Source organism: Rhinolophus sinicus, linkage group LG02 (assembly GCF_036562045.2).
Source record: "Rhinolophus sinicus isolate RSC01 linkage group LG02, ASM3656204v1, whole genome shotgun sequence".
In the NCBI taxonomy this organism is placed as follows: Eukaryota; Metazoa; Chordata; class Mammalia; order Chiroptera; family Rhinolophidae; genus Rhinolophus; species Rhinolophus sinicus.
The window spans coordinates 18,528,946-18,673,124 of NC_133752.1; the positions used below are offsets into that span (position 1 = coordinate 18,528,946).

Below are 144,179 nucleotides of genomic sequence, written 5' to 3' on the forward strand. Positions count from 1 at the left end.
CTGTGAGACCATGTCTGCAGGCCACAGTTCTCAGAACTGCAAATATTCTGTTCTTTTGATTTGACACTGCTACTGTTCCACTTCTGGCATTGGACAGTTGGGGGGCGGGATGAGCTCTGGGAGGGTGAGGAGAAGCCAACTTGGCTCAGTGCCTAAGGCTTCTGTTCTCTGCTCCGCAGAGGACTTAAATCCCGGTTTTCAGCCTTCTTCCCTCAGTCTTTGCTCCTGTGAGTGTTGGGTTCAGCCGTGTTATATGCTGTCCCCTCAGCCCTGTGGGCCATAAGTAGAGCCCTAGTAGTCTGAGTTCTTCCCGCTCCCACAGCTGCAGTAGTTCCAGAATGCATGAGCTCGGAGCACTGAGCTAGGTTTGTGTCTTGTACCTGTGCAGCCCAGTCTCACTTCTCTCTTCGCTCCTCCCCCGCCGCACAGTTTGCCCACCTTGGATGATTTCAGTAATGCTCCTCTTAGTCTTGCCTGTCTGGTGCGCAGGTCGTCCTTTGTGGAGTTGCCATTTTTCAATTTATTATAAATTCCAGGGGCGATTTCAAGAAGCTCACCTCACGCTGCCATTTTTATTACATCATCTCTATACACATTTTAAGAAAGGAAAAAATTGTATTAGAATCATAACACTCAATATATACCAATAACAAAAGATGAATACAAGTCACGTTTGACTTCTGCAATTACAAGAGGTGCTCAAAGTGGTTACCATCAGAGTAATTTTAATACAGTATTTTTCCTTTCTTAAAGTGTGTATACATTTGTTTTGGCACCCTCTGTATTTTCCATCACATAAATTCATCTTTTATCCATCATTCTTGGACTCAGCACTGGTGTTTAACATTTTACAGATTAACAAGAAGAATTTCCAGATTGAAACAACAGCAACAAAATAGCTATCTTTGAATCATATCCTCCCATAGTTTGAAAAGACAGTATAACTCATCTAATCTATTATCTTTCCAAGTTGAAATCCTTAATTACCTCACAAAGCCACCTCTTCTTGAAGGGTAAAAATTATAGTGATTTTATTACTTCGCAAGGAAACCTGTTCCATTTTTTGGTTTAACATCATTGTTAGAACATTCTTCCTTTTACTAGTTTTCTTATAAAATTTCCATTTTTGACTATACTTTTACCAAATGGAATGAGATGCAGCTGCACACTTTTACATTATTTGGTTATAGTTCTAATGCCTTTATTTACTTCTTAAATTTTTTCCTAAATTAACATTACCTGATGCCTATCCTGTTTTGTGTACAGTGATGCAGTGACAGTTTTATTATTGTATAATTATTTTAGCACCAGGCACATTTCCTCTCAATTAGAGAACTCTCTTTATTTGGAAAAAGAAACAGCACCTTGAGAAATTATTACTTTAGGAGGTAGGACCTCAAGGGTTATGTTGAATGGAGGCCAGTTGAAAGAGAAATGTTTGCAGCTGCTCTGCACACAACAGGAGAGAAATGTGTTTTACCCAAAGAATGAAGCTTTGATGGGAGGAAGAGGGAGCCAGCAAGATTGAGGGAAGCTGCAACAAGGTGCCATAAGCACCAGAGAACTATCACTCTCCTTCCCACTCAATGCATTGAATAAAAAAAACCCAAGAGACATTTTAAGAATCTCAGTGACTCCAGTTCACGTTTCAAGATATTTTCAGATACCAGTAAAACCTGCCTCCCTGTGCTACTTAAGGTGGTCTTTAAGTTTTGCCATGTGTTCATATGTAGTGTTGGCACTGATGTTTTATGGGATATTAAGTAGGTGCTAAATTTTACATCTGGCGATATTCTGTATAACAGGGCAGAACATATTCATATCAAGAAGTTAGAGAAAACCATATGAATATGAGTGCACAGGGAAATTGTAGAAATGTTATGAGAATGCTGTTTTCACATTCCATGGCATTCCACCTAGATTTTTTTTTTAAATGTAATGATTATATGTAATACTATTTCTTAAAAATCCATATTTTCCTTCTGTACATGTAGTTAAAAATGTGGTACCCAGAAAATAATGCAAAACTGAGATAAATGAGCCAACTGGTTCAAAATTGTCATTTACTCTGCAGTTAATTTATCTTATTTATGTTTCCAGATGTTGAACTCTAAGAATTTAAATATGAAAAAAAAAAAAAAAAAGCATAACAAATACAGGATTGCTTGCTCTCTATTTTGAAAATTCCTAATTTACCTTTTCCAATTCAAAATAAGTTAGCATCTCTCACATCATTCACTTAAATGAGCAGTGGGTACGTTATGCTTTGAGACGTGCAAATTACTCACTTACTCATTCAACAAATATTTACTGACTGCCTACTCCATGCCAAACACTGTTGTAAAAGTTAAGATTATCAAAATGAAGAAAGCAAGGTTTTCATCCTGTTTACACTCAATAACTAGTTGAATGATAGTGCATTATGATTTGTTGGTATAACAAAATTTGTTACAAATTTGTTTATAAAGATGGAGATATGAATCCTTATAGGAAAATGCTGAATAGCTATACAAAACACTGTAAATAGTGGGAATGGAGTCAGAGAGGGAGGGAAGGAAAGTATTACTTTTCATTTTATACACTTTGTATTTTTTTGTAATGTTTGGATGTATTTTTGATGTGTGTGTTTGTGTATGTGTATGCCACACATGTATGTATCTATTATATATAATATAATTATAATATATCATGTAATATCGTATTTATATGAGTGCTATATATTACTGTATAATGCATTATATATATATATATATATGTATAAAACCATGAGCATCAAGCATCATTTTTTAAATTAATTGAAGTCCGGATTTTTATCTCATTTCCCTAATGTTCTTTTTTTTTGTTCCAGAATACCATTCAGATGTCAATTACATTTAGTCATCATGTCTTCTTCTTAGGCTTTTCTTGGCTGTAACCTTTTCTCAGGTTTTACTTTGTTTTTTTGTGACTTTGATAGTTTTGAAGATTACTGGTCAGATAATTTATAGAATATCCCTCAGTTGGCATTTGTCTGATGCTTTTCTCATGAGTAGACTCAGGTTATGGATTTGGAGGAGAAACCCACAGGGTAAAGTGCCACTGTCACCACAACATGTCAAAGGTGCGTAGTATTAACACGGCATCACTGTTGATATTAGTCACCTTGCTGAGATGGTTTTGTCACGTTTCCCTACTGTAAAGTTACTCTTTTTCACCCCTTTCCATAGTGTGGCCTTCAGAAGGAAGCTGGTATATGCAGCCTACACTTGAAAACCTGGGGAGTTCCTAGAGGTGAGGCCCAGAAGTGTGTGGGGCAAAAGGGCTAAGACTGTGGCTCCCAGGAGTTTCTAGTTGTCACTGTAGCTCACATTAAGCTTCCAGCAAGTTCTCAAAATTGCCATTTTAGTTTCTCTGCTAGCTTGTGGCTCTAACAGTTTCTGCTCCGTGTAAGCTGAGCTCAGCTATGACTCTCTGGAGTCCTCTAACTTTCTAGATTTCAGGTGGTGGTTTTCCTACAACCTCAGTTTATTAATAGGTCCGAGAAAAGTCATTGAGTTTTGGTTTGTCCAGCTCTCTCTCTCTCTCTGTCTCTAACTGTTCTGACGGGGAAAAAAAAAAACTTTTTATGACTTCAATGACTTGTTATATTTAAGCAACAGAAGTCTTAATCACGTTTACAGGCTTCAAAATACTGCTGACAGATTTTGTTTTTTAATACTGTATTAGGTTCCATTAAAGAGACCCTGTTCTGTGAATCAGCTTCTTTGTTATTGTGGGAAATACTATAGGCAGGAGTATTAGAATCGTGTTGGCAGATTACTGAAATACTGTGATACTGAAATACTGTTGGCATCTGGAGGTTCTGACACGTGGGACTACAGTTATACATCAAAAGAGTCATTCCCATTAGTCACAGTTACTAAGCTGCTTCTCAGTGTGCTTGATGCACCTTGATGTCTTCCTTTTGGCCCTTGAAGATTTGATGTACCCCAGGCACTTGGCACTTAAGTAGAATTAGATTCATTTTTTTCCACAGGTGGATATTCTTTCTGTTCTTTCCTAGTTTTTTTTTCCCCAAAGAATTTTCTTCCTCTAATGATTATATGTTCCACTCATCATCACTTTAGTTCTTCTTTTAATTCTCTTTTGAGGAATGCCTCAGCAACATTTATCCCACTCACCGGCTTGTTCACTTTTTTGTGATTGGAAACTGTCTTTCCAACTTTTTCAGTTAATGTTTTAATGGCAGTTCCTGTGGGCTTGGGAGAAATACCAGATTCTTCAGTTTTACTTCCCTCAGTCCAGTCAGTGTCACTTTTGACGGTGTTCCTGCCAAAGCTACCCTTGCCTTTAGATGACTCCACAGGAAGTAAGTCTGGGGATGCACATGCCTGGATGAGCTCCTCATTGTCTGACTCTTCCTCTGAACTAAAGGGATAGGTTGTAATAGTTGAAGACTTTCTGGGAAAATGATCTTCTATGATATTTTTTCTTAATTTTTTCAACAGATGTGCTATCAGTAAAATCAGTGCTTTTGGAGGAAGTTGTGTTGCCTTGGGTATTTCTCCAGTTGAAAGAGTATCCACTTGAGAAGCACTGTACCTACCTGAAGACAGTAATGTTCTCCCCTCAATTTTGTGGTTGAGGTGATGTTCAAGGAATTCTTGAATTTGCTGAATGTTAGGTATTTATTTATCTTTCTTGATCGTGGCTTCTTGATTCCGTGGTTCTCAGCACTGAATTCAATTGATCACTTGGAATACTGCATTAATCCCCAAGATTTCCAATTTTTCCACCCAACTCTGCTCCAGGACTGTTCTTATTTCCTTAGTGAGATAAGGGTTATTCTTCAAAGCTTTCCTTTAATGGATCTTGTTGTTACTAAATTCTGTTCATTTTCCCTTCTATGTGCCATCGTGAAACTTGACTTAGCACCCAAAGCCTGTGGGGCTGGGGCATTCATAGTACAGCCAGGGCAGTGGCTTAGATTGAAAAGTTGGCCAAGTTAAAGGATTCTGTTTGGATTCAATGACACTGTTTAATGGCTTACTGGTAAACTCTTTAGTCTGTTGTCTCTGAGTGATAATCAGTTCATTCTGTTTCTGGAGTCTCTGCCTTAGCTCTTCTATCCTTTTCTTATAGAAAACATGACTTGCGTTTAGATCATCTATCATTGAGGTTCAAAGTTTCTCTATATGTGCTAAGAGCCTACCCTTCTCTTTTTTGTGTTCTCGAGAAAGAGCTTGAACTCAAGCTGTCCACTTGCTTTCCTGACTATCAGGAAATTGTATCACATTTTGGAAATCCTGGGGATACTGAGGACATTGTTCTTTAAACTCCTGTGCAATTTTTAATGTGCCTGTGTTAGATTTGACCTGCCTTCTGGTTTTCTGACAATTGATAATCTAATGCTGCATTCTTCAAAGTTATGTAATTCTTTAAACTCCTTCATAAACATTTCCCTGACTTTTCCCATTTTATCAACTAGTTTCTCCTTTTCTTGTTCCTTCCATCTATCAACTAACTTCAGAAATTTTCCTATTTTGTTATCTGCATTTGACATTCCTCAGAGACTCTGCTTGCATGGGCATGTAGTGCACCCTCTAACTGATGCTTGGGAAGCTGCAGTGGCTCCTTCAACGTGTCATCTCCTTCTGGAGCTTATCAGTCTGTGCCTTTTTCTTCTTTTTTATTAAATTTATTGGGGTGACAATTGTTAGTAAAATTACATAGATTTCAGGTGTACAATTCTGTATTAAATCATCTATATGTGCCTTTTTCTTATACTCAAGGTGAGAATCTTCAGGGCAGTGGCACTGAATATGATTCTGTAGAAAAGTTTGGTTCCTAAAGGCCTTGTCACAAAAATGGCCTTGGTAATAGCTGATTTCAACCACTATCATCCATCTGCGGGGTGGAGGTCATCTTTTTCCTGCATTTACACTCTTCCTTGAGTAACTTGCTCTCCCAACCTGCTAAGTCAGGAGCTTCTGGCTCTGTTCATAGTTTGCCTGGCTTAGGCACAGCCGCTCCTCCTCCAGGTTGTGCGGCTGCGAGGTGAGGGCCTCCAGTGAGCGCAGCTGGTAGTGGATGGTGAGCTGTGCCAAGCAGACAAGCGTCAGAAGCACTAGGCCCACCCCCGATTGGCAGTGCGGGCACTTCTCATCCTCCAGCTGGCACAGGGTGACGTTCATGATGTTCTCCTGCAGCATGAGCATGTCCACGCTCCTGCCACCTTGTCCACATCGATGGCGCTCAGACTCCCCCAATCCACGTTCTCCAGCCGTGGCTGGAATTCAGCTCTCTCGTATTGTAAGGATGGTGTATTTATTTGCTAGGGCTGCCATAACAAAGTACCACAGACTGGGTGGCTTAAACAACAGAAATTTATTTTCTCACAGTTCTGGAGACTTGAAATCTGAAATTCAGGTGTCAGCAGGGTTAGTTTTTTTGGAGACTTCTCTCCTTAGATAATACATGGCCATCTTCTGTCTTTTCCCTGTGTCTTCACATGGTCGTCCCTCTGCATGTATCTGTAATCTCCTCTTTTTATAAGGATGCTAGCCAGTCATACTGAATTAGAACCCACCCTAATATTTTAACTTAGTTACCTTATCTCCAAATGTAGTTACATTTTGAGGTGCTGGGAGTTAGAATTTCAACATATGAATTTTGAGCACACATAATTCAGTGCATAACAGATAATGATAACAGTTTTTAAGCTCTTTATATGTTGGAGTTGAAACCAGTAAGTGTCAGAAAGCAAATGTCTAATGTCAGTGTTTTATGTGCAGTTCTTAGATGTGCTAAATAGTATTAGGAAAAGGTCCATGGCGAATTACCTCTAAAGGGTCTATGTTAGGGTTTGCAGAGAAACAGAACTAATAGCAGACATTTTCTATCTATCTATCTATCTATCTATCTATCTATCTATCTATCTATCTATCTATCATCTATCTATCTATATCTAAAGACATTTATTATAAGGTACTGGTTCACTCACTCAGAAGTCCCACCGTCTGCCCACTGCAAACTGGGGACTATGGTAGACTTTAAAGGCCTCAGAGCAAGAGACAATGCTGTGGAGTCCAGTCTGGGTTTGAGGGCCTGAGAACCAGGAGTGCTGAGGGCAGTAGAAAAATCAATATTCCAGAATCAAAACCAAATAATTGGTACTTACTATGACCAAAACCAAAAAGGATCATCTTTTTAACAGGAGAAGAATATGACTCTATATTGTCAGGAGCTCAGCTGAACAGTGAGAGAGAGCTGAGTTGCCAGGTGTCAGGATGGCCAGTGAAAACGACAAGCCATAAATGAAAGGATCAGGCCTTTAATCACTTACTTCGATGGTATGAGCAAGTTACAAAATCAAAACAAAACAAAACAAAAAAAACAAAAACAAAAAAAACAAAACAGAAGAAACACTGACTCAATTTTTCCTCAATGAATAGCACATAGATCAAATGTTAGGTAGATCAATGCAAATGTGGGGGTCATCTTATATTTAAGGGAGCCCTGCACAAAAGGCTGTTTCAGTTTGATGGACAATGGGGAGTGGACAGGAGGAAGAGGTAGGAGTAGGAAAGCAATGGGTACTGAGTCAGAATGGGAGAAAGTCTACTGTTTCTCCTTTCTCCCCATAAGGAGCCCTCAGGAGCTGCCAAGACATTTGCCTATGGCTTCAAGTAAAGAGACCTAGAAATGAAGGCACCTGGGCTAGAAATGCAAATATGTGCGACAGGCCTGGGGGGCCTGTTTCCTTCAGAGACTGTGATGCTTTGACTGTGCCCCAAGCCTACTGTGAGGTTAAGGACTTTGTAATTGCTTATGGTCAGGACTCAAAAATCACATGTAGGTTTTTAACCAGGAGTCAGAATCCTCTTATACCAAATTATCCTTAAAGAAATTGTAACTTTAGAAAAAAAAAACAACAATTATGAATTTCAATATTATGGTTAACAATAAGAAAGCACAAATGTTAAAATCGTTTTGACATTGTTTGAAAAATTTGGTTATAACTCATACGATGCCCTAATTAAGTGCATTTAGTATACATTCAAATATGACAAATTTACTAAGAATTTCGGAATAGTTATCTTTAAAATCAATGAATACTCAAACTGATTTCCATTTGAAATTGTGAAAGGAAGTTTGGAATAGTTGCAGAATCACTGAGGAAATAAAGTGAACTCAAACAGAGATCTTTTTATTGCATCAAAATGAGTAAAGAAGGAAATGATCTGTATTTCAAAAAGCAGTAGTTCTCAAATTTTAAGCAAGAAAAGTTTACAGAAATGCTTATTATGGTAGCAATTCCAGATTTTCTGATTTAGTATGTCACAGACAATGACTGCATTTCTTCATTTTCAATAAGCTGGCTGAGGTCCTTCTTATTTACATGGCCTTTAGACTAGACTTTGAAAGACATTTCTATTTGATTAATTTGAAGGGAAACATTTTATTGTAAAATGAAGGGAAATCGTTTGATATGGTGAAAAAAAAATCTGACAGTTTTTTGTAGAGTCTCATCTTAGGTCTGTATTTGAGTCTTGCTAAAAATCACCTAAGTAATCTCCCTAGCTCTTAGTTTCTTCATTGTTAGAATATGTGCTTTTAATTGCACAATTTCATTGTTTCCATCAAGTTCTCAAATTCTGTGTGGAAAACTAAATTATATTATACTATTATGGAGAAGTCTTTTTACTACTTTTAGAATCACTGCAATTCTCACAAATGTGTGAATATTTTCAAATTTTTAATTGATGTAACTTTCTTTAAACTATTTCTCTAATTTAAGGGACATTTACAACCTTATATACATGAGGGATACATTCCAGGAAACTCAACTGTTTACCACTCTATGGATTCCCTCTGTTTATGTCAGGATGGTCTTTGTGCTTCATTTTTGAAGCTAAAAGGGATGACATATTTTCCATAAAAGAGCTTGCAGTGAGAGATTTATTAATTGAATATAACATTTAAAGTGAGGACTATCTTAGGTTTCAATTATATATTCACTTCTTACTAACAAGTGAGTTATAAGCCCACATGAATAAAAATGAGTGTCTTGGACAACAATGTTTTAATTTAAATGTTTATCCTGTTGACTTCATTCCTTTTAGAAACAACATAAAGATATGATTAGGTGCAAAATGTTTAGTTGTCAAACTGCCCTATTAAGGTCCAAACTCTGCACCCGACCTGCTGGGAAATCTTAGGCAAGTGCTTAACCACCTGCAACTCAGTTTTTGAGAATCTGTTAAGTAGGCTTGTTAATGATAGTGACTGTCTTTTGCTTTTTCATAATCTGATCATAGTGCTTCCCATTTTGAGCTTACCTTCAGCTTATAGAGCATACACTGAAATCTATTTTGAGGAAATCTTTATCAAATTCATACATGATTATACAGTCAAAATTTTGACAGCATTCTTGGGTACCTGACATCTTAGGATGCAAACTTGAAGATTACTTGTTTTTGTGGTAGACACACATGTGTTGAACAAAAAATACTGCAGGTCAAATAAGCAATTTTTGCCTCCTTTTTATTTACTTTTTTTTCAGTGAACTTGAGGCAGTTGGGTTAACCTCTTTGAGATACTACTTTACTCTTTTCTAAAATGTGGCTAATAATATCTGTGTCAATATTTTCTTGAGAATACATTTAAATATGACAAGTGTAAAGTAAATATATTAAAGTCTTACATGTAGAGACTCAGAGATGGATTTTAGGCTATTCACTGCACAGTTAGTTCAACATTTCTGTCTTAGAAAGTGCTCATCAGGAAATTCTTTAAAGCTATGGCAAAGTGAGATGATAGATGCTTGGACTTGGATGGCTTTGGTAGAGATGGAAAACTTGGACTGAACTAAAAGATACTGAGAAAGTAAATTTGCCTGGATTTAATTATAATTTGTGTACCATAAATAAGTAACATGGCAAGGGTTCTGAACTTGTGCAATTGGTATCTTGAAATTATTATTCATGTGTCTTCTGCACAGGAGGAGGACTTGTTTGGTGTATATTATAATTCTGGCTATAGAAATGTTATACATGAGGTATTTTAGAATCTAAGAGTTAAATAAACAACAACAACAAAAATTCATCACTGTTAGTGATGTTCACTTAAACATTCAAGGCTTAAATAACTCAGATCAGCAAGAAAATTATATGTAACCAAATATTGGTAAACCATACAACTGGTCACTAAAACATATGAGTTGTATTATAGCATATTCGAACAAAGCTACATAAAGAAATAATAAGTTTTCTTCTTCATTTCTGCTAAATAAAATTGGTTGGTTTACATTTAGCACTGTAGGATACATGAAAGAATAAAGCAAGAAGTAATAGATGGGGACCCAGAATAAGCAGTGGGGAAGGAAGTATTTGGAATTTACAAAAGATTTAGACAATTATGTGGTTTGCAGGAACAGTCCATGCAAGATTGCTCTTATGTCACCAATTGCAGGTTTGGGGGGATTACCAAAACCACTGTTAGTTTCAGTAATTCACTAGAAAGACTCACAGAATTCATGAAAGCTGTTATATTTATCAGTATGGTTTATAACAGGAAAGGGTACGGATTAGAGTTAACCAGTGTAGAAGTACATAGAGCAGAGTACAGGTAAACAAGTGTGGAGCTACCATTTTTCTCCATGGAGCCCTGAATGCAGTATTCTTGTTGCATCAGTGTGTGACCATAGGCATGTAGTATAGCCAAACAGAGAAGCTCAGTTGAGTCATGAGAGTTTTTATTGGGGCTCCATTGTGTGTATATGTTTGTTTAATTGACTGATTGGTTATTTAGTTGATCTCAGTTTCCAGGTCAGCTGATGGTACTGCATGACCCCAAGCCCCCACCGTAAATCATATTGTTGGTCTTTCTAGCATCACCAGCCCCCACCCTCAACAAAGACACTACTATTGGGCATGACATTCTAAATTACCTCCCAGAATTAGAGGGCAAATACCAGATCTCTTTTTGGTCAAGGTTACATTCATTATTGCACAAAGGTTTTGCAAGAAAGAAGTATGGGCACCTCATTATTTTATAAAATTTACTGGCATCTTAGTCTAATATGCTGTGAAATGAATATGACAGAATTGTTTAAAAGTCCCAAGCCAATACTATTACAAAGTCTGTCCAACATAAGGTACTCATTACCTCTCAAGCTCAGAAAGAGTAAGTGCATATATAATAGAAAGATGATAATTTAAATCCTCTATCCAGTTAAAAGATCTTATTACGTAATTTATCTCCATTTAACTCAAGCTGCCTTAAATCAAGTGACTGGTAGTAGTATTATGAAATATTTTGCAATTGCTACCATGTTTTAAGTGTATTTTTATGTTGCTAATCAGGCAATATTCATAGTTAAATGGATGTAAACCAGAAACCTCTGTTAAAATCTCTGCCTGCCTGCCCCCCACCCAAATTTCCAACTCTGGTGGAGCAAGATTAAGTTTCAGTACAAAATCATTACCTAGGAATAGAGAATTTCATCTGAGTTACTATTGATATAACCTATCCTGACATCTCTCATATTATTCAGATTCTCTGTGCCTTCAGTTTTCACAAAGAATTTCTACTGATAGACCCAAGAGGTCTCTCTAGTCTTCATTAATCTTTCTCTACCTCACAAAGAATTAATTTATTCCTTCACTTATACAACAAACATTTATTGAATACCAACTATATGTGATATACTAAGGTTACAAAGATGTGTAAGTCACAGCTGTTGTTGCAATTCAGTGAAGGAAAAATATGTGAACACATGCTATCGTCAAGGAAGTAAATATGAGATTTAATTGCCAAGTCTGAGGGGTCCTAAAGGAAAGAGGGGAAGACATATTTAGAATTGACATTGGAAATGTGTTTAGTTGTTCTTGACTCAGTATGATTAGAGGAAATTTACCAATTTAAGGTTTGTGAGAATTTGGGGATGAGGACTAGAGGTAAGAGGAAGTAGAATGAAGAATGGGGCAATGGCACATTCTATGAAAAAGATCATAGGGTCATAGTGATGGATCTGGAAATAGGTATTCTGTTTGTGGAGTTCCAAAATGTCTAGATACAGTATCTAAATCAAAGGGCTAGGAGATAATAAATGAATAAAAAATAATAAGTTGCTGTTGGAGAAGATGAGGATCCACTGAAGACTTTAAATAAAACACTGGCGTGATCAGATATGTTAGAAAGACTGACCACAAAGATTTCCATTTTCATAGGATAGTAAAAGGATGATGTTGCTTCCTGGCATAAAATCCTTCAATACCTAACATTTTTATTCGGGGTAGAATTCAACATCCTTATAATTACTTCATGTTCCTGTCTATCTATACATCTTCACCTTCCACCATCTTTTGGCTCATAGATTATGTTCAAGCCATACTGAATTTTAGCTTAGGTATGTTTTCTAACATTTGGTTTACAAATAGAACCAGTGTTAGAGTAGATTGTTGCCCCTTCATCATCCGCCAGATCAGACATAGAAATAACATTGACTCAATATGAACAAGTCCATTCCCTGGAATTGTCCTGTACTTTATAGTTAGAACAATAAATCTTTTTTGGGCGGAGGGGCGCAATGGGGTAACTATCAAACATTCTGTTCACATTCCTAGAATTAGTAAAAATTCAGCCTGATTCTTCTACTAAAGGACTCGTGTCTTGATAATTCGTGTTTATTTATATCTTCATTACCTACAAGATCCTTATTCATAAAAAAATAACAGACTTGCATTGTTTTTGTTTAATTATGTTTGATAAGGAAGATACTAGATAATGATGGCAAAACAAGATATTTTTAGTGAATTCCTATATAATAAATACACCATATATAATACTATACTATATACATGTATACATATGTGCTATATATAGTATGTAGTGTATATTTTTGTACACACTCATATATTTACACTCACACATAATTAACTTTTTCCAGCTATAATACTGCATTCTAGAGTATCCTGCTTCATAAAGTTATAAATTTTACTTTGATTATGATCAGTCGATGAGAAACTATCAATGTTCTTAGAAGGGTTCAACCAATGGGCTATCATAAGCAATAACGTGTTATAAAAATAGCACCAGCCTGGTTCTAAAAGACCCAAATTCTGATTATGACTTTGACACTAAAATCTGTAGGACTCGAGGCAGGCAAATAGCTTCACTTCTCGGGGGTTCAGTTTTCTTATTCATAAATTAAGGGGGTTGGAAATGTGTAGTTCAAAATAGATTTTTTCCTAAGTTCCGATCAGCTCATATTGTCTAAAATATAGTACTATAATTTTTAGTTTCCAAGCAGGGTGTAAAATTATTCTTAAATAAAGTTTTTCAGATAGTTGTAAACAATGCTCAGGGTGTAGGAGTTATAAATAAGTCTAAGGTTGAATTGGAATTTTTAAAACAAAGAGCAGTATTTAGTAAAAGCAGAAGTTTCAACTGATGGCATTAATGTGGAAGGAAGAATAAATAATGAAGAAAAATACGATAAGCTACATGAGGACTTAGATCACGTAAATGCTAAACAGTGAAAGCTAGTTCAAAATAGTTCTAAATCAGAATAGTAACACATCTCTGCCAAAGGGACTATCAAACGATTGTATATCAAGTCTGAGGTACAAAAAAGTAAAAGTATTAAGGTGATTCTGTATACATTATTAAATGTGAGTGATTTAATAAGAAGTAATAGAAGTTTTAAAAAGCTGTTATATGGTGATTCTATATTTAATTTTTTGAGGAACCTTCATACTGTTCTTCATAGTAGCTATACCAATTTATATTCCCACCAACAGTATATGAGGTTTACTTTTTCTCCACAACTTCTCCAACACTTGTTATTACTTGTCGTGTTGATACTAACCATTCTAACAGGTGTGAGCAATCTAATATGATTGAGCAATCCCTCTTCTGAGTATCTGAAAAATTTGAAAACATTTATTTGTAAAGATATATGTACCCTTATGATCATTTCAGCATTATTCATGGTGGTCACGTTATGGAAACAACTGAAGTGTTCTTTGATAGATGATTGTATAAATAAGGTGAGGTACATATATACAATGGAATGTTACTCAGCCATAAAAAACAAACAAACATGAAATAATGCCATTTGTAACAACATGCATGGATTTTGAGAATATCATGCTAAGTGAAATAAGTCAAACGGAAAAAGTGGAGAACCATTTGATTTCACTCATATGTGGTCTATAAAACTGAAAACAAGTGAACAAGACAAAGAGATAAACAGAAACTCACAGACATAGACAACAGTATGGTCACCTTAATACTTTTACTTTTTGGTACCTCAGACTTAATGATATACAATCGTTTGATAGTCCCTTTGTCAGATATGTGTTACTATTTTGATTTAGAACTATTTTGGGGTAAGGGAGGAGGAGGGTGGTGGAAGAGGGTAAAAAGGATCAAATATATGGTGATGGAAAGAGATTTTACTTTGGGTGGTGAATGCATAATTCAATATACAGGTGATGTATTATAGAATTGGACACTTGAAACCTATATAATTTTATTAACCAACATCACCCCAACAAATTTAATAAAATAAAAAAAATAAAAAGCTGTGATATTAAAAAGAAAGAGCAACTGTAATTAGGGAGAAGGAGGCTAAAGAATCACTGAATGTTGGTAATCTCAATAATGCAAACAGATATGAAGAAACTAGGAGAAAGAATGTCAGAAATGCTACTACCATGTTTCCCCCAAAATAAGGCCTGACCGGAAAATAAGCCCTAGCGTGATTTTTCAGGATGACATCCCCTGAACACAAGCCCTAATGTGTCTTTTGGAGCAAGATTTAATATAAGACCACGGTTTTTATTTTTTACTTTATTCTTTCCTACATTTTCATGTTTCTACCTAAAGTCATTTTACTTCTGCCTTGAAGAGATGTTTAAATACTTCTGTTAGGGTAGATCTGCTGGTGACAAATTATATTTTTTTGGTTTTGATTTTTGTTTTTTTTAAATTCATCTAGAATTACTTTTATTTTGTCATCATTCTATGTAATATTTTCCCTAGAAAAAATTCTAGCTTGGAAATATTTTTTCTGAGCACGTTAAAAATATCATGCAATTCTCTTCTGGATTTCGTTGTTTCTACTGAGAAGTCATTTCCTCTTTTTCAAAAAAAATTCTATATAGTAACATATATCAACCATTATAGTGATATACAGAATAGTTTCACTGCCCTAAAAATCATTTGTGCTCCACCTGTTCTTTCCAGCCTCTCTCCTGGCACCCTAGCTGCTGCCACCACTATCTTTTCACTAGTTTTACCTTTTTCAGAATGTGATATAATAAAAATCATACAATAAGCAGCCTTTTAAGATTGGCTTCTTTCGCTTAACAATATGAATTTAAAAGTCTTCCATGCCTTTTCACATCTTGATAGCTTATTTACTATTCATTCTGAATAATATTCTATTGTCCGGATGTATCACAGTTTATTTATTCTTTACTCACTGGAAGATATCTTGGTTGCTTCCTAGTTTAGGTAAGTATGAGTAAAGCTGCTATTAGCATATACGTGCTGGTTTTTGTGTAGACATAAGTTTTTAAGTAATTTAGGTAAATACCAAGTAGCAAGATTCTTTTTGTAAAGGGGTGTGTGTGTGTGTGTGTGTGTGTGTGTGTGTTTTCAGAAATTCTTCTCATCTATTGCTTCTTCCCTATTCTCTCTCAGTATTCTTTTCTGAGAATCAATTTGAATGTGGTTTAGGCCTTTTTACTTTGTCCCAAATGTTTGTTACACTATCCACCCCTTTAATATTTAGCCTATACATTTTCTACTGACCTGTTTGCCACATTTTCTTCTGTTGTGTCAGACCTGCAGCTAAACCCATTGATTTACTTTCAATTATAGACTCATTTTCCTTTTAGATATTTAATTCATTTACTTAATAAAAGATACAATTAATGAAATTTCCATCTTATCATTTATTCTCTCTCTCTTTTTTTGTTAAATTTTATTGGGGAAGGGGACCAGGACTTTATTGGGCAACAGTGTGTACTTCCAGGACTTTTTTTCCAAGTCAAGTTGTTGTCCTTTCAGACTTAGTTGTGGAGGGCGCAGCTCAGCTCCAGGTCCAGTTGCCATTGCTAATTGCAGGGGTGCAGCCCACCATCCCTTGTGGGACTTGAGGAATTGAACTGGCAACCTTGTGGTTGAGAGCCCACTGGCCCATGTGGGAATCGTACTGGCAGCCTTCGGAGTTACGAGCATGGAGCTCTAACCGCCTGAGCCACCGGGCCGGCCGTCATTTGTTCTCTTGAACATACTTGTATTTATTATTATTATTTTAAAGAACTATGTTTTCTAAACCTAATCCTGAGTAACCTTGGGTCTGCTTTTATTTTCGAATTTCTGGGTTGTTTTTTTTTGTGTTTTTTTTTTGTGTGTGTGTGTGTGTGTGTGATATGAATAATAAATTTTGTTTGAATGTCTAATATTGTGTATAAAAAACTATTTTCTGCCTGTATAATACCTCTCAAGAGGGAGTTTATTCTGTCCTTTAATAGGCAGGTTGAGTAGTTGTTGAACACCTTAATCTTTTTATCTTGTAAGACTGAGCTGACTTGTGAGTTGGGCTAAATTGTTCATAAGACTCAATCCATTCCTGTTGCCTTTATACCACATTGTCTCTGGCTCACTGTCTCCAAACCAAAGAAATCATAAAATTATAGAATGTTATATATGGGAAGAATCTGAGGGATCATTAGCCCAGTGCTTTCAATTTTGTGGTAGAAGGAATGTCAGAGAAATGTGTATGAATTGGCAAGATTTTATACAGATATTAAGTAGAAATTCCCAAACTGGAACCCAGATACCTTGGACCTCAGTGCACGCTTCTTAAAAATCTACTGAAGTAGACAGTTTTGTGCTCTCCTGGTACATGTATCGAGATCTTGTTACCTAATTTAGAAATGAATCTCTCTTAAGCTGAAACACAGTTTATTAGAATTTTAATATTCTGGCTCATAAGCTTACTGGAGATCTGGAGAACAAGGCTCAGAGAATGCTTAGGATCTAAGAAAGGAGCCGAGCATTCCAACTTTACTTTCTGCAGGAGCTGTCTGCTTAGGGCTCATTGCTGGAGCCTCCTACAGTGGCCGCCTGGGTCCTGCTAGATGCTGCCACGATGAACAGACTTAGAATTCCGTCAACAAGGAGGTCTTTGCCTCACTCACAATTCAGAGTTCTGGCCAAAAGTGCCTCATTATCCAAGCTTTCACCACATGATTTTCCATAGCAGTCCAAGGTGCAGAGTAAAGAATGATATGATTACATTAAAATATATTTATATCTGAACTGTTACTTTAGTGGGTGTACAGAGATCTTTCAGTGAAGAGACTTGTTTTTCATCTAGAACCACAGTGTTAAAAAATTTAGACAATTAATAGGACTTCTGTATTACTTCATTTTTCTTATCTGTAAAATAGGGATAATAATCCTTGCCTTTTCCTAACAGAGATATTAAAAAATCTTATAAGTCATAAAGAGTAAATGAGATATGTAAACATAATGTTTGGGTATATGCTACCACAAGATAATAGCAGTCTTACTAAAATAAATAATGACATCATCATTTTATAGTTTTTTTACCTGTAGATTAAAAGTAAATTTTTTGGCAAAATCAGCAAAATTTTATGAAAATTGGAGTAATAGATTCAAGCAACCATAAGTTGATATTTAAAATATGTTCAATACACACAAAAACCATAACCTATCGTTAAGCTGAATGTTATTTATAGCTGAAGGAAGTTCACATTTTCAGTTTCGTTTGAAGTCCCCTGTCCAAAATTCTTTTCACTATTAAAAAAGCAGCATATAAATTTTTGGGTTTCATTTTGTTCCATTAGTTACTAGTAAGAAATCTTAGTTTTTAGGCCATCATTTTCGAATCCTCTATTCATTGTTTATTGTAAATATGTCTGTATAACCAATTGCAAAGCAGAGTGGATCTCTGTGGCAATGGGATATGCATACACACAAAGACACACAAACACACACACACACACACACGCACACGAGAAGAAACTATTCATCCTATAGAAAGCCTCAGCAAAGAAGTCAATAGAAATTGCGTATTAGACTGAACTCTTTTTTTCCCTCCATCAGTTGTTTGATCTGTGTCTAGACTGAAATTCATCAGCACTGTTGTGAAACAAACAGCAGACCCATTACGATAAGTTTCTTGGTAGTTACTTTTCAGATTCTTAGATTGAAACCCATCCTAAATCAAAACTTTCACATACAAAAACACATGTTTAGTTCTGTTCTGGGTCAAAGTTTTTCTCTGTATTTAATCAACCTATTATGACTATTGCAATGATACCATGATAAGTAAATCTATCTCCTAAATATATATTAGTATAATAAAACAGAAGCTGATATTAGATGAATAATTTTTTAAAATCACAGACTCCAAAAATATCAGTTTAATTTACAAATTCTGCAAGAAAAGTTGTACTATATTTCAAGAAATAAATGTACAGATTGTGATAATTAATTTTGTGTCTCAACTTGACTGGATCACAAGATGCCCAGATTCCTAGCTAAACATTATTTCTGAGTGTGTCTGTGAGGATACTTCAGGAAGCGTTTAGCGTTTGAATCAGTAGGCTGAGCAAAGAGGATTATCACTTCCAATCCTTGAATCCATTGCGGGCCTGAATAGGACAAAAAGAAGAGAAAGTTTGCCTTCTCTTTGCCTGACTGTTCAGCTGAGACATTGATCTTCTGTCCTCAGCACTGTTGGTTTCAGGCCTTCAGATTCGATCTGGAATCTATACCATTGGGTCTGCGGCTCTCAGACCTTCAAACTAACGACTGGTCTTCCTGAGTCTCCAGCTTGCAGACAGCAGATCATGTGATTTCTCAGCCTTTATAATTATTTGAGCCAATATTTTATAATAAGTGCTATATATGTGTGGGTATAAAAAAGTATACACATTTTAAGAAAGGGAAAAACTGTATTAAAATTACGCTGATGGTAACCACTTTGAGCACCTCTTGTAATTGCAGAAATCAAACGTGACTTTTATTCATCTTTGGTCATCGGTCTATATTGAGTGTTACAATTTTAAACAGTTTGTTTTCTTTCTTAAAATGTGTATACATTTTTTGGCACCCTCTGTATACATACATATATATATATATATGTGTGTGTGTGTGTGTGTGTGTGTGTGTGTGTGTGTGTATATATATGTGTGTGTATATATATATATATATATATATACATGTGTAAGTGGGGTCCTCCAGAGAAAGAAAAGCAATGGAATCTAAAGCTTCTGTTTCTCTGGAGGACCCTAATACATATGTAGATGTCTATAGTAGCAGCAGGAAGTCATAGATGATATGCAAAATAAATGGCTGAATTTTCTCCTTTTAACCATATCTTATAATATTACGTTGCAGAGAAGAAACAAGAAATAAAGGAATAATAATGTACTTATTTGCATAGGCCACAAAACTTTTAAAAGATTTTCTGTGTAAAAATGTTCAAGAACAAACTGAAAGCTGTCACCTCAATATTATTCTAAATTGAGAAACAAATAATTAGTGACTTTTTCTTTGCTTAATGAATCATTAAAGTGACAGAAAGACAGTGATATAAAGAAATCCATATTATATTAACAATCCTTGTTTAATATTTGACATTATGCCAGCAGATGACTGCATTTTTACTAACACATTAAAACATTACTACTGATTTTTTTTAACAACCTGGTAAATTGATACATTTCCTTTGTTAATAATAAAATATTGGCAATGTCTTAATTTTGTAAAAAATCAGTATGACAGAGAATTATTGGAAAATCTGGTTGAAAATGCGAACATATTTTTGGGAGTGTGGAAGCTGCTTTATTTGAATGTTAAGTGATAATACAATGATGCATATGATATATAGTATATACCACAGAATAATACATCGCATAACATGTAGGTTCAAAGTTTGGAGGTTAAAGATAAACTCACAAAACAACAAAACCAAAGAAATAAACTCAAGACATTATTACCAGTGATGTCTTGTGATTAAGCACACATAGCTGAGAATTTATCTTCTAAGCCTTACTGTATCAAAGTGGCCAGGTCCTACAAGTGCCTAGTCAGTGGAAACTACAACTATCTAAGTATGCAAAACTCATTTGAAAAAAAGAATTCTAAAATTATTCAAAATTTAAAGATTTAAAATTTTGTAAGTAAGTAGAAACATCCACATCTGAAAATGCTACTTTGTATTATGTTAGAGACCAGATGGAATTCAAGTGCTTCAGTGGAAGAACAACTTGACATGAAAAGACTCAAAATCCTGAAAGTATCACTGGCCCTAAATTTGACTTACTACACATATAACATCAAGCAAGTCTCTTCCTCCATCATACATTGAATGACTTTATGAATAAGCATAACTGATGATTGTATACAGATGTTTGAACTGAAAATGGTCCCTCTACATCACGGAGTCAGTTTGGGTAACATATTTTTGCCCACACCTAACTGCAGACCATGACTTCCTCCCTGAGAGGGAGAGCCTGGCCTAGTACCTGCCTCTAATCCTTACTTTGTACATATTGTAATGATTTAGGGATTATGTTCTAAGCTTTCTGTGAAATCGTACATCTGTGAGATAAGGAGACTTTAATATGGTCCCAGGGGATTCCCCTGGTGAAGTTCTCTATTCCTATACTGTTTAATGAGGTTGTGCCATGCTTTCCTGGAGCACTGATACTGCATATCTTTGCATACGATTATCTTCCGGTTTCATGATCCTTGGCTTCTGGAAGCAACTGGCCTGGAGATCAAGCAGCATATGAATCATGGTTGATCTGGTAGAGAATCTGCTTTATATTTTAAGGCATTTCCTGTCTTGAATACTTTGTAACTTAATAGCTGGTGGAAAATTGGAAAGACTGAATGAATTTTAAACCCTTCAGAAACATGAAGATGAATATTTTGTTGTTCTTGTGTCTGATTTTTGCATGTAAGGGATATTCATGGGTCTAGGGTGGGTGAGGAAATAATATAATTTTGAAGTTATTTTTGTGTTCAGGATATAACTAGTAATCTGGGAATTGTGAAGACACTCATTAGATCTGGCATGAGTCACAGCATTGGAAATAAATATTCAAAGTGCAGGTTTTCTTTGGGGTGTGTAAGGCACAGATTGGCAATTTTCTCATATTGTGTTTTTATTTGAGGTATGAAAATACACACTGGCAAATACGTGAAATGTAATCATGGAATCAACTTGACTATAACAGAATTAGCAATGTATGGGTATTATCCACTATGAATTTCTCAAGTTATATATCTATCATATTGAAATTCTGAGAAAAAATGTGAATATGATTGATTAGCAATTGGGGTTAGGGTAGTGGTTGTGGTCTGCAAAGGTACAAGAACCTGAGATTCAGAGATCAAGTTAAATTTATAGCTCTGTTATTTATTAGCTTTTTTTTTTTTTTTTTTTTTAAATCTTGAGCGATCCCTTAACCAGTATGAGCTCCATTGTCCTGTGTCCAAAGGAAATAACTTTCTACCCTGTTGGGTTAATATGAATATCAAATAAGTTGGCGTGTATTTTAACTGAAATGTATCATACGATTGCTACCTATACAGCCATGAAGAATGAACTTTGAATATACTACAGTCATATAGATATCAATGCAGTTTAGCTGTTTTCATTGAATCGTCAATAGGATTAAATTTTACTTAAAAATCCATAGTTAATCTCCTGCAATCTTCTGACTTCCAGCACTGTTGGTTTTGGCTTTTTTAGGCTTGGGCATATTCTCATTCAATTTGGTTAAACAGACATTTATTGAGTACTTTGTTAGTTTAAGTAAAAGCTGAACTAATATGGGAAGAGAAAGAAGGGAGAGATGGCAACAGGGAGAGAGAACGGGAGAGAGAAAGGTTTCTTAGTGTAAAGACATCTGGTGATAGAGGACTCAAGCAGATTATGTCAATAAAATGATAATGATAATGTATGATAATAGCAGTTTGTATTTATTGTGTACTTAGGGCCAGGAAAAGACATGACTTCACTTTACTTTCATTGTAACCCTGATTTTTCATAGTAAATCTATGCTAGAGGTACAGATATATTCACATTCTACAAAAGGAAAACTGAAACAGGGACATAATTAGCTAAATTGTTAATGGTTACACAACAAGCATGATTAATTAAATTGCTATGTTGTATAGCTAGTGGTAAAACGTTGATACAATCTCCAGGGTAACTGGCTTTGTCAGTAATTTTGGTTTGGAAGGTCAAAGGTCAGGGTTTCAAAACCAAGTCAGGAAAGATTTGTGAAGGAGTAGATATTTAAATATGACTATTAAAGAAAAAACAATAGACAAATGTACAATGGTGGGGTTTTCAGCTTGAAAAACGTGTGAGCAGAGATGCTGAGTAAAAGACAAATAAGCTTAGGTATGAAAAAAACAAAAAACAGAAACAAGATGCTTGGAGCTACTGGTGCTAAAATGGGAGGCTTGAGCGGTAAAAAGGTTTGCTAATGCCAGTTTGTAAAATGGGTGAGCCCCATTTGGAAGTTTCAGCTTTGGCTCAAGGACAATGTTGAGATGCAAGTGATTTCATGTGAGAAAAGTGAGCTGAATTTGAAAATTTAGGTCAAGCTCTGGCTATTTCAGGGAGAGTGAATTCAAAGGTGATGAGACTGGAGTTAAGGGGAACGTTTAGAAGGCTTTTGAAGTTTTCCAGTGGAGAGATGCTTGGGATCTTAGCTGAAACAACGAAGGTAGACATGGAAAGAAGAAAATGAATTTGAGAGAGAGTTAGAAAGTCAAATCAGCGGGATCCAGTGATCGAGGTAGGGAGAGTGCTCGGCCTGGGACAGAAAGGTCTGTGGCAGTATTGTTATTATCTAAACTATTATCAGTTTTGCTCTATTGATTAGTTTTGGAATGTCATTCCCATTTTTTTGAGTCTGTTTTTAATTCTGTATTCACAGTTTAAAAGAAAAAAAATTCTCCTGATTAATATTACTGGCTTGAGAAACTTAATCACTTGTATTTATTTAATGCTTTTTAAAAAGAGCTCTTCAAAATGTGGCGTATACTATCTGAGTACCCAAGAGGAGGGAATGATCAGCTACTCAACAAATGTATTTGACCACAAGACCTTCCGGCCTAGTATGCTTATTAAAATCTCAAGGAAACACAGTTTGGGAACATTGCCTAAAGCCACACTAGAGTTGACGTCATGATTTTTTTTTTTTTTTCATGTCATTTCCAGTTTTCTGTAATGTATCTATGCATAAGTTATTGAAAGGCAAGCTCTTTAAAATGTTGGGGATATGAGGATAGTCCTAGGAGTAAGGCGACCTGGTCTCAAATCTTGACTTCACCATCTAGCGTTTGGATGTGCTTTAGCCAACTGCTTAGCTCTTTTGAATTTCATTTTACTCATCTGTAAAAATGGCACACAAATAGTTCCTATCTCAAAACATTGGTAGGATGCAGCAAGGTAATCCAAGAAAAACAGTTTAGCATGTTACGTGGCATATAGTAAGCATTCAGTACGTTCCACCTTATAACTATTGTGAATTTAGTCACTTCTAATTAACTCTGTTTTTTGTCCATGAAGTCGGAAATTTATGTTTGGTTTTAAGATTTATATATTTTGAATGTTTAGGCACTTACAATAAGAAAAGAAGTAGAAAACAAGTGACACCCCTTCTATGGCCCTGTTTGAGTCTACATGGGGATTTGGCCCAACAGCCTCGTCATACCCATTCCAAGTGGTACTCTCAGCTCTAAGTACTTTTATAACTTTATGAATAATTGCTTTTACTTCCCTATGTTTGTTCTTGCTAGGTTATTGCCTATAGTTATATTTAATTTAAATTAAAGTGTATACCTTTCAATTAGCTTACAAATGCTGTGAATCCAAGAATAATGCCATTTTATACTTGGGTATTTATTCATAACCTAAAAGGTGACTAACAAATATTAAGTACTTTTCCAAATAATGGTACAAACATCTAAACTTTGTAAATAATTTCCACATTGAACATACCTATAAAGATATTTTGCGTAACTTTACATTTTTTGATTTTCAGCCTGTCAAATACAAAAAGTACTTGAGTTATTGATTGCATTTAATTTGAGCCTGTGCTATTTCACTGTAATAGGGAGAGATGTGAGAATGGAATTGTAGTGAGATATGATATGGCTTAGAGTAGGATTTTAGAAATGAAGATGGACTAAAGTGGAACAATTCAGAAAAAGGTTATGTTTTTTTTTCAGATAAATTTGACATAAGGTAAGGAAAAGAGGGAATCCAGGATTTCTGAAGATATTTTTGAAGCTATTTAAAGATATAACTTGAGTGACTTGATGGGCAGTTAGTTGTTTCTTTTACAAGATGGGAAAGACTAGAAAAAGAGTATTTTTGGGGTGGGGTATAACAGGAGTTCTTTTTGATATTGTTAATTTTGTATTGCCTAATGAACACCCACATGGATAAAATGAGTGTGTTGGAGTCTGAAATTCCAAGCAAAGTTAGGGCTTGAAATTCAGCGTTTGGAATCACTGGCATCTCGATAACATTAAGTGCCACAAGTTTAAATAATCAGTTAAAATCACTTAAAAAGTCACTGTTATTCATTGAAAATATAAGGAGCCCAAAACAAAGTCCTATGTGAGTGCTTTCCAAAAAACAGAGGCTGAGCAGCAAGAAAATAACTGCAATGAAGCTAGAAAATCATAGTTAATAACATGGTGTCGACATAAGAAACATCTGAACAGGTAGAGAATTTTAATGAGTTTATTTGAGCCAAACTGACAACAATTGCCAGAAGCAAAATCTCAACAGATTAAGAAAATGCTTCAGAGAATGGCAGTTTTGCAGCTTATTTTATACATTAGAATCAAAGGAAGAGATGTAAGGAGGGTTACATGAAATCCATTTGTGATAGATTAAAGTGCCAGGGGAAAGCAAAACGGGGAAATCTCTGGGATTGGATAAAAAGTAAAAAGTAATACTTTTTTTTTTTTTTTTTTACATTGGTGGGTACAGGATAGTTAATAATTAACATTTACAGCACATAGAGATGGTATTTGGGGAACAAGACAAAATGAGGGCTTCTGTGTTCTCTTGCTCTGATGTGGTGGGTTGTGCCCTGAGGAGTCTTGGAAAAAGGGCATTACTCTGACATTCAAAGGGTATGTTATCTTAGATTCAAAAAGACAATAGACAAACTTGCTTACGGTAAAGATCGACTTTTGTCAAGAAAGCTACAGGCCCAGGATATAACTACCTACCATGACCCACTTTCACTTAGGAATTTTTATGTTCAGACTATCTTATGTGGTTAATTTCAGTCTCTGAGTTTACAGGGCCGGCCATGCTGTCTTCCCCGGAGCTTGTCAGGTTCAGTATATGGCCCCTTCTTCATCCACAATGGGTAAAAAAAATGAAAAACTGGAGTATGGCTTCACAAAAATTAGGCAAGAAAATGGGTCATGGAGAAGAATGTGACCTCATGTTTTGAATGCTGCACAAATATCGTGTCAATAAAATGTGAACAGAAAGGTGGCAACTGAATTTGACCACATTCATATCATTGGTGGTCTTGAGAAAAGTTGTTTAATTGAATGTTTGAGAATGAGGTCTGGTTGGAGAGGTTTGCAGAGAAAAGGTGAGATGAAAGAATGGAGACAGCAATAAAATACCTGTTTTTTCTGTTTGCTTGTTTGTTTTTTCAAGAAGTTGTGTGCCAGCCTCTGCCGATAGATAACCAGTGCTGTGGGTGGACCAATCTTTGTGGTTTTCGGTATGATGGTTTTCAGCAATAACCATTAGGACACTTTGCGGGGAAAAAAAAAAAAAAGGTTCATTACTTACAAATCCTGGAAATTACATGCCACAGAAAGGAAGAACCAAGTGAAGTGGGGGATAGGAAGAATAGGTGTGCATGTGGGCCTGGGGTTCTACTTTTATTGAGGTTGAGGGTGGGGCCTACGGTTTCTTGGGCTCACATTTTATTGGTAAATTTAAAACATAACGGGAATTTAAAGCTCAGGAATAGAAAATAAAAACAAGTGGCCTCAATGGTCAGTTATAGAAATCACCCAAGATGTCTAAAACAATGGGGCCTGGGGCTTTGGGGGTAGGCGGCCAGGCCCTTCATCGAGTCCTATGGCTGGCACTGTGTTTATTGGAGGTGTCTGTCCTTGACGTGGATGCCTCCTCCCCGAAAGCTTAAGGAAAGCACTAGTATCACAAAAAAGAGACAACTCACCTGTCAGGGCTTAGACTGTACATTATTAATATGAATTGGTATATTAGGAGATAGAGCATGCCAAGTAAAATTAGAATTTCAAATAAGCAATAAATACTTTTTTGGGGAATAAGTATGGGACTTTATTTATTTAGCATGTCTCATACTTACCGCTTTATTGTTATTTGCTAAATCTGGCAATCTTCAATTAAGTAAAAGATGATTTTGGTTTTTTCAGATTATGAAACCGTAAAGTGTGTATTGTGATTAGATGGTCCTGCAGAGAGACAAATGATGAAAAAGTAGATATAATTTCAGAAGTTTGATCTGTTAGATAATTAAATATAATTAAATTCAATGAGACCCAGAGCACAAGAAGTGAGTTGGCGTTGAAAACAAATGGGACATTTTTCATGAAGTAACCCAAAGAAAAACCAAATGCAGGACCAGATGCAGTAAGACATGTTTGGGTGAAGTGTCTATTTAAATGTGTTATTTGTAATTGAAATATGACCAATAATTAACAGTCTAAGCAATAACATCCATGAAATCAACAGTGTGTTCTGTTAGTTTATATTATTGAAACATATTAAAATAAATGTATATGTGATTTTGATTGATATTATTATAAGATAGTGATTTTCTGGCTAACTGGCTCGGTACAGCCTGCCAGTACCGTGGCACTAAAAGATACTACATCTTGAAAATCACACTCTTTAAAAGTCTTGCTATAGTTAAGGATTCCTGTCACTTGCGATGTTTATTGAGGGGGCTAAAGTTTGCAACCCCAAAATATGCTTTTTGGGATATTGATTTTAAGCAGGTTATTTTTAAGAAACAAAGACTCAATATGAACCTTTGACCATCCCCATTGCCTGCTTAAAAGAAATTCAGATAGGAAAACTTGCTTTAGGAAGGGAACCTTAGCATATTCACCTTAGCACATATGAAATAAGTCTGGTGGATGAGAATTCCAGCAAAGCGTGTTTGCTGGACTCCCCTGTGCGTTCCATTGTTTCTGGGTGGCCCTGCAGGAATTTGTTTACCACATGTTTGTTCTTTTTCATCTCCCTGTGAATTGCCTGCTTTCCTTTGGAAATCCTATACCCCTGCCTCCCTGCTTTTGTCCAGAATGGCAAATAACCCTATGCCTCCTTTGGTCTCATATTCTTATGGCACCCCAGTATGTACATACTATTACATTTGGTCGTTTTGTCCTATACATCTATCTCATGTTAATTTGATTACTAGTTCAGCCAGAAAGGTGGGAGGCAAATTATTTGTTGTGCCCCCATATTATCATATTATTTCATTAGATGGTTATATTTAAATTGCATACAAATATTTTCAGTTTTACGTTTACACATTTTGTTGCATTTTAAATCATGTACATCAGGTAAGACACTAGTGACCTCGTGAATCATATACATAGTATTCACATATAATATACAGATTATTCACTGTGTCTTTTAATGAGGTATTCATGAGGATCAATCAAATCACCAGCTAGTGTTTATTATTATCATTATTATATATTTATAAGTAAAACAATGGTAGCCATCACAGGTTAAACAAGTCTACTTAAATATTGAGAGGATAAGGAAAATAAATGCAATAGATTATATTAATTGAAGAGAAACTAAATATGGACTTCATCTAGTTTTCCCATGTTGCTAGTACTTTCTTTTTAGGTCAAATGAATTCCATTATATACTTGTATGGTGTTAAACAAAACCTGACTCTTTTAGGGAAGTAATTTCTCTGAACTTCAGTTTTCCAATCTGTAAAACAGCCATAGAAACAGTTATATAGGCTCAATTTGAGGATTACAAAGATAGCAAAGGAAGAGCCAAGCCGAGCGTATGGTACCTAAATTGGCATGCAGCATAATAAATGACTTTAGTAATTACTAATCAGAGCCTGCTAGGGGACAGGTATTACATTAAATGCTGAATATAAATTAATTTAATCCTTGTACTAAATTACTAGACTAGTTCTATTTGGACAGAAACTGATCATTTGTCTGTTCATTTTTTTTCCTGGCACATAATGAAAAGTAATTTGGTGAATGAGTTATTGAAATAAACATGCCAGTGGAGGAGGCATTGTTATCAGTACTACACAGAGGAGGAAACCAAGCACCGTGATGGAGCAAGAATCTGGAAAGAGTGTCAGCTCACTCCAAAATCCATGGTGTTCATCACCACACTAATAACTCCACAGTTAATAGGAATTATGGTTAAGTTTTAAGGAAAAATTACTTGAAGGTATTTATTAGGAGCATATAGTACTTTGCCTCTACTGAAACAAGAAAAATGGAATTAGTATAATTCTATGGAAATGCAAGTTTTCCATTCTCCATGCATGTACAATGTCTTCATTTTCTCCAACAAAGTTCTCAAATGTATTTCCAGACTGTGACTTTCTTTCTTTCTTTTCTTTCTTTTTTTTTTTTTTTTTTGCAGGGGGTGGGTGTTGGGACGGAGGTGGAAGGCTGAGAGGTTGATTTTGATAAGTTGGAAGATTCTCTGTCCCCAGTTTAGACTGTTATGAGGGTAAATAGGGATCTTGGGCCCTTTTTTCTTTCTGTGACGTTTTTTAATTATACTGAAAATTGTAACCTTTCTGGGAACATCCAGAACATATGTTTAGAAGTGCAGAAAGGGATATTCAGTTAGTTTGGTTTTGAATAATGGGAAAGAAGTGGCTTACTCTGGGAACCGGGTCAGTATTTCAGTTACCTGATTACCATACTGTTTATAAATTGCGTGCATATACTTGAAGTCCCACAGCTGTATTTTCACTTACACAGTGCCCCCATGGTCTATTTTTCTGTCCCAGCTCTGCCCGAGATCATGAGAGGCAGTGTGGCAAAGCATAAAGCATATAAGCGCTAGAGTTACACAGATGGAGACACCACATTTTTTATTTTCATACTGATAATGGGAAGCAAGTTTTTAAAGTACATGAGAGATTTTCTTGTTTTTAATACACATACAATCACAACATAGTAAGCCAGAGTTTGTTTGGCTATCTATTGATGTATTTATATGGCGGTTAAGAAAGAGAAATTTAGAGTATACTAGAATTTGGCATTTTTTCCTTAATATCTGTTTCTTGAGCTCATAGGAAAGATTGAAAGGGCAAAGTCATAGCGAAAATACACTATGATTACATATAATTGTTCATCAATCAGCAATGCCATTTCCCGACATGTCAGGTAAAATAATTTCTCTTATTCTTAGAAGACATTAGAAAATATTTCATATTGATGTAACCCTGTCAATGAGATAAAGGCATGTGTACTTCATCAGATATACACACACTCAGGTATGACCATATTAATTCACACACAACGATTAAGAGAAGAAAATTAATGAGGTGGTTTAACCAATTAGGTTATTTAGGAATCAGTGGGTTACTGATTGACAACTCAGTTGTTTGGTTTAGTTTAAGTAGTTATCTTCCAAATAAATGCTTAAAAGTCAATCTCCATTGTTTACCATGCTGATATTTGTGTGGAGACAAAATTGGAGGGCAGAGCTCATAATCAAACCCTACTGAATTGGCTCCTTAATTACTTTGCTCTGTGACTTTGGACTATCGTTAACCTTCCGAATAATTAATGGACTTGAATATTGTAACGAAGTGATTAGTAAATAGTCGTTTTGCCAGGGTGACGGCGTCAATAAATCAATCTAATACTGAATATTTACTGATTGACTGACTTAGGTTTAACATTGTTCATAACACTTAAAACAATGAGATAGCATTGTTTTGTTTAAGTTCTCCACACAGATCAACAGACAAGAAGAAAACAGAAACTCTGAGATTTAGGTCTAACTTATCCACCACCTGTGTGATCTTGTTCTAGCCATTTAGTTTTACACATTCTCCGTTTTATCAATAATTGAATATCAACCTATGACAATACAATCGTAGTTTTTTTTAATGTTCTAATATTCTAAGGGATTCTGTACGTGGCAGTCACAATTATGAGGAAATAATAGCAGCAACTCATGCATACTGTTTACTGTGTGCCAGTATTATAGTCAGTGTTTTACATGTACTGTAGTATTTAATCTGCACAAAAATCTCAGGATGTGAGAATTGCTAGTTTTCTCTATAGAAAAGGGAAATAAAGTTGAAAAACCACTAATAATTTAACAGATATTTACAGCTAGTAAGTGCCAGAACTGGGCTTAAACTAATTTCTGCTTGTACAAATTCTGTGTTCTTTTCCCTCTAGTCTATAGCCACTCCTCACAAATACCATCTGCCACACAGACCCTTGTTATAGGCAACAAGGAAACAAAGCTCACTGTTTCAAAACTTAACAAAAAATATAAAATAAAGTAAGTCCACCATTAACTTGACTTTTCAATCAGAATCAGAGTAGAGCAGTTCTCACAGGTGGGATAGGAATTGCTCTGTGCCCGGCTTTACTAAGTGGGCATTATTCAAAAGAGACCACTTCCAAGACAATTGGTAGAGGCTTGGAAAACTTTAGAAACCCAGACACAACTGCAGGACTGAAACTCATTAAAACTTAACGACTTTCACCAAGTGGTTTGACAGCAGCTCCTTCTTGAAACACAGACTAATTAGACCAAACATGAGACTTCTTTATAAAGAAGGCTTTTTCTGCGGTTCACTGTTGATCTAGAATTTGAAAGATGCTTCAACATCTATTGGCTCTTCAGCGCAAACTCGGTTCAACTGATATGTCTTTCCCCTTTTGCACAGGGCAGATCAGCATATAGTGTTTCCCCAAAAATAAGACCAGGTCTTATATTAATTAATTTTTGCTCCAAAAGACTCATTAGGGCTCATGTTCAGGGGATATCATCCTGAAAAATCATGCTAGGGCTTATTTTCCGGTTAGGTCTTATTTTCGGGGAAACACCGTAAAACCCAACACTTTTGTTAATTCCCAAAAGAGCACAGACACCTGGAAGAAAGACATAATTTTTACCACCTACAGTTTTCCATTGGGACGTGGGGAAAAGAAATAGAACCATTGAGACCAAGAGGAGGAACACATTAATAAGTGCTGCTGTCATTGCAGGAAAAAAGATTTTTCAAAACAACAATGAAAAGTGCCTCTAGGACAGCCGTGCAATATTCTTCTTCCTCTTCTCTCTCTCTCTCTCTTTTTTTTTTTTTTCCTACTAAAAAGGAAAGCCATGACAAAACAGACGCAAAAGAGGATGGGAGAAAGAGATAAATAAAATAACAGGTCAAGCTCCTGGAGTTGTGTTTTTTAGAAAAGAAAGAAATAATGAAAGGAGAAGAAAATTTAGTTTATTTTTTCATGTATTATATATGTGCAGGTATTTGTGACTGGGACCATGTGGATATTATGTATCTGTGTAGAAAACAGCTCTGGTTATAAAAATAGATTATGCACACAGAAGTTTATAAACTCCAAGTCATTTATGTGCTGCAGACTGTCAAGTACGGTAGTATAGGCTCTCTAAAATACAGATTCCAAAGCAAGACTGTAAAAATAAAACAGTAACCGAGTAATTGATTTGGAGAAAAGAAGCAAAATGTGATCCTTTCTAAGTCCTCCATACCAATGATCCATTATTTATATTTTTCCTTGGCATGTATTAGTGTTTCCTTCAGAATATGGTTGTTTTTCTTTTTGTCTCAGTGTTTGTGTATGTGTGTGTGTGGGGGGTAGTTTTAAAATTGAGGGTGACTGATTCTATATATTATTCTGGAAGATTCTATGTGAAAATGACTTAGTCTGATGATTGTTATATTCATTTTAATATACATAATCACTGGAATGGGTTTCCCTTCTATGTAGGCTTTTCTTCATTTTTAAAGGCTATCCTGAAATTGTCAGAGATTTTGTATCTGCTTTACAGAATCTAGCTTCTGAAAAACACATACTCATATTGATAGACCTAAAATGAAATAAGATTTCCATATTTAATCTGATATTGCCAACCTCTTTTTCTGTCATCAACCCACAGTGACGGTATTGCCGTTGATGCAAATTGGGCTGCCTGTCTCTGGCACCGTTTTAACAATTAGAAAACTATGGCTGGTTCAAATTGTATACCCTAGTTTTACACATTAAAATTCCTTGATATATTTCATTTATTAAGAAAAAAATATGAAGTGGCTTAAATGATAAACATAGATGTTGCAAATAATGACCTTGGGTGGGGGAGGGTGGGGAGGAAATAGGCTACCTGAAGCCTTAGAACAGACTTTTCTTGCTAGTCTGGCCACAGAGGCAATGCTACAGAAAGAGAAAGGTGATGCTCCAGTGGTTCTAATTATTGCTCCACTCCTCATTACTTCTGTGGCTGAATATAGCATACAGAACAGCAGAGATGACAGCATCGTCATCTTCCTCCTGTTGAAATCTACAGCATACTCACACTCACAAAGAAAGCGCTCGATTTATTGTTGTTACTACTGAAAGGCCCACTCAGACACTGGATTGCCAGTTTTACTCACATGTGGTCCAGAGAGGGAATGCCTACCTATTCCGGTGATATTTGAAGTGTTTGCATAACGACAGTCAGAATGTAGCCATGTGAAGTATGTCCTTAGGAATTATCACAGCACTCTAGAGTGGTGCATTTGGGAAAGACGTGACATGTTATCAGAGCTCTTCTATTTCTACAGTATTGAATGAAGGGGATTGTGAATATGGCCTCCATCACCGGTACCAGTTGCTGAGCACCCTTCGTGTTCATAACGGAAGTTTCTCATGTTGAGCTTAAAAACTTATTTCTTGACTTGTCATATTTGCAAGTGATTTGCCAGTCTGTCCTAGATTCCTCTGCTATAATCATCTTCCTAACAAAAGTTCTTATAATACTACATTTTATCAAAAAAAGAAGCTGTATGCTTTTTCAATGCCTACTAAATACAGTACTGACGATTATGCTGTTTTGCTAGCCTAGAATTTTCAACTGCTGTCTGCTCCCATTGCTCTTTATGTGAACAAATCCAACCTTTTCTTCAAGATTCTTCCAAAGTGCAATGGAATTAGTTTATTCTATCTATTAATTTAACCAGCATTCATAAGCGTCTATTATGTGGCAGATATGACAGTTACAGTGATGAATCAGATGAACTCAGCCCTTGTTCCCTTGGTACTTACAATCTAGGAATATTTCTTCCACTAACAGCAATTTCTTCTTTCTTTGTATTTGTCTAGCATTGCATTTATACTTTTATGACCCTTTCTATCTATAGTCCATTTTGCTTTCTGTCTCATATGTGCATATATAACATACACACATACACATACTTATACTACATTTATATTAATATTAATATTTAATGCATCTTTTCCACTTATATGTTGCTATCTGAAAGACTACCCCAAAGCTTTCTCTTAAAACTTCAGTCATTTTCTGTGAAATAGGAATTTAGTCAGGGCATAGTAGTGATGGCTTTTCTCTTTTCTATGGTTCCTGATGACTCAGCTGAGATGGCTCAAATGCCAAGGAGCTAGACATAGAAAATCCAGGCACTAGCCAAGCATCTTTCTCTTTCTCCACATAGTCTCTCCATGAGAAAGACAGCTTGAGCGTCCTCATATCATGGTGGCCTCCGGGAAGCTGGAGTTCTTATATAGCTGTCCAGGGCTTCAAAGATGAAGCTTCCAAAAGGCTTAAGGAGAAATAGAAGCTTTCTAGAGACCAGCATCTAAACGCACTCATTCCACATTCTATTGTTGAGGCAAGTCAAGAAGGTTAGCCCAAATTTAGTGTGAGTTTACTGCCTTATAACTTCGACAAGGAGAAAGCTAACCAGAAGACATACAGTTTTCAAATTACAAAAAGTCAAATATAAAAAATATACTGAAAGAAGCCAGAATTCGAAAAAAGCAAACAAACAACAAACAAACAAACAAACCAAAACACACACACAAAAACAACACATTATCTATAGAGGAACAAAGATAAGAATTATATTTGACTTCTTCGAATCTATGCAATTTAGAAGACGGTAGAGTGAAATATTTCAAGTGTTGAGGGAAAAGCCCCAGCAACCTAGAATTCTGCACCCTGAAAAATTGAAGGAGGAATAGACTTTCTCAGACAAACAAAAAGTGAGGGAATTTGTTGCCAGTAGACCTGCCATGCAAGAAGTGTTTAAATACGTTTTTTAGAGAGAAGGAAAATAATATATAGGTCAGAAACTCAGATGTACATAAGGTAAGGAAGATATCTATAGAAGCTTTATTCATAATTGACAAAACTTGGAAGCAACAAAGATCCCTCAGTAGGTCAATGCATAAATAAACTGCGGTACATCCAGACAATGGAATGTTTTTCAGTGCTAAAAAAACCCCAAAAAACATGAAAGATATGGAGGAAACTTAAATGAATTTTACTCAGTGAAAGGAGCCGATCTGAAAAGGTTACATACTTTATGATTCTCTTTATATAATATTATGGAAAGGGTGAGACCATGGAGACTACACACAATCAGTGGTTGCCCGAGTGTGGGGATATAGTATGAACAGGCAGAGCACAGATTTTCAGGGCAGTAAAAATTCTCTGTATACCATGTTTCCCCAAAAATAAGACCTAGCTGGACAATCAACTCTAATGCATCTTTTGGAGCAAAAATTTTAGTATATGTGCTGCCGAAGCGAGCACTGGAGCAAAAATTAATATAAGAACTGGTCTTATTTTACTATAATATAAGACCTGGTCTTATATAATATGACATAATATAAGACTGAGTTTTATATTAATTTTTGCTCCAAAAGATGCATTAGAGCTGATTGTCCGGCCAGGTCTTATTTTCGAGGAAACACGGTAATATGAAAGTGATGGATACCTGCTATTATACATTTGTCCATCTCTACAGAATGACAACACTAAGTGTGAACCCTAAGGTAAACTATGGACTTTAGCTAATTATGATGTGCCAATGTTGGTTCATCAGTTGTGACCACTCTGTTGGGGGTATTGATAATGGGGGAGACTGTGCATGTATGTGGCAGGGGGTGGTATATGGGAAATCTTTATGCCTTTCTCTTAATTGTGCTGGGAAAGTTTACTTGCTCCAAAAAAAAAAAATAAAGTCTCAAAAACATCAGTCGTTTTATGTCTCACGATTTTGTGAAACACAAACTTAGGGCACGGCAGTGATTCTTTGTCTCTCAATGGCAAAAGCACCAAAGAGCTGTTAGCCATCCTTAAACTACCATAGTGTGCATCTTGTGTTTCCCAGCGGACACAGTACCTTTGAGTGTAGGGTCTGTATGACTCATCTTTGTTTGACTTCAAGATGAATGTTAGCACAGTAATTCACAGTAGCTCCCACAACACTGGTTTAACATTACAGAGTTACTTTTTCATTTACATTTAATCCAGTGCTGGTTTGGAACTTCTCATCATTGCTCTCCTCCAAGCAGTGACCAAGATATGTGGACGGCTTCAATCTCACAGTTAGTCTATCCAGAGCACGTGGCCTGTGTGTAATCACAGTAAGGTAGGAGAGAGCTAAGAGATGATGTGGCCTAATATGGGGCACATCTGGAAGTGGCTTGTATCATTTTACCCTCATTCCCTTGGCCGTGGTCTCTATCTAAGTGAATGGGAGACTGGACAATATCAAGGAACACTCAAATAGTTGAACTAGCAGTTTCTGTTACAGACCGTTTTCTACTTTCTATATAGTCACTGTGTCTGATCTAATATCAAGACTGTGGGTGATTTATAATCCTTTCCATCAGTCTAATAAGCCTGTGAAAATTTGTTCCTCCTCTTAATCCAGTGATTTATGAACAGCAAGTAGAACATGATCTATGTCTCTACTCACGCTCAATACATGCAACTAATATATACTGTGGAGCAGGATGATAACCCCTCCCATTTGGGAAAGGAAGTATGAGAAACATGCAAGAGTGGGTCCTGTTTCTCGTCCCTTGAGGCCCTTTTGTTTCCTTCTGTTTTAGTAGTACCTGCCTCTAGTCTCTGAGTTCTTCCTTTGCTACTATTCATTTTGGCCAAATTTGGAAGAGTTCATGGCAGACAATGTTTTACGCACATCTGGTATTTTTCCTCCCCCAACCTTGAACTGAATCATTTTTCCAAAAAACTCAGTTCCTTTCCGTGGATAATGTTATTCAGAAACCAGGAGCTGGGCTTGAGGTAGCTCCTTCTAAGGAGGTTTATGGTTTTGTTTTTCAATATGTTTTTTTCTCGATAACTTAATAGACCTCTCTAATCGACTTGTCTGCATTGAGTTCCATGTGTCAGTAACTGTAACCAAATTCTTTTCTGAGACAAACTTCTGAAGTCTTTTTTTTCCCTCTTAGCTATATTGACATCAAACCTCTCTGTGCATTTAATGGTGGCTTCCTTAAGACTATCTAGTTTAAATATGAAGTCCTGCCTGTAACATTATCTTTGCCCTGATGACATCCTATCTAACTGAAAAATTTTGGGGGACTTTTATTCAAATGCAATTTATATCATTTCTTGAAGCAGTAAGATTTTACAAATCTGATCACCCCTGAAATATTTATCTTTCTTTCTATTTTTATTTTACTTTAATTGAATTTTAATAAACATGGACAAAACTGCATAGGACGTAAGTGGGTAGCTTGGTATATTTTTGCAAATGTACCACGTCTGTGTAACCAGTACCCATGTCAAGAAATGGAACATGACCATCTTCCCCAAAAGACTACCTCATGCCCTCTTCTGGGTATTATCCCACTCCCACCCCCAAAAGTAATCACTGTACTGACTTATAGTATTATATCATTAATATTGATGAATTTTGAACATTACTCAAATGGAATGCAACTATATATTCTCTAGTGTTTGGCTTCCCTGGTGTAACATTATGTTTGTGAAATTCAGCTATGCTCTTTACATATAATAGTTACATATTATGTATTGTGCTGTATAGTATTCCATTTGGTGAATATTCCATGATGCATTTAGTCCTTCTAATGTTGATGGACATTTAGGTAGTTTTTAGTTTGGGGCTGTTATGAAGGTGGATGCTATGAACATACATGAATTTACATGTAGTATGTATATTTTGGTGAATGTATACATGTTCTGTTTGGTATATACTTAGGAGTCATCAATATATGTTTATTCAGTTTTATAAAATATTGCCAGTTTCCCATGTGATTGTATTAAATTAACTAGTTCTAGCAGTGTACCTGAGTTTTCTTTCCTTCAAGGCCCTGAATCTCTATTTTCCATAATCTTTTTATTGTCTTTGATTTCTGCTTGCATTCAAGACAATATTTCCTGATGTGTTTCCTTCAACACCTTGCCAAATGCACCAAAATATATTACAGCATTCTGTTATTTGATATACTTTCCCTAGCTCTACTGTCTTAAAAAGCGCATGGCTTATCTCTTCAATTAGAACAGGCAATGAGTTTTCCAAATGTTTGTCCACAGCTTAACACAGATGACCATTTTCTAGATGCCAGTATCAGTTGCCTCACTGCCCACTGCCTGACCATTAAGTCAATGATACATGTTTTAAAGCAGCACCCAACTTCAAGGACTGATTCCCCTCCTATGGGACTGCAATAAAAGAAACCTGAAATCTGAATAGATTAACATAACAAAGGTTTACTTTTGGATAACATCATAGTCTGCTGCAAAACAGTTGGCTCTTCATCTTGGAGCCATGTGGCCTCTATAGTCAAAAAAGAGAAGAGAAAACTCAAGTTTCATGTGAGATATTTTTGGATATTTTTATAGCAGTGGCTTTCATCACTTTCATCTAAATCCTGTCTAGGAATACTCGGTTCCACCCATTTCTTTCTTTTTTTTTTTTAATTAAAGTTTATTTGGTGACAATGGTTAATAAAGTTGCATAGGTTTCAAGTGTACAATTCCGTAATACATCATCTATATATCACATTGTGTGTTCACCACCCAGAGTCAGTTCTTCCATAAACATATATTTGATTCGGTTTACCCTCATTTACCATCCCCCCACCCCTTACCCTCTGATAACCACTAAACGATTGTCTGTGCCTATGAGTTTTTGTTTCTTTGTTTGTCTTATTCCTTTGTTGCTTTCAGTTTTATATTCCACATATCAGTGAAACATGGTTCTCGACTTTTTCTGTCTAGCTTATTTAGCATAATAACCTCAAGATCCATCCATGTTGTTGCAAATGGCACTATTTCATCTTTTCGTATGACAGAATAGTATTTTATTGTGTATACATACCATATCTTTATCCAATCATCTATCGAAGGACCCTTTGGTTGTTTCCATGTCTTGGACACTGTAAATAAAGCTGCAATGAACACCGCAACACATATATCTTTACGAATAAATGTTTTCAGATTTTTTTGGGTCGATACCCTGCAGAGGGATTGCTGGATCATATGGTAATTCTATTCTTAATTTTTTGAGGAACCTCCGCACTGCCTTCTATAGTGACAGTGACAAAATAAAGAGGCAACCAACCAAATGGGAGAAAATATTTGCAAACAACGCCTTACAAGGGGCTACTATCCAGAATATGTAAGGAACTTATACAACTCAACAACAACAAAATAACAATCCAATTAAAATAGGCAGAGGACCTGAATAGATGTTTCTACAAAGAGGACATACAGATTGTAAATAGACATATGAAAAGATGCTCAACATCACTAATCATCAGAAAAATGTAAATAAAAACCACAATGATATATTACCTCACTCCAGTCAGAATGGCTATCATCAACAAGACAAATAATAACAAGTGTTGGAGAGGCTGTGGAGAAAAAGGAACCCCCATTTCCACCAATTTCAACCTAAGTGCATGCTGAGAAGTTCAGGAACATATGGATACTAGGTAGCAATAACAATCTCTGCATAAGCATCTTGTCAAAACTTCGTAAGCATAAGTTGAATGAATGGACATGAAAGCATAAATGTATCCTCTATGTTACACCTCAGTACAGTTGTGAGATATGAAAGAGAATTTCTCAAATTATTCATTATTTCCCACTTCTAATTTTATGTGTGTAGCTATGTCTATATATATCTATAATATGTCTATATTATATATTTATATCTATATATAATATGTCTATATCTATATTACATATGTCTATATCTATATTATATATATGCATATATATACACACATATATATATTTAATCAGTCTATATATTATCACTTTGTATAGGTTATATATACATAGATAGGTATTTATATATTTGTTATATATTATGTCTTATATGTGTAATAGAGCATGTATCTCAATATCAGGTAGTTGACAATGTGATAGAAGTATCTACACTTTAAATGATGACATCATGTTGGCTTTATTGTTTTTCCACAGAAACGACTACTAATGTTTATAATTCCCATAGGCAAATAAGTGAAAACAAGGGATGTTCTTGCCACTTACTGCTCCTCAATTTCACTAAGAGGAAGTCAATGTCAACTGATCTCAGTTAATATGACAGATTCCTCTGAATACTTTTCTTCATGTGCTGCCTAGAGGAATTAATTCCTGCGCTCCCACTCTCTACCTAATTGGCAGAGCTAGCCAAAATTGATGGCTCTCTTGAGAGCACTTTTATAATTTATTAACCATGTTTTAATTACTATTTGTCAGTGCTCACACAGTTTATTTAAAATAACAATTTAAGTAGCTGCTTTTATAATTTCTACTGGTTTTAGTGGTGAGGTCTTTATTATCATTGCCATTTCTTCAGTACTAACTACATTTTAATTAATTATTAGTTATTTTCACCTTCTAAGAATTGTTCCTTTCTATAATGTGCCAATGCTTTTCTCTATTTCCTATAGTCTTAACAACAGTGCTGCTAACCCAGTGGTTCATCGATAAATGTTTGTTGAAATGAAATGGTGCTAACTAAGGGTTTCACATATATTTGCCAGTTTGTAATAGTGTTGTGTGATTTAAGTTCAGTTGCATATGACCAAAATTAAAACATTAATAGTGAATACACATCTTTGTTCTGTCTTCTAAAGATGCCAGGGGTAGGTATTCCGAGGTTGCCTTGGTATTGCTACATTTTTTTCCCCAGGTTTTAGGCCATTTTCTTCTTTTTACTCCACTGATCTTAAAGTGTGGCTCTTGTTTGTCTGGTTTAAGATGGTTGATAGAATGTCGGCTATCACATCTGCATTACAGATACCAACACAGAGGAAAATACAAAGAGAAATAGACAAAGGGCTCATGCAAACTCTCTTTGGAGGTTTCCAGAAAAGTCCACGTACATTCTCCATACATCTTTCTGGAGAAAGAACATTTACAAGGTAATACCTTGTTCCAAGGGAGTTTGGATTTGTAGTATTTTTCCAGAAGGTCAATGCTGGGAAAAAAGTAGGGTTTTATAACCGAAGAAAACAGTTTTGTATATACGTTTATATAGGTCTAGGGAACCTTCAGTCTTTTCCAAAACCAGAAGCAGAAAACCGAGAATCCCTTAGAAGTTGAGAGTAACAGTTCATGATCACAGGCTTAGAAGTCAGAATGACCTACGTTTGAAATCGTGCTTGACTGTCCTTTAGCTGCGTGACCTTGAATAATTAGCCCCCTCCTTATGTTTCAGGGTTCATGTATGTATAATTAGCATATCATTTCTCTAATATTTTTTGTCCATTTGTGAAGTTTTAATAAGATTATGTAAGGTGTAACAAGTTCTAATCACTTGAATAAATTTTCTTCTTGGTATTATTGTTTTCTTACTTTTTCTAGCAATTGCTTTATTTAGTAGGAAGAAAAATAGACTTGTAGTAAGAAAACATGGTTAGATTCCACCAATCACATAATCTTCCTGAGAATCAGTGTTCTTTTCTGTAAAAAAAGTCAACTGATACTCCTTCCTTATTGTTGTGTTGAGAATTAAATAGAATGTTATATATTAGATTTTTCTATGCGGAACACAAGCTTAGTAAGTGTTGATTCATTATTTGTCCTCATTTGAAATCACATATATTTTACTGTTTTATAATAATGGATTTAAATATATTTATTGAACCCTCAAAACCCACATAGATTTATTAAATCCCCAAACCTAGAAATAGATTATTGAATTCCTCAAGTCCAGAATATGCTGAAACTTTGGTGGTGGGTGCTTACCTGACTGGTGTGCAAATATTTAGAGTGTGGATTAGCTCTATCAAAAATAGACTGTTCTATTGGGGTTTTCCTCTGAAATTCAGTAGCATGAGTTTTAGAATAGAGGATGTGAGTTACTTCCTGTCTTGTCTTTGAAAGAAATTCCAATTAGAGATCAAGAAGTGACCTTTCCTGCACTAAGTTAATGTAAATGTGCAAAACTATGAGGAGAAAAATGCCTGGTGTGGCACTTAGTAGGTGCTCAATAAATATTTGATGAGTGAATTAATTAATAATAGGATGCATGAATGAATATATTTATATCCTTTTCATAGCTTCATCCCATGGGTCTTTTCTACCTAGAAATCTTTAAGAACTGATGAGCTGGCCTCTGCATGGTTGCAGTTATGTTTCTTGTGTTTATTAGATTCTAAGTCATACTGGCAGCTCTCCTCTTTACCATTAGGTTTGGTGAATGCTACAGATTCGACTAAATGAACCATAGCAAATATAAAATAAATCTTTGCCAAGGGGATGGTATAAATTGAGACAATTACTTCTCAGTAGCATCAGTGTCTCAGTGAAAACCACATAGCCTTGGTGAACAGCACTGCAATAAAAAAAAAGGCTTGTTTTCTTGAAAACTATCAAAGTAACTTGACCACCACTGGATTGTTGATTAAATTGATTAGAGAAATTTGTATCTTTTCTTTCAGTTCGATGGTTTATTAATGACTTTTCTAATTACATTCTGCTTCATGATATTAAGTAGCTAAATTAACTTATTTAGTTCTAGTTTCTCATCTGTAAATGAAAGGAACACAAGTATATTATCTGAAGTTCCTTTCACCGCTAACATTCTGTGATTTGGGGATTCTCACAGTATGCTTGGGGAGCTCCAAAGTAGCCCTAAAATCCTATCTTCCAAGTACTGTAGGAAACCCCCCTCCCCTTTCTTAAGTGTTTGCCAGAGGGTCATGCAGTTTTAGTTTGAAAAATCTCCTATTATAGAATACTTTTAACTCCACTGTCACAGTCTTCTAATTAGGAGACAGTTCCTCATTTTGAGATAACAGCTTCCTTCTAGGTAATTTCTACCCATTTGTTAAGTGTTGCTCCCTTGGGGAAAAGTATACTACCTCTTTGCTCTGCCAATCTATCAAATATCCATACCTGTCATGTCTACCATAGGCTGCTCATAAACTGATATGACAAGACTTCCAGTCCTCTAAGATTTAATAGTCTCTTTCTAAATCCAGAATTAATGAGACTCAATAAATTGGCCATAACTCTGTGCCCAAACAAACAAACAAAAACCACTAAAAACATGGCTCATGGCATGGGCAGTAAAGACAGACTATTTATATATTTAGTCCTTTTATTTTGCCAAGAGAATATATTGTGAATTTGAAGTCAGAAAACTAGTTCTTGATTGAACGTTATAAAGCATTAGTTGAGATCTTCTCCCCGTCACATAACTTCTCTGAGAATGCATTCTCAAGTGAAAGGTGAATATCATCATCGTCATCATCCTCATCGTCATCGTCGTGCATATCATAGCTCTTATTCCGATGCAATAGAAAATGCCATGGAATTTTAAAGTTTTATACATATGTAACCGTATAGCTTTAACAATATTTTTGTATTTTGTGCATAACATCATTGCCACGTAATTTTATTCTAAAAACATATGTAAAAGTAATAGAAATAAGAATTGCTCTTGATCTGATAATTTCTAAGAAGGAGGAGAGAGTATTTAAACCATCTATACACATATAAACACTGACACACATACACTACAGAGTTTTAATAAATATATTTATAAATATTTTGTTTAGATATAAAGAATCATTTAAACGCCAAAATTAACAACAATCTTAGAAACAGCAATGTTTATATTTGCTTTTGAAAATTATAATGATGACTACCTTAAAGCTGTTAAAATAAACTCTGGAATATACAATAAATGACTTTTTTTGCAAATTAAAAAGTTCAGAAAATTATACAAGTAGCATGTTAAATACACTGAAGGAAAATGTTTACAAATTCTATATGCGGAATCTTGTGGACTGTAGAATATCGCTTATGTTCTGTATATAAGCACCATTAAGAGGATTTTATACTACTATTCATCTGAAGTTTGGTTAACATCTGTCTGTTCTCTTGGTAGTTCACAACTCAATGAAGGGATGAAAAATTATACTCCAATTTGTTCCTAGTTTCTCTAATAAAACTGCAGATATAGCTTCCAAAGGAGAGAAATTTCATCACTTTCCTATCAAATCAGCATAGAAAATAATAAGTAATGATAGCAATACTTCAGTACATATAGTAAATCCATTTACTGAGGTTTCAAGTTTGACTGCAAACTGCTGAATGGAGTATGTTTCATAATTTTTGTTTTTTGTGAAATTTTTGGTCTATACAAATCATTTAGATTAAAAAAAGAGTCATGCTCTGATTCTTTTTCTTTATATGGTACTGAAGCCATCCAATTGGTCTTTCAATGAGTTGACCAATTTTCGGGAATGCCTGAAAGGGACTGCTCCCTCTTCCCCTCCCGGTTTTGCTGTTTAAAAGTGATTTATAGTGCCATAGTTAGAGTAGTTTTGGTGTTTTGCAGTCTGGTCAATATGAGAGTCTGCTGTACTAAGAGCAACAAAATAATCTCTCTTTTCCAGGTAAAAATAAGTCAGTTCTATGAGAAGCACTGGAAAGAAACTTGGGACAGCAACTGGTTTATGAGTTCAGATAGTTAGGTTTTCCTTCAGAAAATGGGAACTCCATTATCATTTCAAGGCAACCAACCCATTTTAAGATGTCAGCAACTGACACTGAGTACATTGTGAACCCACTATTGTTCATTTTGCATCAAATAACATTGTCAAAGAAATTATTTTCTAGTACATCCTGGTACCTAACATCATTTCATCTCAGCTCCTGGCCACCAAAAAGCCTTCTCTTTCGTTCTTCCAGGAGTCCACCATCAGTAGTATTTTTGGTTTGGAGATGTCTTCTGACTGTTCTGCAGAAGCTTAACCATCCCAGTCCTGTATGGTTTTTCTCTTGGGATGATTAGAGAAAATGTGTGTGGCTGGTCACTAATATTGATGCATAGGAAGATGATAAAATCTTGCTAGGTGTGTAAAAGGTATGAAGTTGGGTCCATATATTAAGACCCATGGGTCCTATGGCATAATGCACCATCTAGGAGGTACCAGTCTGATACAATATTAGCATGGCCTGCTAAAGATACTGAAGCAACAGGTCAGGGCAATATTCTGTGAATAGCATCTTCAGGAAGCAGTATACACACTTAATAGAGATCTTTAGTTGGTCTGTGTTCCCAAGCAGAAGACATAGGTCTAGACACCAAGAGCTGGACCCAGAAGTAGCCCCCTTACCATCACTCCAATGACATACTGGTGGTCTTGCTGCTTCCTGTCCGCATCTCTGGGCTCTGCAGTGGAGCCCTCTCCCCAGTGTCCACACAAGAGCCCCAGTGCACTACAAGCTACTTACTCTTTTTGGTTCTCATCAAATAAGAAAATAACTCTTTCTACCTGACTTTGTTATGAGAATTAACGTAGATCAAGTATGTAAATGACATAAGATACAGGAGGCTGCTCAATAAGTATTGGTTTTTATCTTTTATTTGAAATTCTATTTAATAAAAAAACGTTTTGGAAACATACTATCAAGACCTTTATATTTATTAGTACGTAAAATCTGTTATTTGGGTTGTAACTGAAAAAGATTTCGGAGAGAGAAATTTGAACTCACTCTTGTGTGTTAGTTTATGCTTTATGATGGCATTTTGAGCAATGTGTAAAATTCGAAAACTCAGGGCTAACTTTTCTAGCTCTGCTGTATTTTATAAAGGTGATTCTTTTCAGCCTGTTGAAGACCATAAATAATCTGTGTTTTCTGGAAAAAAACCACACATTTGTATTTGACTGAAACATACTACTAAGATATTATGCTCTAGTTCAGCTTCTAGAAAAACTGAATAAATATGTGATTGATAATATATTTTTACTATTTTACTTTATAATGTCCTTGGTTATAATCATAACCCCCCTCTTGTCCTCCCCCCAAATAAAATAAATAAAAAAAAATCTTTCTATTTTCACCTGGGAAAAAAAATCATTAGTGCAAGGGAAAAAAAATCAAAGAAATCTAGAATGAGAGTGAAAGTGGGGATATTTAGTATTACTCCTAAATTTGCTTGACCTTAAACAACCATGTGTTTTTGTTTTTTCCTGTGGGACACCAATGTCTGTGGTAAGCATCAGGTTTCATTCTATTTTCTTCTGCAAAATGTGTCCTTTAGGTTATCATTACCTCCTCCTCACCCCCCATCTTTTCACATTAGCAAATAATAAATTTGTTAGATGTCTACAATTACAAAACACTAAATCTGCTATATGAGAGTATAAAGCTGTATAGGAAATGAGATCTTCCTTGAAAGAGTTTGTAATTTAGACAATTCGTCACACAAGTAAGTTGTGGCAGTGTTGCTTTAGGTGACTTATGCAGAGTTCATTAAAATGTTCACATCCTTTGAATACTTATCTTTATAAATATGTAAAAAATCAGTTCAATAGGATAGCTAACAGTGGGAAAAATACCTTTTTTATAAAATAAATGGGAATCTTTCTTTACTTATGGGTATCTTTCTGTTGCTGTACGTTTCTCTCTTGTAACTTTCTCAGCATCATTTCCTAACTAGAACTTTGTTTGGAAGGGACCCCATGTTTCCAGAGACTTCATCAGGGTTTTTCAGTTGTTTCTGAATGGCTCAGTTGCAGTTTGGCCTTGGAATGAATTGCAATTCATTTTTTTTCCTTCAACAAATCAGTATTTTGATTTTAGGTAATGTAGGTATGATACACTTTGCAATTTGTGGCTTCGAGGGTGTACAATACAATATAAAGGAACACAGGCCAACTTTCCCCTTATTCTAACCATTTAGTAGTATACTTACACATTATATTCGGTAAAGATATAGACCAAGTTATAAACCTCTTCCTGTTTTTAAAATTAGAGTAAATTCATGTAAAATGTATGTAAAATGGGAAAAAGGAAGTCTGGAAGTACAAACCTCAAAGAAATAATTAAGTATAAATGTAAGTGTGGATGTATGTGTTTATTTGAAAACTTTATTTTTTTAGAGCAGTTTTAGTTTCACAGCAAAATTAAGGGAGAGGTACAAAAATTTCCCATATGCCCCCTGTCCCTACACACGCACAGCCTCCCCCATTATCAACATCCTTAACCAGAGTGGGACATTTGTTACCCTTAATGAACCTACGTTGACACATCGTAATCACCCAAAGTCCATAGCTTGCATTATGGTTCACACTTGTTATTGAACATTCAATTATCAAATGCCAGGATAAGGGCATTAACCCTCACACTCACCGCAGGTGCTCTGTGGTGATCCATAGAGCTGAGTAAAAGAGAATATAATTTATTAGGTAAATCAGTCCTCCATGTTCTCAAAACAATATAGTTCTGAGCAGGATGAGGTGCCATATTATTTTGAATGTACTGATACATTTTATTTTGTCTGTCTAGGATTTTAATCACATTTGAGTCCAACAGGTCTCAATCATAGAGGTATTGCTCTTAAAGTAGATACTTTAAGACTGCCCCAGACATAGTAGGGTCTTTGATGATGGTCTAAAGCCTTAGACATGGTCCTTTACTCCCCTTCGTAGGACAGTTCAGCCTGCTCAGAAGTAGAGTGAGTAGCTGACCACACCTTTCAATTTCTCCTAGACCTCTGTAAGCAGGTTGTCCACAGTCGTGGAGGAAGTAATGAGGACCAGCTAACTTGTCATTTTTTAGGGTTTCCAATGCTTTTGGAGTGAGGGCCTTCAGCTCTTGTCTAGTACAGGACAAATTCCAACATTGGCTCATTTCCTTAGGTGTCTTGTAAAGCTTCTTGTAGTCAGCAATTGTATGGACCAGCCATTGAGTTATGGTTATGTTTACATTCAAATCTTTCCGATCTGGTTTGCCCAATCTTTGTTTTCTTGTATTTGCCTTGGATAATAATTCTTTCTCTTCAGGGTGTTGAGTTAGAAGTAAGGTTGGTAGGAATCATCTGGGTTTCTTTTATAGCTGCTGTGACCACCCAGGAAATACAAAAGCATCTGTATAGCCTTGAGTTTCTCATCAAGCAGGAACATAATGATAGCCGCGTTTGTTTGGAGGTATGGCTACTTGGCCAAATATTGGTAGATTTGTAGGAAGGTTTCTGAGAGTTTGTTCATCATAAATACCTCAAGAAGTTCACCAAAGCACCACTTTAATCTGTCTGCCCCTCATAATCCATGACACTTTTATTCTTCTGGCACAAAGCCTGAAACTGGAATTTTATTACCTGCTTTTTATCAGTCCCTGTGGTTGACATGTAGATAACACCACTCCAGGATGCCAAGAAAGTAAATGTGCACCAGGTCTGGACAACTGAAGCATTGAAAACCCTTGACGAGTTATATTTGAGAAATCTCTGTGCCTTCAAATGGGACAATTCAAGTCCATTAGTGTTAAGTTGTGATACTTTAGCATCAAGAGCATTTAGAAATAAAAAGTACTCGCTGCTTGGGGATTGTTTAAACAATTAAAGTGATACAATGGACACAGAAATTGTCAATTTGGCTACCATTGGGGAAGAGCTTGCCTTAAGTTAAATATTAGGTGGGTGCAAAAGTAATTGTGGTTTTTGCAATTATTTTTAAACTTTTGACTGCAATTACTTTTGCATCAACCTAATAATAGACCGTTACCTCATCTCATCATGTCACATCACATCACAGCTGAAATATAGAGAAAAACAGGGTGCTGACCACATCGTGTGAGCACTTGTTCCAGTCAAGCTTGACGTCATCACTGCATGAGAACATTCTAGTAACGTGAGGCAAAAAAAATGTACTCCAATTTTGGCCAGTTTGAGTGCTCTTCTTTGTGATTTGCAACTCAAAACATCCTAACCATTAACGTGTTTGCATGTTTACCCATAATATTTGGCTTCTTCCTTGTTAAGTTTCCTTCTGACTCTAAACACATACTCTTTCTATATACATAGTTGCATGTAGTACATAAAATATATGGGGAACTACTAAAGCAGTTGAGTCATAAGCTCATTCCCATGACCAAGGTTGTATTTTTCAAGAAACTTAAAGTAAGAAGACAAATCATAATGCATGAAAGAGTTTGAAAAAATATTACCAGGAACCGTATAAATAAACATATGAAATGAATAGACAATGTGAATGTTAAACAAGGCAAACTGGAGTGTAGGGTAAATAGTTTAAACACACACACACACACACACACACACACACACACTTCAGTTAAGAGGTTATTTGCAACCAGCCTTTGAGGAATATCATCACTCAAGCCCATAGGTAGTTTTTGTACTTTGTAAAGTTTTTTAAAAAGAACTCATTTCTTTTCTATGGGAAAGAAAATATGTAAACACATGTTTTCTGCACTCAAGCTACTTGGCACCTAGAGGGAAAAATAAGATAGACACGCATACATGGTAGTATGGCTTAACAGTTGTTGCCTGTACATATCTGCGTGACATGGTTTTGAGCCAGGTTTATTTGCCACTTAATGCTGGTTTGCCCATTTAGTAGGTATGTATGGTTACACCGATTTAACCCTCCTCAGCTTGTTCTTTCATTTGTAAAAATAGCAATAATATTTTTCCTTCTTTAAAACATTTTTATAAAGATAAAATGTTTTATGTAAACTGCCGCTTTCCTTAAAACATCAATATTCAGGCTGATTTGCCTTATGTCTTAGAGTGATGTCTAAATTTTATGATGAAACAGTTCTACACATTGGTGCAAGACAGAAGAAATCTTGAATGGTTATCAGAAGAGAGTTTTAGCTAAGACAAATGAACTCAATTTGTATGTAGAATAATAAATGAGAAATTAACCCTAATAATATGAATATCAGTTGATTTGAGTAGATAAATTGCAATAACTAAATTAGTACAAGTTAATTGAAGATATAATTAATATATATGTATATATGCACATGTGTTATATGTAATGATAAATAAATTCAGGTAAATAATTTAGACATATATAAAACATGTTGCAGTTCATGTATTCTTTTTCTTTGGGTTACTTATTTTTTAATCTGAGGGCCAGGCTTTCAATCAAAGCCACAGACCATTTTGAGGTTTCTGATGTCTATGATCCTACTTTTGACATGAAAACAAGCCAGGAAATGGTACGTTGTTTTTTTTTTTTTTTTCTCTGAAGTTATCATTCTCAACATGGGGCAGGGAGGAGGTGATTGTTGGAGTGAAGAGAGCATAGTCATATATTCTGGTAAATATTATCTAAAAAGGATAGACTATTTTATAAGGTTTATTTTAAAAAAAGGGCCCACATCTATTTGTATGTTTCTGATCTCTAACTTATAAAAGAGCTCCTGGGTTCCATAGAGAGTAGCAGCTCTGAGTGCTCTCCTTTGGTTTCTTAAAATGATAGTGTCCCAGGTTAGCCAAGTCATTACTACTTTGGGGATGGTGGGGCTGATATTGCTGTAAAAAACTTTTTAAGGAAGCAGGAGAATCTTACTCAAAGTCTAAAGTATTAAACCAAGAAAACATATTTATGTTTATTTATATAAGCTTCTTTATGTGTGTATATGAATGTATTTAATAAATATATTTATTCCAGGGAATCCCTTGGACTTGGGCTTCTTTTGTTATGCTTAGACTCAGACACGTGGATTTGCTCAGGGAGGTTCCAAAAGCAGTATAAATGCTATCATTTTCCATGAACTATTTCCCAACTCACACACTTAATGATATTTTTAAAAATTCAAACTCTTTTTCTTTTTTAAATGTTTTCCCAATGTGAATAGCAATAGTTTTTTAAAGGAGAGTTCCAAGAATTGATAAATAAATACAGTTTAATAACCAAATCTTTTATAAAAGAACACCTCTATGTACACGGTGCTTGAAGAATTTTAGAGTTCCAATTTATTGTACATGGTAACACCCTTCAAATCCCTTTTACTTTCCTCCTTCGTTCTCTCATGGCATAAGATTGTGCCAGGTTATTGACTTTATTAAGTCTTCTAAATTCTCCCAACCACTCTCCCGTGAGGCATTTCAACTTTCTTCCTCTGTTCAGATTTCCCATCTTTTACTCCCAGCTCTTATAGGTAATTTATCTCCTCTAGTTAAATATGCTCTTCCCTCCTTTATTTGTTCTGCCTTGTCTCTATCTGGGTAAATAACATTATATTTATATAGGAGTATGGGGAAGGGATCAGAGCAAGGAAGAGACAAAGGGCAATGGAAAGAAGTACTCAGACAGTAAATCATGTTCTGATCAGATGTATTTTAAGTAGTTGTAAGACAAGAATCTTTCAAAATGAATGGAAATAATAACGAAGCTAAATAATTCCCAGGACATATGGTGTGTTTTATCTTTGATCAAGTTTTCTACACCATCAATATAAAATTCAAAATGGAGATACTCTTGGTTGTTGTTTTTTTTGTTTGTTTTTGTTTTTTGTATTAAAAATACTTTAAAGTATCTAAAGTATCTACTGTGGTTTTGCTCTGAAAGTTCATGAATCAAACCTTAAGGAATGTCAAAATGAGAAGCATCTCTTTGAAACCCTATGAATCTTTTAATGTGTCTGTTACACTATTTTTCAGTGATAATCAGTATCTATAACAAGAAATCCATCTCAGTGTCTCTGCCTGGGGCCAGATACATCTCACTTCCACTGCTGCATATTGTTGTACTCAGTTGCTAAAAGGGCAATCTTACACATAGTAGTTACATGGTTTTCTCCTTTTTGTGTCAATTTGAAATTAGTATACTTTTGAAACTAGTACACTTTTTTCATCAGTAAGAAACTTTATAATGCTGATAGTCCTAGCATTGAAGGAAAAATAACAGAGTCTGAAACATGACAGTATTATATTACATACTTTTATTTTTAAAAGGAATGATTCTTAATTTTGCAGAAGTATAGAATAAATGATTCATTCTCAGTAAGGAGAACTTCTTGGAAACATGTCCCAAATTCTAAAGGACAGATTAGGAGGATAAAACTATCATGAGAAGTAGTGTGTGATAGTGAAAGAGTATGAGTTTTAGAGTCAAGAGCACATTAGTTTCATTGGGACTGCAACTCATGTAATAATATATATTTTTTTAAATGAGCAGTTACTGTGATACACATTGCGCTAAGTCCTTTTTGTGTATCTACTCATTTAATATGGGTATCAATCCTTTGAATTTGCTATTATTCCAAATATAAAATAGAAGACTGAGTCTTAGAGTGGTGAAGGTAAGTTACCCATGAGTATGTAATAAATGAATGGAAAAAAAAGGGTTCAAACACAGATTATAATTCCAAAACCCATGCACTTAATTACTAGACTACACTGCCACTTCTTTTTCTGTAGAAAAAGGAATGCTCTCTGGTTCACTCAGATGGAAGAACAATTGAGTAAAGTGTATTGGGAAGCTCACGCCATCTCCAGGAGAGACAGAGTTAGGCTTGGGGGCTACTCATTAAGAACATACTAACCACACTGGAAGTTCCAGTGAAGATGCACCCACCCTCTGTTGGGCACAGACAGTGAGGGTCAGTCACACCACTTACCTTTTTAGTGCTACTGCTGCCCCAAGGAACATGGATTCTGTATGTTCTGTTTCTTCATATTGTTCTGTTCTGATTAAATCCCCACTCAGGTGTCTGAGGGACTCTAGCTGCAAGGGAACGAGGGGAAGAAGTTTAGGAAAAAACCTTCCCAATCCTCCTCCACAGCAGCATTTCTTTCTCAGTCCCTGGGGTTCTTTGTATTTTGTGCTCAGAATGTCTACTTTGGATTATTCCAAACCTTGGTTGCATTTGTATTTTCCAGTGTACTATGAAGTCTTTAGTCCAGGACTATATCTAACCATCTTTGCCTCTCCCAGGGATCCTAGCACAGTACCTGATACATAATTTATTTACTATTATTTCTTTCAGTGGATAGAACTGAATATCTCACTTGGCGTGAGAACACAAAGGAGACAGAACCACTAAAATAATCCCTGCCAGGAGAAGTGGTGAGTCACATCTCTTGGTTTCTGTTTCACAACTCTTTTAATCATGCCATACTAAATTATTCTACTTGAATAAAGACAGTTTACCTTACTATTCATAGGCAGAACTTCCTTCTTCAGGTTTTTAGTAGAATACTTCCAATTATGTGGTTGGAGAAATGGGTTCATTGTCTTTATTCATGGCCATTGAGAGTAATGAGCATAGAATCTCATTTGATACAATTTATTTTTAATTTCAAATGGTAGACTATTCAGGATGCAGGCTAAAAATAATTTGTCATAATATTTCTCATTTAGAAAACTGAATGAAAAAATAAAAGCTGAATTCAAGAGATTCTGAAATGTCGTTTGCCTCTAATACTGAATGAAGCAGGGATGTTGTGGGTTCCTATTACACTTTGTACTCATAGCATGAAAGCATCTTCCACTGCCCATTGTATTTATCTGGTTAGTAGTTTGTCACATGCCTAGACTCAGAACTCTTTGAGGTCAGGAATGGTGTAATGTTTGTGGTTAGAGCGCCATTACCTAGGGTCATTCTTGGCTCACAGTAGGTACTTAGTAAATCAGTGTTAATTGTGGATGAAAACAAACCCTTTGTTTATGGTGTTCTTTTGGGGGCTTTTTATTTGGAAATAATTCAAAACCCACAGGTCACTAAAATATAAGAGATGTTATCTTAAAGAGAAAAGCATAGTCAGACATTCTCACTCCAGAATGAGATTACTTAAGCTAAAAGACCTCTCCCAAATCGTGTAAGATAACAGCAGGAAGACGTTTGGTTACAGTGATCTAATGATAGATATCAGGGTTATTCAAACCTGGCCAATGCAACAGTGGAGGTGAGAAATTTAGGATTCTGAATATATTTTGAGACTAAAGCTAATTGCCTGATGAATTGCTGAAGATTCTGAGAAAAGGAGAGGATAAAAGATAACTTCGAGATTTTTGGTCTGAGTAACTGGAACAAAAAAGGACTCCTCACTGAACTGTAGAGGGAATAAGATTTGAGAAGAAGATTGGGAGTTCAGCATCAAACTTGCTAAGTTTTTAATTTGTGTTAGAAAATTACTTAAGTAGAAATGTCTACGAAGCTTTTGCATAATAACTTAAGAGATTGGAATAGAAGTCTGGACTGGAAATATGAATTTCGGCCTGTAGCACATATTTATCATTATGAGAATGGATAATATATAAGGAACTGAGTGTGGCTAGAGAGCAGGGAAGCGTGATGGGGTCCTCCAACATCAAGAGGTTTTAGAAAAGAGGAGAACCATGCAAAGGAATGACCTACCAGTCAAGAGGAAATTGAGTATGTCATCCAGGAATATAAGCGAAGAGTTTCTAGAAGGAGAAGTGATTACTTGTGTGAAATACTATATATATAGGTCATGTAGTAAGAGGGCAGCACATTGATCCTTTGACTTTAGAATGTGTAGGTCTTTAATGACCTTCCAAAGAATAGTTTTATTACAGCGATAGGTCAGAATACTTTCTGCAGTGAATTTACAAGAGTGGTAAGAAAGGAAATAGAATCAATAAGAATAGGTAACTCTTTTGAAAAGTTTTCATTGGAAGATTGAGATATAATGGGTCAAAAGAATTTAGCTTTTCTGTTTTTAAAGATAAAATAAGACAGCAAGTTTGTATACTGATGCAATAACACAGAAGAGAGAAAATTCTTGATGATATAAAGGAGAGTGGAAAAAGTTATGACAGTAAGAGGGGATTGCATATAAAGACTGGCTTTGCATAAACATGGAAATTGTTCATCTATAGTAGGAGGAAGGAAGACACAGGTGGGGGCCGGACACACTACCCCCTACTGAAAACTTTAAGCTGAAGGAGTTAGAGAAAGCAGTGGAAGCAGAAAGGTCACTCAGACCTCTGCCCCTCTTCCTCTTCTTCCCTGAAACAGGCCATATAACCCTCATATGAGAGGTCCCTATACCCAGAGAAAAGGAGCATTTTTATCTCTGAAGAAAAAGGAACACCCAGAAGAATCCTAATGAAAAGGCCTTGCTAAATTTCCCCCAGTTTACTTCACTTACCTCATACTCCTTTATCACGTTTCTCCATCAATGTCCACATGTGATCAAACCTAGCATAAAATACAGAGGTTTAACTATTTCACTGGGTCTCCATTTCCTTATAAAGCCTCTCTGGTCACATACAACTTATATTAATTAAATGTGTTTGCATGCTTTTCTCCTGTTAATCTGGTTTTTTTGTCAGTGTAACTTGTCGATCCAGCCAGGGATTCTAAGAGGGTCAAGGAAAACTTCCTGCTCTACAGTGCTGTTTCTTCATGTAGATATGTGCAGGTAGTGGGTGCAGTTAATCTTTGCAGAGAAGTAGGATACAAGCTGAGAGTGATGATGGGAGAAGGGGTTTGGAATTTTGAGGAAAGAGAAGAAGATATGATGCAGTTATCTATGAGAGAAGGAGCATGAATGGGTCATGACTATGTAGCCTGATTAGTAGGCAGCATGGAGGGTCCACTTGAACTTATGGTTCTGAATTGGGTGAAACTAGTCATTATGATTATGCAGCCCTGTTTAGCTGTGTGGGAACAGTCAGTTTGGAGGCAGATGAGTGGATCTTACTGCAATATGCTTTTTTTTTTTCTAAGTGAATACAGTGAAGCAAAAGAGAGGCATGGATTTGGACAGTTCAGACAGGTGAATAATTATAACAGACAATGGAATTACACGCATTAATGTGAGGAATGCAGACATTAATGTGGTAATATACACACAACTATTTAATAGAGGTAGCCAATCAGGTAGAGAAGCCATTCAGGTGCTTAGAAATTCTGGTCTTAAGTCAAAGGAATATAGAACAAGACTAATTTACTACAACTTTTAAATATTATGTTGGTGCAAAAGCAAGCATCTCTCTCTCTCTCTCTCTGTCTCTCTGTCTCTCTGTCTCTCTCTTTCTCTCAGTGTTCTTATAGCATCTTTGCCTTTTTCACTGTGTCTCAAGATATTTGCTTGGAAAATTGAAATTTTGTATAGTCCTGTTCACTGAGAATATCTCACATCTTTTTTAATGAGACACACTCCCACCATCACTTCTATGAACGGTTTGAGTGGTGGAATGCAACTGCCAACAAAGAAAGTGTACAAATAAGCAAATATGTCTTTGCAAGGATAAAAAAGTCCAGAGAACCAAATGATCAGTGCTGCAGTTGTTACATTTCTTTCATTTATCATTTCAAGCTGTGTTATTTTGATGGCTTTTCAACTGTGAGACTACTGGTGCTGATACAGAGATAATGAAATACTGAAAGCCTCCAACAACAGAAATGTCTGTAACTGGTAATGGGCATACTCCTTCACTTTATTAATTCCAGCTGCTTGGCTTGACTGTTTTTGAGTAGAGGTGCCACATGAGGTGAATATTGAATGGAAGATAAAGGATCTGATGTCAGAAGCAACTGGATCACATCAAACCTGCATTATAAGATAGGCACCTTGAGGAAATTCTCCCCCACCCCCTTGAAACCCAGCTCCATGTTCATCAAGATAAAAGGTGTTCAATATAAGTTCCTTTCCCTGGAGATGTGTCAGCCTCAATGTTCACAGTGGCACTTAATGAGGAAATTACTGATTATTTGCCCAGAGAGTCACTCTGAGTCACGTGCCAGAATATTCAAGGTATCAATATGTGACTGAATATTTTTCTCACACTAGGATTTCCTGATAGAATAAATTTGAATAACTTCATATATGGTAAGATTGAGAATATTTGGTACTTTACTCTTTGCCTTTCACAGGCAGCTTTAATTCTGTTAAAAAATATATAAAGAAAGAAATGACTTAGGGAACTGGAATGAATTTATTACCAAACTTATGATAAAATAGCTGAAAAAAGAGCAAGTTTACAATTTTTCTTTACCTCTCAGAGAGGTGAAGGCACAGGACAAGCAAATGGCCCAATATTACATCCCATCTGTTAGAATAGCTACTATTAAAAAGTGAGAGGATAATAAGGGTTGGTGAGGATGTGAAGAAAAAGAAACCCTTATACACTATTTGTAGGTATAGTGTACCAAATAAGTAGGTATAACCATTATGGAGAACAGTATTGAGGTTCCTCAGAATATTAAAAATAAAACTACCATATGATCCGGTAATCCCACTCCTGGGTATATATTCAAAAGAAAGAAAATCACTATCTTAAAGAGATATCTTCACACCCATGTTCACTGCTTCATTGTTCACAATAGTCAAGATATGAATATAATTTGTGTCCATTAACATATGAATGGATAAAAAGTACTATATATCTATATCTATCTATCTATATCTATAGCTATATCATCTATATCTATATCTATATCATCTATATCTATATACTATATGCACAATTGTTTTGTATATACATATACACACACATACACACACAGTGGAATATTATTCAGCCTAAAAAAGGAAATATTGCTATTTGTAACAACGTGGATTACCTTGGAAGATGTTAGGACATTAGGCTAAGTGAAATAATCCAGACACAGAAAGACAACTATTCCATGATTTCCTCACTTGTGAAATTTAAACTCAGAGCAATGGGAAACAGAGGCTGGGGGTGGAGAAAATGAGATGTTAGTAAAGGGTACAAACTTTGCGTTACAAGGTGAATAATTACAGCATAGTGACTATATTTAATAATAATGTCTACTTGAAATTTGCTGAGAGATTAGATATCAAGTAGTCTCACACCACACACACATACATACACACACATATACACATGCAACTAGATGAGGTGATGAGAATGTGAATTAGCTTGATTGTGGTAGTAGTAACTTCAGTCTATACATTTATCAAAACATTGTGTTGCACACCTTAAATATATACAATTTATATTTGTCAATCTTACTTTAATAAAACTGGAAAAATAAAATTAAAATAAATCTAATTTTTATCTACTAAAAATGAAAAATTGAAATTAAAAAAGGTGTCTTTGGTATAACTAAAGAATGAAATATTTAGTTATAAGACTACTCAAATATATCCAGTATTTTCATCTCTACATTGAAAATTATAAAACACTGTTGAAATAAGTCAATGAAGACCTAAATAAATGAAACAATATACCATGTCCTTGGATTAGAAGACTCCTTATTTAAAAGTCAGTCTCCCCTATTTGTTTCATAAATTCAATGCAATCCCAATAAAAATCCCAGCAAGAGTTTTGGTAGATATTGACAAGACGATTCTAAAATTTGTATGAAATGGCAAAGAAACTAGAATAGACAAAACAGTTTTGAAAAATAAAAATCAAGTGGGAATGTTCACACTGTCTGATAGAAAGACTTCCTATGAAGCTACAGTAACCAAGTTGATTTGGTATTTTTTATAGTATAGATATGAAGATCAATGGAGTATAATAGAGACCCCAGATATTGACCCATTCATATAAGGATTACTTACAAAAAGGCAGTTCCAAATATATCCAGAGTTTGAACAAGGAAATTGAACAGTGATTTGGGAGGAACATAAAACCCAGCTAACATCAGTGAGTAATAAGTCTCTCCCTACCTACCACTTTGCTGTGTTTGAGAATTAGTCCAACTATGGTACTTCTGTGTACTCCCTGGATGAGAAATATCTCCTTTAAACTCTCTAAAACATTACTTTAACAAGAGTCCTGAGGTTTCCTAAATCACCTGTATGCTATTGGATATTCTCTGAAATGACTGATGTATTTGATCACCACAATCATTAGAGAGAAAGTATGTGAGATTTTCCGAGGGCTTTCATGTCATGTCAACATAATTCTTTTTCTGTGCTAGCCTTCCGCCTAGCTTTTCAAGATTTTTTAATAGAAAAAAATCTACTTTGGGCTTGTATCTGATATCCTTAGCAATATTTATTAACTGCAGATACTTTTTTTTTCCTTTACAAATGTTATTTATTCAGAGTTCTTTTCAGAAAGTGGGAGGTGAGAAGAGGGGCATATTTTAGTTCCAGTTGCTGTGAAGACGCGCAATATTACCATTTTCCTTTTTCTTTTTTTCCTTCGCTAAATCATGTTTTGCCTTGCATGGATCTGGAATGTTTGGACTCTATTTTGAACATATCCAACATTCCACATAAGTGTAACCTCCTCCATAAAAGTTTTTTGGATCCCTCAGTGGGTAGTTGTATTGTTCTAATGGTGTGTATTTTCTTGATTCTATAGGTATTAATACGCGTATTATGATTCACTATTGGGTTATGAATTCCTGAATTGTAACTGTCCATGTTCTGTCCAACATAGCAACATATGTGAATATTGTTACAGGTCAGATTTTTATTGAAAATAATGGAAGAAATGAATTAGATGTAGATTTCTTCTTAATATATGTCCTAAATAAAGAGGGTGTAGCTTTTTTCTTTTTCTTTTGGCAATAGTAGTTACTGTTTCCCACCCTCTGCTCTATATCTATACCCTTAGCAATGTGGCCTTCAAGCTCCTCCCACCAAGAGATAGACTGCATTTTCTCACTCTTTGAATTTGAATAGCTCTTGGGATATACTTTAAACAATAAAACTCAGTGGAAATGACTAGGGTTTCCAGGTGGGAATTCTCGCCCGTTCCCGAGGATTTTTTTCGCTTTTCCGTTCCCGAATCCTGAGAAAAGTTGGTCAGGAAATCGGGAAAATCGGCTGCTTGAACCCAGATGCTTGGTAGTATTAGCCGTCACTTTGTGGAAACAATTCATCGATTCATCGTGGAGAACAGAAAACAGTTTATATCTCGGGATTCGGGACTGGGAAAGCGAAAAACATTCCTGAGAACGGGCGGGAATTCCTGCCTGGAAACCCTAGCAAGTGACAGTGTACCAGTTCCTAGATCATAGCAGGACTTTTGCTCTTCCACTTTTCTCTCTCTCAGAACTGCCTTGTGAACAAAGCCTAGTCACCTGTTGGAGGAAAAGTTATAGGCATCAGAGAAAAGCCATGCCAGCTGAGGCAACTCTAGACTAGTCAGCCTCCGAGTCCCTGGCTGACTATAGTTGTATGAAGGTGGCCAGCCCAGATCAGCCAAGCCCAGTCAGATAAACCGATTTTCTCACCTGTCTAATTGATGTGGGGCAAACATAAATATTATTGTGTGACACTGAGGTTTGATGGTTGTTATATAGCATTATTGTGATAATAGATGACAAATACAGATGTTATTAATTTTACATTAAATACTATGTTTCACATTATACATAGATTTCAAATATATAAATATGTATGTATTTCATATTATCCATCATACTATATTTTGTATTATGCATATTATTTCACATTATACATATTTATTAGTGATTTAATTTAATAGCGGACTTCCTTCTCAAACATTCTTCTTATAATTCCCCAGTCAATGAATCACTAGCATATACTAGAACTATAACCATGCCTTAGTCAAAATGTCATACAAATATTGATAAAAGTTCCCACTCAAAGTTTGGCACTGAAGTTTGCTAGTATTGCAGTAAATTCTCAGAATCCTCCTATTTTCACTTGATTTTCTCCGGGGTCCTTGGCTGAATTATACATCCCATGTGCTTCTAGCACACCGTGGACTAAAAAATGATGATGACACAAATGTAAACTTCTTTACACAAAGGTCGTACTAAAAGTCGTCGTAATTGATTAGGTGGCATCTGCTGGCTCAGTGGTACAAGATTGCTTTCATTCACACCCTGCAGGTTTATGTCACCAGCTTTCCAAGCAAGGCACTTCGTGGGCTGACCGCCTGTCTGAGAATTCATTTGAAATTCTTCACCTGACTACAGTCTGTGAAATGCAGTCAGATAACCCTAGCCTAGTTTTCAAAAAGAAAAAAAAAATGACAAAGATGAGGACATAGGGAAATAGCTTCGAATACACATTCAGATAGTATTATTCATTGTGCCACGTAGAAGGAAACACGTTCAGTTGGAGAGCAATGCTGTTAAGTAGAGATGTATACTATTGAAAGTGATTTAATAAACTAAATGACAGTTTGCCTTTTGTCCTTTTCTTATATGACTGTCAAGATTCAGATAGTGCTTTCTCACCTTGTTTTGTCAAATATCCTGATGATTTAGTGCGATTAGATCATTAATGATCCCAACCCTAGAACAATGAAAGAATATCATTCACTACTCTATCTGTACAGAACTGCTATATTTATAAAGTATGTGAATAGTCTTGAATATCAAAGTTACAAAGGCCTAGGCATTGTTATAATTTTAAGAATAGCTGGCATTGGACTAACATTTTATAGTTTTCTATTTTTTTTCAGTGCTATTATGGGTGGTCTGGGTGTAAGTTGAGGAACATAAGAAGATAAGATTAAATTCGAGTTTGAAAGATTCCCCTCCCCGAATCTGAGTTCCCTGAGCATTAGTGTTGGATCAGTGTGAGCTGTTTGACCCACCTAGAGACAGAAGTAAATGGAACTAGTCTGTCAAGACCTGAATCTGTCTTCTAGGCATTTATGTTTTATTAAGAGTCTAGTATGTACCGGGTAAAGTATTGGACACTTTCATAGTCCATCTTTACAATGATTCTGTAAATTTGATATAATCAGAATATGATATGAGTGATCAGACTGAAAATAAATATTTAAAAAATTAAATGCTAAAGAATAGATTAACAGTGTGATACATTTACTTTTCTTATTTAACTCATGAAAATATTGAGGGTACAAAAATATTAAATGATTTGGCCACAGTTGAATTAGTTTTTCCTTGTTTTATGTAGATAGCCAAACTCTTTAAGTTATGTATTATCTCCCTTTGGAACTAGATTGTCTCTAAAAGGGCCTCTAGTATATAGTGACTGAGACGTGGGATATATCGTCATTAGCCCCATCCCGTATAACCCGTTGATGCCTATATTCAGTTAGAATTGTCAGAAAGAAATTTGTTTGAATGTTTCATCATTCAAACACATCAAAATCTTTACCCCTGCAGAAAGCAAGCACACTGATCATGGCACTGTAACTAAACATATCTATTAGGGGACACTGAATGACACCAACCATCTCCAAATACCCATTCCCATTACTCTGATGTAATGTCCAGAAGTCAACATTATCTACTTTAGCTATCTCAGTTTGCCTATCTGAATTCATCTATGTATTATTCCCATTCTAGATTTTCCATAGGTTGGTGTCTCAACAAACCTCTGCACTTTTGCTTGTGTTATCATTTTTGTTCTTGTAATGCCCTGCAAGCCCTACATACGTGCAGCATGAAGCCACCTGCAGGTACATTAGCTCTTATCAGCAGCCTGTTCTCATACTTTCTCATACTTTCTAGGCACCCAGCCATATGCTGCCTGGTGCCATTTTTTATTTTGTGCCTGATTCATGTCAACATGTAGGTTCTTGATGACAACAATAACAATAATAATAATAATAATATTAATTATTATTATAAAAACTTGCATTCAGTGAATTTCTGACATATAACGAGAACGCTACAAATAGCATTTGATTACGACTGTTGCTAAACACATTATGTAAATTATTCATTTAATCCCAGAAGGATTAAATTATTTCCAATTTAAATATGAGAAAGCAGAATGTCAGAAAGAGTAAATAACTTACCCACGATCACACAGCTGGTAGCCAAGGGGTTATTTTATTTTAAAACTATCTTTCTGGCTATTTTATTGTACCCCCTCAAATGTAAGGAGAGTGCCTTATACTTCTTTGAGTACTCACTGACTGGAACATTAATTCACATATAGTCATTACTCAATAAGTATACCATTTTTAAATACATGTTTTGTTAATTCCACGGACCACAAAATAAAGTTTTACTATGTTCAATATCTCATTTCTTCAATACCTAAATATTTAAGGAAACAGCATAATATGCTAGAAAAATGGATGCATGAATAGCTGTATAAGCAAACCAAGAAATTTCTCAATTTGTAACCTATTCCAAGAAAGTAATACTCATTAGGAAAAAAAATGATTGTAGTGGAGGTAAAAAGGTGTTCATCCTAGAACTATTTAGTTTTAAAAGTTGGAAATATCACATTCCATAGAATAGTTTATGAATATTAAAATTCCATTCACAGAATGGAAGAAAAAACATGAAAAATGGGATAAATCTGGTGCCTTTACCATTGACAAAAAATAATTGTAAAGATTCAGTAATAAAATATGTTAAAATAAGGCCTTCCAATTCTCTCACCAACTTCTAGTACAAGTGTATACAGCTTCCATTACAAGTACCATTCATGTTTATCCACATTTGAGTTCAGAAACCACCAAAGACCCAACTTCAAGGCTTCCCTACCTCAGGTTGTGTGCATCAACGACTGATCAACTCCCTACTCTAGACATAAAAAAGCTAAGCCATGCTCCTCACTTTGGTGATGCCATTTATTTGTCAGCATGCCATGTATTATTTAATTGATCCCTCCTCATGACTATAAGATATCTGTGAAAGAGACAGTTCTGACTTTCTTCTGGGCACAGGACGTCTGCATTTGTAAACCTCCTATGCAATTAGATAGGACGATATGACTGTGTTTTGGCCAATGGAAGGTAGCCAAGGGATGATATATGTTACTCCTTAAGTTGTCCGTAAAGCATCTCTTGCAGTCTTCTATGCTCTCTTTCTGCCAGCCATGGAGGCTGAAAACAAAGGACTCTAAGACAGAATAGTCACAGGAAGGAATGAGGCAAGATTCCTGAAAGCATCACTTAGAGGAGAGCCACTCCGCAGAGCTGTCCAAGCTGTCCCACACAAAAGAGCTGAATCAAATTTTGTGGGAAATGAAATAGACATCAGGGTTTATTTCTGCCACGTCCTAGTCTAGCCTTCCATACTTAATGCATGATCATTATCCACGTTTTTCATATGAAGAACTAAGGGGTAGAAATGTGAAGACTTGTGCAATTGCACATAGAAACGGTAAAGCTAGAGTAAGAACAATATCAGTCTGACATCAAAGCTTGTTTCTGTTCCTTGATGAAAATCAGTATTGTCACTTTAATTACAAACATGTAGATATTATTATGTATAATAAAAAAAAACTTGGCAACATTTAAAGCTTAATTGTTAGGAGAATAGGGAATATGTTTTGTTATAACTAAAAACGACATTGAAGGAAACCATGAAAATCGGGTTTTAAAGAATATTTTATAAAAATAATGTTTATAGGAAAATGGAAAAGTTATGCATATATTTAAAAATATGTGTGTGTGTTCTCAGTCCAATTTTGATTATATATGATGTAGAAAATAGCTTGAAATCAAATCTCCTAGTGTGTACAGGGGTTTTCTTTAAACAGTGGTAGCAAGGAACAATTTTATTTTCTCTCCTTTATTATATATTAGATGGAAGACACAGACAATTTATATGCCTTTTAACCTCATCACAACACCTGAATCACAGGTCCATTCATAACTCTGTGTGTTTCAGAAACCCTGAGTGTGTGATTGGCAGGCCCTTTTGTTGTCCATAGCAGCCATGTTTGCAACTGGTGATATTTTTCTATAAAGAATTCATAACTTTTCTTCTGTTCTAAGACACCTTTCTAAATGGTTCATGATGTGTGTCATGAATAACCTTTATTGCTGTGCCTTCACTCAACTAAAATGGATTGCTATTAGTTTAATGTAATCAATATGCACATTTTTTTTTCTTTTTCTGAATGATTCTGACTCTATCAGCATATATATTATTTGGGTATTTTTAATTTTCAACGCTGTCTCAAATGTTATACAAGCTTTCTGCAAACTCCTGGGATGATTTAATTCCTACATAAAACATTGTGGGCAACTTTAGTGCTGACAAACTATCCCAGCCAAAAGCTCAACAGCAAATCAGTCAAAACTAATCCAAGGTTCATTAATCACTTAATATGCAGAACTAGCTTTCCCGTTCCTGCATTCTACAGAAGATGGTTAAAATGGCATTTCTGCTATTCTCAGTGCCTGATCCTTGAGACTAAAGAAGAATACAATATTTCTTCCATCAGTTTGCAGACAAAAGACAAAACAATAAAAATCTTATTTTCTATTTCCTTTCCATAGGAGGATGTTCTATTTAGTGTTACTCATGTTAGTAGTCTGATGATCTAAGTTAATTTCTTTTTAATATGAAGCTCATCTTTGTTTTTATTTTTTTGTCTCCAGAAATGTTTGCTTTTAAAAACAGAGTCAGCAGATGTTAAACATGAAAATCTATCCTCAAAAGTTCGTTGTGGGATACATGAGGGTATTTATGAATTAAATTCAACCAAGACCTATTTTAGGACTTCTTAAAGAACATTCCTTCATTCTTTTAGTGAAATTCTGAACACATAGCTGAAAAATTGGGGGCTTGAACTAAAAGTACAGGAACACCATTCTTCATTCTATTTCTATTAGCATTCCATATCTATTAATTTATTCAGTTCTGTATTTGGCAATTGGTGCTTTCAGGAAAAATTATTTCTTCAAGTGATACATTTTGTTTTCAGGTTAATATATTTTTTGAGGTTACTACTCAAACATGTTATGCTCATCTCAATGAGGTTCTAAGGAAAGTATCAAGTTTTGATTTTGATTGAATCAGAAATAAATAGTGTAGGGGAGACAAAACTTTTTCTCTACCATCTTAGGGTCTTTCGCTGGGTCTAGGAATTAAATTGGCATGACAGGAGAAAAGCATACACATTTGTTTAATATGTTTTAAATGGCATGGAGCCTTCATAAGGAAAGCAAGACCCAACAGAGTAGCAAAACCTTTTATGCTAGGTAGAACAAAGAGAGGCAACTGTGGTAAGTAAAATATATGAGAAGGCTAAAGGCTAAGCATTATTTTAACAAGGTCTGTTTGTATAGAATTCTCTCAGCCTCAACTGTGCATCTCTAGTATTAGAATGTTTTTCCCCCTTGGTATAGGGAAGACATATTTCACATGGGAGTTTTGTCTTGTTTTCAGAGAGAAAAGGGGTGATCAGAATGCGATCTTACACCTGGTAATTTATTTTTTTTAAGTGCTTTTAGCGCAAAATAATCTTTATGCCAAAGTGGGGTATCTTGGGGTGGCATATTCTGCGTTGTGACCCCACTGCTTTTATTCTTTCACATTGTCTCTTTTTTTTCTCTCTTTTTCTTCCACCATATATTTTCAAGATCGCCTTTATTCATAAACTTTTGTGCTCTTATTTATTCAGTTATTTCATGACTCTTTATAAGCAGATTTCTTTCCTTCCTGTCCACTAAACTCATGTGTATGAAGATAGATTTTGTTTCCTTTAATTAGAAGCTATAATTGTTTTGATTAGTGGAAAACTATTCTTAAAATGATAGACAGCCATGGAACACAAGTGTCTAGGGGTTCAGGCTTTAGAATAGGAAAAATACATGCTTCTGTCTTGTCCATAACATGTTATAGCAAAATGAGATCTAGTGGTTATTTAACTTCTTTGAGCTTCTGCTTCTTTATTTATAAACTGGGGAAAATAATTATGCCCATGATATAAAATTATTGACATAATAAATAAAATAAAGCATATAAAGTACTTCTTTGCCATATATATGCTAGTATAATAATCTACACAAACTAACTTTTTGTTTTTCTGGTTCTTACATGAGCACGTCCCCCCTCCCCCCATATGTTATGGCAAAAACTTCTCCAGTTTTTCCTCTGAATACTACATTCCTTGGCTATTCCAGTATAACTGTTACAAAATAAATGCATCTAAGTATTCAAACATTCTGGTTTAGACTTTTCATACCTTTCTCACCTCCATTCAAATAAATATATTAAAATAAATTAATGCTAATCTGTACAATTTTGAGAATTCATAAGTGATAGCATGTAGAGCTATCATGAATAGTAAATTTGGTGACCTGGTATTTAATAGGGATTTGGGGTTAATTAGTTTCAAGTTGATTGGATTTTTTGACACCTATAATCCTGCTAAATTCCATTCTTGGGACCAAATAGGCAGCCTGGAATATATTGTTTCAGAAAAATCATGAGGAGGATTAAATTCAATTAAAAATTTTACCACATGACATCTTAGGTGAATAAAACAGCTCACCTGTCTTCCATCTGTATTAATTAATTTCTTCCAGGTTTCCAGAAAGGGGCAAACCAAGCTTTCTTTGCATCAGCAATGAACAGAGTATGTTCTAGTGAACACTATTCTGAGGGAGTATGTCACCATATAGGGTCCTGTTAAAAAATAAGCATGGGAATTGCTGACTAAAAATAATTGAACAGAGTTTTGTTTTAACTCTAGGGCTAGTCAACCTCTTTCATTGATTAAATTGAATTGTGACTAGAATTATGAGTTTATTATTTACCTCATGCACACATATAACTTCCAGGAATAGTGTCTGTGGGAAACATTTTGGAATATCTGGGCAAATTCAATTTTGTACACAATTCAGAATGTGCATTGAAATCTTTTTGTACTTTTGCAGTGCTGTGGTTTCAGTGATGACCAAGAACGCAAAGCTTTCTGTTCACAAAAACTTATAAACTAGTGAGAAAGAAAGGCAATTAACATGTTTTACAACAAATGAACAGAATCATTTTCCAAGCACTGGATTGTGGGGAGTAAATGCAAAGGTAAAATGAAATCTAGAGTTACTGGAATGATGGAAGTCAGGCAGCCTTGCAAAAGTTGATTAAAGAAGGATACAATATTTTTGGCTGAACCTAAGTGGGGAAAAAAAGCCTATCATGTTATGATCTATTTGAAAAGTATTGCAGGCAGAAAAATATCACAAATTCAAAGGTCTTTATGCTATAGAAGTTTGTTATAAGGATATGCAAAGCAGATAAAAAGCATGGGGATTTCTTTCGCCAGCAATGCAGCCACTCTGGGCCTACAGTAAAAATATTTATCTTTGAAACTGGTTCTCATTGATAGCCCCCTCATAAAATTATGCACCTTAAGAGCAATTTTCATAATTTTTGGTCATAGTTGACTACACCTGTAATAAACACCTGGCCAAGATGGACCCATGTAAAGTATAGCCTTTGTATTTTATTTGAATTGGTAAGCCAAGGAACTCTAGGTAGATGTTGGTAGAACTGTGAACCAAAGGCTAAGTGTAGACCACACATGCAGCACCATTTGCATTCCAGATGCCAACCAGCTTTTCTTCTGGTTCGTTCTGAAGCTTACCAGACACGTAAGGCCTGAAACCATGATACCCTCACTTAAATCAAGATTAAAAAATTCTCAATTGCAATAAGCAATTGAAACTAATTTAAGTAAAGAAAACTCAAAATAATATGCATGCTAGGTATTGGGATAGACATCTGAAACTAGAAAATGAACTGCAACATTTCTCCTGAAATAGAGAAGTTCAACATTAAAATGTGTCTCAATCTTTTGTAAATCAACATAGAATTTTTAAAAACAAATCTGGTGTCATGTAGGAGGCATGTTTGGGTTTGGTGATCTTGATCAAATCTTCCAACATTTAGAATGAGGGACCCAGTGTTCCCAGATGATCTTTGTCATATTCCTTTATTCACATGATTTTAAAAAAATATTTTATTGTAGAAAGAAAATTAAACTTGAGATCTACCTTTTCAACAAAATTTTAAGTGCACAATATATTATCAATGACTATAGGTGCAACCACCACTCCACACTTAGACTAAAATTCATAGACTCACAGAGTGAAATGGTGCTTTTACATGAATCTTTAATGTTAAGAGTCACTATACAGTGATATCTTAAGCCAAGTGACCTCTCTATATAGTGACCTCTCTTATGCTTGTGTTATCCTTATTTACCTTTTGGCTCATGCACCCATCTCTGTGGCAATAGGTGTTGTTAGTCCATCAAGGTCACGTGAAGAAGGCAAGCATTATAGGAAGAGGCCTGAGACCTCTTTTCTGGAAAGGAGTTTTCAGAAAACAATGGGAGCTTGATATGCCCTTATAACTCATGGACACATCATCATTGCATACCTCCCTGTTCTGACTGGGGAATATACTGGATATCCAGACAAGAAAAAAAACTAAACTAATTTTCATTAATCGTGCAACTTAGACTAAATGGTCGTTTTCTGAGTTAGAGTATCTAATAAACAAATTCAGTTCTTTATTTTACCTAGTGTTTATAAGCATTTATCCAAATCCTTATCTCGAAAGTTCAAATAAGAACTTCCTTTACTTTCTCAGTCTATTTTGAAGAATAATTAGATGATAGGATATAAAAACATGTATTTTTTTCTATTTGGTTAAGTTCTTACATATTCAAAGATAGCGGCATATCTCATTTTGCTGAATAGATATGTTTCTGAACAGTTGCCTATAAATCAAATTTCTATGTATTAAAATTGATTTTCTTATTGGTTTTTATTATAAACTTAGATGTGCCTGAAGATATACTCCTCTAGGGAACTAGGAATAAACTAGCACTAAAATGTAATAGAATGACATTCAAAATTGCTACAATGTGTTAAGACACAGACATTTAAAGACACAATATCATTTTTTATCTTAATATTATTTAAAATAATAGCCCAAAGAACATTTTTACTTAGAGCATGATTGCTAGTATTCCACATCTTAAAAGTTGGAAGGTACAAGTGAGATAAGCTATCTTAGAAAAATATAAAATAAAATAAAAATCCCTCTATTTTTAGTCACTTTTCCTCTTCTTTATTCTATCATCACAAAAGAAAATAGAACATATTTGGTTCCAAAGACTCCATACAAACTAGTAAAGTATGTTGAGTTGGAATAAATGGAGACTCAGAAAGAATCTGTTGAAAATACAGCAATAACAGAAGCATATTCAAGGTAATGTATAGTTACCCTCAAAAGCTATGTAACAACTTGTGTCTTGGCAAGAGACAGAAACCCAAAATTCAAGTGCCCATCACTTGCAACTAGTCCCTAATTGTGGGTAAATCAAAGGGCTTCACTGGTACTCACTTATCTTATGACTGAAGACAGAGTTTGGGGAAGGGAAGGAAAAAAAGATGGAGAAGGAAGAAGCAATGATGTTTAGTGGATGTGTACATGAAGAACAGGGCTAGAAACTTCATGTATGCCACTTTACATAACTCTCACCACAGACCTGTTAGGGAGTTATAGTTTTCCCATGTATTGTTGAGAAAAACAAAGCCATCCAGACAAGATGAAACAGCCAGGATACAAATTCAGTATCGTTAGACTGCATTTTCTATATTCTTTCCATAATAGAGACTTTGATGTAATACTTCCTATGAGCAAGGTGCCATGCTAAGGTTAATCTGATGTCCATTCCTTATGTTAACACTGTGAGGAAACTGTGACCAGGGAGGGTAACTAAACATGTCATTTGGCCACTAGGCAGGATAGTTAAAAAGTATCTCCCTGCCGTGCAATCCTATGTTACGTACAAGATTTTCCTTCAGTAGCCACTTTGCGTTCCAAAACGCCTTCATTCTGTGACTCAGATTAAGTATGGGAATAACATTTAGTGAAATTCATATGAAAAGAGACAAAATAAATGCTTTATAATGAATTTATTAAATTAGTCTGTAAATATGAATTTCCGAGTATTAAGATTATTCAATCAAACATATACTGCTAATATTAACTTGATTCATAAGAAATAACTATTTGATTTTATGCCCTCAGTAATTTGTTGCTTTCTTGGTTGCCAATCGTTCTTTAAAAAAGTGTTTTACATCTTTTCGTTAAGTATCCTTTTACAGTTTTATTTCCATTGTCAAAAAATAATGAGGATAATCTATTTAAAATGTCTTACTACTAATAATAGTGGTTAGGCCATATACTAGAAGCACCTTTAAGGCATATATTTTATATTTCGATGTAGCAGATAAAAATAACCTACTCATTCTACCAGGAGAGCACAGAAGAGAGTTTCAAGTACTGTCTTCTCTTTTGGAAAAGAAACGTTAGACACAGTAAGTGATAAGCAAAGATGAAAGAGAAATTAGCCTGTCCTCATTTGAAAGATTGGCTTGACTGATGATGTTTGATCATGATTATTAGACTGTCTTAGAATACACGTTTTAATTCTGTCATGGAAAAGTGGAATCATTGAAAAATTAAATTACATAGCATAGGTCCATGGAAATAAAAAAGTAACCCAAAAAAACAAAGCAAAAGAAAACAACCCCCCACCCCCCCAAAAAAAAACAAAAAAAAAAACCCTCAATATTACTACTAAGCAAACTGGTCGTTTCTCTACTAGACCTTGATACCTCAGAGATTATTTCCTAATTTACCTTCCATTTCTGTCTTCCTTTTAGGGAAGAAACATCCAGCATAACCATTATACATTTTGTAGACTTACTCTCTTCATTCTCACAAAATATTGATTAGAAAATGGGAAATAGGAGATATAAATTTTATGCTATTTCTAAAAGAAATATTGTTTCTTCTTTCAGTAGTAATAATGAAGACTCATAAAATTGTAAAATAGTACAATTAGTTGGGGCACCTTAATGATAAAACCAAAAATGTACATGTGCCAAGAATAAACAGTTGTTACATTGGCTAAAATGTCAGAGAGAACATATTGCCCTATATTTTTGGATGGTATGGTGTGGTAAAGAAACTAGACATATCTCTAGACCAAAAGCTAATATTCTGAGTGATTAAGAAAGTAATAAAAATGCATCCTCAAACTGGCATGAAATTCAGAATCAAAGAAAAGGTGAAATTAGACATTTTATGAGGTAACTGGTGCCAAAGATGACTTTACCGCCGAAAGTTTCTGCCAAATCTTGAGTCAAAGAATGTATGACCTGAATGTAGGATTTGTACATAAGAAACAAAATCTTATATACAGTCAAAGTGGAGGATTTCATAGAAAATTCAAAGGCCCCAGCTGCAATGTAAGGGGTGATATAGAAATCAATCCTGCTGTGAAGAATGCAGCACTAAGAGACTTTCCTGTCTCAAAGTTGGCAAAAGAAGAGGAGGAAAAGTTATGTATTTCCACTGAGAATTCATAACTCTATGGGCATCCTGTGCCTTTGCAGTGAAATTCAGACTTCAGTTTTCCTAGAAACCTTAAAAGGATATTTTAATTTAAAGCAGTGCCAGGGTGGTGGAGCCTACATGCAACTGGCAGAAGCAAACACAAATTTCTCTGGAAAAGTTTATTTTCAATAATACTTCCCTAGTTTCCTTTGTTTTTGAATTAATCAAATATTTATTTTAGACCATTTTCTCTATTACCTACATAGTTAGTTATTAACTTACTCTGTCATTTCACCTATTATCCCAGAGCTTTGCTGTGCAATATGATAGCAACTAGCTACATGTCTGATTAAAATTGAATTTGTTAAAATTAAATTAAAAAGTGGCACAGAAGCCACATTTCAAGTCCTCATTGTGGCTGGGCAACAGCATTGAACAGTGCAAAATGTAACGTTTGTATCTTCACAAAATGTTATATTATGGAATATCTAGAGAATTGGATATGTAGCATTGTGGTATTAAGGTCTCATACAAATTATTTCTCTGCACTCCTCTGATAATGACAGAATTAGATATATTTAACTCCATTTGTGTTTTCTATATTTTTCATTATTGTTTTCATGCTTTTCAAATTCTACATATATGTTAACCTGATAAATCAATACTAGTACTATTTTGCAGAGTAAATATTCATTTATATTTATTATTTCTCAAGATCTTTTTTCCTTCCTCTTTGTCTTTGATTATATCTGGAATCATTATCCTTCTGCCTTTGGTTTTAAGTATAGATCTTTTGTTGATGAATAATCTGTTTCTGTTTGCCATCATTATTGAATGATCTGTTCACTGAGCATAAAAAATAACCTTTACAAGGTAAACATTACACAAAGAAAGCTGGAAGGGCTGCATTAATGTATATCTGATGGCTCTGATTGAGCAAAGAGAAAAACAGCAAATTAACTTCTGTCCTCTTCCCCTAAATTTAGTCAATAGGATTAGCTGTGTTAATATTTATCATTTTAATTTAAAATACAATTAAACGACTTCTTAATTTTTTAATGCTTTTGTCTAATTTTTAATGTTGTGTTAACAATTTTTGTTGTCTTGAGATAGTATTTTTCTTTGTGTGTTTTAGTTGTTTCACTGCTATTTGTCTGACATTTCTTACAGGATTTGCGTGTGTGTGTGTGTGTGTGTGTGTGTGTGTGTGTGTGTGTGTTTGTATTGTGTCAGATTTTTTTGGACTGGCTACTAGCAAGAGGAATCTTTGGAAAAGGGGGGACAGTATAGTTACCCAAGTTTCTTTATAATTTTTGTACAACTGTTGCTACAGTTAAGGGCTGTTTTTGTTTTGTTTTGTTTTTTAAGAATAACATCTTAAGTAGCTATACTTTCTTTGATTTCAGAATCTGGTATAAGGACCCTTTTCCTAACAGCATAGGTTTACCCTGATTTCTACATATGTCAATCCTACTAATTGTCTCAACCTCTCTTATCAGGGGTGACTTTGTCCCTTTAAAAACCAAAAACAGTAACTGGGATTTCTCACTTTGGCCTTCTTTATCTACCTCTCCCTCTGCTCATATCTATTTTATCTCAACCCTGTTGATAACAATTTCCACTTAGAGAAATGATATCTGGAAAATGGCAGAAATTTCTACCCAATCACGAAAGTCCCAAATCTATATTTTCCTCTTCCTTCTGGGATACTAAGCTACACTAAATTTCCACGCTCCTTTCTGTTTACATGTGCTCAGCTGACCAATTTTTAGCTAGAGAAGTATGAATGGAAGTGATGGGCAACCCTCCAGTTCTGACACTAAAGATACTCAAAACCATGCTGTCCCCCTTTTCCTCTGCCAGCTGGATCCAGTGGTGATGTGAGGTCACCCTAGAGGCCACTTGTAGAAGATGGCAGAGACTCTGCCAGCTGGGTCTTGAATGTATACGGGGAGTAGAACTGCTATGTTGACAGACTTGCCTGCTCGTGGCTGTTGTGAGCAAGAAATAAACTTCTGTTGTGACTGTGCTGTTGGGGTCTAGCAGTTGTAGTAGTGAGCCTGCCTTAATTAATATTTTATTAGGGAGATATTTGATAAATTTTATTCTAAGTTGTAGAGAGCAAAATACAAGGCAAGAAAAAACCTAGGGAATGTCTAAGGAATCAAGAAGAGAGAAAGATACAAGGACTGTTGGATACAGTGAGGAAGGAGAGTGTGAGAGAGAATCTGAACAGGATCCGAAAGGAAGCCAGTATCATGGCCTGTGCTCTGTATGCTGCATATGGCATTGCTATGTTCTTACAACGCTACACTGGAGAGAAGATTCTCCTTAACATAGTTGCGTTTCCACATTCAATGCTTGTCAGGGTAGACAGAGAATTCACTCAACATATCTATGGCTAAGTGAAATACTTGTTTGTTTTTTTGAGATACAAATGTTGGTTTTCACACATTAGGTTGTTGTGTTCATATCACAACGCTGCCTCTAAAAAGGTCATATTGCCAATGGAAAGAGTGAATATCAGGGGCTGACATCATTTGATCCAGGAATTGAAGTCACAAAGGAATTGCAGGTGTTTCTCCATGTTTTTCAATCAAACCAGAGTCTGTTGGTGTGGTGTTTGTAAATGTATATATAAATGTAAAAGGGTTGAGTGGTACCTCCTCTTTTTCCTTTAAAATAAAACATTTTCTTCCTAAAAATTTAACCCATTCACCTCTGGGGGTGTGAGCAATCTAATTGGAACAGAATTCAAAAATAAGTAGAAGCAGTTTTCTTTCAAGATATTTGTTTTGGGAGAAAGAATTATATTTCAAGCATAAAGCCAAATATTAGGTATAGACTTTTAATTTTTATTGAATACGAATATCGTTTTAAAATTTACAAGTAGATAATGTAAGTTATCTCCTTTATTAGTTTTACAGTAAACATCCTCTTGATCCTTAATTACTTTTGACAGCATTTGAACAGCAATTTCACCCTTATTCTCCCCAAGTCCTGGGCACATAGGCTATAGACCCAAGGAGCTCTCTTGTTTTTATTTGCTTTTTCTGGGCCAAGTCCTTGTCTTTCTGTTTCTAGGTAAAATCAGTCTGTCAGTCTAATAGTACATATTAAAAGTCTAATAATAACACATTTAAAAAAAGACTTATTGGAATATTTCTCAGATACCCTACATGCAATTCAACCACTTAAATCGCACAATTCAGTGGTTTTTAGTCTATTTCCAGAGTTGTACATTCATCACCATAATCTAATTTTAGAACGTTTACATCACTAGCAAAGGAAGCGATATTACCCATTAGCAGTCCCTCCTCATTCTTCCCTACCCTGTGCCCAGTCCCAGGCAATCACTAATCTACGTTCTGTGTTTAAAAATTTATCTATTATTGGCACATATGATGACTTCTTTCACTTAGCATAATGTTTTCAAGGTTCATCCATGTTGTAGGATATATCAATACTTCATTTTGAGTGCCAAATAATATTTCACTGTATGGATTCCATTGCATGTGCATTTCATTTATCTATTCATCGCTTGAAGGACACTTGAGTTTTTCCACTTTTTGTCTTTATGCATAATTCTGCCATGAACATTGATGTACACATTTCTATATGGACATATGTTTTTATTTACTTGGGGTATATTCCCAGGAGTGGAATTTCTGAGTCATATGGTCACTTTATATGTAACGTTTTAAGGAACTACCAAATTGTTTTCCAAAGTGGTGCATCATTTTACAATCTTTGCAGTGATGTATGAAGATTCCAATTTCTCCAAAACCTCATGCATATTAAGCTCTTAAATGTTTGGCTCCCTGGCATACTGAGGATAGAGTAGTAAGTGGCTCTAACATTCATCAGAACTTACACCTCATCTTCCATAGTGCTTTAGAATCTTCAAGATTATTCAGTTCTACTAAACCACAATAGCAAAGAAAAAAAGCAAATGATAAGTTCTTATAGTTTGCAATTTGCCAAAGCAAAGAGATGGTAGGTAGGTAGGTAGGACATTTTCTGGTTATTATTCCAAGACTATTTCATTCATTCTGCGATATGAGGAGTTTGCCTATGGCCTTTTTCTTTTCTTTTCTAGTTATTCTTTTTATTATGATGTTCTTATATTTTAATAATTTTAGATTCGAATATGCCACTTACGTTACCTAATCTACTAGCGACTCTAAAGACAATTACTTCAAGGCAATGGGTGAGATAGGTGAGGAAAGGCAAGACTGGTTTTCACTTTTCAAAATAAACCAGCAACATCCTTATTGCCAACTCAATAAAAGGTCTTCATTGTGTTAGCCTAATGGCAGTATTATTTATAACCTCATCTAAATAATGTATAGATAAAATACCTAACTGTTTTGACACTTTGCCTTCTCTCTCTTCTTCTCTCTTTTAACTAGCACTCTTTTCATACAGCGTGTTGTTGAAGGGGGTATTAAAGCAAAGATTAGGAAAATACTTGATTCCATGTCGTACTTTAGAGAGTAATTATTAGCTCTTTTGGGGAAAATGCACCACTTTTCATTTGGAGGAATTGCTTTACAAAATAGAGCAGCATTCTTGTATCCTAATAGTTTATTTCTTCCCCAGATGGTCGTTTGCTTTTGGTAGCCCAGTGGTTCCCAAACTTTAGAATCATCTGGGGAGATATTACAAATATCTTTGCTCAGGCACCATCTCCAGAGACACTCTGTAAATTGGACTTGGGTGGGTCTTGGGAATGGAAATTTAGAAAAATCTTTCTAGGTAATTCTAAGTTGAATACAGGTGTGAGAATGACTGGTTTAAACCTCTGCATATGGAAATTAGGTAACAGATTTCTAGTAAATATCTTTATGATGATATGCCAATTATTAATGTGAATCTTTAAAAGTATTTTTATTATACAGCTAGTCCCAAGAATAAGAAATTCAATGATTAAGTTTCATAATTGTTTTTCTTTCAAAAATTATTGTATGTTGTAAAACTTATATTTAACAGGAGAGTGAGATTTTGTGCTTCACCATTTTTTTATAATTAGACGTATTATTATTGTCATTTGAACTGTTTGAAATCTACTTGAAATCAGGTGGTATTTTAATTTGATCTATTTCAAGTGTTTTGACCAATGAGATAATAAAAAAAAATCATGCAAATCTTTTACATTTAAATAACTCAGTAGTTCTGAAGGTCTACGAGCATATTAGGATATTTACTAATGAAAAAGTAGCTTGTTATTTGAAGAAAAATAACCATAAATAAACTGTGACTTAATGAGAGAAGTAGATTAGGATTATAATTCATATAATTTTAATATTGTTGAAATGCACCCTTTCACTGAATGTTAACATAAATGTATTCAAACCTAAACCAATGTTTGTAAGTTTAACCTATATGTATTAATGAGGAAAATATAAAGTAAGGAATAGCATAATATGCTTAGAAATGGCTTATACAGGACCTGTCATAAATAAGCTAAATCAATGTGTGTTATTGTAATTATTTCTCAGTTTTCACACCTAGTGTTCCTTCTTCTGAAATTCCTTTTCTCTAACTTGTCCAAATCAATCTCCTCAAGGAAATTGCATCCATGTATTATAAGACTTTAGTTCTATGCATCTTATTTCCATGTATTGCTATGTGAATCGTTGAATGTGGAAGTGGCTTTTTGGTTAAGTGTACTTGAATGATCGTTTAAAGATGAAACTGGTCCTGCCCATTGCTTACAATATGGTCTTGTTCAAAGGACAGGGTTTGCATCTGTACATTTGGGGAAGGATATATGTTCTTCCTACATCGTGGCACCAATGGCAGAAAAATATAAGGAAATAAGTATATAATCATAACAGATAATGCTGAATATAATAGAGCATTTTCATCATGCTGAGCAGGGGACTAATATACAGATAGGCCTCAAACACAAATGATAACACTTTTAAGATATTAGCTAAAATAGCTCTAACTGGACACTGTATGGAGACAGAATTCTGTTCTAGGCTATTTTATGACACATTCTCTCAGGCCTAAGCCTGACAGGAAAGATCATTTTTTTCAAGTGCATATTTAAGATGCATCAAATCTTCTTGGCAGAAAAAGGAATTTTTATAAAGCACTATACTTTCTTTGGTGAACAAAATTTTTACCTACAGCCTGTGTCATAAACCTGAAAAAAGTTTCTTCACATTCGATAAAGGCCAATGAATAATAAAATAGAATCAAACCTACAGAACATCAAATATTAGCTTTATGAAAAAATTATTATAGGAAGAAATTAGGCTATATTAGTTTCAAGGCAGAGCTAAATCCCAATGAACTTTATTTTTTTATTATTAATTATAAGAGCCAAATCCATTATTGGCTCATATAAATATCATTAAAACTATACAACAGAAACTCATTTCTGCCTTTAAATGTACCTGTGGTAACATGGCCTTTTCTCTAAGCTTTTCATGTTTCTTCTCCAAATCACAACAAATTTAAATTTTTTCTTTCATGTTTTAGAGTGACTCAAATTCTTAACTTATTATCATAGGAACACTTTAATTTTGAGTACATTTAATTTTGAATAAGAATATTGGTCTTCTCACTTAGACACAGGGATATATCCAACCCCATTTCCAGACATGCTCTTCCAGGGCACAGTTCTTAAAATCACAGATCTCATTTCAGTCATCACTGTCTTAGAGAACTCAGAGAAATTCTCCATGGCTAGGTCAAATCCAGGTCCTAACAGCATGGTTGCCATAGGGGTTTTTACCCTATATCTCATCCTACTTCCCATATAAACTTGAGAGATAAGTTGTGGTGGATTTACAAATATGCAACACTCAGAGCAGAAAGAGATTTTTAGCTAAAAATGGAGTTGTAGGCCGATATATAATGCCAGATTATTGAATTAGATGTTGCAACTTAAATTAACCATAACATTGGGAATTATAGAGCCCAACATTAGTAGATATGCAAAAGCATGTACTCCATCCTTATTTTAGTCAATAATAATAAAAATAAAACATTTTTCCTGGTGGTGTACAAAAGGCCTCTTATTCTACTTTATCTGAACTAGTCAAATAGTAACTAAAGCAATAAATCATAAAATAAAAAATAATACGTACGTACCCTAAATATTTTTACATGAAACATCAAAATAGAGTGAAATCAATCTTAACTGAAAAAAGCAGACCTGAAAACCTGAAATATTTGAACGTAAAGCATATCATAACGAGAAGATCTGTCTTCACTGATCTCATAATTTACTCATTGATGTTCTTAATCCTCCCTCTAAAACATGACGATACGCTCTGAATGTTGAATCTCCGTGGCTAAGTAAGATACTCTGGAATATGCCCATATGCTTCTATTTCCACCGTGCAAATTAAATGCTTAGGAGCAGTTTGTGTTTATTTTTGTTTCTATTTTTGAGCACTTAACATTGTAATTAGGCAATAAAACTAACTCAGAGTCACCATGTTGCAAGATTCCAGTTGATATTCACATTGTAATGAAGTCCTGAATCCTAATAAATAATGAGAGAAACAGATAATATGCTTTAAAAATGCCTGATAAAATCAGGTTGCTTAAGAAATATTGTCAAATTAAGTATAGGTTAAACAATTATAAAAGTTCAGAAACTATTTAGAAAGGTAGTATTATTTTTCCACTTGAAAGAAACTAAAACTTTAGTCCATTATGAATGAGAATTTTCTAACAGAATTAAATTTGACCTGGTAATGAGATATGCACTTGCACTGTTTCTACAAAAATAAATGGCTAGCGGAATTATTTTATAGTTAAAGGGGCATGATTTCTCCAACTGACTTTCAAAAGTTTCACAAAAAGTGTGTGTGTGTGTGTGTGTGTGTGTGTGTGTGTGAGAGAGAGAGAGAGAGAGGGGAGAGGAGAGGGGAGAGGGGAGAGAGGAGAGGGGAGAGGGGAGAGGGGAGAGGGGAGAGGGGAGAGGGGAGAGGGGAGAGGGGAGAGGGGAGAGAGGAGAGAGGAGAGAGGAGAGAGGAGGACAGAGATCAATTTGGGCAAAATATCAACAATTTATTGATGCTATGTTTTCTGTCTAGGCATTTTATTCTCTTTGCCTTGGTAATTTCTAGGTATTCTGCAAGTCCAAGATTAAAGGTTAGCTCACACACTCTCTTGATGTAAGTGAGTACTCCATTAGCTATTTTCACAACACACTATATTTCACCTATGTGGCTTTCAGAATTGTAAGTAAATTGATATTTATACAACAATTTTTCTCTTATCCATTCCTCTGCTAGATGATTAAAATCTATGAGAGAAAGTTCATGACTTTTAATCATTTCTTCATCCGTAGTACCTACCACATTGCCAATACACAGAAAGACCTTAACAAATTGGATTAAATAAATTAATGAAGATGTCTAACAGCTCTTTCTCATTCTTTGTAAAATGTCACGCTCAGGAATTTGATAGGACAGGGCATGAAATACTATGCTCGCCCCGCTCTATTCCTCCATCTCAAAAACATATATACCCCTGCTTCTTTCCATTAAACATTCAAAAAGTCTTGCTACAAAAAGGCAAAACCAATGGTTAACTCTATTTATTTGTTTATTGATTGATTGATTGTACACCATAAGCAAAGATACATGATTAAGAATGAGCATACCTTCCCTCTGGGGCTAGATAACTGGATGAAACAAGTAGATTTGAGGATTTTGTTAGGAGAGGATGAGTAACGTGGAGCCAGGTCATGTTGATAAAAAAAAAAAAAAATGGAGATGATTGAGAAGAATTAAAAAAAGAGGGCGAAACATAATATCCTGCTATAATATAGGACAGGAGTTGAACATTGTTGGACTATATAACTGGTTTGTTTTGGCTGCTTAGTGATTTAAAAATAATTAAATTTGTTGTGAACACTTTGTAGTCTAGAGAGCTAATATAAAAATCACAATCTGTCTTTCCTTGAAAGACTAATCTAAAATGCTAGAATTATATTTGTTCTCAGGAACAATTAGAAGAGCTAACGACATGCCACTCTATTTGAAAAACATATACTTTCCAGTTTGCAATTTCACTCATTTATTTTACTTGTCAGGCCCCTATTGACATTGACTTTGTAAATCCTGCTATCTAGGAATTTTAAAAAGCTATGAAAATAGGAATATTTCGTGTGGTTAATCTTAGGTTGATTAACTTAGTATTGCACTGTGATAGGTTTTGAAATTGTACATTTTGTCTACATATATTCTATATTTTAAAGCATCAATCTATATTTACTGATCAATAATGCATACACTTAGAAATAGCTCCATTATTACTATTTATTTGACTGTAACTAAGCTTTCTATTTGCCTTCAACTTGAAATCTACATAAATTCACACATTCAACCCTGACACAGTATTCTGGGATTTACAATGTTTACATTTATTCACCTGATAAATATTAAGTATTCATTATAGAGTATTACTGTAATTTATTTTGTGTTGTTTGGGGACCTGGGACCTAGGAAAGTTTTACATCACCTTGAGAAAAGATGTAATTAAAATCTGATTGCTGGCTGTATTATTAAACAAATAATTGTCTCTTTGGGAGGTAGAATTCTGGAACTATATCAGAAATAGAGACACATGTAGGGAAATAGAAATTTGAGCACTTAAATAACAATCTTTGGTCTCATATTTTGGAAAAATATAAATATTGATCAAAATGTAAGGGATTAATTATCTTAAATTAATAATTTTAATAATATTATATATTAATATAATTAATGTTGTCACTAAGAGAGACAATGATTTTTCTGGGAATTGAACACTAAATGAAGTTAACGAACGAATGGTCTATGTACTCTATAATCTGTGTAATGAATGGTTTACATACTCTATAAGGCATAATTTCATACAAAATATAACTGGCTATTTATTTTAAAAAGATATTCTTCAAAATGTTGAAGAGGTAATATTATATTTCTACTCTTTAAATGCTATTAAAATGTTATACTTTTTGTAGCAGCAAATTAAATTATACCACAGTTTCTAATGCTGACTTTTTAAATTATATTTATTGGGGTGACATTGGTTAATAAAATTATATAGGTTTCATGTACAATTCTATAATACATCATCTATATATTACATTGTGTCTTCACCATTTAAAGTCAAATCTTTCATCACCATATATTTGACTCCCTTTATCCTTTTCTATCTCCCCCCTTTTCCAGTGATAACCACTAAACTGTGGTCTCTGTCTATGAGTTTTTGTTTGTTTGTTTGTCTTATTTGTTGCTTTCAGTTTTATATCCCACATATGAGTAAAATCATATAGTTCTTGAATTTTTCATCTGATTCATTTCACATAGCATGATATTCTTAAGATCCATCCATATTGCAGCAAAAGGCAGTATTTTATCTTTTCTTATGGCTGAGTAATATTCCATTATATGTATGTACCAGATCTTCTTTATCCAGTATTCCATTGAAGGGCACCTCAGTTGTTTCCATGTTGACATTTACTGAATATTCGCTGTATTGTCCACTGCTGTAAGTACTTTACATGTACTAAATCATTTAATCCTCACTATAATCTATGACATAGGTACTATATTTTATCTTTTACAGAAGAAGAAACTAAAGTGTAAAACTGTTAAAGAACTTTCTGAAGCCCACAGAGCTAGTGTATTAGCTAGTTGGTTTATAATGCAGTATAACAGACCCTCAAATGTATCAGTGGTTTACACTAACAGTGATGTCATGTTCATGACTTTGCCGGATGGTTGCAATTCATCACGTTTACACTGTGATAACGTGAGCCAACTGGACTCTAAGCTTTAGATTTTGTTCAGATCAGCTCCACGTTTCTCACTTTGGGCACCCAGGCAAAAGAACTCCGGCTTGAGCATGCTGTTTCCATGGTGGAGGACTGATAACCCTCAGGAGGAATGGTGGCAACCTGTAATGCCTCTAAAAGCCTCAGCTCATACCCGGCACCTGCATTCCACAGGAAAAATAAGACAGCTAACTAACCAAGCCCAATATCAAAGGGTCAAAAGAGTATACACTCCTAAAATGACAAAATTGGAGAGCGAAAAATGTGTTTTGAACAATATGGCAGATCAAAGGTACAAATCCAGGGAATCTGGTTTCAGAACCAATATACTTTCCACTGTATTCTACTGCAGTATATTAATATTAATAGATTTATTTTTATTGAACTATCCCTACATTTGTGAGTTAAACACTAAGTAATATATTACACTTTTAATATATTGCTGAATTCTGTGCTAATGCTTTCATATTTCCTTATCTGTGTTCATAAGTATGATTTTGTTTTCTCTTTTTATAAAATTAAATTTTAGTAATATAAGGGTCATGCTGTCTAGAATAAATTTGATAGCTCCACATCTTTTCATGCTATTCTGGAAAAGCAAAAATGATGCGATTGCTTAAGAGTGAAAAATTATATATGAAAGTATTATGTAAATTGTACATGGTTGTACAAATATAAGTAACCATCATTAAATATAACATTTAATGTGAAAACTGTCTAAAATTGTGTTAGATATAGAATATAGTCTCATTGTTTTCACCTTTCTAATTTAGGTAATCCTGTTTTTCTAATTATCTTTCTTGTTCAATTAATTTATAACATTATTCTTCTAAATTACCTTCATGTGCTAATCCCTGATTAGTTCTCTTAAGAGGTCTGTAATTATCTTTCACTTGTCTTTCTTTTCTTTGTTTATAGAATTGGAGAGTTGGTTGATTAAGAATTGTGCATCATCACAGTCGATGTATATGCATGTTTTTAACTCCAGTAATTTTATAGTATGGCCAGTCTTCTCAAATATTAATACATAAACTACAGTTAGTCATAACTAGAATATTTTCCTCAAGAATCTTGAAAAACTACATTAAAGGTAAAATTATAAATTCACCTAATTGCGTTTACTTTTTTAACAAAGGCAGAATTGGTGTGCTGGACCTGGTTCACACCAGCTCACAATAGACTCTTTACACAGCTCTTCCTAACACTGCAACTGGTAACAACATCATGTTGATGACCTGACATTGGCCATGGTGGGAGTATTTACAACCCCAAATGGCAGACACTGTAAGTCTGTGGTCTCCACTGTCCTCTGAGCTACAGTGCTCTGTATCTGCATGTGTGCTGATACCTGGGAGTTGTGTAGTATTTTCCTACCTCTGTATTGTGTTACCAAATTAGATTATATAATCTCTTAAAAGTGCTGTATTCTGATTGGTTTAGGGGTAAATACATGCTTATATTAATTGACTATTACTAAAATGTCCCACAAGTACGGGGATGAAACTTTCAATATGAAAAATAAAAGCATTCCTTTAGAAACTAACTCAAATGTTTTAAGAATTCAACTTCACATAATTTAGGAAAATTTTTGACAAACAAGACTTTTTGAATATCGTTGGTTAAATAAAAACAGTTGTGTTCTCACTTATCAATGTCAAGTAATAGAAAAAGCATGCATCTTATTTCACTTGTGTTACTGTAGCCAGAAAGAACAGGGCCACAGGGAGAGAGGGGGTAGGAAAGGAAGAAAGATGTGAGGGGAGACAAAGGAAAGAGAGAAGGTGGGATCATTCTTAAGAAAAGGTGCAGCTACAGATAATTGTAATGGATTAGAGCACTATTAGCATTTTGGGCAGAGACACCCCACCCCAGTCATGTCACCATGACTATTCTGACAAGGGCCAAGTAAAAACAAGGGAGTCCCACCTCCCCATGGGAAGGAGTAGTCAGTGAGGACCCGCCTGGAACCGCCTGCAACTGCACCCCTAAATCTTGAATATTTCATGCCGTCATTTGAATAAAATCCTCAGCCTCTTTGTCCTTAGCTGCAGTTGCCCTCCTCCTGGCCTGCCCATGCCCATTATTTTGGGAGTGTACTCTTTTTCTTTACTTTAATAAATTCACTACTTGCTTGGGTTTATTCACGTGGCTCATTCCATACGTTCTGGAATTCCTTCCTTGTAACGATACAAGAACTCTTGTTCTTCGTTAACACTTGGATATGTTCTTCCCAAACGTATGCAACTTTACTCTTTGAATACATTAACATTGTATCTATTAGATGTTTAAGATTTGGAAAAATGTAAATTTGAGCTTAACCAAATTAAGGCATTATTCAGACAACTTTATTTCATCAATCGTATTTTTTAATATGTCTACTTGAAGATAGTTTCTAGTATCTTTAAGTAAATTAGAATTCCAAACTTAAGCTAAATTAAGTAAATTAATGGATATTCATTAGATACCTAGGTCACTTCTAAGTAAGAGAGAATACTTAAATATTAAATACTAAGAATAATTTTAAGTTTATATACTTTTGTCCCTTATTTTTATATCTTACAAAGAGAGACTTTTTATATATTTGGATCTATTTATAAATGTGCTCATTTTTGCCACTTTGAGGAAGTACACTATTAAGAGATGTATATGGGTATAAAAAGTCCTGATAAATATCTATCTATATCTATATCCATCTCCATCTATCTAAATCTATAATCTATATATTTGTATGTTATCTGACAATTAAGTTCATGAACTTGTGGCAATGATGTTGCTAACCTTTTTTGATATCAGAGGAATTAATCATTATGAATTTGTATTATACCAACTGGACAAACAGTTAACTGAGTTGACTATTTGGAAGTGCTGAAAAGGCTGCATGAAAAAGTTAGATGACCTGAACTTTTTGCCAACAACTCGTGGCTCTTGCATCACAACAATGCACCAGCTCACACGGCACTGTCTGCGAGGGAGTTTTTAGCTATTAATAGTAAACAAATCATTGTATTGGAACATCCTCCCTACTCACCTAATCTGGCCCCAAATGACTTCTTTCTTTACCCAAAGATAAAGGAAATATTGAAAGGAAGACATTTTGATGACATTCAGGATATCAAGGGTAATACAACGACAGCTCTGATGACCATTCCAGAAAAAGAGTTCTAAATTGCTGTGAAGGGTGGACTAGGTGCTGGCGTTGGTGCAAGCTTCCCAAGGGGAGTACTTCAAAGGCAACTGTAGTGATACTCAGCGATGAGGTGTGTAGCATTTTTAATAGGATAAGTTCGTGAAATTAGTTGTCTGACAAACTAAGCTAGTCTGTTACAAGATACTGATGTGTGACAGACAAATTCACAGTCATTCACCTCTTCATTTTGTCTGTGAAATAAAAGTTACTGTGATTAAAATTTACGATTAATACATGAGCACAGGAATACAGGAGGAGCAATAATGCAGAGTATGCAGAGTATGAAGGATGCATTAATGAAAAAGAAAGTAGTATTGTCCTAAAGAAGAAAGTAGAAGATAAAATTTGAACACATAGAACGTTTGGAGAAAATAATTTTATTTGTCTTTGCCAACTCTGGCTATGGGTTAATGGGTTTAGCTTTATCAGGTATTATACTGACACAAAACTTAATTTAGTTTTCTCTCTGTTAAAATGCAAAACATTTTCTTGGGTATTTCTGGCCTGCTTGTAATGAGAGATAGTAAAAGATTTTTCTTTATCTTCTGAGTAGTCTACAAGGAAAGATTCTATGTCTTATCAGAACAATTTCAGATGGGAGAACAGTGTGTCTTCTCACTTTTGAAAGAGTTAAATTTGTTTATAATGTACCTCCTATGTTTGCTTTTTATGCGTTTTTTTGCCACTTTGATTAACTAGGTAGCTAAGTGTTTTTTCTCAATAACCCATGATTCTATTAAATCAAGTGTTCAAACTGTCTGAAAACTTTTGTAATTTTGCCATCCCAAAATTAAATTCTAAATGAGGACAGGGCTCCTGGAAAAATCACAAAGATTTGTTTCTTCACCTTATGAAAAGAAACATGATAAAATAATTAAATTTATTTGAGAAATTACTATTGATAAGTTGAAGCAGTGTCAAATTAGAAAAAAAAAATTAGTCTTCGCTAGATGAAATTTGTGTGGGTAAATGTTATTTATATAAATATTTCAGAAATGTTGTGAAGTTTTTGAGAACTGTCATCACCCTTGCTGTCAATGACATCTTTCCGTGTATTGGAGTCCTGATGATGCTTTGTGTGAAATTAGACAACAGTATAGTGTGATCCTAATTACAATTATCTTTTTAAATATTAACTTGATTGCAACTTTGCGTCTTTAATTTGAACCTAACATATTCTAGGCTTGTGATTTTCAATTGGGGATTCATATCACTGGCCTATAGAGTTTTATTAACATACAGATGTTTAGGACCTATTCTAGACTTACTGATTATTTTTACTTGATGATCTTGATATATTCTTGGTATATGCTGACTATATGCTGAGTATATTCATAATATATGGCATCTCAAATCAGACTAGAACCAAAGCCAGATCCCATTCTCCATTAGCAAATGAATTTCATTCAACTCCGCAGATCTCATGGGTACAAATAGCACTCTAACCATGGTCTGCATGTTTTCAGGTTGGTTGGAAGCTTTTCTTTGAAAACAGGCTACTGCTGCCACGATAGCTAGATTCACCAGTAAGATTCAATCCCTTTTTCTTCTTCTTCTTTTATAATAGAGGTATTCAATTTACTGGCAAAGTAATTCAGGATATTTGACAAATATTAAACTTAATATTTCCATTTTTGCAAAAACTGCATTGTCCTTACCACAGTCAATGCTATGGAAAGATAGAATGTGCCAATAGCATCCTAAAGGCAAACTATACAGACTCTCTGAGGAATGTCATCTGTGTTGGCCCAAAGTCCTACCTTGAGCTGCAATTATAGTTTGATTCTCCGCTTCTGGTCTACATAGATTATCCTGTGTAAAATATTAGCGCATGGCCCTCCTGGACTTCAGGAAATTCTAATTCAATCCAATTGGATATCCTTAAATACTGCCAAGATTTTATGAAATACACTCATACTTTACACAAACATGTCAGTTATGCCTTTCCTGCATATATCCCAGCACAACCCTTAATGATCTTTAGATTGGAGACCTAGACTTCTAGAAAAGACGTCACAGAAAGACCGTTCTTGAACCCAGGGGGAAGTGACCCAATGCTGTTTTCTAAGCACCAGTACCTCTGCGGAACTCCAAGGATCACAACTTTGGGTTTCTGTTTCCCATTCAGAAACATGTAAGTGTAAGTCTGAATGAAAATCCACTACAACAGGAAACTTCAGGGCTGTTGTGAGTCCCCCAGAAGCCAACAACAACATGAAATAAACTGCTTTTCCCAGACCAATAAAACAAGCAGATGACATCATGAAGTAATCAGCTTCTTCCCGAGAAACTGAAACAAGATCCTTTAGGATTCCCCTTCTTAATCACTGCCATCTTTATTCTTTGTCTACTCTTTGTCGTATTTCTTTTTTTTTCTTCAACCTCTAATATAAACTTCCCTTTATTATCCAATATACTCAGATGATTACCCTCACTCTCCTCTGCCTTCACTCTCCTTTACTTCCCTGCCAGAGGGGAAACAACCCCTGCCATTCAATGTTACTGAGCTATTGCTACCACTCTCAGTCTCACTGGTATGTCACCCCCTTCCTGACCCATAGTAACAACATTTAATCACCATTCCTCTCAGCACACACCAGGGAGGTTTTCTTGTTGGTATATAAACTACCCGCATATCTTCAACCGCAACCTCCTGCCAGGTCATAACGAGACCTTAACTCTTGATATTATTAATGCTTCTCTTGACATTTCCAAACTCCCTAACTCCTCTTCCCTAGGATCAGGTATTGGAAAAAGCATAGAGGTACTTTTATTTCTGACAACCAGCATTTTTTCCTTCGCCACTTTCAGTCAGCCTGACATCCTTTGTTCAGTTCTGTGCAAAGACTCCGGCCTCCTGAGTTTAACCCCAGACATTATAAGTATTATAATACCTACACACCGGTCATTGCTGTGCCCCCCAAAGAAAACAACCTTTTAGAGGGTTAGCAAGCCTGTACTTGTTTTTCCCACACCATTCTTTCCTGTGTCTTTGAAATCCTTACTCAGTATTTCCAAATATTCAACCACCTTACCCGTTTACCATGTGACCTTCTAGAGATTTAAATGATCACCCTAAAGAGAAGCAACAATAGGGTAACAGGGAGAAATCCCGAGGGAAATCACCAACTCTCTCTTTATGTACATTTCCAGGGCCATTATATCCATTATGAAAGTTATACAATTAGAAAGTGTGGTTAGAAGCCTCTGTACCTGTTCGATTTGAGTCTTTTTCCAACTGATGAATTGACCCTGACTCAGGAATGAAGTTCTTATCATAATACTTTATTAATAAACTAGTAGAAGCAAATACCTCATTCAGATCAAATCAAATTACTGCATTAGTATAGTACTCTGGGGCAATATTGATTCATAGAAGAAAGGTGGTCCATTTTTCAAAGGTTTTTTGGACAGAGGATCTCAAAAGAGTATGACCTTCTGAGAGCAGTTTTCATGCCATTTAGGATTAATTTTATTATTAATATTTAGTTGTCCTAAATTAGAGCCATTTGAATGTAAAGCTTATCTCTAAAGCTTCCTTATAGTAACCAGATAGTGCTTTTTCAGAAGTGAAATTAGGATGCCACACAAAGATACTGACCCAAGATGAAAACCAGTCCTGCAAATCTTTCTTGACTGTGATTAAGTAAACATGCATCGATAAAGAATAATAAGTACTTCTTCATTTTTGTTTTTGTAAGACAATTTTATATTAAATTTGTGTTGATGAATATGGCACAGAGAACGTCTTTTACATATAATAAAACCTACTTGAGAGGCAGCATTAGGGACTTAAGTCACAACAGACTGTGCTTAATCTGGTTTCTTTATTTTTTATAAGTTTTGAGAGTTTAATTGCTTATAGTTTAGCAGAAATCAGAGCATATGCTGATATTGTATATATATTGCAGAATGTTAAACCATTTAACCTTTAATATAGCTGTTTATAAAAGCTTCAGGCGGAATTGAAGTACCTCTAACATTTCCACTCCCTTTTTTCTCTGTTACTTAGGGACTGGTACTTCAAGGGAAGGTGGTTTTATAGTAAAACACGACTGAGTGCTTGCAGTCAGCATCCATTTATAGATTGAAATGGAATACTTAAAGATACTTTTGTCAGTCACCCTTGTAAAGGCTATACAACTATCAAATTATAAGTGTTTTGCGCACTGGGAACCTTAAAGCTTTGTAAGAATGTGCAGCTTCTGTATTCTACAGCACCCTCTGTGATCTCTTTTTCATTATCACCTGGTCTTTCCCATTCTCTCTGCCATACACCCACGCTCACACACTTTTACATTTCTTTTCCTCTTTCTTTCTCTCTTTCTCTCTTTCTTTCCTTCTCTCTCTCTCTCTCTCTCTCTCTCTCTCTCTCTCTCTCTCTCTCTCTCTCTTTCTTCTTAATCTCTTTCTTTTGGTAGCTAAGCACTCAAGATATAGTAGGATAGATAGAGTAAGTAAGATAGATATAGATACAGTAAGACAGATAAGATATAGATATAATGAAATAGATATAGATATAGCAGGATATATATTTTTTTCTTTTAGGCAAAGAAAAGTATTCAAAATGTTATTGTGATTGATGGAGCAATGTGACATTGAAAAATTAAAAACAAAGCAAAATAACTTATTTGTACCAGTCTCACCTTCCAGGGTTCTACCGTCATATGACCACCTGCTCCAAAATCTATGCCCTGAAGGACATATATCTGGGGCCAATTTATCCATGAGCTTCTAGTCTTTTCAATTTCTCAAAATCCAGGGAACAACTACCCCTAGCCAAGGTTGATAATTGATCCATGTGGAAGAAAGAAAAAGTCCTGTACGTAAATATTTATTATTATTATTATTATTATTATTATTATTATTATTTGAAAGGATTTAAGATTTTACTGGGGACCTAAGATAGCAGAGAGTCAGGAGACAGACATCATATCAGTAATTTGAGCAGGAAAATTTAGTGAAAGATGAATAGGGGTAAAGGAGGATTCTGTGGGGTGCAAAGTAGGGACTGAAGAAGCAGATACTATTCTGAGGCTGAGGGAGAGCAACTGTGGAAGGAACTTAGAAAATTAGAAGAGAGCCAGCCCCAGAAACTGATAGTCAGCTGTCTGAGAAGATGATTGGCTGCCACAGAAACATGTTATCTTTGGGTAGAAAAGAAAATCGCCGGAGGGCTAAATGTGACAGAGCGCATGAACGGCAGCTTGCGTACAGAAGCACCCGACTGTTTAGAAGTGGGATGAAAGGGCTGAAGCTGAACCCTGAGGGCTACCATCATGGTCCTGAGAAACTCACAGAGAGGACAGACCAAGGCCACAGGACACACACTCACACACACACACTACTGTGGATGCTGTGCAAAAAACACACACTAGGAGAAGGAAGGAGAGTCCTCCCCCCTCTTCTGATCTGGGAAAGCGTCTGCACACATTTGTACTCTTACGGACACATTTTCCCTGTCAAACAACACTAAGACAATTGTATTACTGTGTCTACCTAAGAAGAGGAAACTATCCTTCATGTTTATGAAGTACTTATCCTCTCCCCCAAATATATACATGCTTCAATGTCACTGCACCCATTGCTATTGCTAGTTACATTCTCTTCTATTGAAATGCATTCATGTTCTCACTGAATATTCCATTACCTAAAGATTAAATTATAAAGTTAAACAACTGCTATAAAATAACAAGAGAGAGAAGAAAAAAAGAAAAATTAGTTAATAAGTACAAATAAATATATACACCAATGAGCAAAACAAAAATATACAAAGTTGCTACTGTCACTTTTTGTAATGTATCTTGAGGTCAAGATAGCTATGACTTGCTTTTTCCACTATCCATTCCATATTTACTTTGCTCTCACGCCAGAGTCTCAGGTGGTTGGAGTTCTTTATTTGGTGGGGTAACTGACAAATTTTCCTTGGAAGTCCATTGATACACCTGTATTTTGTTGTTGTTTTTGGTTTTGTTTCTGTCATTTTCCTTTAACCTCATCTTGAACATGGGAGTAAGGAGGGATGCCCCAGAGAACCTGGGTTCCAGATAGAGTGCTCCCTGCCCTCATTGTATAGCAGTCAACCATCTTCCTAGGTAATCAGCAGCTATTTTCCCAGACTGTACAGTACCTCACTTTCTTTGCCTGTTACTTCAGTGATATTCTGAAGCCATAAGGTCTAGGCAGCAGTCTCATCTTCCAACTCAGTGGAACCATTGTTTGTGCTCTGGGGGAGACATACACCTTATGGAACTCTAAAATATCAGAGCTCGGAGGTACTTAGATAGGAAACAAACATTCTTCCAAGGAGTTATTAGGTATAATAGGAAGAAGAGACACCATCACTTCCACCTCTTGATTCCTGGACCGATGTGTTCTGTCAATAGGCATGATAGCACCTGTATAATGGTTTCTGATACAAAGCATCTTCTTCATTTGTTAGAATCCAGACATTCAGGGTGTTGTCTCCTAAATGTTACCATAAACAAGTGTTCGGTAAGTTCTTTGAACTTACTAATAGGTGAGCCACTTTTGAGTGAGGAGATATGAGATAAAAACCAGTTAATTAATTGGACACTAGTATATTGCTGTACTAGTGCATCTAATGCTCAGAAGCAATGTTGTGCAGAAAACCAAAATGCATTAGATGCATTTTGTGAACATGGACGTGAAGCACAGTAACTTCACATTCTTTGCCCATTTGAGGGGTCCATCTTTTCCAGGATTCCTTTGCACCAGTCTTCAAATCCTGTTCCACCTATGCCTATGGATATCCAACCAAACCATTAGCAACCACCCATGAGTCAATGAATACAATAATTCTGATTAGCTCTCTGTCCAGACAAAGTGGACAACAAATGTATAACTTAGTGGTTTTCCCACTGGAAGGATTTTCCTTTACTGCTGTCCTTCAATGTCACCATTAATTTGTGTTGTAATGAAGCAGCCGTGCATTTGTGGGTGGCACCAGAATGTCATACTAAATTATCTATCGACCAGGCTTGGGATTTTTGTTCTACAGTCAGTCAACTGACAGCATGGAACTTTCCATGAAACCAAAAGTGCTGTGATTCTACTGTTGCCAGCAGCTCTATATACTATCCTTATTTGTCACAGGCACCTTGTATTTATGTATATGTGAACACAATATCACTTGGTGTCCTTTGTTTTTGAGGTATATAAAATCATGTCACATCATATTATATGTATGTATTTTCCTGTGTGTGACTTGCTTTTTCACTTAACTTTATAAGATGATACATGTTGCTTGTAGTTTTGGTTCAACCATTTTCACAGATCTATGCTATTCTATCAAGTGCATGCGTGACAACTTATTTGTCCAACTATTGTCAGTGAGCACTGTTGTTGCTTTGGTTTGTCTGCTCTGAAAATTCTTGTACATATCTCCTGTGCCTGAGGATTACTTCTTAACATTGTTGATGGGTGCCATTGTACATGGGACTTGATTTATCCATGTTCTAATGATGCTCATATATTTTATACAAACACTTATATTTATACAAACTTATGCATGCGTGATGTATTTAACAATTCAAAATACTGCATGCTAAATCAATAAATAACCTTGTTTTATATCAGTGTGTATAATAGAACTATTGTGTTCCTGCTGCTATATAATACATATATTTAAAATACATTTCTGTTATAAATTGTTTTGCTGAAAATTTTGCCCACAAAAAGCCACTCAACTGAATTTGTATTTACATTAATAAAAATTCAACAATAATTACATGTAATTTTATAATTACACAATTAGTAAAGTTTAGAAATGTGAAAATAACAAGTGTTGGTGAGAACATGGACCAATGAAAACTCTTACATCTTGCTGATGAGAGTATAAGCTGGTATTCTTAACTTTGGAAAATGAGTCAGCATTATAATGTGAGGATAAATATTCACACACCTAAATAATGGTATATATCCTACAAAAAATAGAGGTCTACAAACGTTTACTGGAGCTAATGTGCAAAGAATGAAACCACTAATTTATAACCTACTTAATGCTTCACTAGGTAATGCTAAGGTGTTTTAGAAAGTAATTTTCACAACCTTCACTCTTAGCAATATTCAATATCATTACTTATATTTGTATACCCAAACATTAAATTTTATATATACATAAATTATAATTTTGTATAACATGTTTTCACTTTAGTTTTTCATGGCTATTAGTCGGGTTGCACATTGTTTCATATATTTGTGGCTCATTATTTGTTTCCTATTGTTTGAAATGACTATTCCTTTCCTTTTTCCTTTGAAAAATGTTTTTTTTATTGATTTATGGAAATTCTTTATATATTTTGACAGTGTATTCCTTATTAGTTATATGTCACATACGATTCCATTGTTTTTTTCTTTCTGCTTTTTTTATGCCTTTTGATAACCTTTTGATAGTTCTTCATTGTAATGTACTTGAATTAATCTATTTATCTCTTTATAGATTATACTTTGTGTCTGGTTAAGTAAATATTTACCTACACTGAGTTTTTTAAAATCCTATATATTCTAAAAGATAATCATTTTGCGTATGTATTTTAGTATTAATCTACTCATGCTACTCTTAAGAACAAGTCTATGCCCACTAAAATTTATTTTTTAAAAAATTTCAGAGCTGAGAAATCAATTTCTTCCTTTTTCTTTTTCATTTTTAATTTTCCTAACTCTGTTCTTTAGTTCCCTGCAGTATTTTCTTATATTTGTATACATTCACAAACCTATATCTAGCCTTTCTATATTTCTTTTTACAATTAGATTACCTAACAGTATCACTTCTTGGTTTTTTTGCTAAGATCAAGTGTAGATTACCTAACAGTTTGTCAGTTTATATTCAGCTTTTCAAAGAGTCAGCTTTTTGATAAACATATATTTTTCGTAGTTATTGTCTAATTCTTTCATTTTTTTAACTGAATATTTTCTTCAGTTTTTCAACCTTCTCTTTATATCGTTTCTCAAGGTTCTTTTTGTTTTGTTTTTCTGTTGTTGTTTTTTTTAGCTTCAATTTTTAATTCATCTTTCCTTTCACTGATTTATGTATTTATTGTCATCAAATTTCTTCTGAGAACTTCTGTAGCTATCACCAAAAATCCTCTTGGGTCAGTTTCCTTAAGCTAATATTCTAGGACATCCACAATTCCCTTTTTTAAAAACATTGTTTTTTATTAAAATACAGTTGACAATTCACTTTTATATATTCCTTGGACCCAACAGTTGTTTAATAAAAAAATCAATCTATCTAATGTTCCAAATAGAAAGTTCTTAGTTGTTTAATAGCTTAATACATTACATTAAGAGAATACTGAATGTTTTTATTACTACCTTCAAAAATTAATTCTCTTTACTTTTCTGGCCCAATGTATGTACTTGATATTTGGTAAACATTCTATGTGAAAAGAAGTGCTTTCTCTATTATCAATGTGTAGTATATAATAAATAGAGCTTGAGGATATGTGGGTATGTGCATATATTTGTTACATTACCTGATGTATTACATTGTTTAGGTTTCTATATATTTCATGCTTTTTAGTCTACTTGAATTATCTAAGACTGATAACTATTATTGGTGTGTGTCTTTTTGTCTGTTTTCCTGTTACCATCTGTAGTTTCTGCTGCATGAAATTTGCAGCTGAGCTGTTTCAAAAATCTATTTTGCCACTGTGATCCTGGCTGGAGATATTTTTCTATTGATTTTTGTGTTTGATAAGAAGTCATGTACATTATTTTTTATATTTTTCTATATTGATAACTACACATTTTAAGTTCTGCTTTATTGAAAATTTCTACACTTTTACAGTGATCTGAAATATCTTCTCTCATATGTTAAAAGTCCATCTATGTATGGATAAGCTTCAGGCTCTCTTTTCTATTTAATTGTTCTATTTATCTGTTCTTCTGCCAAAACCCACCATATTAAATCCCATAGCTTTACAACAATTTGTTAGCTTAGTGTGAATATAAATATCTTCTCTTTGTGGCTTATCTTTTCTTTTTTTTTTTCTACAGTAACATTTTATGAGTTTTTAACAGAGTCTATTTCTCCACCTCTTGAATCTGGGTAGGTTTTGGCTTGTTTTGGCCAGAAAAATATGTTGGGAGCACCATTGTGCTATTTCTGGGTCTAGACTTCAAGAAGGCTTATCTATTCTCTCAGAATACTGTCATTGAACTGTGAACACATCCATGCCCACCTGCGGGATGATGAGATACAAGGCTCAATCAATATCATTGCCCTAGCCAAAGCCAGCCAAACACCTATTGATCCATCAGTTTGCCCCCAGATGTATTAATAAGCTGAACTCAGATCAACTGAACATGGCCAGATCAGCTAAACTTCCTATTCAAACTATAGACTCATGATTAATAATAGATATTTCTTGTTTTAAGCCAGTAGTATTTAAGTTTATTTAATTCAGCAATAGATTACTGGCATAATATGTTAAAAATGTAATATGTAGTATTTATCAATATTTTGTTTTGTGCCTTGCATAATTTATTTACTTTGAAAAAGTGCTACTAGACAATGAAGTCATAAACTATTCTTTCATGTTTTCTAAAAGTTTTGATATGTGCCTTTCTCACTTAAGGTTTAAATAAACTGGAAATGATTTTTTGTGTGTAAGATGTGAGTTAGGGTACCAATTTAATTTGTTTCCAATATGAGAATTAATTGTGCCAGCAAAACTGATTGATGATTTATTCACTTATGTATAATGCTACCTCTTTTATATATGCTAAATCTCTGAATAAGTTTTGGGCTTTTTTGGCCTCTCCATTATTCTCTTTTCTCTTTTATTTTCCTGTCCCTATGCCAGGAATACCACCCAACACCACCCCACTTTTCTTCTTCATGACTATATTGCCTGTTTTGAGCCATTTTAATTTATACATGAACTACAGAAATAATCAAGTTTTTCAAAATAATTTGTCATTTTGATTGGAATTGCATTGAATATTAAGATGTTGACATTGTTCCAATTATTTTTGAGCATCTAGTAACACAATATATGTTTGATATTTGTTTCCTGGTGAATTTTTAAAAACTGTATATATATATATATATATATATATATATATATATATATATATATATTCATATATGTATCCTTAAATTATATTCCAAAACACCTTTTCATTTATCATTCATTTTACTAATCCTAACTTTTGCTTCAAAATACAATTTATCACATATTCCAAGAAACATTTTTGGTCATCTACTTTATCATTTATATATCCTCTATACCCCTGGCACTAGTAATTTGCCTGTTTATTTTCATATTTATTCTCCATTGCACCTTGCCTTTGATCTGCATTGTAGAGAGTCATATTTCAAAGGATAAATTAACAATTGGCTTCCAAGTCGGTCCAAGCAATAAGAGAAAGAAGCAGGATATATTTCTCTCATTGCGCCTGACCTAGTGATTCTGTTGTGAGTTCTCTACTTGCCCGTGTACCTATCTCTGTCCATAGTCCCAAATCCCAGCAGGCTATTTCTCCCACTCTGTAACTCTGGTTCTAGATCTCCCCAGTTGGCCCTGGTTTCTGGGGTCTAGTAACACTGTCTTCCTCCATTATTCTTCTAGCCCTGTTATGGAAGTAGCCAGCAGATGCTTTGGATCGCCAGGTTATCTCACTGAAACTCTTGGTTAATCAAAGTAGCAACCAATTGACTGTAGTAAAGTCTCTCTGTTTGAAAGAATTAAAGTTATTTCTGGTGTTTTTTTTCTGCCTTCACTCATTGCACCTTTAGTATACCTCTCATATCTTTTATTCTAATTCATGGTTCACTAGCATTTCCTCTTAATAGATTATCAACTGCTTGATAGACACTCATCTGTATCATTAAAAAAAATACCTAGCAGAACTATTTTGCTGTTCAAAACTATTATATGAATGATTAGAAGATTATTCTAAGTGGCTTACAAAGTCAAATAAATTTTATTTAAAGTGTGTCATTCATTAACTTTGGAAGCTTTATTCCTGACCTCGGTCTCAAATCCTGTACAATATTTATGCCCCAGTTATGCCACACTTTCCATCTTTCCAAATCACTCCTTAGGCTTGAGATCTTCTGTCTTCCTTACCTGATTAAATTTTATCCTTAAATATTTACACCTTATGTCCTTAATTAGACTTCTCACCTGGGAATCTATATCAATATTTATGTAGCCAAGCTAATGCTCTTTTTACTGATATTTGTCAAAAACTTATTGTCCTCTCCTGCTTACAATTTTTTTCTGTACAAATATTTTTGTTTTCATTTTGAAAATAGTATCCGATGGGCTTGTATTGAATTTTAATTGTACAAAATCTTACCGATTACTTTTGGCTATTTACCACACATTTGCTTTCCTCTTTTATGATTTCTATTGGATTCCTCAAATTGTCTAATCATTCTCTAATCACTATAAGAAAATTAAGCATTTTATTTTTATTATTTTAGAAGTTTTTCTTAAATATTTAATCCACAGACATGACTTAATATTTTTTAGGTAATTTTATCTCTCTATTCATACTTGAAGCATATAATGTATATGTATTGATGAATAATTTTCTTTGTAAACATGTGCCTAATAATCAGAATGGCAGGTAGATGTTGATATAAAAGCAATGCCTGAAAATAACTGATCTGTAAAGAATTAAAACTTAATCTTGATTTTATTATAATGATTGATCATTTTCATAACAGAGATTATCTAACATATTTTTAAATAATTTTTAGTTCTTTATTGAAGGGCCTACTTTCCTTAGTTAACATGGGTTTTATTATTTTTATGCACATGGATTGGCTGTTTAATGTGTGTGGCTTCCTGGATGAGCCATGGTCCACACTGGGGTCCACGCTATTGTCTGCTGCTACACGTATGTTAATGATATTCACATCTCTCCTGCTCCCATTGTTACAACTGCTTCCAAATTCTGGCAACTCCCCAAATTGTACCTTCACAGGATATCTCATTGCCAACTTCTGTCCATCCTTCAAGGACCTCAATGTTAATCTATTCAAAACTGAACTCCTTATATTTTTCTTAACCTGATATTTCTTCCAAACTCAATTAAATACCTGTTCCAAGTGTGCATTCTCTTTTCTCACTGCTTTTGCCCCATTTCAAGACAAATTATCTTTCCTTTGGGTCAATCTTCTAACCTCCATATTTTTTACTTTGAAATCTATCTACCATTTTGTTTGATCAATCTTTCTAAATCCTAATTCTGATTAGCCTGCTGTCTTAGATTAGCCTACAGTATTTCTTGACTCCCCATTACACCAATATGATTACAGCCTTACCAGTGACTCGTCTTTAGTCAGATTTTCCTAAATACTCTTATCACCAACCATATTGAAATACATAAATTTCTCTGAAAACATTGTTTTTATGATTCCCATATTTTTGTACATGTTGTTCCCTAATCATTCAAAGCTGTTTTCCTTATTGTTCACTTAGCAAATCCAACTTTTCCAGAAAAAAAAAAAATCCATTTTTAAAGATCCATCTTTGAATAAGGTTTTTTGATCTCTGTAATTATTTACATGCCCTCTACTTCATACCCAGTCATTTTCCTGTAAGCTTTCATATCTGTTCTCTGTTTTGCCTTGGCTCTGATCAATATCCCAGAAAACCATGAATCTCTCTCTTGTTCATCATCAAGAGAGGTTTTGGCATTGATTTCCTTTGTAGTAGCCCTAGATTCAGCTGAATAATTCCACCTTCAATGGTTTCAAATCCTATTATGCCACCTCCCACTGTGGTATTGACTCCCATCAGATGGCCCTGGATTCTGGGCTGTGGTATCACCATGGCTTCTCCTTGTCCCTTCAGCCTTATTTTGGTAGTGGCTTACTGCTGCTTTTAACATCTGTGTAGCTTCTTAGCTGTTTAGTCACTGGCATAACCAATTACTGTGTTTCCCTGAAAATAAGACCTAGCTGGACCATCAGCTCTAATACGTCTTTTGGAGCAAAAATTAATATCAGATCCGGTCTTGTATTATATAAGACCCAGTATTCTATTCTGTTCTATTCTATTCTATTCTATTCTATTCTATTCTATTCTATTCTATTCTATTCTATTCTATTCTATTCTATTCTCTGGTATTATATATTATATTATATTATATTATATTATATTATATTATATTATATTATATTATATTATATTATTGTTATGTTATATTATACCGGGTGTTATGTATTTAAACAAGACCGGATCTTATATTAATTTTTGCTCCAAAAGACACATTAGAGCTGATGGTCTGGCTAGGTCTTAATTTAGGGGAAACACGGTACTTATATTAAACTCCTCTATTTGAAAACCCTATAGAATTTTCTGTTTTCCTCATTAGCCACATAGCCCTTTAGATATATCTGTCACATTCTGTGCCACAATAACTTGTTTACTAGTTTGTCTTCTCTAGGCTGTCAGCTCCGTGATGGAAATGACTTCATCTTATTCATTTTTGTATCACAAATCTTATTCAGTTTTGTGTCCACTATGATTAGTAAAACTTTCAATTTTAAAAATTGTGTACGTATTGTCTCAGTTTTTAATCATGAACAACTTCTAAATTCTGTAATTTATTTCTTCAAAATATAGCACCAGTCAACTTTGTAAGCTCTATTGCTATCTTTGCGTCACTCCTTAACCCCAACTTCCCATTAAAGTTTATGGCTCAGCCATGCCACACACTTCCCTGTTATTCCAATTCCCATTTTGTAGTCTAGTGCTTCTGAACCTTTGCTTCTGATACTTCTGTACTTTCTTCCTTTTTATACTGATGAAAATTTCCTCCTTTACTCAGATCAAATGTTACATTTTCTCTAAAGCTTCCCAATAAAAAGTTTGTTCCATGTTCTATGTTGAAGTATCATTTCACAATTATAGCACTAATCAGAATATTTGATGATCTGTCATTTGTTTAAATCACTAAACAACATCAGCAAACAGAATACTCCCTTTGTTTATTTATGAAAAATAATTTTCCAAGTTATAAATGTAAGTTGGCTTTGTCATTGTCATGTTTTCTCTCTCACTGGATTTTAATTCTCTTAAAAAGTAAGAATCATCTATTACCTTCTATTAGATTCCTCCAGAGTATTTAATAGTATTTGTTATGTTTTTCATTTGTTTAATAAATGTTTATTGAAATATTTGACCATCTTATTGATAAATGCACTGGGCTAAGTCCAGGTCATAAAATGCAAAGTGGTAAATACACTATGTCTTTGAGAGCCTGATCACATATGAGGTGTGATAAAAAATTACAGTGAATGTTTAAATTAAAAAAAATTATTACAGTAAAAGACACATTGCCATTAATCCCCTTCAAAATACTCCCTCTCGTTTCGAACACACTTATCTCATCATTCTTGCCACTTTCTGAAGCAGTTCTGGAAGTCCTCTTTCATGAAGGTCTTTAGTTTTGCTGTTATGGCTGCCTTGATGTCCTGAATTGATTCAAAACGTTTGCCTTCCATGGTCATTTTCACTTTGGGGAAGAGCTAGAAGTCTCACAGTGCCAGATCTGGTGAATAAGGTGGATGAGGATGTACCATAATGTTTTTATTTGACAGAAATTGCCATACCAGAAGCGATGTGTGACATGGAGCGTTGTCATGATGGAGGATGATTTACGGCACACTTTAAAACCCACCTTCTCTCAACTGTAGCTCACACCCAACTGACTGCACCGAACAAGTTGAAAGTTGTCACACACTGTTACTAAGGATCAGTGTGCTGCTTCCCGTAGTGAGGATCCCTGCCTTTCTGTTGTATGGCACTCGGCAGCAGCATTCACAGTAGTTTTTTAGGACACCTCGTATTCAGCAAGGCAATATTTTGTAATAGCATTATGGTACATTCTTATAAATTTAGCATGTTGTGCAAATGTAACAGACAATTTAAAACAAGAAATGTATATATGGAAGAGGGCCCCAGTGGCTGTAATGGCTTTTTGACTGATTAGAGTGATGTGCAGCATTGATGCCAGCAAAAGGCAACTTCAAGTTAGAAGACAGAAGGAGAGAGTTTTAAATCATTCGCTCATCTACTTACTTATTCAACAATGCTAAGTACCCATTGTATGTCAAGTATACATATAAGCAATTATTGCAATAGTAAAGTAAGAAGTCGAGAAAACCTAAATTAAGGATGACCCTTATATAATTGTTATGCTTTGAGAAGAAATTATGTTTAAATTATGATCAAAGTGGCATATTTAAAACATGTCTAAATACAACTCATGCTTATCAACAGAAAAGACAATTTCTTTGATACATTTTTTCCTTTGGTACCTTTTTTTTCTGCAAACGTTTTCATTATTTAGTATTTATACTACTGTTCTCATTATGCCATGGATTTTGTCAGTAATGTTCATTTTAGTATTAAGAGACATTTCAACAGTGCTGATCACTTTCAAAGCACTAACCTACTCCAGGGCATGGTTTATGCTTTATTATTGGTCCTCGGAGCTGTGGAAAGCACTCTGACTTTAACCTCAGTGAGACTGGGCCCATTATATTATAATATGCAGCCTGAAGGGCATTATGTTCCAGTTAAATCTTGACCTTGTTTAGCATATAGCATAGGCTAGCATATGAAAATGAGTGAATCAAGGAGCTTACCACAGGAACTTAAATTTCTGTTCTAAGTGGTGTGCATTTGACTCTAAAGCTATGCATTACAGCACTGGAACTGGATTGAATCCATATTGAATTTCTGCCATCTTAACCTAATTACACAGCCATTCCACAAAAAGGTAATATTTTCAAATTTATTATGATTAAAAAATAAACAATTTCAAAATTGTATGATTTGAAGGAAACAAGAATTGCTTGCTATCAGAAGAAACTATGACTAAATCATTTATCTGAAATCTGGATCTTTTGATACAGGTTTTAGAAGCTAAGTAGCATCAGCGAAAGCATATTGAGCCAAGGGGAAAGAAATAGTAGCTGGGCCTTTGGAGAGATGCCTGAGAGTATATATACATAATAAGTCTCCAAAAGAGCTTCAACAAATAAAGCAAACTGATATGCTATTCTGATGCTGCTCGGTTGGCTTGATGTTTTTCTCTAGTCAATGGTAAAGGTCCTCCATATTTAAAATTTACCTACAATCTCTTTTCCTTCCTTCCTTCCTTCCTTCCTTCCTTCCTTCCTTCCTTCCTTCCTTCCTTCCATCCTTCCTTCCTTCCCCCCTTCCCCTCTCTCTTTCATTGTTTCCTTTTCTTTCACTTGTTGAAAGAGAAGGTATCGAAATACTAAGGATATAAATTAAAATAAAATAAGTTGTTTTCATTGATAAGCCTATAGTCTAGAGGAGGACACATGTGTAATGGAATAGGTGCAATTGTAGGAAAACAGCACAAGATGTGATGAAGCTCACTGCCCAATATAGGGGCTGAAAATTCCTAGCCTTCTATGGTTTTACGACATCAGCATATTAACCACCCCTAGTCAATGAATGATATGGGAGGAAATAACCACTGAGGATCTATTGCAAATATTTTTCTCTCTAATTAAAACCAAAAAACAAACAACAAAAATGAAAACAGGAGTATATGCTCCTCTTCTTTGCCCAGATTTTATACAATCTATATAAGATACCAGATACTGGGACAGCCCTCACGTATCCTGATGGAATACATTTAAGAACTAAGACTGAGAATAGTTGTAAGACAAGCTGGAAAGGGCCAGGTCATTGATTACAGTCCTTGAGTGCCCCAACCAACCTGGTACACCTGCCCAGGCCTCTTATTATCCAATAAAATGAATTTCAGCCATTTTCATGTCAGTTTAAGAATTTGATTAGTATAGCCAAAAACATCTGAACCAGTACATTTTCCATGTGTTCTTGAAGTTCCAAATTGCTGTAATCTATGGCAGGTTTCCTCTTAATTGTTTATAAAAGGAACCTTAAAATATATATTGCAGTGAGAAAATATGAGTTTCATTGTCTATGGTACAATAAATTTAAACATATTATATATTGAAAATGCTTCTGTTCTATTTATACACTAAATTATCCTTTCACTCTACTCTGTAGAAATCATGTGCTTTCATGTTATAGCTTGAAATTTAATTTTCACTAATAGGTCTGAAGTAGATAAAGAACAAAATTAAGTTTATGATTTCATTTCAAGATTCCATAGTTCACTGAATATTGCAGTCAATGCTATTTTATTTACTGTACTAGTAGGAAATTATTCTTGTTCTTAGGGGATGAAGCAGAGAGAGTTCTGGTCCCAATATTTATTACTAATTATCTCCTTATTTATAGTGATAAATTTCAAGAAGTCTGTACAATGAGTCTGGGTCCTAGTTCGTCTCCTTCTAAGTATTTTAAAATATTCATCTTTTTATTGCTGTCGTTAACAACCTATTAGCCTGATTTATCTGAATTTTAATCACAGCCTTTATATTAATTTATGTATGTCTCTGGATGCACAGCTAGGGAAATAATATATATCGGTACATATATAAGTGACAGGACTGAGCATTTTAGGAAAAAATACGATTTTATTATGATATAGTATGGGGTACTTAGGAAAATATTGGAAAGATGAATTCAAGACATATTTTAAAGGAATTTGCATGTCTTGTCTAGGAGTTTGATTTTCATTATGGAAGAAATGGGGACCACATAGAAAGATTATGTTTTAGAGTTGGAAAGAGGATGTTGGCTGATGACTGTGTTTTTAGAAAACAAGTTAGGTAAAATATCCTAATGTGATCTATTGACCTATTCCAGGCAGGAGAAGATAAGAGAGTTAGTTGCAGCAGGCTTGTTTCATTGGATGAAGCAAGAAAAGCGACTCAGGAATGGCTCAGGTGGTTGGAGCTCTGTGCTCCTAACACAAAGGTTGCTGGTTCGATTTTCACATAGGCCAGTGAGCTGCGCCCTCTACAGCTAGACCAAGAACAACGGCTTGACTTGGAGTTGAGGGGGAAGGGGTGGGGGAGAGGAGGGAGGGGGACAAATAAATTATTAAAAAAGAGAAAGAAAAGTGACTCAGAACTAATATTGTAATAGTGAAATTAAAAAAAAAAAAAAAAAAGTCCTGTTCCAGATTAATGAAGGGGCGAGAGTGGGCAAGATTCATTAAAGAAACCTATGAGTTGTATTAATTAGGCAAAGTCTAAGCTGCTGCGACAAAAAGACTCCAAAGTGCAGAGGCTTAAATAAGATTTTATATCTCAGACACATTGTATTCAGGTTAGCAGAGTGTCTCTGTTCCATGGAGTCTTTCTCGGACCCAGGTTTCTTCCATCTTGTTAGTCCACTGTTCCCTATAGGTAGGCATTGTCATCTGCATGTTTGATGCCGGCTTACTCACATGTCTTCATTCTAGCCTGCAGAAAGGGGAAAGAAAGAGTGTGCAAGGCAACATAACAAACAAACTTTATGCAAGTGGAAGATCTCACTGTATCTATTACTAATATTGTACTTACAGCTTCAGCTCGAATTCTAATGGTGAGAACGTAATCATCTGGGCAATAGTTATTTGCAAAGAAGGCTGAGAATTATAATCTCTAACTACATGGTCAGATATTTAGCTATGACTGCATTACTGTGGAAAGAGGAGAGAATGGATTTTAGGTGCAACTGTCTGTCAGGTATGAGTTAAGCTTGTATTCTTGGTTTGTAATCTGGAAAGCAGAGTGAATGGCAGTGCCATTCCCCAAGACTGAAATATTTTAGGGACAGCAGATTCAGCAATTGTGAGGCAGTGTGAAAGTGGCAGATAAAAGTAATATTTTGAACTCATTGGATTACAAGAGTCTGGGGGGCCATCAAGTTAAAATATCAAGAATAAATTCTCTCTCTTTCTCTGTAATATATATATACACATATACATCCATCCATGGGAATCGATGGGTTCATTGTGGAAGGGTGGGTGGGGTTTGAAGAGAAAATAATTGATTATGTCATTCATGTTTTCTGTGACTGAGGAGCAGTGTCCAGAAGATTAACATGACTATACGAAGAGGGAAAGTGATTGCTGTAGTGAGACGGTGTGCACTTCCTAGGGCAATGGGTTTATCTACAAGCTGGATGACTCTTAGCCTTGTGCAGCACTATAGAATCAAGGAAAATGTGAACTGTGTCTTCTAGTTTTCATATAAAAGAATACGAGAGATTGCCGCATCTCTAGTTAGGAAGGATACAGAGAAATTGTGCCCTCAGTATGAGCTATTCTTTTTAGTTAAAGCGAGCAAATAGGTGAAATCTTCATGAAAGAATTGAGTGAGTTGGACTGTGTCTTTTAGAGGGTAATATGGAAGGAAGAGAAAGGCTGCAAGCAGATGCTTGGACCAAAAAGTAGCTCATAAGAATATGTGAAAAGGAATATATGAGATACAAGATAACCAGAGGGGATTATATGTTTTTTTGGAAAAACCTGGCTGGTGAAGGTTTTGATATAATAGGCATATGATATAATAGGCATAATAGCATTCCTCAGTAAATGAAATTATAGTCTCAAATGCTTTGTGTCAATCTGCTTCAAGTCACAAGGCTAGTTAATAGCAATTTTAAGACTAGAACCCAAGTCTTTTAACTCCGTATCAGGACATGAAAGTTACAAAGGCTCTCTGATCCTTGGTTTTCCCTTTTTTCTCCCCTCCTTTCCTCCCTCCCTTCTCCCTTCTTTCTTTCCTCTCTCTCTCTATCTCTTCTCTCTTTCTCTCTCTCTCTCTATCTCTCCCTATCGTTCTTTTATTGTTAAGCAGACAGGTTTTGCTGAGTTCACATTGAAAGGGAATCTATGTATTTAAAGTGGGGAGGCTGGAGAACAGACTGTTGCAGGAAGGAATATATTTGCAAAGAAAGGAAAGTGACTATGCTTTAGATACTTTTAAGAAAATACTTCTTTGGTGCTTGTATTAAATATGTACATATGATAAATAATCTCAGGATTTAAAAATGATATATCACGATAGATAAAATCGATTTAAAGTCCCACAGACATGCTCATCTTTTTACTGGATGTTTATACTAGAAATGGCCCTACCTCAGACAACATTTCCCGGAAACCATGAATTGTGACCAGCGTAGCTTTTATTTCCTTGAAGATGACCGTCCTCTAAAATGCCATCCTTGACTTTTCACATTTTCAACATTTGGACATTTTTTTCTCTTCCCACTGCCTTCACCCCTCATGACATCATTTTGTTTTTCCTGGTTTATAGCTAAATTTAGCAACTCCCATTGATTGTACACCACTCCTCTGCCTAGCCTATCTTTACCTTTTCATTGGATGGGACTCAATCCGTTGATAGATTCATTTGTTTGTGCTTCAGTTTCTAGAAATCTTTGTAGAGCAGCAGAAATAGTTTAGATTTAAGAAAAATGTGTTATAAACAAAGTGCCCTGCCTTTAAATGGATGGTCATCTGTCCTTTTTGATCTCTGTCCAATCCCGCTGATGTTGTGATGTAATTTTCTCTATCTGAGAGAAGCTAAATATAGGCATAGAAGGGCAAATATTTGACCAGCATTCCAGCACTTCCTGTTCTAGAACTTAAGCAGTCACAGCAAACGTAACATCATCCTACCCTCCTTGGGGTCCTAAATACTGCCTAAGAATGAGTTTCAGTGCATCTCCCAGGGAAAAATGGATTGAAGTTGTTGGTGAGATGCAACCTATTTGGTACCCTTCTTTTGCATCTAAGTTCTGCTTTAAAATAACGGTTACTGCTGATCTATTTCATGGCTTGTATATTTCAAACCTCTTAATGAACTCTGTATTGATATATGACCTCCCAAACTATTTCTATCTTTCTATTCCAATGTCCTAAAACTTGTTGTGAGTCATTTTGATATTTGTGCAACACTGATAAATGCATTGACTTGTGGTGTGGTAGGTTTTTGTTAGTATTTAATCTGAGATTGAGGTTTCATTCAGCGTTTTTTCTAATTTTTTACTGTATGCGCTCATATTTTTCTTATAACGGTGTACATACACCTTTCATGCTGTGACGTATTGTATTTCCTGCAAAAGTGTTAGTGCAGAATTCAATTTGTACAATGGTATTTCAGGATCCTCCAGCATGAACACAATCTTGAAATAAAAAACTAATTTTTAATTTGAAATGGTTATTTCAAAACGTCCTTGATTGTCCTCTGGGAATGAGTGTTGTTTCTATTCTTTTGAGGCAGAAAACTAGAAACCATCTTGCATTACTGAATTAATGAGAGCAGTGGAATATATTTTTATTAGACCTGTTTACAGGAGCAAGAATGAGAAAGAAATAGGATATAAAGTCTAGATTAGAGAAACACTGATTACTGGTAAAGGCAGACACAAGAAAATAAACTCCTCTTAGTACCAATATCCCTGGACTGATAAAGACAGAACACATTTAGAAGCATAATAAACCATAGATAAATGATAAACAATGCTGCATTTTCTACTCAATCAGCAAACACTTACAAATCATTGTACACACACACACATACACACACAACCTACTGGGGAAAATCATCAAGAAGACATGACTGTTGGTTTGTCCTGCAGCTGGACCTGAGCAATTGGAGGGTCCCTACCTCTTCCACAAATCACAATAAAAAATGCATATGTGCATGGATGTGCATTTTGCTTGTCTTCCCCGCTCCCAGAAGCTGTTCCAAAGATACAGCCTTCAGATAGAAATGTGGTGTTGAGACTATGGGGGGGTACTTGATTGAACCTAGTTAAGGCCTCCTGTGGATGTGACTATCTCCAATTAAAGCTTCTGTATAAACTTTTAAGATGTGTTGAGTGGGGGCAGAGATCTACTGGTTTTGCAGCCACCAAGACGAGCCGCGTAACTAAGTGCCCTTGCTTATTAAACCTGCCACCTACTGCTATGAAGTGGTCTGCTTTTCCTTTGGTCTCTCCCTGACTTCCTCATAAGTGGGGCTGTTTACACATTATACGCTCGAAGCTTCTATGGGGTTATGACTCAACATAATGTCACTTAATGAAATGGCCAGTGATTTGATAAAAATAGTACCCTGTGATTGCATTACAAGTATAGATGTAATAAACTATTGTTTATAATTTTTCTGGAACCAGTTGTATGCCATCACTTCTTTCAGATTAGCAATCTTTCTGGGGTTAAGTACTGCAACTCCAAAAGAAGACAGTATTTAGAGTGTTTACAAACATGAATGTTGTGGATAGTGAAAGGCACAAATTACAGTAAGAAATAAAGGGTTTACAAATGCATACTTCTTACTACTATACATCTTTTAGGATGGCTATCTTCAAAAAAATAGAAAACAACAAGTGTCGGCAAGCATGTGGAGAAATCAGAACCTTTAAGGGTTACTGGTGGGAATGTAGAATGGTGCAGCTGCTGAAGGGAACAGTTCATTCCTCAAACTGTTAAACATAGAATTACCACATGACCTGGTAATTCCAATTCCAAAATAATTGAAGGTAGAGACTCAAACAGGTACTTGTATGCCAGTGTTTATAGCAGCATTATTCACATAAGTCAATAGGTAGAAATAACTAATGCAAATGGGTGTCCATCAACAAATGGATGGATGAACAGAATGTGGCACCATGCACATGCAAGGGTATACTGTTCAGCCCTAAAAACTGCATGACATTTTGACACACGTTACACTTGGGAGAGCCTTGCAAACCTTATGCTAAGGGAAATAAGCCAATCACAAAAGGGCAGATATAATTATATGAGGTACCTAGAATAGGCAAATTTAGAGAGACAGAAAGTATAATAGACTTATCAGAAGCTAAGGGCAGGGGAAATGTGGCAGGAGCTGTTGTTGAATGGGTACAGACCTTCTATGTGGGAGGATGAAAAAGTTCTGAAAATGGATAGTGGGGCTGGCTGTACCACCTTGTGAATGTATGTAACACCACTGAGCTGTACACTAAAACATGCTTAAAAGGGTAAATCTTATACCTATTTTACCACAATAAAAAAGAAAAAAGTGTGTATGTTTCTTAAAAAAGATATTTACTATAAGAAACAAATAAAATGAATATAGTAATTATCTATCATTATTATACATCAGCTAAAAAATCTGAGTGGTATCTGTTATATAGCGTTTCTTAAAATTTTATGTGTTTAGTGATATATACATATATATATTACATGCAGTTATTTATAGATCCTTTCATCACTAATTAGTATTTAAATGCATACCTAGTTCTTCAGAACTGTCCAAAGACAAATTATAAAATTCATCTATGATTCTTTTTTCAGGAGATACTTATTGATTTTTCTAACATGAAAGCATTTTTTCAATACGTTTTAATATCTTGTTATACTAATTTTCAAATTTTTCTCATGGCCTGTAGTATTTCCTTCTCAGTATTAATTATTTTAGTTAGCAATTTTCACACCAAGAAATAACTTCCAGTGGTGTCGTTTTAATGCACTTTTGTGTTTCACATCACTTTGTCCATTCTGGGTCACATCACCAACTGGTCATTGAGGGCCTGAAAGAATCCATCCTCACCACAATTCTATTGTCTGGATGGTTCTGCTGACTGCTGTGCCAGATGAACCATTTTCTGCTTCTGAGTGCTGTCCCTGTAAAGGATTATAACCACAGAGAGGGAGCAAACCTATGATAAAGTTCTTTACGTGAAAAGCGTTTGGCAGGGAGCCCTGAGGTGGTCTCTTACCAGGATCAATTAGAGTAATAAGTGATGCACAAAATTAGAGCAGAAAAACGATTGGCCAAGAAATATCGTAAGACGGAAAAACTTACCAACTGGAACACCCAACTGGAAATCTACAGCAGGAGGAGGGCAGAGCTGTCAGAAGTGGTCATCAATCATCAATCCAAATTTAGTAGCGGTGGTAGTAATGTGAAGGTAGAGGAGGTGATGGCTTACGTGTTTTCTCAAGATGAGGGCAGTGATAGATCCTTTTAGGACGTGTTAAGTTCTGGGTGCTGGGGGTTCAGAGCCACATGCAGCATTATAGAAAGCAACGTGGCTGCAAAGAGCATGGGTCTTTAATCTAGGGTTAGGAATACTGTGCTAAGGAATTTATTGTGGGGGAACAGTTTGAGATGAGGAAAGTCAAATCTTTGTTTAAAATTGTGTTCATGTTAGCTTCACTAATAAGAAGAAAAAGAAGTAGAAAACAGAAAAAGAAAATATTTTAGTAAATTTTGGAACCTCAACAAAATCAGAATATTATCTAGGAAATAAAAGCATCATCATGGAAACGATACAGAAACATGGAAAATGTTTGACATAATATTAAGTGAATAAAAGTATGTGAAAATGACATTTATGGAGCATTTCTGTCACTTAACACATATTGCTAAGAATTGAAATGTCATTATATAAAACTAATAATTAAAATGCAGTGTTAGAGTGGTGGGATATCTTTACAAATGTCTTTCATGTCACTATGAATATATGTGTGTGCTTCTATGCACATATGTATATGTACATATATAATCATCGCAATTATGCTTGTAACAAAATTCACAGAAGTACAATGGGTCATTTTTATGTGATTTAGAATTGAGATCCTTCATTTTTCAAATGTCCATACCTACAATAAACTTTCTGTCACCTCAGATCACCCTAATTAATTGCAATGAAAAGAGATTTCTTATAAATAGATGGGTAGTTCTCAGCAGTCATTGCTGAGATGAAACAAATGGAGAAGACTGAGCTGTGGCCTTGGATCAAACAATGGGAGACTAGCTTTCCCTGTTCAGTAGCCCGGCCCTGTCCAATACATTCTAGACAATTTTTTCCTCACTATCTATGTATGAAAGCATCTGAGGAACAAAGACATCTCCAGCTTTCAGTGATCAGTCTTCCAAGGGAAGTTCTGAAATATAAAAAAAAAAAAAAAAAGAAGAAAGTGTGCAGCTAAATTGCTAACATCACCAGAAAATGTCACTTTTAATTGGATAGGAATTATGCAGTCAGGTGTGACAAGGAGGAAGGGGTTATCATGAGCTAATAATTTGACAGAAATGCAGCCTCATGCTTCTAATCCCTCCAGAGTGTTATCTCATGATTACCAAACACCCTGCTTAGATATGCCTTATTAGTTTCTCTTTGGGATATCTTCATTTTTAGGAAAGCCATACTTCTGTGTGCTAGAATATGATGATGTTAGCGGTTTAAAATACGAGCAGCTGCTTCAGCTGAACTAGTAGTTCCCCAAAATTAATCTACCCTTTACATTAATCTGTGTACCAATCAGAATGTTTCGTTAATCCAAGGAGTTTTATAATGCAGTCTAAATCACTCTGGTCCAGGTGCCTTGTGCTGCTTAAAGAAAAAGTAACAAGAAAATTTCATCTGAAGATTATTACGTGTGGGAGGCTGGTGCCAGCTGGTGTCCCCTAGCAACTATAGAACATTCCAAGCAGATCTAACGAATAGCAACTCATCCTTTCTGTCACTGCAGATCAAATAATTAGGAGAGAGTCAGCACACTTGCTGATGGCAATAAGCAAGATGATGATAAGACGCAAGACTTTTAAGAAGGCAAAGAGTGGTTTGAGTTCACAGTTCGTGGCGCTGACATCCCTGGGATGATGATTAGCTGAGTAACATTCATGCAAGCAGCTTACATGATGACTTAGAGGTTTTCCAGGTTCACAGGTACAGAAACTGAAGAAATTACTTCATAGGCCAGAAAGAAGTGAACTCAGTAGAATAATTTACTGCCGAAGAATTGTTATTGGTCAGGTTTAGAGAAAAGAGCAAAAAGCTAAATGTTTCACCAGATAGTTGATGAATTTCAGGCCTACACACCTTACCCCAATAAGATTATGTCAGGTGGCTGTTTGTGCCAATTCCTGAGCCGTTCTGCCCTGCTCAGGTCTAAATTGGACTGTTTTTGACCTTCTTCCACTGTGGGCTTAGGTTCAGTTTCATAAGTCTGTGTGAATTTTTAACAGAAGATGCCAAAGTGCAATTTACCTGCTAGTCACTTGGTGTGATAAAGTTTTATTAGAACATAGCCGTACCCATTCATTTTTGTATTGTCTATGGCTGCTTTCACACAACAGTGGCAGAACTATATAGTTACCACAGAGGCTGTATGGCCCCCAGACCAAACCTATGTACTGTCTGACTCTACAGAAAGTATTTGCCAACCCTTGGTCTAGAGTGTTACTTATTAGCTACACATCTATTTTACAGCTTACAACATCCCATTTCTGTTATTTCCTCACCCCTGCTGTTTTTGTCCTTGCGGATTTATTTTTGTCAACCTTTAATATCATTTGTGCAGACTTCAGGTTGAAATAGAGTAAACATGAGGGTTCAGTCTGCCCGTTGTAACTGGAGTTTCCATCCTCTGTCATCACTGCCTAAACTGCTTGATTAAGGTATTTTTATCTGTCCAGCATGAAGCAGTTCTGTCCCAAGGTGAAGCTACAGAGGATTCCCATACACTTTTTACCTTTTCTGTTTCTAGAAGGGAGTATTAAATACCTATTAAGCTATTAGATGTTCAAAGTTTTCATGCTATGCTAGATTTCATCAGTTATCAAGGAAAGCAGCAGGAGCCCTTATAAGAAGATGTTGATATTAATTTAATTTTACATACTTTCACCCAGAAAACATTTGTGTAGCAGCAAACATGCAGGTGGAATTCTGTTTAATGATTAGAACACTAAGAATAGCAATAGTTGGGGTAGCCGGTTAGCTCAGTTGGTTAGAGCGTCATGCTAATAACACCAAGGTTGCTGGTTCGATCCCCGTGTTGGCCATGGACCACTGTGAGCTGCGCCCTCCTAAAAAAAAAAAAAAAAATAGCAATAGTAATAATAACTATAAAACAATAGGTTCACTGTCCTTACAAAATGTAGCTTGGTGAAGGATATGGAAATAATTACAAACAAAATTAAATAATTATAATATAAGCTATTATAGAGGCAAGAACAGCTGACGTAGGGAGTAGAATTGCCTGTGATAATCATAGAAAACTTCATATTGAGAAATAAATCGAATTTTAACAGTCAGAGCAGAAAGGATACTCTTGCCGAAAGACAAATATGCATAGAAAGAATAAAATTAGTCTCAAAGAATTAGACCATAAAGTTTCCCCACTATTTAGCTGTGTGACCTAAATAGTGGAACCTGAATAAGTTATTTAACTTCTTAAAGCTTTAGTTTTATCATCTGTCAAATGAAGATAATATTAATACTTTCCTCATAGTTTTGCTCTAACGATTATATGAAATAATGCGTTTGGCATTTAGCAGAATGCCTGGCCCAAGATAAATGTTCAGGAAAAGGTGATTATTTATGTTATTATATTTTTTGTAAAGAAGGTAGATGTTTTAGCCAAAATAATGCATTTATGGTAATATTTCAAGCACAATAGTAGCTGTCGATAAGAGAGATTTGGGGAAGTAGTAATCTCCCAATCATCCTTCAAGTTATAGAATATAAACAACTAATTACTTTTTTTCAACAGGTATGATTCACAATTGAACATTCCTGGGTTAGGATCAAAATCACCTGAATTTATGTTCACCCAAATTATTTTCACAACTTTTCTTAAAAATCAATAATCCAACTACTGACAATTTATTTCTATTTCTCCTAGACAGACCTTATCTAGCAACTTGGTAGCATTATTTGAAGGAAATGTATCAATATGTTTTCCCTAGATGCTACTACAATTTATATTTTCTTTCATTTTGCCTGGTTTTTATTTTGAGAGGAAGAGCTTAGCAATATCAACTAGAATTGGGTGTTGTTGTTTTTTAAAGCACCATTGCAACCTTGATTGATCTACAAGTAAATCTCGGTTAAAAAAATGACAACATGTAACATAATTTGATCCACTGTTGATTTAAATTTTTTCGTATTCTGTCTCATTACCTTTTTATAAAAATAGACATTGTCACTGGAGATCTGGCATTCTTCTAGAGTTTAGATTAGCATTATGTTTAGAACTATGATATCCCAAATTAAACACAGAAACTGGTTCTGTTTGGATCTCTTTAATAATCTACTAGAAGCATGGACAAGAGTTTTTTCTGGACCCACAGAAGCAAACAGCAGTCTTGTGTGATTGGAGTGTTCTTCTTCTTGCACGTTAGGTGTCCATTTCTTATATAAGCTCAAATTATGCTTCAGTGTATAACCCTTCACTTAAACATTTGTAGAAAAATTTAAAAGGGTCCCCTCCATAAGGTTTTAGAACTTCCTTCCCTTTTTGATAATTTCCTTTGCAGAATTCTTGTGATAAATGCTTTCTAAGCTTCTTATTCTCTCTGAACATGGCACAGCATTTTACCCATATTTAAGATGAAATCACTTTCCATTTTGCATACATTTTGAGCCACTGGAAAGGCTCCAAACAGAGCAGATATTTGAAGAGACTTAGTGTCAGTTATTGAAATATAAACCATTGAAGGAAAACATTCTTTTGGCTTCTATATATGTTGTATTGGGAGCAGACCCTGGGGCAAAGATGCAGGAACTAGAGCGGCACCAGACTTGGAGGATAAAAAGGGACCAGAAATGCACAGCACTGGGGGCTGTGGAAATAGACAGTTACGGAAGCTGGTCCTCATGAGAGCAGCTTAGAAGCCTAAAGCAGGAGGATGATGAGATTGGCAAACTCATGCTCAGCAGTGTACTCAAGGGAAAGAGGTCATGTCTATTCAGCATTTATGACACAGCCTCAGGGAAGTCCCTTGGGTGACTATTGCAACAGAATCTTTGCTAGGTGTTGGCGAGCCAGTGAAGTGTTTTGTTTTGTGTGTGTGTGTGTGTGTGTGTGTGTGTGTGTGTGTGTGTGTGTTGAAGGTATTTTTGACTTTCATCTCATCTGACTATCAATCCTATAATACTGGAAAGACACTGACTTCCAAATGTATGACTTTCAGCCTCGACAGTTTTTGATGGCTTTCAAGGATTTTTCTCCTCTCCTACCTAAGGGACCCTAGTAGCTACCAGTCCCTCACTTAAAAATGGATGCACCCACATTCCTCTACTGATGTGTTCTTATTCTACAAGTCATTCCCGCCGTGAAATAGTGGACTGTGCTGTGTCACCGTTGTTATACTCGGAACTACATCAACCCAAATTCTGTTCCCTGTCTGGTGCCTAATTAGAGGAACCTAGTTCATGGTTTCTTCCCCAGTAAGAATGCAGCAAATTCCACTTTTTGAAGAGAAGGATAAAATCATTCTATAAGTATATTTGTCACGAACAATTGATTTTTAAAAACCATGAAGGATTTTTTTTTAAATTTTTACTAATTTTTTCATTTAGGATAAAAAGGAGAGGGGCACCCTATGATGTTAGAAAATCACTACTTAGTAGACCATGAGAAAAGACATGTGAAATATCACTTCTAATTCTCTCTTATCCTGTGATATCAGTCTCCATCAGTTTCCAGCTCATGCCCTTCCTGTGCTATAAAACCTTCTGTGACATTATTATCAGATCAAAATGGTTACTTTAATTTTAAATGTAACAGGAGGATTACTTGCCCCACATAATCAGATACATAAGAAATGCAGGTTCGATCAGCAAAGCTTTGCAGGAATATGTGAGCTGTAGTGTTTTGGTGACAATCTGTTTGTTATAGACTATTGATTTCTACAAAAATGTACAACTTCTAAAAAGAGAAGAAATATGTGAACAAATCCTTTAAAATGAAAATAAGGCCAGTCATGAGAAGGCATTTGATGAAGTGACTTTTTCCTTCCTCCTGGGCTTTTTATAAGAGATCCAATCTGCTCATACAAATAATGGTTTTGATACAAATGTTCACAGTATCCCAAAATTTATTTTTCAGATTTATGTATGATTGTGTTAAGTGCTTTACATATATCATCATGTTTATTCTGACAATCGCATGAGGCAGATAATATTACATTTCCCATTTTACACTTAAGGAAAACATGGTTCAGAGTGGTTTGTTAAATGTCCAATGTCACACTGTTAAATAGGTCTTCCAGCATTTAATTCACATCTCCCTGACTCCAGAATTTACACACTTAAATACTGTTTCTGCACCACAAACTGCAAACAAGTAAAAGTTGCACTCAGCATTGGCTCTCACTGTATCTGAATTTATTTGGACTAACTCCTGCCAACCCGACTTCCCTTCCTTTACTCTTTTCTATTGTCTCAGTTGGTTTTCCAACATCTTCACGGTTAATTTTATGTTAACCATGGTTAACTGAACCAGATATTTGGTCAAACAGTATTCTGGGTGTGTCTGTGAAGGTGTTTTTTAATGAGATTAACACTGAAATCAGCAGACTGAGGAAAGCAGGTTACCTTCCCTGAAGTGGGTGGGCCTCATCCAATCAGTTGAAGGCCTGAATGAAATAAAACGTGTGACCCTCTCCTGAATATGAGAGAATTCTTCTGACCTGACTGCCTTTGAACTGGGACATTGGCTTTTTCTTGTCCTTCAGACTCTTAACTGAAGTGTTGGTTCTTCCTGAGTCTCAGCCTCCTGGCCTCCGCACTGGCACTACACCATCAGCTCTCACGTTTCTCAGACCTTCAAACTCAGATTGGAATTAAATCATCAGTTCGCCTGGGTTACCTACTAGCTTGTTGATTCATCTTGTAGATCTTGAGAGTTGCAAACTTCTGTGATCAAATCAGTCTCTCTTACTCTCTCTGTTTGTATATATTGGGGGTGCGAAAAAATGTATACAAGTGGACACTTTGGTCAATGTTATTCAAGCAGTTGTTCTCCATAATCAGAAGTGTCTGGATGCTGATGGTAACCACTTTGAGCCCCTCTTGTAAGTGCAGAAATCAAACGTGACTTGTATTCGTCTTTTGTTATCGATACATATTGAATATTACAATTTTAATACAGGTTTCCTTTCTTAAAATGTATATACATTGTTTTGGCACCCTCTGTCTATATATCTTCTATTGGTCCTATTTCTCTGAAGAAACATTAATACATCATATCGTATGACCTAGAACCTCAATCACAGTAATATTGCCAACTCTTACCTCATTGCTCTGGTTCCCTGTTGATGCTCAAACACCAAGGAATCTTGCAAACACTTTATGGATTTAAAATAAGTAGTCAGAGTGTGAAGTGAAGCCTGTGTTTCAAATGCAAAGTGTCATGTTCCTGGACTCAGAGGCAGTTGCAGAGCCCCAGAGCACAATCGCAGAGTAAAGCACCACTGGCAAGGTTAACCCATGACAAATCTTAAGCTCAATCATCTTCTCTTTTGTATCTCATCATTTTATTTCTTAGTCCATTTTATATTACCATATAGGGGATAATCTGAATGTCAAACAGCTTCGGAATCTTAGTTCAATGTTTCAGGGAATATCTTCATGACCTACATATTATATTTGCATCCAGGCCTGTATTCTCTAGTTTCTGTTTTATTGCCTAATTCTCACATTTCGATTTGTTTAACCTCTTGGAATCAATGCATTTTATAAATTGCTCTACTTTCCATAGAGGCTCTGCCACGTCCCCTTACTTTATACAATGCATCCCTTCCAACTTTTTCTTTTCCTATTCGATCTAGAATTCCAGATCTGTAACTAGATTATCAAATCCATTTGTCTAGAGCAGAGGTGTCCAAACTGCGGCCCACAATCCATTTTTAATTGGCCCACAGCAAATTCCAAAAATATATTTAGTTCACTTAAATAAACCAGGTGAGGCAACACATACTTCACCTTGAGTGAGTGGCCCGGCTGTTTGTGTATTTTATTGCATATGGCCCTTGGTGAAAAACGTTGAAAAAAGTTTGGACACCCCTGGACTAGAGCAAGGGCTCAGATCATGCCTTTTTCATGACTCTTATTACAATTCTTCCTTTAAAGTCAGGGAATTACCACCAAGAAAGAAAAACAGAGGCTTAAGTGTATACCTATTAAACCCCTCAGTGTATCTTTGCATATTTCAATAGAAAAAGGGATAGAGTTAACCCATGGGTATTTAGAAGATTGGAACTTCAAAGGTAGTGTGGAAAACATACAGTATTCACAAGCTTCGGAAATTTCAACCATCGTAGCAGTAGGACAATTAAGTTCACGAACTTTCCACGGTGTAAGTGTATGGTGCTAACAGAAGCTGTTAACCCCATCTTTTGTCCCACTAACTGAAGATATGTCAGCACTCAGGAATGCAACAGAATCCCAGTAGTCTCCCATGAGTCATTGAGTTCAGTACCATGACACAAAGGTATCTTTTTTTGTAGATTAGGAACACACTTATTTATATTGCTTTAGTCTCTCCTCTAAATTCTAATTTGTATGATGTCTGCAATACACCTCTCAAAGTTAATATTTAAAAAATAATTTTTCACCTAAATTATTCCCTCTGTTGTCTTAGAAAATAGTTCTTGCATCCTCCCAAATCTTCCATTCCGAAGTCTAGGGTTGATTTCTCTGTTTTTCCTCACCAAACTCCAGTTCCTCCAAAAGTTGTGAACTGTATTTCAAAACACCTTCTGAAATTTCTTCTCTTTATCTCCAGTGTCGTTCCACTCTATTGTAACAACAGTATCTTACATCATCTGGCCTACAATAGTCACCTCCCAATTATTCTTTTTACTTTTGTTTCCTTATAATTTATTTTTTAAGGAATGGTCAGAATATGTTAACAGTTAGAAATAAAATGAGCTACACCTTGACTTAGAACCTTCCATTGTCTTTGTATTAACTTCCTTTTGCTTCTGTAACAAAATATCACAAAAAACAGTGACTTAAAGCAACATGAATTTATTATCTTATAGTTCTGGAGCTCAGAAATCCAAAATGAGTTTCACTGGACTAAAATCTAGGTACAGCCTTGGGGTGAATGTGTTTCCTTGCTTTTTCCAGCATCTAGAGGCTGCCTGCATTCCTTGGGTCTTGTATCCTTTCCATCTTCAAAGGCAGCAATGAAATATCAAACCTAGTCAAGCTCTATCACTGTGACACTGACGCTTCTGCCTTCTGTTTCTGCTATTGAGGACCCTTGTGATTACATTGGGCACACCTATATAATGCGGGATAAACTCCCTATTTTAAGGTTAGCTGATTATCCATCGTAATTCCCCTTTGTCATGTAACATAACACATTCGCAGGTGCTGTATATTAAGCCATAGTAGTCCTTGGGCCATTATTCTGCCGTCCAGAAGTTTATGAAATAATCTTTTTAAAGATTCAAACCACTTTTCAAATCTTGAATCTCTGTCCTGCTTGGCCCCTGCCCAACTCTCAGTCTCCATTTCAGACAACCCTCACTTTTGCTCACTGGACTCTGGTCACACTGATCTAACCCAATGTCACCTGCGTCAGGACCTTTGCACTTGCTGTTCCTTTGTGTGAAAGAATCTGTTCCCACATGTTCACTTGGCTCATTCTTGTTTATGAAGTTCATTTCCTCTAAAGAGCTTTTTGGCCAATCCATATAAAATAGTCCCAAACGTTATACTCTTTTAATGTATTCCCTTCATAAAACTAATCGCAGCTGAAATTTCCCTATTCATTTGTGTTCTTGTTTAATGTCATTTTTACCTTCTAGAAAGAAAGATACATGGGAGTAGGAATCTTATCTGTTGTTTTAACAACTTTGCAGTTTACAACAGTGCTTTGCTTCTAAGTTCTCAATATATATTTGTGGGATAAATGATTTAATAATTTTCTGAATAAATTTTAAATGAATGTAAACAAACCAGTCATTCACTTATATATCTTTTCTTCCAGCAGGAAAAGGATTTGCCAGTCTTTGTTCCTTCTCTGTAGAGCTAGCCTCTATTTCAAAAGGAAGAAACCTTCAATTCTTCGCTCCCCCTGGGCTACCATGCATCATTCCCCAGGGCATTTTTAGCTCACAACAAAGTTGTCTTTATTCTGCAGTTCCTTAATCCCTTTCTCATCTGATGCTTTGGGAAACAACAAAAATAAAGTTGCTGCTCTCAAAGGGACTGACTAGAGAATTTCATTAATTTAGAAAACAAAAAAAATTTACCATCATGTTCTGTAATCTCAGAGGAATGTGAAGGTCACTGTGTGCTTCCTTTTAAATAGCTTAATGTGCTTCTCCTGTTCTCACTTGCACGATTCCGACTTGTCTGAGTTAGCTACAAATTTGGAAATGCAGTCAATCAAACGCTGATAAACCTGAGGCAGACGCTACTGCGCTTGCTCTCAGAGAGCCCCTTCGCAAGCTTGACCTAACCCTTTCAGGATCTGTTCTGATTAAATTTTAAATCTTTTATGTCTCTTGTACATTTCTCTTGTTGTGTGGACTTTCAAGGTTAGGAGAACTTGTTCATTCCTTCTCTGACCCTGGAGCTCTCATTCCTACCACTTGCACAACGTTTAAGGTGCTCATGTTATAAGAAAAAGAAACGATTCCACTTAGCATAATAATCTCAAGGTCCATCCATGTTGTCCCAAATGGCACTATTTCATCTTGTCTTATGGCAGAGTAGTATTCCATTGTGTGCATATACCACATCTAAGCGAAATAAGTCAGATGGAAAAAGTTGAGAACCATATGATTTCACTCATATATGGGATATAAAACTGAAAGCAGCAAAGGAACAAGACAAAAAAACAAAAACTCACACACACAGACAACAGTTTAGTCATTATCAGAGGTTGAAGGGAGAGGGGGTGACAGATGAGGGTAAAGGGAGTCAAATATATGGTGATGGAAGGAGAACTGATTCTGGGTGGTGAACACACAATGTGATATACGGATGATGTATTACAGAATTGTACACCTGAAACTTATGTAACTTTACTAACCATTGTCATCCCAATAAATTTAATTTCAAAAAAAAAAGAAAAAAAGAAATTCTCATTTCCCATTTGATGACATGTGTCATGTATTTTAAGAATTCAGTGTGAGCAGAGGCCACATATTTCTTGTTTAGCAATATATTCTTAGTAAATAAATGGTACCTATACTCAGTATTAGCTTAATTAATTAATTGTTATCTTTAATACTTTGCTTTTGTGAGATTTGGAATAGATAAAAATGATTGATTTCTGTTTGTTTAAAAGGAGACACCGCGCTCTGCTTAGTTACTAATCACATATTTTACTCCAAAATGTACATAAAGAACTACATTTTAATTTTGTTCATGCTATTAAAAATAGATATACTAGCTGCCTAATGTCATAAGGCAAACTTACCGTTGGCACTTCTAGTCAGTTCTAGTTGTAAAAAGAGTGTGGATATGAAAGTCATGTTTTATTAGTGCAGGTAGAACCTTGGTGTGAAACACTGTAAACTTTCCAATGGCACTTGTTTTTCATTAATTTCAATTCCACTGAGACCGATTTCATTATGTGGGTAACTCCCTGAACAATTTGAAGTCTGGGGCAATTCTCTTCCACTTGTATATACTTGAGTACAGTATATGATATTTACATAGTTGTACCTTCCAAGGAGCTCAAAGCACTTGATAAATATCATCTCATTGATCCTATCCACTTTTCTGAACAGCAAATGACAAGAATTGCTATCACCATTTAGCAGTGAGAGAAAATTCTGGGAACTAAAATTAAAATGCAAAATGATTTGAAAGACCAGTAAGAGGGATGGTAATATTTTGGTCACAGAGTTTAAATGAAAGCTCTCTTCAGTCTCCAAAATATCTTTTTGGGGATATATTAAAATCTTAGATTGTTTTTGACACCCTGAATTGGACACTCTAATGCTGTGGCTTAGATTAGCCGACACTATAGTATTTGAGTTCTGATAAAGACTTTTGTTGAAATGTGCTCATTGTCCCTTGACTTCTCAAGATTATCTCAAGCAAGCATTCACCATTCCAGGAAGGAACTAGGGGAATACTTAGGATACTTTAGCAGGGCAAATAATTCTTCAACAATATTATCAACATATATTAAAACAGATGCAAGAAGGTTACAGAACATATCTATAGCACCTTTGAAAAATTAAAAACAATTTTTTTAAATTAAAGTTTATTGGGGTGACAATTGTTAGCAAAGTTACATAGATTTCAGGTATACAATTCTGAAATACATTATCTATATCTCACATTGTGTGTTCTCCACCCAGAGTCAGTTTTCTATCCATCACCAAATATTAGACCCTGTTTACCCTCTTCTAGAGCGCCCCTACCCCCTTATCCTATGGTAACTACTAAACTATTGTCTACATCTATGAGTTTTCCTTCATTTGTCTGTCTTGTTCTTTTGTTTTTAGTTTTATATACCATGTATCAGTGAAAGCATATGGTTCTCTACTTTTTCTGTCTGACTTATTTCGCTTAGTAATATAATCTCAAGATCCATCCATGTTGTCACAAATAGTCCTATTTCATCTTTTCTTACCGCCAAATAGTATTCCATTGTGTATATATACCACGACTTCTTTATCCATTCATCTATCGAAGGACATTTTGGTTGTTTCCATGTCTTGGCCACCATAAATAAAGCTGCAATGAACATTGAGCACACATACCTTTATGGATAAATGTTTTCAGATTTTTTGGGTAGATTTTTCAGGAGAGGGATTGCTGGGTCATATGGTAATTCTATTTGTAACTTTTTGAGGAACCTCCACACTGCCTTCCATAACGGCTGCACCAGTCTGCATTCCCACCAACAGTGGATGAGGGTTCCTTTTTCTCCACAGCCTCTCCAACATTTGTTACTATTTGTCTTGTTGATGATAGCCATTCTGACTGGGGTGAGGTGATACCTCATTGTGGTTTTTATTTGCATTTCTCTGATGATTAGTGATGTTGAGCATTTTTTCATATGTCTATTTGCCATTTGTATGTCCTCTTTGGAGAAATGTCTCTTCAAGTCCTCTGTCCAATTTTCAATTGGGTTGTTTGTTTTTTTGTTGTTGAGTTGTATGAGTTCCTTGTATATTCTAGATACTAGCCCCTTATCGGAGGCACTGTTTGCAAAAATCTTCTCCCATTCAGTTGGTTGCCTCTTTATTTTGTCAATTGTTTCTTTTGCTGTTCAGAAGCTTTTAAGTTTGATATAGTCCCATTCATTAAAAATGGTTTTTTAAAAAGGCATAGACCAGTGGGTGCATTCTTTGTATCCACCTATATGGTAAGATGGGCTTTTGGCTTTTAATCAATTCCTACATGAAGGACAAATGATTCAGAGAAAACAATTTTTTCTATGTGTTATTACTGAAACCAACTGTAAAGATCATTTCTGTGATTAATTCACTGACTATTAACATTACTGAATTCCTGATGGTGGATGGAACCTGATGCTGACTTCTCTCTCTCTCTGTCAATAATTATTGATGTAATACCAATATATAGAATGAGGTCATTCTAGTCAGAACACCAATGCTTCCTAATCTATTGATATCTCTCATTCTCCTGTTTCTTCCAACTAGCATGTAAAACACATGTCATGTCCTATGAGGAATCTCATGCCCACAGGCTCTGTTATTCTAAACAGCATAGGAAATAGGAAATCCCAGAGAGCAAAACTGTGCTATGTGAAGTTTATCGCATCACCCGACTCGTAGCATTCTCTTAAACATCATTCTTCCCCCCAAATCCTTATTTCACTTCCACTCTGGGTCCAGTGCCTTCTTCTTTTGAGGATCAGGTTATCTTTATGCTTCTTTGTCAATGCCATCTTCTGACTCCATTTTTTTTTAGCATTTTGACATCAGGCTCAAGATGTTCTATGCGATTTGTGTCATATCCATAAGGTTTTCAAAATGTAATTGGACGATAGATCCGTGAATCTAGCCTTACATTTTATTGATTTTCTAATCCTGGTGTTTTCACTTGTAGATCATGCTCTGTACTTTGTCACCCCCTGGGATTTCTCCATCACTGAAAAGTTAAATGAAAATATCTCAGTCTATGAGTCCAAATCTCTATCCTGCCAGTCCTTCGTTTCTTTATAAGTTTATTCCATTATTTCTTTTAATACAGTGGGGCTTCTAGTCCTTTTCTCACTTCTTTATCTCAAACTTCTGAACCTCTCTTAGTTTCTTGTTCTTCATTACATACCCTAGGCACCATGGTCAATTATATCAACCATTCTCACAGCAAGATTCACAGTGTCCTTATATCCCTCTCTTTACATTCTTTTATTTAGTTACGTGATAAGGGAGGCTCTATTCTAAAAATCCCCAAACTTGTGAGCTTAAAATTATGGAAAAATATAAAAGAAGCATAATTACTGATGGTGATAAATCCAATTAGGTAACAAATGTATTTGTGACACTATATCCAACTAGTTAATAAATCTAATAGATTTCACCTTTACCCTCATTCTTATCCTACTACTTTAAGCTGTTAAATCTAGGCTCAACTCTTGTAATAAGCTTCTCGTTTTTATGTAAGAATCAATCCCAAATATATATATTTTTTATTACAAGAAATTCACCCTTATCTGCCCACTACCTCAAACTCTGCCCCACCTTCCATCATTCTACTTTGTATATATTTTTCCAAAAATCACATCTTTATAGTTCTCTTAAAAATAAGTCACATTGTTAATGACTCCCTATCTATTCAGGAATCTTCTCTCTACTTGGAATGCTCTTTCCAAAAGTGTTGTTACATTGTTATTCAACTTCCCCTCAAACACAACTAAACCCCTTATCTACGTTTGAGACCTCAATACTGTCATCATCATATACGATGAATGAAAATATTTTAAAATTTGCCCCTGTTTATTTAATAAGAATTCATACTGGGCTTAGTATGCACTTTAAATGCTGCACTAGCACACTTTGTTTTTTTTGTGTTTGTGAGTGTGTTTGCATGTAAAATTGAAAACCTCCTTCATTAACATGAGATTCTAGAACATAGACTCTGTCTCGTATTAACCTCTGAAATACTAAGACATAGTTCAGTGCTTGGCAGAGAACAGGAGCCCAAGAAATGGTTACTAAATACACCACATTAATAATTATTGGCTAAGTCAAATTAGTAATATGACATAATTTCCAGGCATGGTAATTTTAAGACCTTTCTAGACATGGTAATAATGGTTTAATGCCATTTTATTATTCAATTTAAACAAATGCAAAGTTTATAATGCACAGTGAGTGAGAAATGCCTTCACAGTGGGTTCCTACAGTGTTTTGCCTCTGAGTGATCCTTTACTAGTGAAGGATTATGCAAATCTCCAATGAGGCTTTGGCCTGGGTCCTACAGGAATCAGATACTTTGTACAGTGCTGTAAATGCCCAACTTCAATTTATGTTTCCAGAATGTATCAGTGTAAAACCTGCTGGTTAGTTGTCCTTACGAAAAGGCAATTTTTCAAACTCGATTGTATTTAAACATAACAGGTGGAAAAATCAACTGTCTCTTATCACTGTTTTTGTCAGTATCAATAGGTTTTTTAACTACTGTCATGCATTCTAATTTAAAATCATGTGCTCCTCCCAAAAATGAGAACTGAGAATGAAAGGCAAGTTTTAAATGTAGCGTGCTTTGCTTTTAGAATTACTGCTGAGTACATAGAAAATGAGATGCTATTTAAAAGTTCAGGAATGTGTCTGATAAGAAATAAAGAGGTCAGAAAATAGTTTCTTCTGATAAGCTTATAATTTAAATATATTTTATGTCAGTAAATTGCCTGGATATTTAAAAAAATATCCAAAATGCGTTTCTCAAAATTTGTTTCTCATACTTGTTGGCTTTGCAAAATTTAACTGTACTTCCCTGTCTCTGAATAAAATTAGCAAAATCCCTAACATAAAAAAGCAAATCGAAATAAAAATATTGATCTTCCCTTCATCTCTCTCTCCCTATATAAGTATGTGTATGTGCACGTGTGTGTGTGTGTGTGTGTGTAATATCAATATCTTTTAAAAATGGGCAGGAATATAAGGTAGGTTGCCAATTGCAGATTATTATAGTTTTGTCTTTGCTGTAAGTTTGATAAAATTTGAGGGAAAATACATGAGTATGTTTACATGCTTACAAAGAAGATACGAATTTTGGGGTTTGGTGATTAATGTCTCCTTCTATTTGAGTGACATATTTGGGAAGGAATCCAAGATGTCTGCCTAAGAGATACTAGCTTGCATCATCTTTTGTGAAGGATAAAATTAAGGTTTGCTCATGGAAAGGTTCTCATTATACATATATGTTGCATTCACCTATATTTTCGTTCATTATTTTAAAATATTTACTGGGTCATTTCTATGGGCCAAACACTGTTGAAACAAAGATAAATAAAAATCAGGTCCATCCATAAGAACCTCTGAGTTTACTAGGGGAGTTTTCTACATACACTGTAAGTTGTACAGTAAAGGTTTGACCTAGTTAATTTGGAAGCGTGGGTAAAAGGCACTTAGTGATGCTTTCAGACGCTGCCATCAAGGGAAGAGTATCAGGAAAGTGATGTTTGGTGTTTGAACCCAGCTATTTGAGCAAGGAACACCACTGTAGAAAGAGTCAATGTCATATGCAAAGATATGAAATCGCGAAAGATCAATGTGTCCAGGAAATACCCTTTACTTTGAAGTAACAGAGGAATCTGGCATGTATAAGCTAAGGTAGAAGACAGAGATAGAATGGAAACCAATTAGGTGAAGAAAATTAGTTAAAAAGTATGGGGGGCACTGTGGATAGTGGTACACACAGACATCCTGAGGCAGGGGTCTGATCACGGGAAGCTTTGCATGTCATAGCAACTTATTTCTGATTATCCTATGAGTAAAAACAGCCATGAAAGCATAACTAGCAAAGGAATAGCATGGTCAGATAATAGCGCTCAGATAACTATATGGAGATTGGATTTAAGACCTGAGACAGGGATACTAATTTGCAATTTACAGCGCTGGTCCCGGCAAGTGAGTGTTAGGAAGGGGGAGTGACAATGAAAAAAAAAAAAAAAAAGAAGGTAGATTTGTCACGAATGTAAAAGTCATTGTACACAGAGCTTGATGTGTGTGTGTGTACATGAGGTAGGTAAAGAGGAAGGAGTTGCAGATCTATTTTCCTTGGTCTGTGATTTTAGTGACTGGGTAGAAGATATAGTAGGAATAGTGAGTTTAAGAGATTTAAAAGTGCTTTATGTATTTTCATTTGAGTTTCTAAAGAACTGTTATTAAGGTTACTGTGCTGTTTTTTGGTATACATTTAGGAGGTATCAGTGTAGTCATTAAAACCACAGAGGTGCAGTGTTTATTAATTTTTGATTGTTATTATGGATAACAGTTTTGAGAATCAGAGTAAATCTAGGACTCCTGCATCCAAAATTTTGCATTCAATATCAGAGAAGTCATGTTCCTCTAAGAGTATTCATTGGTCCTTGAATTACATGAAGAAAGGGGAGGGATAGTAATAAATCTCCTAGGGAAACTACTCAGGAAACCATTAAAAACATTGAATTACTTCACTGAAAATGTTTTCTGTAATGAGTTCATCTCAGTTGAATATTTCTCTTAAAGATACATCAACCATTGACTCCATGGATTAATGAATTATTTTGTATATCATGATGTTGCATGTAGAAAAAATAATTTAAAAAAGAAAACAGTGAAAAATGATTTTCAAAGTCAAGGGACTGTTTTTATTTTGTCATAAATTATAAGATCTTCAAGAAAATGCAGTGTTAACTTGTCCGAAGTCTGAGCTACATTTTTTAAAGTGTACATAAATAATAGTCCTCTTTGATGCTTAATTAAGACTTTTGGCATGGCCACCCCCATCAAGCTCCCTGCCGATATAAAACAATTTACTCCCTAGCTAAAAAGAGCTCTGGCTAAATTGAAATTGACAGACAATGAACCAGTGATTGGAAAAGTTTATAGAATTCCATGCCCCAATTTTGTTAATGAAGGTATACATCATGTCCAGCTGGTACATTATTTGTGAAGCCAGGGATGGATGCTTCCAGTTTCTATAGCTGGTGCTGGGATCTATCATTTAGTCAGTAAAGAGACGACATGTGCCATCATGGTAGTGGGGAATCCTGGACCCTGGGACAGAATTGGTCCAGGATGAGTGTCTACCAGTTGCTAGGTCTCCTTGTTTCACCACCCTCTCCCCACTGCATTCTAGTTTTCTTAATTAAAATAGCATTTCCCAAATACCGTATGTCAGACACAACACTAAGTGAGCAAGGAGGTACAAAAGCTGAGAGTAACATTTTTAGGTGACATTATCCCTCCTGTTCAGTTCATTTAACACAGAGAGTCATCTCTTTCCATAACTACATTATTGCCATTTTCTGGCTTGGAGAATCTAACATTTCAGTACATCTTTTTTTTTTTTTTTTTTTTGGTACAATATCTCTGTCAATTAAAATGCAGTGATCTGTAAATAAGAGAAAAACCTTATGAACAGTGGAAAAAAATAAGTACTTTTAATTTTGCTCATTAAAAGTCCTGTGGAAGGGATTTTAGAGATAGTTCAAGGATGGCCATAACAAACCGGAAGTGGTGCTGACTTTCAAAGGCAGGCGACACCAGCACTTGTCTCAATATCTAAATACCACCATATGAATAAAAAATAACATTTTAAACTAATTTTAATTAAGTTTAAATGTAATGTATACATTTATAATTCTTCATTGTATTTATTGCTCTGATAAATGTTAAGCTGATTTAAACATCTAATCATGTCAGGCTTTATGCACTGATGCAACATTTATAGATTTATATAACTTTTTAAATTGGGGTGCATTTATCAAGAAGGTAGAGAGTAGTCACATAGATAGGCAAGAAACCCTTACTTCTTATTGAGAGAAACAAAACATATATATTGACAACTAGTGGAGCATATAACCTTATAGTACAGACTTAATCTGAAAATAATATAGTGTGTACTTAAGGAAGATTGCTTCGCTTTTATTTCTAGGAGGTTTAGTGAGAGTATTTATACTTAGTCTACTATTTGTGTCCAAGAACCTTTGTGCATATTGTATATTATACTTAGCCATATTTTATATTACTTTATTATCACTAAACTTGTTTATATGTTATCTGTGATAAACACCAGTAAAATCTGAATGAAAAATTACATGCATATTCTAAACATCCAATTACTAAGTTTTAGCTAGTCAGTCTAATGGTGGTTATTGTAAACACTGTATCATAATATTGCGCAAAGAAGAATAAAGCTTGCCAGTCAATTTCTGTGTAGACAAGAGGAGCTATATAAATTTTGTACTGCAGAGTAATGTTCCAGTTTAGTACATCTAACCCAGAAGACAGCAGCAATCATAACTTGAAGCTCTAGAATCAAAGAGCTGAATTGTAATTGCTGTTTGAACTTGGGAAAAGTTACTTAATTTTTCTGTGCCACAGTTTCCTCTTCAGATAACGGGGAATAAATCCTCATTATTTTTTTCTAAGAATTCAAGAAGCTAATAAACATGAAATTCTTAGCACAGAACCTGGCACTAGGTAGGCCCACGGTCACTCTTAGCCATTATTCATTAGCTCATTAACCATATCATGTTGTCATTGGCATTAAGAAGACCTGGGCCTTGTATGTTTCTTTCTTTTTTTATTTTTTTTATTTTTATTGAGATATAATTAACATAAAACACCTTATTATTTTCAGGTATACAACATGATGATTTAATATGGTTACATATTGCAAAATTATGACCAGAATAAGTCTAGTTAACACCCATCACCATGCATAGTAACAAATATAATTTTCTTCTGATGAAAACTTTTCAGGTCTTCTCTGTTAGCAACTTTCAGATATGCAATAAAGTATTGTTTTACTATTGCATCTCAGGACTTATTTTATAATTGGAAGTGTGTACCTTCTGACCTTCATCTTTTTTTTTTTTTTTTAATTCTGGTTTCAGTATGTATAAAAAGTAAATAATAATCCCTGCTTTTTCCACTGCACAGGTTTACTTTGAAAAGCAAATATAATAATGGATGCTGGACGCAGTGAGGTGTAGTGAAAAGAACTAGGCTTTAGAGCTAGACAGATGGTGTCTCAATTCCTTGTTCCTGGATTATTTCCTCACAGAGCATCTTGAATAAGATTGTTAAAATGCAAACTTGATTTTATCATTGTCCACTACAACTTTTAATCATTTTTCTATTACCCTTGGAATGCAATCAGGACTCATCAGAATTGTAGGTAAAGCCCTTATATGAAGTGGCCCCTTCCTATATTTTCAGTTCCATCTCACATCATTTTCCTAACACCCGCTCGACTCTAGCCCCACTGCTTTTTTTGTCTTTGTCGTAAGTTTTCCCACCTTGAGGATTTTAATTAGCTAGTTTCTCTACCTGGATTATCTCCCCCCTCACCCCTCCCCAACATACAGTTCACCTTTCTGGTTTTATTTATATTCAGGATCTCTTCTCAACTGTCACTTTCTAAGTTGTATCTTTTCTAATCCCATATGAACACTGCCTTGAATTCTTGTGATACTATTTATTTTGCTTTATAATACATCTCAATATGTCCTTATATATTCTTGAGTGAATATTTGTTTGTCTCTTCTCCTCACAAGGTATTTCCATTTATATTGCAACAGCTGTATCACCAGGTTCTAGTGTATAATAGGCTCCTAATATATCATACCAAAAATTAACATAATTCCTTGAACCTTATAGTCCTTACTGGAAAAGATGGATTTTATTAACAATTACCTTCCAAGATTGATTTTTTATTTGGAGGTAATGTGTGTATAATACCTTCCCTATAGTAGCTGTCAAAAAATGCAACTATTATTAATGATAAGTAACTGTAAAGTATAGTACATTTTAAAATAGTAAGTTATTTTTGTTCTGTTGAAATGGGTGTGGTCACACAAAAAAATTACACCTGTAAATATAACTAGTCCCCTACCATAATACCAATTTAACATAGGAGGTCTGACAATTAAGTTCACAAACTTGTTGCAACTATGTTGCTAACCATTTTTGATATCAGAGGGATTATTCCTTATGAATTTGTACCAACTGGGCAAACAGTTAACCAAGTTTACTATTTGGAAGTATTGAAAAGGCTGCATGAAAAAGTTAGACGACCTGAACTTTTCGCCAACAATTCATGGCTCTTGCATCACGACAATGCACCAGCTCACAGGGGACTGTCTGTGAGGGAGTTTTTAGCCAGCAAACAAATAACTGTATTGGAGCACCCTCCCTACTCACCTGATCTGGCCCCCAATGACTTCTTTCATTACCCAAAGATCAAGGAAATATTGAAAGGAAGACATTTTGATGATGTCCAGGACATCAAGGGTAATAGGACGGCAGCTGTCTGACCATTCCAGAAAAAGAGTTCTAAAATTTCTTGGAGGAATGGACTAGGCACTGGCGTCAATGCATAGCTTTCCAAGGGTAGTGCTTTGAAGGTGGTCATAGTGATATTCAGCAATGAGGTATGTAGCACTTTTCCTAGGATGAGTTCGTGAACTTATTGTCACACCTTCGTCTATTTTATTGGGGGAACATTTGCAAGGAGAGACGTAGCAGAATGCATGTGATCCTCTGAGGTATTGTCCCAAAGAGGAGTGCTGTGGCTGCACTGGACACACCATGGAGAAGGTTTTAGTGAAGAACTCTCTACATATTCATGGGGGCTCAGGAATAATCTAGACAACTATGTAACAATGGGAGGTTTTTAGGGAAGAAAGTAGCCTTGTTAAAAATAGAGACTTCAGAGCCAAATGCTTGTTTTCCATCTTTTTCCATTGAATAAACTCAATTCTGTGAACTGACTCTTTGCAAAGCTATCAAAAGTGAGGAGAAAATTAGCCGTCAGTGGCATGCTGAGTAGTTTCTCATAAGTGGGACAATGTTTCAGAATTCTAGGTAGATAAGGTTCTGGGTTATTAGTCCTGGTGTCTGACTTAACTTTCATGATTTTCCTTTATCTGCACTATTTGGTTTTCCAGTGTTCTCTCCCCAAATCACTGTGCTTTATTATTATTATATTTTAATCCCTAATAATAAACTCCATACTTAAAATCACAGAGACGCTCAATGCTTGTTTATTGAAAATAATTAGTGTGGATCATTCAGTAAAATTTAACAGTTCCACTTGGGAGTGAGACAGGCCAGAGCTATGTGTTCCCCAGCCACTTGATAATGGAAAACCCAGCTTTAATTTTTAAATTTATCATAATGATGAAAATACCTAATTCTTAGGATTGAAGGCTAATTAAATAGAAAGTAGATTGTTTAAATGCTTAGCAATTTAAGTGAGAGATGATAAGTAAACATAAATGGAAACACTCATGGTTAGTAGTCACTGCTATTATCAGTTGATATGAGCACAATTCAGGGATCTGCATGTAAGAGTTGGAAGATGAGAAGGACGGAATGAAGCCAAGTACTACATGTACTAGGAATTAGGAGCGTCAGTGAGGAAGGGGAGCGTTTTGGAGAGGAACAGTGAAGAGCGAGAGCCCAGATACGCAGATAAGAACAGGAGGTTTGGAATTGACTTAGTCATTGGGATACAGTATGGAGTCTCTGCCCTCTGAAAATATATAGCTAAACAGATGTGCTTCGTCTTTAATAAGCAAGAACTATCTTTTCTCAGCCAATAATGCCAAGTTACCCTGGTGGAAAAATTGTGAAATTGAATGATCACATTTAGTTCAGATTTTTATTAACTTAATATACAAATCATGATTTATATTTCTCAGATTATTTTACCACTTTCTTCCTCTCCTGGATGTGTGCCAAGTAAATACCACCTGTTTATTACATTTGTTAAATTACTTTTTAAAAAAGGCCCAGCCACTTATTTCTGTTTTCAAGCACTAAGTTATACTATGAGTGATGTAATTCAAACAGGTGTGCAGTTTTCCAGCTGCGTGATGTTTTACCTTCAACAGTTAACAATGTACTGTAGAAACTGATCAGGTATCTCTTTGTGTCAGTATCCTTTCTTTTTGTACTGTGATGGTTAAAAGTATGATTTCTAGAGTTAGTCTCCTTATTTGCCATTAAGCAAAGTACTTGACCTGTCTAACCCTTACTTCACTTTCTAGTAAATAGGAATGATAAAAAGCATTATTGTTTTGGTTTGTAGTGACAGTCCAATTAGGTAATGTATGGGAAGTGCCTGACATTCAGTACATAAATTATTTTTTGTCATGTGACCTAGAACATCCTTTCACATTGATCATTTAACTGTTTAAGATAATCTTTTGAAGCAAACATATCTCATCTCCCTTTTTACAGAAAAGGAAACAGAGGTTTAGAAAGTTTATCTTACTTTTGACCTTATTTATAGGAGGTGACAGAAATAAGAATTGACCCAGGTACAAAAGCCAAGATACCGTGATTTTTCTGCTTTAACACCAACTCGTGTCTGTGTGTGTGCTTGTGTGTGTTTTGTTTGCTTTGTGTACTTGAAGCAGTGAATCAATACTAGGCGAGCTTGTTAGTGGGAAGAATAAAGGAGGCCAGTGTATTGATAATTTAGTTTAGTTCAACCAACTTTTATTGAGTATGTAGTATAAGTAATGGAATCAATATCTGAATCTCATAATATCTGTGACTAAAAAAATCTCATAGTCTGTTGTGTGAAATAGACAATTACAGCATAGAATGATAACCACAATCTGTGTCCACCAGGCAGAACTGACAAATGAAAACAAGAGGTTCACTCAGTCAGGGGTGGGAGACTTGGTAGGATGAAGCATATTAAATCTTGAGAAGAGTCATGGAGAAGAGTGTGCCAAAACAATGTTTTAAAAGACCAACAAAGTTTATCCCATGAAAGCTCATCCCAGGTGGAGAGAAACATTGCAAAGAAACAGAAGAACATTATGATTTTGAAAATAATAAAAAGGGATCAAAGTATCACCGGAATCAAAGCTTAAAATTTGGCAGCAGTGGTAAAAAAAGTTTAAGACCAGTAAGACAAACAGGTCAAAATATAAAAGGCCTTTTACTGAAATACAATTAAGATCCACTGAGAGAGAATGAATATCCCCAGTGGAGAAGAGAGTAAATGTTCACTCTGCCTCAGAAATTTTCAAGCAAGGATGAAATCCTAATTATGGTCTCAAGCCACTCTGTCTTTGATGTTAGAAAATTCAGAGTATAAGTTTAGAGATCATTGTGCCTCATGACCAGAAAGTCTGTCTCTTTGAATTACCACCTAAAGATAATCTACCTCATTTTACCTCTTGAAGCATCATTTGGGGAATCAGTGGTGTAATGCTGGGCATATGGATGCTGATGACTGAGAAATACCCAACCTGTGAGCGAGCTCTCTCAAGATAGAGTTAAATGGAATTTTTATGTTCTCGTTTCTAACTAGCACAATCTTGGGAGGTTGTGAAATCCCTTTTAGACCACTGTTTTAATAGGAGTCATCTAATTAAAAACCCACTAAATAATACTTGTTTTAGCTATTTCTTTAGCTTAATTGAATGTATGCCATTTACTTTTCAAGGACTTTTAACTACCATCCCAGTTGAGACTTTAAAAAGCAACTGTTATTGTGACACAGTCTGGTAAGAGAGCAGGCATATTTCAGTTTATTGAGTAAATTAAACATGTAGGCCATTTAAAAATAAAATCTTATAACTGTACTGAAACTAATTATCAGACAATATTTCATAGCAGCACTTGAAACTAAGCAAAGCTGAGACTTGGAGACCCAATCATTGGGGATTTTGAATCTGATCGAGTCCCATTTGGATCATAAGAACTCCAGTTCTTCACCTGCAAGGGCTTTAGGCACGCATTTACTCCCACACACCGCTTAAGGGATGTAGCTGACTTCATCAGGAAGTACTTCTGAGACAAAGCATTTCTTGTCTAACAAACAGTTCTGCAGCTATTACATTCATTAATATAATTCTTTATGTTTATACAGGGATTACAGCATGACAGTAAGGCTCATTATTTTCAGAAGTGTGTGGGTATGTGGGAAGAGAATGAAATTTGAACTTCTCTGATTAAAATAAAAAAGCAAAAAACAACCGATGCAGTCTATTTAGTAGTCATGTACCAGCAAAAATAAAGATCAGACAAGTCTATCCTTCATGAAACAAATCTGAGTTCTGATTACAGTTGATGGATTATCATCTGCAAAGAATGATACCAGTACCTGTGCTAAAAATTCTAACTACATTAGCTAGAACACACTCTCAATGTGTATTTGTCATTATATCAACTATATAAATATTATTCAGTCATCCCATATGAAACTGTATTAAGCAATAACTGGATAAGCACTAAGATTATTTTTGTTCCATGCCAAGTTTGGTTGAGACTAAACTCATACTATTCATTGGATTGAATTGAAAATTTTCTCTAAGCATAACGGCTTATTTAATGAAAATTAGATATATACATACAAGTACATATTTTATGACATTTTCTCTCATTTGCTTCTTGGTTAGTTTCTTAACTCATCTTCAAGCCACTCTTATACGAGACTGAACCATTAGGCAAAAGCTTTATTGATGGCCAGCTTGTAAATTACAGAAACACAATAGTGGTAAAAACACTGTTCCCAAGCTAATCATCACAGACATATAATGGCATGGTTAAGGCATTTAACATGCATTACAGAAATTTTTGTCTCCTGTCCCAGGTCTTAGCATATGGCCTAAGTCTTCACCCAGCTTACCTATGTGGATTCCTGCTTTAGTTTTGGGGCTCTGAAAAATACCACTATTTTTCCCTTCCTCTTTTTGTTCTAGTCATATATTTTTAAAATGCACCATAAACATATTATATCCATTACCCTTGTGTATTTTGTAGTTTATTTAGTAGTCATAAGATTTTTTTCCTGGTTAGTAGTCTTTTTTGTTTCATAAATTGAATGGCCATTGACTTTTAGCATATGAATGAATTTTTATGCTCAAAATGTGAAGGAAACTATGTTTAATTATAAAACAGTTTTCTAACGTATACATTCAGAAACTGTGGGCTCATATATAATCTAATTTTAAAAGTAAGCACAGTATCTCATGAAATCAATATCACAAATATATAATTTAGTGCTTCTATCTGACTTGTGGAATTCATAATTATTAGGAGAATTTTGTCTCAAAAAGCCTGAAGAATTGAGAAATCTCTTCAGTGAAATGAACAGAGCACTTCTATTTATAAAACACAGGATAAATTCAATGTGTTTATGGGAGGATTTGAAAAGCGGAATGTTTTGCTTTGCTAATCCTGAGGAAATCTCTGCTACACTCTAGTTCCTTGAACTTTTGCATTTTTGTCCATTGAATGGCCTACTACTAAATGAATTTGTTTGAATATATACATTTTTCTGAAAGAGAATTTTAAAGGGATCTATGATCCAAAAATGTAAACCACAACAGACACACACACACACACACACACACACACACACACACACTGAAAAACACTTGGTCAATTGAAAAATAGTTAATCGGTCAATTAATAATTAGTTAATGAGTATGTCTTAATCAGTTCAGCCTACAGTAACAAATTACCACAGACTGGGTAGCTTAAACAACAAATATTTATTTCTCACCATTTTGGAAACTGGGAAGTTCAAGACCAAGGTGTCCAATGAGAGTTCACTTCCTGCGTTTTAGATGGCCTTCTCATAGTACACCCATGTGACAGAGAACAGAGATAGGAAGCGAGCTCTCTAGTGTTTCTTCTTATAAGGGAACTAACCCCATCCTGACCTAATTACCTCCCAAAGGCCCAATCTCCAAATACTGTCACATTGGGGATTTGGGTTTCAAAATAAAATTTTTGAGTGGATCAATATATTCAGTCCATAGCAGATTCCTTACCTATAAGTGAGCCTCATGCTAAGAACTGTTCAGATCTTTCACATAAAGCATTTCAGTAAGACTCATGAGTCTTAGTTTCCTTGTCTTTTAAATGAAATACTAATGCCAACCAAATCAGTTGCTGTGAAATTAAATTATATGCCCAAATCCACAAGGCCAGAAAGTGGCAAAATTAAAACTTAATTGTATATAATTTGAATTATGATGGTTCAACTTTACAGGTGGTGTGAAATTGATATGCACAATAAATTATATCAGATATTCAATATATTATTATATAATAACCTCTGTGTTACATGATTTTGTGCAACTGTAGGCTAATATAAGTGTTCTAAACACATTTAAGGTAGGCTAGGCCAAGCTATGATGTTAAGTAGGTTAGGTGTATTAAATGCATTTTCGACTTAACAGTATTTTCAACATACACAATGGGTTTATCGGGACATAATTCCATTGTAAGTCGAGGAGGATCTGTACAAACATCATAGATGTTCCCTGGTACCAAGGAAATTTCTTCTAAAAGTAAGCATTCATGCATTAAATTATGAGCACGAATGGGATATTTTAAAGATAGAGATACTACAAAGCTCACCAGGAATAAAGATAGGGAGCATTCATAAACAGTCTCTAAAAGTTACTATTTTGACCCCTTATGTTCAGAGATATATCCCATCAAGTACAATAGTTAACTTTTATATTGAATATTTTTAGTCATAGTTAGTGAATCAGCTCTGCATGATAGGTTTACTTTTAGCTATAAAATTATGGAGAACAGGCAGAGCATAGCACAAAATCAATCTATTGGGCAGGAAAGACAGTAGAAGAATTAATAAGCCAGAGATAATGTCAGAAAAAGGTTCATCTTGGAGTGCTAATAAGCTTTTGCATTAATAAATTCTTATGATCAAGGAAACAGTGAATAACTGAATGTCCAAGGTTAAATGTCTGGGAGATATAGCAGCTGGGCAAAACAAAGCATGAGAGAAATCATGTGCTGTGTCACACTGCATGGTCTTTGCCACCAAAGGTACCTATTAAAGGAGAAACAAAAGTTCTGCCCTCTCCTCACCTTCTGTCCAAATGAGTTGATATGTGAATGAAGTCTCCTTTCTTGGAGTGGAATATAATGCTTGTCAGGTTCGTGGGCACAATTTTTAAAGACAGATTAAGACAGAGGCAACGGATGAGGTGGTATGAGATGCTTCAAGTATAACAGGATTTCCTGAGACCTCATCAGACCCTGAAGCTTACTACCAATTAGTTTTCTGCAGTGATGCAAAGTTTCAGTGTCATGGTTGGTCCTTCATAGTGCTTTATTCAAAATCCCACTGAATTGAGATGGGCTGCTGAAGCTATAATACCTGAATTGGTGTGAGATCTTAATTGCGCTAAGACTACTGGTATTGATAGAGAGCTTAAGTGTCTAACTTTGAGAAATTGGATGTGGCATTGGGAAAAAAAAAAAAAAAAAAAAGGCAAGGGATGCAGAAGATTTAAAGTCTCTATCTAATGTTAATGTGCTATGCCTCTGCAATTTTAAATGTCCAGAAGTCTTCTTTTGATGTTGATTTATCTACTACATCTTATCTGTAGTTAAACTAAATTTCCTTCCAGGATGGATATTAAAGATACATGGAAAAATCAATCTTAAACAATTTTATTTTCAACTTTTGATTAGTATTTCAAAACTTCTCATTACCATTGCTTTTTAATGTAAATACATGATATTTTAGGTGTTTCGGGGCTCGCCTGAGAACTCAACTACCAATAATAGTGCTGTTTATCTGATAAAATGTATTCAGAATTTCAAATGAGCAACTAAAAAATTACCTTGGAGGCACAACTTTTATTCATTTATTTTTATTTGTGAGTTCCTTGCAAGCAATATTATACATTTCAAAATTATACTGTAAATTGTTGCTACGGCACTGCCACTTGCATTCTGTATATGTCAGAGGACATTGGAGTAAATCTTAAAGCAAAATGAGAATGGAACAAGGTGGTAGCTGGACATGTTAGCAGAGAGCAATGTCATAAAAATGGAATGGCATAAATCATGTTTCATAAAAGCTGGCAGTTTTGCAGGGATCGTCTGTCTCTTAGCTGACCACACTGAGCTCCTTCACTTGTGTGAAATATGATAGCATTCTGTCAAGGCATAGCCAAGTGGATGGGTTACAAGTAGTCTAGATTAGACCAGGGTTGGGATTTGTGGATAATGGTTTAGTGATTTTTAAGAATGACAGAAGAAAGTTAGTAGTTGAAAGAAGTAAATGAACTAGTGCTATTTTTATATTTGTCAGTTTTCTGCTTCCTTACATTTTCCACTTAAGATAGCTGAGTCGAGAGGATCTCAATTTTTTTTTTTTTTTTTTTTGCTAACATATAAGATATCAGGAAGTGTTAAAATGAGTTTAAATCAACAAGGTTTTGAAAATCAAATTGGCTCACTTTTAAAGTGATTTAAAATCAAAACGAGTTACGATCAGAGGGTGGCTGAATTGGGTCATGTTAATAAAATGGAAGAAGCATGAACAACTTGACGAAGCTTGGCAGTTTCATCATCACAAACATTCCCTGCTGAGATAATGAACTTGACAATAATTCTTGTTATTCCTCAGATATGATAGCACAAAGTCATGGTACGAAATCACAGAATAAGGGCAATTCATGCTGACTGCAGAATCTTTGCATAGTGACTAAAAGAGCCTGTGATTGATGCATTATTATAAAGTGAGTGCCTTCATTTGCAGAGAGGGAGGACAAGGATGAAAAAATGATATGGTTCTTCTAGTATCTGGGCGACGCAGCCAGAGATCTCAAGTAATGATGGGTGACTTGCAGAAGCTGATAACTTGAATTAATTTACCCAAGTGTTGAGAATGACAGTGAAAGTCTCAACAGGAAAGATTTGTTTCAAAATGACTAGTTCAGCAAGATGTCTTCTATCTAACTCACTCCTAAGTAGGGCTTAGGTTAATCCAGGTATTTTTGATGTGTAAATTATTTTGCATCATACTCCTTTCAATCACTTTCACTTCCCATCACCAACCTGAGAGGACTTCCCTGCAGATAAACATGTTGGATGAAATGCTGTGTGTTAATTTATACCTTAAGGCATTTCTTTATCTGCTTTTATGGTAGGAAAGTTCCCAAATCTATCTAGAGTATCTATATTTTGAATGCATAACATAAATCATAATAATCTCAAAGAAAGTTAAGCCTATGCTATTCAACCTCCTAAAAGAAGTATGAGATATCATTGGTCAAATATTCTGGTTGTCAAACATGAATTAAAACCTATTGAATCCAAACATTTAGAGCCCTTTAAGGACTTTGGGGGGACGACAGGATCCCAAAGAATCTGTCTACCTGTGAAAATAGGTGGCAGGGTTGGGGGGTCATAATTAATGTTCTAAGCCATCTGCTTATGCTCCACAGTGATTTTGTGCAGTAACAAGAGATAGATTGCAAGTAACAGAAATCCATATGAGATATGCTTAATTGCCCGGCACATGTCTTTGTTTGCAAGATAGCTATGTTATAGGACCTTGCTTAACCAGGATGTAGAACAAACTAAAACTGGCGACTTTCTGAAGCCATGCCACTTGGGGGTGGTCTTTGATACAATGTTACTTCCAAGTTTGAAGTGCCTAACAGTAGTTTGAGAGACTACTATATTCTCTCTGGGGGACATATCGTAACATCTATGAGTTAGTATTTCACAAGCAGAAAGAATACAGGAGCTAGAAGTCTTCCAAGAGGTGCTGTGCCAAATTCCTAAGTGGATATGGGGAGAAAATGTCTATCAATTGTTTACCTTCCCGTTTCCTGATTTTGTACCCTCCTTCCAGCATTCCTTCCATTGTTTCAGAATATTGGTAGTAGATAGGGCAGAAGACAATCCATTGAAAGCGAAAGTGGGGGTATCAAATCTATCCCTTGCTTGATTTCCCAAACCATCTCACTTAACACAGTATCCCCTCAGGAAAGTGCACTATTTTCTGTTGCAAAAAAAATGTATGGTAGGCAAGGAGAGGCCCTACTAGGGGATGCAAGTTATTGATTCTCCCTGAACAGTGAGAAAAGCATTTTCTGAGACTTGTTTCTTTAATCCATAGGACTGAGTGGAGGCTGCTAGTCCCTGGGCCACTGCGTTCTGAACGCAGTGTTCTTCTGTAATCCAGGAAGATTAACGTGGTGTTCTGTTCTCTCAGCTATATATGTTGCTCCAGGAAAGCCCTGGGATCTAAGCTAGGTTGACCGGAGTCTTATCCGGGATTTTTAAAAAATTCAATTGGTGGACACAAGACTTATGTGAATTTAGAATCGGTGCTGTTTATCCCTACCCAACTATGGACCACCTCCACCCCCACATTTCAAGAAGTTATTCCATTGCATATATACATGCTGTGTATAATGCTTAAACGTATGGATGCTGCAAATGGAAACGTCTGCATTTAAATACCAGTAGCATTCTTGTTATGGGGTTAGTTACTTTAGGTGAGGTGCATAATTTCCCAGTCTATGACTCCTGATATACATGGTGGTAATTTCTTCATCAGAGGCCCGCTGAGTTGTTGTGATTATACCATCCCTGGCTGGCAGTGAGTGTTCAATACACAACACTAATTTTATTTTATTTTATTTATTTATTTATTTTATTTATTTATTTTTTTAATTGTATTAAATTTATTGGGGTGACAATTGTTAGTAAAATTACATAGATTTCAGGTGTACAATCCTGTATTACATCATCTATAAATCCCATTGTGTGTTCATCACCCAGAGTCAGTTCTCCTTCCATCACCATATATTTGATCCCCCTTACCTTCATATCCCACCCCCCACCCCCAACCCCCATAACCCTCTGGTAACCACTAAACTATTGTCTGTGTCTATGAGTTTCTGTTTCTCATTTGTTTGTCTTGTTCTTTTGTTGTTTTTGGTTTATATACCACATATCAGTGAAATCACATGGTTCTCTGCTTTCTCTGTCTGACTTATTTCGCTCAGCATTACACTCTCAAGATCCATCCATGTTGTCACAAATGTTCCTATATCATCTTTTCTTACCGCTGAATAGTATTGCATTGTGTATATATACCACAACTTATTTATCCATTCATCTATTGAAGGACATTTTGGTTATTTCCATGTCTTGGCCACTGTAAATAAAGCTGCAATGAACATTGGGGCACACGTGTCTTTATGGATAAATGTTTTCAGATTTTTTGGGTAGATACCCGGGAGAGGGATTGCTGGGTCATAGGGTAATTCTATTTGTAATTTTTTGAGGAACCTCCACACTGCCTTCCATAACGGCTGCACCAATCTGCCTTCCCACCAACAGTGTATGAGGGTTCCTTTTTCTCCACAGCCTCTCCAACATTTGTTACTATTTGTCTTGTTGATGATAGCCATTCTAACTGGGGTGAGGTAATATCTCATTGTGGTTTTTATTTGCATTTCTCTGATAATTAGTGATGTTGAGCATTTTTTCATATGTTTATTTGCCATTTGTATGTCCACTTTGGAGAAATGTCTCTCCAGGTCCTCTGCCCATTTTTCAATTGGGTTGTTTGTTTTTCTGTTGTTGAGTTGCATGAGTTCCTTGTATATTTTGGATATTAGCCCCTTATTGGAGGCACTGTTTGCAAAAATCTTCTCCCATTCAGTTGGTAGCCTCTTTATTTTGTCAAAGGTTTCTTTTGCTGTGCAGAAGCTTTTAAGTTTCATATAGTCCCACTCGTTTATTTTAGGTTTTACTTCCATTGCCTTTGGAGTCAAATTCATAAAATGTTCTTTGAACCTAGGGTCCATAAGTTTAGTACCTGTGTTTTCTTCTATGCAGTTTACTGCGTCAGGTCTTATGCTTAAGTCTTTGATGCATTTTGAATTAATTTTGGTACATGGTGACAGACAGCAGTCTAGTTTCATTCTTTTGCACGTGGCTATCCAATTCTCCCAGCACCATTTATTGAAGAGGCTGTCTTTTCTCCATTGTGTGTTTTCAGTTTCTTTGTCAAAAATTATCTGTCCATATTTATGTGGTTTTATTTCTGGGTTCTCAATTCTATTCCGTTGGTCTATGTGTCTGTTTTTCTGCCAATACCATGCTGTTTTGATTATTGTAGCCCTGTAGTACAAGCTAAAGTCAGTAAGTGTGATTCCTCCATTATTGTTCTTTTTCTTAAGATTGCTGTGACTATTCGGGGTCTTTGGAGGTGCCAAACAAATCTGATGATTTTTTGTTCTATTTCTTTAAAAAATGCCATTGGGATTTTGATGGGGATTGCATTAAATCTGTATATTGCTTTGGGTAATATGGCCATTTTGACTATGTTGATTCTTCCAATCCATGAACATGTAATGTCTTTCCATTTCTTTGTATCTTCTTCAATTTCTTTCAAAAATGTCTTATAATTTTCAGCACATAGGTCTTTCACATCCTTGGTTAAGTTTATTCCTAGGTATTTTATTCTTTTTTCTGCAATTGCAAAAGGAATTGTTTTTCGTATTTCTTATTCTGAGATTTCATTGTTAGTATAGAGGAAAGCAATGGACTTTTGTACATTGATTTTGTAGCCAGCAAATTTACTGTATTCGTTTATCGTTTCTAAAGCTTTTTGGTGGAGTCTTTAGGGTTTTCTATATATTGCATCATGTCATCTGCAAAGAATGCTAATTTAACTTCTTCATTCCCATTTGGATGCCTTGTATTTCTTTCTCTTGTCTGATTGTTCTGGCAAGGACTTACAACACTATGTTGAAAAGCAGAGGTGATAGGGGACAGCCCTGTCGTGTTCCTGAACGTAGAGCAAGGGGCTTCAGTTTTTCACCATTAATTATGAGATTAGCTGAGGGCTTGTCATATATTGCCTTTATTATGTTAAGGTATTTTCCTTCTATACCTATTTTATTAAGTGTTTTAATCATAAATGGATGTTGTATCATGTCAAATGCTTTTTCTGCATTAATTGATACAATCATATGATTTTTGTCCTTTATTTTGTTTATGTGATGTATCACATTGATGGATATGCGGATGTTGAACCATCCTTGTGCCCTGGGGATGAACCCCACTTGGTCGTGATGAATAATCTTTTTAATGCATTGTTGTATTCGATTTGCTAGAATTTTATTTAGGATTTTTGCATCTGTATTCATCAGAGATATTGGTCTGTAGTTTTCTTTTTTGTGCTGTCCAGGTTTTGGTATCAGGGTAA

The 144,179-nt window shown here is 35.2% G+C and overlaps 1 pseudogene; it reads right to left on the minus strand.

Moving 5' to 3' along the window:
* Positions 1 to 3,860: 3,860 nt before the first annotated feature.
* On the minus strand, positions 3,861 to 119,662 carry LOC109456661 (cilium assembly protein DZIP1; annotated as a pseudogene).
* Between the last annotated feature and the right edge of the window lie 24,517 nt (positions 119,663 to 144,179).